Source organism: Trachypithecus francoisi, unplaced genomic scaffold, assembly GCF_009764315.1.
Source record: "Trachypithecus francoisi isolate TF-2019V2 unplaced genomic scaffold, Tfra_2.0 Lachesis_group6, whole genome shotgun sequence".
NCBI lineage: Eukaryota > Metazoa > Chordata > Mammalia > Primates > Cercopithecidae > Trachypithecus > Trachypithecus francoisi.
This window is the reverse complement of record NW_022681471.1, coordinates 20,644,536-20,788,714: the sequence shown is the minus strand read 5'-3', so window position 1 is coordinate 20,788,714 and position 144,179 is coordinate 20,644,536. Positions and strand designations below refer to the sequence as shown.

At 40.8% G+C, this 144,179-nt stretch overlaps 1 protein-coding gene, 1 long non-coding RNA gene and 2 pseudogenes across 6 annotated transcripts; all 4 read left to right on the top strand.

The window, feature by feature from the left end:
- The first annotated feature begins 31,293 nt into the window (after positions 1-31,293).
- LOC117077471 lies at positions 31,294-32,169 on the top strand (annotated as a pseudogene).
- Positions 32,170-38,136: 5,967 nt separating this feature from the next.
- Positions 38,137-38,741, top strand: LOC117077467 (MAPK regulated corepressor interacting protein 2-like). Its single transcript, XM_033201161.1, is given in 3 exon segments — positions 38,137-38,446; positions 38,449-38,475; positions 38,478-38,741. Coding segments are annotated over 3 exon segments (471 nt in total). The 5' UTR covers positions 38,137-38,166; the 3' UTR covers positions 38,642-38,741.
- A 1,139-nt stretch (positions 38,742-39,880) lies between these two features.
- Positions 39,881-142,554, top strand: LOC117077470. 4 transcript variants are annotated; one of them, XR_004434778.1, is made up of 12 exons: positions 39,881-39,992; positions 50,236-50,388; positions 66,432-66,584; positions 79,103-79,251; positions 85,765-85,913; positions 91,349-91,501; positions 98,735-98,887; positions 110,490-110,524; positions 115,606-115,728; positions 117,693-117,806; positions 117,880-117,949; positions 141,072-142,554. It is a non-coding gene; the product is annotated as an uncharacterized LOC117077470 (long non-coding RNA). The 4 variants fall into 4 exon arrangements; XR_004434779.1 differs by lacking the exons at positions 115,606-115,728; positions 117,693-117,806; positions 141,072-142,554 and adding an exon at positions 123,176-123,462; XR_004434780.1 differs by lacking the exons at positions 39,881-39,992; positions 50,236-50,388; positions 66,432-66,584; positions 141,072-142,554 and adding an exon at positions 78,188-78,243 and having other exon boundaries at positions 117,880-118,036.
- Positions 136,194-136,702, top strand: LOC117077468 (annotated as a pseudogene). The gene has a single exon (XR_004434777.1). The product of XR_004434777.1 is annotated as a 40S ribosomal protein S13-like (transcript).
- Positions 142,555-144,179: the final 1,625 nt, after the last annotated feature.

Sequence of the window (144,179 nt, the reverse complement as noted above, 5' to 3'; positions counted from 1 at the left end):
AATAGGGGAGTTTATTGATGTGCAGTAGGATATATTTATTTAGTTAAATAATATCAGCTCTCATGAGTGGTTGTACACCTTGTTTACAACATTTGAATACATGTACCCATTAAGCTGCTAATGGTGGTTCCTTTGGGATAGGTTGATTTGGGATAAAGTATTTCCTTAGGTCTTTCATTGATTTGTGCACTCTATGAAATTTTTCTTAACGCTTATATTATCTTCGTAATTCGATAACAAATCCAGAATAAATATGTGCAGAAGGCCGTGCACAGTGGCTCACGCCTGTAATCCTAGCACTTTGGGAGGCCAAGGTGGGCAGATCACCTGAGGTCAGGGGTTTGAGGCCAGCCTGGCCAACATGACAAAACCCTGTCTCTACTAAAAATACAAAAATTAGCTGGACGTGGTGGCTCATGCCTGTAATCTCAGCTACTCGGGAGACTGAGGCAGGAGAATCGCTTGAACCTGGGAGGCGGAGGTTGCAGTGAGCTGAGATCGCGCCATTGCACTCCAGCCTGAGCAACAAAGTGAGACTCTGTCTAAAAAAAAAAAAAAAAAAGTACCAAAGAAATTATTGGTGAAAACTTGCTGTGTTGAACACATGAGAGAGTCCTAAGGAATCTATATTTCTGAATGTATACAACATATATCTGTGAAATATGGTTGAAAATACAACCATATTTTGCAAGTCCTTGTCCTCTTGAGGTGGCATTACTTATGATTTTGCTATGCTTCTTTAAAAATGGATGTTTTACCTGAATGCATTATTTAGAAATACATCTGATTTGTGAAATCCTAAAAGATGCTACTCTCTAAAATACAATCAGTATTTCAAAGAATATTTAATGAAGTTTGGTAAGTACTCTAGCTACAATATGTACAGAAAATGTATTTGAACACTGAAGGTACAAAGGAATTTGAATATGATTTTTAATGTTATTATATGTACATAAGTAAGAAATGAGAATGACATTTTATTATTTATTTATTTATTATTTTTGAGACAGAGTCTTGCTCTGTTGCCCAGGCTGAAGTGCAGTGGCACAATCTTGGCTCACTGCAACATCTGCCTCCTGAGTTCAAGGGATTCTCCTGCCTCACCCTTCTGAATAGCTGGGATTACAGGCATGTGCCACCATGCCCGGCTAATTTTTGAATTTTTAGTAGAGACGGGGTTTCACCATGTTGGTGAGGCTGGCCTTCAACTCCTGACCTCGTGATCCGCCCACTTCAGCCTCCCAAAGTGCTGGGATTACAGGCATGAGCACCGTGCCCGGCCTCATTTATTTACCTTAGAGACAGAGTCCCACTCTCTTGCCCTGGCTGGAGTGCCATGGCATGATCTTGGCTCAGTGAAGTCTCAACTTCCCTGGGCTCAGGTGATCCTCCCACCTCAGTTTCCCAAGTAGCTGGGACTACAAACACACTCCACCTTGCCAGGATAATTTTTTTACTTTTTGGAGAGACAGGTTTCACCATGTTGCCCAGGCTGGGAGAATGACATTTTAAAAGTCTTTTTCTTGTTGGGATTGAACTATCATTTATTTTTGGCTTCATGATTTTTCAGTATCTGAACAGTTTGCCAACAGCAACTATTGCTTTTTAAATTTTCTAGATAACAAGGCTCTTTCCGGAGTAGAATAAAGAGATTTCAAGTTCTCCAAGTACCTATATGTATATAGGAACATGTAAATTGTATGAGATAATGATGATGGTTCTGTTCAAAACTACCTTCGGTATTCATTCAATTATGTTTAAAGATAAATAAGCATACACATTAGTATACAGTCATGCCCCGTATAACGATCTTTAGGTCAATGACTGACTGCATATATGATGGTTATGCCATAATATTATAATATCATATTTTTATTGTATCTGTTGTTTAGATACACAAATACTATGGTTACTATTGCCTACAGTATTCAGTATAACAAAATGCTATACCACTTTGTAATCTAGGAGCAATGGGCTATGTTACGCAACCTAGGAGTATGGTAGTCTATACTATCTAGATTTGTGTAAGTACACTGTGATGTTTGCACAATGATGAAATCACCTAACAACGCACTTCTCGGAATGTATCCCTGTCATTAAATGAGGTATGACTCCGTATCCATCTATATGTGTACTTATGTTTAAAAAGTATATATATTTTTTGAGATGGAGTCTCACTCTGTCTCCAGGGCTGGAGTGAAGTGGTGCAATCTTGGCTCACTGTAACCTCTGCCTCCCAGGTTCAAACAATTCTCCTGCCTCAGTCTCCCTAAAAAGTGTATATTTTAAATCATGATCGTTGTAGTAACAGTGCACTTAAATTTCACTCTTTGTCTGTATATTCATGTGTATTTGTATGTGTATGTATATGTGTACATGTATATATGTACACACATAGAAACTGTGATATTTAGCTTCATATATAAGTTTACATTAATATGGGATTTATTCATATATCATGATTCAGATCATATTTTCACTTCTGTTCTCTTGCAATTTGCCATTATGAAAAATTTGCAAGACTTAATTTTTAGGAAATAAATACATATAAAGGGAAACATTAAGAAAAGATTATAGATGAATATAAAAATATGCTAATGCATTCACCTTGAACCTTTGATAGAATACGTCTTTGGGTCACAGTCACAGTGCTAAAGAGAGGAGGACACAGACTTTATTTATACAGTAATGCAATCTGTTGTTAATTTTGTTTTAGTAATAAAATAAGATTAGGCCAGGTGCAGTGGTTCATGCCTATAATCCCAGCACTTTGGGAGGCTGGAGTAGGAAGATTAACTGAGCCTACAAGTTAGAGCTCAGTCTGGGCAACACAGGGAGACCCCTTCTCTACAAAAAAATATAAAAAAGAAAAAATTAGCTGGGTGCCGTGGTGTGTGCCTGTGGTCCCAGCTACTCCAGAGGCTGAGGTGGGAGGATTGCTTGAGCCTGGAGGTCAAGGCTACAGTGAGCCACGATTGCATAGACTTGACAGACCCAGTCTCTAAAAATAATACTAAAGAAATAAAATAAGATGAAATTTTGGACTTAATTGTAGGTTAAAATCTTGAGAAGGAAGGAATACCCTATATTTTCTGATGCACGTATGTTATACTTGTGATTCAATATTTGTTTTAGAGTATACACATGTCAGCATAATAAAGATTAGAAGCTCTTCAAATCATGATACCTGAGAGGAGACATCATAGGAATTAAATTTCCAATTGTTAAATAAGTGTTTTATGAAGTGAACATGTTTTCAGAGACCATATTGTTATTGAATGTGGCAATCAAGAAGCTCTTGGTGAATGTTTCATTTAATACAAATTCAGGTGTTGCAAATTTTTTATGATAGTGACAAACTGCCCAGGAAACAAAAGTGAAAATATACTCCAAACCGTAACATACAAATAAACCTCATTTCAATGTAAACTTACTATTATGTATGACACGAAATCTAACTGTTTGTGTGTATATATTGAAATTAGTGCGTGAGTATGTGAGTTTGCATGTGTATGTTGAAACTGTGAAAGGAAAATAAATCTCAGGACCCCAAAATCACTAAGCCAAAGGGAAAAGTCAAGCTGGGAACTGCGTCAGGCAAACCTGCCTCCCATTTTATTCCTAAAGAAGATGACTACAATGATTGGACAAAACAAAAACATAAAACGCCATAACTCCCTCATAATTTGCCCACCAGGCAATTCCTTGTGAGCCTCAAGATTTTTACCGCAAAACCGTTCTGTTGAATTTCACCCTGACAATGTAAATTTTGGCTTATCCTCACAGGTACGGAACAAAGGACAGAACTCAAAATCTTCCCTCTGCTCACTTGAGACAAATACGTATCTGATTGCTTCCTCTGCCCTGTGTTTATTTTATCCTACGTAAAAAATGCAGATTCACTGAGCTAGATGAATGTGTACGTGACTATCCCTCTACCCTCATCTCACTTATGAAGGGCTGATCAAAGACTCAAAAGAATGCTACCCTGGGCCTCTTATCTACCCGCACCTTTTCAAACTTTCTTCCCCTTTTCTCCGTATTTGCCCTTTCCCCTTTAAATACTGAAGCCCTCAACATCATCTTTGAAGAAACATGGACCTGTCTCCCAGGCATGCATGTGCTTAAACTGGCAAAATAAATTTCTAAAACTGTTGAGACCTGTCTCAGATACTTTTTAGTTTACAAAACATAATCCAGATGTTTATCAGTATTACTAATAGGTACTGTTTATGACAGTGCTTTACTCTTGGTCAGCACATGGTTCTTTTCTGAATCCTTTGCAAATCCTTTGCAAGCACCATATCTTAATTACTAAGATAAAATACTATAAGATTGACCCCTAAGTGATAAGCACATACACACTAAAGTCACAGGAAACCATTGACAGTCATATAATAACATAGGAACATGCCTGTGTTCTGATCTTAAATTTTTTGGACTATGAGATTGTATCAGTCTCCTCTGACTGGAATTTATACATATTTGAGTTTGTGTGTCCCTCCAAATGGGCACTGCATAGCACGCAGTCTTGAGAACCATCTGGACACTTACCTTAGGGTTCCAGACAACTGCTTCTCCCTCAACACACAGGCCTAGTGCCTAGGCCAGAAATGGAGTAGGACTCCCAGGAAACCTGGGAAGTGAGTCAGGCAAGAACAACTTGTACAGGTGCCTGGATTTGGTCTTCTCCAAGCCCTTAGATGCAACCATTTGCTTTTCCCTCTAGGCCTGGATCCCTGAGGTTTGACCCCTGATACACCAAGACAATTTAGTACCATGAGAAAAAGCTAGGTGAAGAAAAAGCAGAACTGTGAAGACTAGGTAAGTGGAAATTGAGTTCTTGAACTGAAAAGACCTCTGATGAGAATGTAGGTTTAGGCGCCAGTTTGATTTCAGATGAAAACCAAAAGCAGAATCACAATACTGTGAGCAAGTTTCTCAAGTCAGCCATATTTCCTGGTGCCTTAGTCTGTTGGTCACATCTTTTTTTCACACCGGACGGGCGGGAGAAGAGGGCTTGGGGCAGTGTTGGATGGAATTCCAGGAGCAACACTGCCATCGTGAGGAAATTTCTGGAAAAAGCCCCATCCCTTAGAGGACTTAAATTGAAAGGTCCATTCTATCAGAGGCTGAGCAGGCTCGGACCATGAGCTGGATCTTAGTTCCACCTCCTGAGGCCTACCTGAAGCTCTGGACAGAGTGAGGTCCAGGTGTAGGAAATGGCCCGCGGGGAGGGAAGACTAAGTCTGTCTCTGCCAGGAAGTCCAGGCCCAGGAAGTTGTAGGGTGGAGTCTTGGTATTCTCCCAGTATGGGCGGGACTGGAGGAAGCCACCAACCAACGAAGTACTGGGCTTGTGGGTATTTGTCTCTCTCCCCGCCCCTGAGAGTCTGGGAAAGGCTGACACGTGGTGCCTTCAGGCTCTGGGGCCTAGGACCTTTGTGGTAGCAGAGTCAGTGCAAAGAACCAGACAATACCAGGTTGCTTATAGAAGGATGCCATGTGCTTGCTGGAGGTCTCAGGTGCAACGAAATTGCTTGCAGCTAGGAGGACCTTGAAGAGAAATGGAACCAGCCTGCCAAACCAAGAAGGGTTAGCACTTTTGCTAGGAGAGCTGACCACGCACGAACAGATGAGAACCAAAATCGAGTGAAGAGGATTGAAGATGAACCTACATTTTAAAAGTTCTTGTCTGCTGGAGGTGGCATTACCTGTGACCTCGCTTCACTTCTCCATACATGGCTGTTATAGCAGGTACATTGTAAAGGAGTATGATTGTTTCTAGAAATGCAAAAACAGGTGGCAAGATTTTAAAACCTGTCATTATTCTAAAGAATACTTAATGAGATTTGAAATTTGAACATATTCTTAAAGTATATATTATTTGTGCAAAGTGAAGATATAAGAATGTATGGCAAGGATATTTTTAAGTGGCTATTTATTGTTGTGATTGAAGTACCGTTTACTTTCTACTTTATAATTTCTTAAAATCTAAATGGTGCCAGCAGTGGGTGTAACTTTTGTAATTTCTTGAAATAGAAAGGTCTTCTAGAGTAAGATAGAAAAAAAAAATCCAAGCACTCAAAAATATACATTGTTATTCATGTATGCAAATGGTATAAGGTAGTGTTGAAGACTGTGCAAAACTATATCCAGTTTGCATTCAATTATCTTTAAAGAGAAGACTAGTTCATGCTCCCAGAGGTTGAATAAAAATAAATAAAGAGAAGTAAATATATATATATAATAGGTGCAACCATTTTTTTTTCTCTCTAGGCCTGTAATTAGGTAACTTGGACCTATCTATCTAATGCATATACATATATATGCATAATGCATATATATGTATAATCATGGTCAGTGTTAGAGTGAGTATGCGTTTCAACTTTACAGATTTTACATAAATTTTTAAGATAAAATTTTGGTATAAGTTTTGAAAAATATAAACAAAAGAAACCCTAATGTTCTGAGGCATAAGCATGTAGTGCCTGTTCCAATGTTAGTGTGTATACATATATATACACACACACACACACACACATATATAGTCAGCATAGTAATGATTAGGTAAGGCAGGTATCAAAATTAAGATACTTGAGTGGTGGTATTATAGGTATTACGTCCTGTGTACAAATTTTTTAAAAATTGAGAACCTAATATTCTTTAATGAATTAGTCAATCAAGAAGCTCATTGCAAATGTTTTATTATCTAAAATCCAGGTCTTGCAAATATTTCATGACAATTTCAGTTACCCAGGAACCAACAGTGAAAAGTTTGCATCTAAAACATGATGCATATATAAATTTAATTTAAATATAAGTTTATTGTAGTGTATTACCATACATACAGACCTGTGTGTGTGTTGAAACAATGGGAGTAAATATGCAAAAGGCTATTAGTGTTTAATACAAGGTTTTATGTCAGTGCTTTTGTTCTTGATCAGCACATAGTTATTTTCTAAATTCTTTACAGGCACCATGTCTTAATTACTTATGAGAAAACACCATAAGACTGATTCCTAAGGCTTAAGCAGTGGCACACACATACATAATAAAGTCATAGCAAGCCATTAAAAGTCAAATAATGACGTGCTTGGGAACTTGCTTGTGTTCTAATGTTGAATGATGGAAACGTAAGACAAAATCATGTTCCTTTCCACTGAAATTTTGTAAGTTTGGAGTGTGTGTGTCACCCCAAGAGGGACATTGTATGGAATTCAGCCTTGAGATCTATCTGGACCCTCCTATTAGGGTTCTAACATGGCTGCTCCCAACTCAATACACAAGACCTAGTGCCCAGGTCAGAAAATGGAGGACTCACAGGGAACCTGGCAGTGAAACAAGTCACATGGCCTGGTGCCTAGATTTGCTCTTCTCCAGGCTGTTATTTCCATTATTTTTTTCACTTTCTTAGCCCTAGGGCCCTAAGAATTTCCCAATGAAGCAGATAACTTGGGAAAATGTTGGGGATCAAGGTTGAATGAAGAAGAGCAGACCTACAAAGCTAAGGTAGAGTGGAAATGGGATTCTTTACACAAAGTATGGCTGATGAAACTGGGTGGTATAGGCTTCAATCTGAGTTTAGAGGGAAACCAGGAGCAAAAGTGAATGCGAATGAGCAGATTTCCCCCAGACAGGGCCAATAGCAAGGCAGCTTTGTTTCCTGTCTCCTTTGTCTTGGTGGCTTTTTTCAGACTGAATGGGTGAGAAGAGAAGGGCTTTGGGGGTGGGGTGCGCAGGCAGGGCTAATCAGCTTTTCCAGAGCAATACTGCCATCAAGAGGATGTAGTTTGACAAAACATAAACCCAAAGTTGTTAGCGTTCCCCCAAGTTTTAGCAACTGAGAAATGTTGGGCCTTTTGTGAGGCTGAGTGGACCCTAGCCCTAAGTACGTCCCCTTCACTTTAAATCTGAAGGCTTCCAGAAGCTCTGAACAAAGGTAGGATCCTGGGGGAGAAGCTGGTAAGTGGAGGGTCAGGGGAAGGACTGAGGGGACAGCTGCTAGGCAGGTGGAGTATAGGAAGTATTGGGGCTTAGATATCTACCCAGTGAGGGTGGGGCTAAAACAAATGGCTCGGATCCTATTTGGGGGGACTTCTGGCCACATATCCTCTGGCCGTGCCCCTTGAACAATGAGGTAGGGGGTTGGCACAAGGTGTCAGCAATGTTAGGGTACAGATGAAACATCTCATTCCAGATGATATCTAACAGCAGCCAGCGTGCTTTCTGGGGGTCTCAAGGATACCTAAAAGTCTGGTGCCCCTATTGCTTAGAGCAAGGAAGACCTGAGGAGAAGGTAGTGTGTGTCACTTGGGTAAGCCAATAAATCATTGAACATCAACAGGAGTGCAGATATACACAACCAGCAGACCTGGAAGTATTTTCTGAAGCCAGGAGGTAACAGCTATGGTGGCTTTGCAGCACTTTTTCTAGGGCCCAATGTGAAGGCTTCCCTTTTTAGAGAGACATACTCTTAGCTCTATCAAGGGAACAGAAATGAGTTTTTTAGCTGCTGGCCTTCCCCTGAGGAAGATGAGGCCATTGAGACTTGGGACCTAACTGTTCATTCAGATTAGCAAGTATTGTTCTTTGTGCCTGCTTCTTAGCCTTTTTCTAATGAAGATTCCTTGTAAGGCCTCTAAGGACACCCGCCTTTGGAAAGCTGAGCACATCAGGACCCTCAGGACACTTGCCCATAGCATAGCAAGAAAAGGCAAAGTTCTTAAGATTGACTGCACATGAGAGTTTTCTCGTGTATCAATGATGGATTCAGTGGCTGACCACTTATAGAAGAGGAAGAAATGTTATTCTCGGGTACTGCTGTAATATATGGTCACCACCTGAATTCTACCTGCCCAGGGTGGAGCTATAACATCTATTAGGAAGTTTTTAGCAACTACTACAAAGACCATAGGGTCCCTGGGGAAAATGACTCTCCTACTATTCATGTCTTGGTCTAGCTGTCCTTGAGGATGTTATAGGTTGACATGAGTCAAGAAGGGTTTGAAAACGTTTGAGAAAGCATGTCTCAATGGTCTCAAATACCCTATGAAAGTGTAAGGTGACCTCTGACCTTTTCAGCCTACTTCAGCTAAGCAGGTGACTGAGAGAAACCCTGCATCAGATGGGCTAGGCTGTTGAGTCATAGTTTGACTTGACCATATGCTAGACTAGGAAAGCCAGATGTATGGAGTCAGTGCACCATATCTGAACTTAGAATTGTGAGTGACAGAGAGGTAGCCCCGGCTGTAGAATTCCTCAGGGTCAGGAATTTTGTATTCCCACACATTTTGGTTTACATGAAGAGACTATCTGGTCAGAGAGCAGATAAAGGCCTAAAGCAGCAGCACCTTGCTGAGTTCCAGGAATTCAAACATGACACTGTGACCAGTAATAGCAGATTATAACTATTGCCAACTCTCAATACCGCTCAATCCTTGACACTCATCTCAGATCAAAAGCTGTTTCAAAATGAAGTTAAAAAGAAAACCACTCAGCAGGAAAGATGGCAAAGGAATAAGGCACCTCTATTATCACAGAGTCTCAAATTCACCAGTACAGAAGTAAATTGCAGTTCACTGTATTCTTCCATAATGCCCTTAAATCTTCATCATAACCCCGAGCAAGCCTTTGAAAAGGAATCCATTGATGTCAATGTTTGTGTAATGATTTGTAGAATTGGACAAGCTCCTACCAAGTGAGAAGCACTGTTAATTGGTTCACCACTTTGAAGGTCAATTGGCCAAATTATTTAACCTTTCACATGAGCATACCCTTTGTCCAGAGACTACCTCTTGAAAGTGATCACACAGCCAAACTCCCACAGGAAAGTAGAAAGGAGAGGACAAAGAGGATAGCTGAGATTTCTTTTGCAAGGATGGCGGTGGGGAGGGGGCAAAACATCCATTGTCCAAGTTCAACTACAGTTAAGTTCAGCTATAGTAGGTAGTCTTTTTAAGCCTTTGGAAAGATTGAAATCCATTCGCCAAGTCCTCAATAGGGGAGGTGACCACACCTCTGATTTAGGCAAGAAAATGCAAAATGTTGTAACGGGATCAAACCATTCTGGTTGGCTAACAACAAGGAAATTGAAAAGAAAAATGAAGTTTTTCTTTCTCTCTTAATTACATACATTATTAATTCAAGTTGAACACATAAACATATTGGTTCAGAAAAGTAAATAGGCAGAAAGGAAGTTATCTGGAAAGTTCCCCAGTCAAGCAACTAACAGTGTGTAATTTTCTACAGTGATGTTTCTAATGACTTGCCTTCACATTTTAACTTACACTTGTCCAAAGCCTTGAAATGTTGAAAATGAGAAAAGCTTACATTTGCAAGTTTTTAAAAAATTCAAGAAACCAGCACCATCTCAATATATAATTAGGAAAAGAACATATTACAAGATGTATTTTTCTTTAAAACATACACACACACTTCTACACACATGCAAGATTTAAAGGCTCTATTCTGAATTCTATTTCCAAATTTTACTTAACAGAAAATCCAGCTTTCTGAAGCACATTTAATGACATATGATGAGACTTATGTGATGTGAGACCTGAGAAAACTATGATAGAAAGAAGCAACTCAAGCTGCAAGGATATTCCTCATGTATCATGCAAGGATATTCCTCATGTATCATGTAAGTAAAAACTCACCAAATCCTGACAACCTGTCCACATGTGCCCACAATGTACAATTATATATTATAAAGAGCAGAATGCAATATAACAAACATCAATGGAATATCAATTAAACTTCTTAAGAGTATCATTTCTTTACTGCTATATATTTGTTCCACTTACTGATTTTTTCCCAGATGCATATGATTCTTATGGTTTGATCAACAGTAAAAGAATGCTATGAGATTTAGCCATAAAAAACTATCTTGTTCCTCAAGAAAAGTTAATGCTATTGGACAGTACTCATGATCTAGAGTTGAGTTGAGAATTCAGGGCACCAAATTCTATGTGTAGTGGGACCAATGAGGATGGATTTGAAGAAAAGAAATGGAAAAGTGTGTGTGTGTGTATGTGTGTGTGTGTGTGTGTGTCTAGCATTGTGCTGAAGAATGTGGGGAGTATATTGATGAGATATAGACTAAATTTATTTCATTAAATAACATCAGTTATTATTGAACAGTTATATATCGGTTTTTAATGTTTAAACCAATATACTCATCAAGCTGCTAATAGTGGATGCCTCAAAAAAGTGGGATTTGTGATAAAGTGTTTCCGTTTGTTCTTCATAGATTGTGTATTCTAAGATATTTTTCAAGAAGCTGATAATATATTTGTAATTTGAGAGTCAACCCAGAACAAATATGTACAGAAGAAATTACTGGTGAAAACTTGATTTGTTGGCTATTTGAAATCTAATATATTTATATCTTTAACTGATCACAGAAAACAGGTGTATTCAGGACACCCACATTTTAAAAATCCTTATCCGCGTCAGTGGGCATTACTTGTGGCCTCACTGCACTTCTTTGTACAAGGCTAATGTGTCTGGTTATTTTGTAAACATGTATGCTTAATTTTAGGAAATGCAAAAATTTGAGAAGCAACCTTAAAAATATTGCCTATTCCAAGGAGTAGTTAATGATGTTTCCAAATACCTCAAACTGTCATAAGTGAGAAAAGCATGTCTGACATACAAGGTAACTGGGATTTTAGGTTAAAAAATATACATTATATGTGGATAGGGAAGATATGAGAATGTATGGCAAAGACATTTTAAAAGTTATTTCTTCTAGTTTTCATTGAGATACCATTTATTTTTGGCTTTGTAATTTCTCAAAATATGAGTAGATTTCCAACAGCAGATGTTACCTTTATAATTCCTTCGAAGAGAAACCTCCTTGTAGAACAAAGTATAAAGAAATTTCCAGCTAGGGAAAATAGATGTTGATATACGGAAACTTGCAATTTATGTAAGTTGGTGCAGAAGACTTTGTAGAAAACTATGCCCAGTATACGTCAAGTTGTAATTAAGGTGAAATAAATGTGCATATATATGTATAGCAATATTATGTGTTTTATATATATAGCAATATTATGTTATATATGCCTTATTTAAACTATATAATAAATGGAGCAATAAGAAACATTTTTGTTGGTTGGTTGGTTTTTTGAGACGAAGTCTCGTTCTGTAGCCCAGGCTGGAGTGCAGCGACGTGATCTCAGATCACCCCAACTTCCGCCTCCAGGTTCAAGCGATTATTCTGCCTCAGCCTCCAGAGTAGCTGGGATTACAGGCGGGCGCCACTGCATCCAGCTAATTTTTTGTATTTTTAGTAGAGACGGGATTTCACCATTTTGGCCAGGCTGGTCTTGAACTCCCAACCTCAAGTAATCCGCCTGCCTTGGCCTCCCAAAGCGCTAGGATTACAGGCATGAGCCACCGCGCCCAGCCAAGAAACATTTTTCTGCAATGCTTTGATTACTAAACATGAAGACAAAAATTTTATATAATGTGGCCAAACTGTCTTAGAATCAGGAGTGGCAATCTCCTAGGCAAACCATCATGTACAAACGACCAATTTTAATATAAATTTACTGTCACATATGAACATAAATATAAAACTCTGTGTGTATTGAAAGGAGTAGGAGGACATGATCTAAAAAATTATCACTGGTCTTAATCGGTTTTATGATAGTGCTTTAATCTTTATCAGTGCATGGTTATTTCTGAATCCTGGCAAACATCATGTCTTAATTATTAATGAGGAAGTGGTTTTAAGGCTTATCTCTAAGAGATAAATAGTAAATACAGATACAAAGATAATATACACACACACACACACACACACACACACACACACACCTACATACCCAGTGAAGTGGTAAGAAGCAATTGGAGACCATTTTATGGCATCGGAAAGTGTCTTCGAATGGTAAATGAAATCACAAGACAAAACTCTTGGAATGAGAGCCATTTGGGCACTTCTCTTAAGACTCCAGCCAAATAGCTGCCAACAAGTCAACATGTAAGACTTAGATCTCTATCCTGAAAATATAGAATTCCTTGGGAGCCTTACAGATGGATGAGCCAGGCAAGGACATGTGGTTTGGTACTTAGAGATAACCTCCCGGCCTTGAGTTTCTAGCATTTTCTTTTTCTGCTTAGGCCTGGATTCTTGAGTCTTGAATCCAGAAGCAGAAGTTGGTAACTTGGGAAGATACTGGAGATGTAATGCTGAGTGAGCGAGAACACAACTGTGAAGGCGAAACCTATTGGAAATGTAGTTCTTTTTTTTTTTTTTTTTTTTTTTTTTTTTTTTTTGAGACGGAGTCTCGCTCTGTCGCCCAGGCTGGAGTGCAGTGGCCGGATCTCAGCTCACTGCACGCTCCGCCTCCCGGGTTTACGCCATTCTCCTGCCTCAGCCTCCCAAGTAGCTGGGACTACAGGCGCCCGCCACCTCGCCCGGCTAGTTTTTTGTATATTTTAGTAGAGACGGGGTTTCACTGTGTTAGCCAGGATGGTCTCGATCTCCTGACCTCGTGTTCCGCCCGTCTCGGCCTCCCAAAGTGCTGGGATTACAGGCTTGAGCCACCGCGCCCGGCCGAAATGTAGTTCTTAAAAAGAGAAGGCCTCAGTTTCGTTTCAAATGGAAACCAAAAGCAAAAGTACAGCAGCGTGATCAGATTGTCCCAAACTAGGCAAAAGTTAGGCTGCGATGTTTCCTGGCGCCTTTTTCTTGCTGACGTTTTTTTGGACAGAAAGGGCGGGAGAAGGACTAAGGAGCAGTACGTGTTGGCGTATCTGGAGCACTACTGCCATCGTGAGGAAATAGTTTTAAAATGCTGTACGCCATTACAGCGTCCGTCCCGTGAGGTCTTTCGGTTTAGAAACGTCGGTTCGGCGGAGAGATTGAACAGACCCTAACCCCAAATTGGGCTTCCCTGACTTCTCTGAGTTATTCCGGGAGCTCTGGGCAAAGACTTGATGCTAATATGACAAAGGTGATATCCAGGTGTAAAAGCCTGTTGTTGGCGAGGTAGGACAGAGCCAACGGCTGCCAGAAGTCCGGGCATAGGAAGTTGTTGGGTGGGGCTTCCGTTGAGGATAACTTTCGGGGCCCAGTGAAGGGCTTGTGCCCATTGTCTCCTGTACCTGTCCCTGCCCCTCAGAAGACGGTTCAGGCCAATTCACCTTGTTCTGGAGCCATAGAACCTGGGCTCCCTTTGATAGCAGCATCACAACTCATAAAATAGGCTAATTTGAGGAGATATCTTATAACAGCATTTGTGCTTGCTGGGGGATCTCATACACAGCCAAAGTCTGAACCCCATTGCCTTAGAGCAAGGAGGGAAATGAAGAAACATTGGGAGCCATCCTGCCAAGCCAAAAAAGGCCAATTCTCCTGCTTAGAGAGCAGAGACATACACAAAGGGGCCAAAAAATGTTATGCCTATAGCCAAGGCCTGTCCCCTAATAGAGTTTTGCCATCATCTCAGATCTCTTGGTGGGATTGGTGGGGAGGAAGGGAGGAGTGCTCATCTCTTTATTTGTTCTCCCAGAGGATGCGGAACTCCTTGAAGTCTACTGATTCTCCTCATACATAACAATTGTTCTTCTCTGATACTTCTTCATAAAAAGCTCCAGGTGAGGATACCTGGTAAGCCTGACAACCCATACTTCTTGCTCCCAAGTTGATGGAGAACGTCTAGAATTACTTGGGATTCATTGCATAATGGAGAAACTTTCTGGCCCCCTCTTCTACTTTCCTCACTCAGTTAGCATTTGACCTCATAGAGTAGTTGAAGATGATTTTTTGTACGTGTGTTTGCGTGTAAGCGTCCTGTGACTAAAAAATTTAAAACTTTCTTTTCTGTCGTATTTAAACCAACGGCAAAATTGGTAAAGGAATTAAACAGGCAATTTACAAAAGAAGAACTGCAACTGTTTATTAAATAAATGAAAAGATACTCAATTTTACTACTGTTTATGACATTCCAATTATCTACACACATTGTGTTTATGTATGTATTGTGTTAGTTTATAAGTATATGCACCAATATTTGCACATATTCCTATATCTATGCATACATGCCTGTTATTATATATTTATATGTACTATGTATATACGCATGCACATTAAGTTATATACAATTTTTACAAATATAGAGGTATATATAAAGACATGTATGTGTTAGTGTGTGTGCATAATTAAAATAATTCTATTCACTTAAATATTATATTCAATTACATATCAGTTAAATATTAATTATAACTGATATAGTAAATAAATACAACTGAATTATATTAAGTTAAATATTAAATAATTCTATTCAGTTAAATGATTCTATTCAATTAAATATCCTATTTAATATTCTTTTATCCCCAAGACTTAGAACAGTGCCCAGAACTTGGCAGGAACTAGATAAATATTGGTTAAAGGAATGTATGATTTCCTCTACATATTGAGAGATCTGAGATGGTAAACACCAAAGTGCAAATAGTAGTAACTGTACTACCATATACTGTTTATGAATGGGTGCTCATGCCTCTTTTTTAAAAAACATTTTTCACGTTTTTGAAAAAGGATGCTTTATAAAAGATAAGAAACATCTATTGTTTTAATATATTTAAAAATACAATTTAGATTATAAAGTATCATCAATAGTAAGAGTCTTTTTTTTTCTTTTTTTTTTTTTTGAGACAGAGTCTTGTTCTCTTGCCCAGGCTGGAGTGCAGTGGCGTGATCTTGGCCCACTGCAACCTCCGCCTTCCAGGTTCAAGCAATCCTCCCACCTCAGCTTCCAAAGTAGCTGGGATTACAGACATGTGCCACCATACCTGGCTAATTTTTTTTTTCTTTTTTTTTTTTGAGATGGAGTCTTGCTCCGTCGCCAGGCTGGAGTGCAGTGGCGCAATCTCAGCTCACTGCAACCTCCACCTCCCGGGTTCAAGCGATTCTGCTGCCTCAGCCTCCAGAGTAGCTGGAACTATAGGTGCGTGCCACCACACCCAGCTAATTTTTGTATTTTTAGGAGAGACAGGGTTTCACCATGTTGGCCAGGCTGCTTTCGAACTCCTGGCCTCAAATGATCTACCCGCCTTGGCCTCCCAAAGTGCTGGGGCACCAGACATAGGGGAAATTGGACACATTGGAGGAGGTCAGAAAATTTTGAGATAAATTTTGCGAGGAAAATTAAATTGATCAAAATCTGTAATATGAATGAGCGCCTTGAGAGATATTTTAGTCAACTTGTATATGTGTGTGTTTGAATGAACTTTGAGTACACAGACCATCAAATGAAATGACTAGTAAATTATTCTAGGAGACAGAGACTAGGGGAAAGATGTCCAGAAAAAGAAAAGCAAACACAATTTAGTACATGGATCATCTCAAGATACATTGTTATAGTATTGTATGCATTAAATATTGACACGAGCAATTATAGCTACATTGGGAGGATGGAAAGAAAGGAAGGATGTGAGTGAAGTACTAATATTGGTATTAGTGAAGTGTAGTGAGGGCAAAGAAAGTAAAATATTCTTCTAGAAGGAAGAGTATATATATGAATGTATGGGTTAGTTTATAAATTGGTAATATGGGCATTCTATTTAGGGATATATAAGCAAGTAAAAACTTACTAGCTAAGAGTGTTAAAAGTGTTTCAATCTTCTGGGCACGGTGACTCACGCCTGTAATCCCAGCACTTTGGGAGGCCAAGGCAGGCGGATCACGAGGTCAGAAGATCGAGAACATCCTGGCTAACACGGTGAAACTCCATCTCTACTAAAAATACAAAAAATTAGCCGGGCGTGGTGGCAGGTGCCTGTAGTCCCAGCTACTCAGGAAGCTGAGGCAGAAGAATGACGTGAATCCGGGAGGCGGAGCTTGCAGTGAGCTGAGATCGCACCACTGCACTCCAGCCTGGGCAACAGAGTGAGACTCCATCTCAAAGAAAAAGAAAAAAGAAAAAAGTGTTTCAATCTCGGAGGAATGTCAGAGATGGCATAATGTTTGTAAAGTATTGTACAAATAACTAACGTTGAAAAATGTGTTCATGTATAATTTTGGCTTCAAATCTTTAAAAACTGTATCTATCTATCCATCCATTCATCCTTGTGGTATATCGGCAGAATTCTAAGATGATTCCATCTCCCTGTATAATTCCTTAAGTATGAGTGGGACCTGTGAATATGATAGATGATCACTCCTCTGATCCTTTATATTATATGGCAAAAATGATAGGGTCTCAAAAGGGAGATTACCCTGGGAGGGCCGGATCTAATCAGGACAGGGAAAGAGGGCCTGGTAGTCTAAGATATTCTCTTTTGCTAGCCTCAAAGAAGTAAGCAATTGTGAGTTCTAAAGCTGCAACAAAATGAATTCTGCCAACAACCACATGACCTTCCAAGAGGATCTTGAGCCTCAGATGAGTCCCCAGCCCTAACCGACACCTTGACTGCAGCCTTGAGCTGAGGACCTACCTGAGCTATGCCCTGACTCCTGACTCACAGAAACTGAGATAAAAAATGTATGTTGTTTTAAGCTATTAAGTTTGATGTAATTTGTTACATAGCAAGAGATAATGAATACAATGCTTATACACGGGGAAGAAAAAAAAACCTAGTAGTATGGACTGAAAGTTTGTGCCACCTCAAAATTCATATGTGGAAGCCTTAATCCACAGTGCGATGGTATTTGGAAATGAGACTTTTGGGAGGTAGTTAGGTTTAGATGAGGTCGTAAGGGTGGAGCCTGCATTATGATTAGTGCCCCTATAAGGAGATGAAGGGACAGAGCTTTCTCTCTTTGCCTTGTGAGTACATTACAGGAAGGTATCCATCTACACTGGAAAAGGACCCTAGCCAGGAACTGAATTGGCTCCCACCATGATCTTGGACTTTCCAGCCTCCAGAACTGTGAGAAATACATTTATTTTGTTTAAAAATCTGTGATTTTTTTATGGCAGCCCTCCTTGACTAAAACATCTAGAATAAAGTATGGAGAAATATTAAAACTGGTTTCCTCTAAGAAAATAATGTAGGAGATTCAGTTTATAAACTTTAAAGAACATATATTGACTATTGTTTTGTTAAGGGAAATAAAATAGTAAAATGCAAACCTGTGAATTCAGTGTAATGAAGTAAGTGAAAAAGGAGTGTGTGTGTGTGTGTGTGTGTGTCCGTTTGGACTTCCACATTTAGCATTGTAAGAAGTGTATTGATAATTACAAAGACAAATTGGTCACATGACAGATGTACTGAATTTTTAAAATAGATACACCAAAGTGCAAAGAAAAGTTACATCTGAAGACTTGTTTTAGATAAGAACTCACCTTTTGTTTAATACATTTTTTTCATTAAGAGTTTCCTAAGAACAGGTCAGGCCCAGTGGTTCATGCCTGTAAATCCAGCACTTTGGGAGGCTGAGGTAGGAGGATCACTTGAGGTCAGGAGTTCAAGACGAGCCTGGCCAACATGGTAAAACCCCATCTCTACTAAAAATACAAAAATTAGTCAGGCGTATTGGCAGGTTCCTGTAGTCACAGCTGCTTGGGAGGCTGAAGCATGAGAATCGCTTGAACCCAGGAAGTGGAGGTTGCAGTGAGCCGAGATTGTGCCACTGCACTGCAGCCTGGGAGATAGAGTGAGAGACTCTGTCTCAAAAATAAATAATAAATAAATAAATAAATAAATAGATAAATAAATAAATGTAAAGGTACATTTGGTATGTCATATATGACATGTCAAACCAATGAGAGCTATATAGGCTATAAGAAAATAATCTCAGGAATTTGGCCAAATAACAGACTTCTACCAAACAGAAAGATTAGTGACTCCTACAAAATGGAGGGAGATTCCCTGGTAACCTAGAAAACTATGTCAGGGACCATGATACCAGGTGACTAGAGATGACCTTCTCCAAGCCTGGAACTTACGGCATTTTCTTCTCCCATTTCATTCTGGAATCCTGAGTCTTGTTCAACTTTAAGAAGTCAACTTAATAAATTGAGCAGATGCTGAAGAACTAATGTTCAGTGAAGAAGAGCTGAACTGTGAAGCCAAAGATCTGGTGGAAATTTAATGCTGGAAAAGGGAAGATGCCTCACCAGGGCAGGATGGTTAAGGACTCGTTTTGATTTAAGATGGAAATAGAAAGCAAAAGCACAGTGATGTGAACAAGTTTCCTCAAACTGGGCAAGAATTGAAACAGTTTTGTTTCCTTGTGCCTTTGTCCTTTGTTGGCGTTTTTTCACACTGGATGGGCGGGAGAAGAGGCCCTGGGGACAGGGCTGGTTGACATTTCTGGAGCACTACTGCCATCGTGAGGAAATCAGTTGATGAAAATCCAAGTCATGAACAATTCCTCCCAAAAAACTAGTATGTCAAGGAAGGTTGGACCTGTGGGGAAGTTGGAAAGGCTTCTGGCCTCAAGCGTGATGTCCTTGCCTTCATCTCTCAGGCCTTCTAGGATCTGTGGACAAAGGCATGATATAGTTGTAGAAGTGGTGAAAACTGACCAGGGGCAGGCAGGAAATTCATGCACAGGAAGTCCTGGAGGTGGAGCTTTTGTGTCCTCACAGTACAGGAAGAACTAGAGGAAGCAGTTCACTGCTAAGTGCAGGGCTTCTGATCATTTGCCTCCTGCTCCTGCTCCTTGTTGTAGAGGCAGACAGTCTGGGACACAGTCCTCTAGCACACTGGAGCCTGGGATATGAGCCCCATTTGGCAGTAGTGTGGGAGCTCAGAGTGCAGGGGGGAAATTCCCACTATTTATTGTAGAGCATATATTGAAGAATGCATTCAAAGTTGAGAGGCAATAGATAATTGACAAGAAGGGTGAATAACTCTCAGGAGTGTCTTGGAGACATGTGGCAAAGCATCCCTCAATGATCCCAGATATCTTGTGAAGGTGAAAGGTCATTGCTGATCTTCTGACATTATCTCAGTTAAAATAGACTGAAAGAGAAGGCCTGAACTAGATGGGTTAGCGTGCCTGCCTTGGAGCTGCATTTTGACTAGGTCATATGCTTGAAGTAGGGTAGACAAATGTGAGGAGACAGAATTGTGGATGACACTAGCAGTGGCCTCAGCTCAGGAATTCCTCAGGTTCAAGAATGTTGTATTCACCTCACCTGGCTATACTTAATACAGGCTAACAGGCCTGATTGCAGATGGAAACAATTTCATTGCTTCAGGCATAATAAAAACAACAGCAAAAACGAAACCACAAGCAATTATTTGTCCGTGTTTACTGCCCTTCAACCACTGGCATCCATTACAGATCATTAGCTATTCCAAGATGAAAAGTTAAAGAGAAACAATTCAGCAAGGAAAGAGAAAAGGAACCAGGCACAAACTTCCCAGAAGAAAAAGACCACGGAACAAGAAACCAGCCCCCGATATTTCACGTAGCTTCTTTTCTATTTCCCTAAGTGTCAGCTGGTCTGAGAAATAAAGGGAAGAGTACAAAAGAGAGAAATTTTAAAGCTGGGTGTCCGGGGGAGATATCACATGTCAGTAGGTTCCATGATGCCCACCAAGCTGCAAAACCAGCAAGTTTTTATTAGTGATTTTTAAAAGGGTAGGGAGTGTACGAATAGGGTGTGGGCCACAGAGATCACATGCTTCACAAGGGAATAAAATATCACAAGGCAAATGGAGGCAGGGCGAGATCACAGGACAGAGCGAAATTAAAATTGCTAATGAAGTTTCTGGCATGCATTGTCATAACATTTTATCAGGAGACAGGGTTTGAGAGCAGACAACCAGTCTGACCAAAACTTATTAGGTGGGAATTTCCTCATCCTAATAAACCTGGGAGTCCTACGGGAGAACGGGGCTTATTTCATCCCTTATCTACAACCATAAAAGACAGACGTTCCCAAAGCGGCCATTTTAGAGACCTCCCCTTGGGAACGCATTCTCTTTCTCAGAGATGTTCCTTGCTGAGAAAAAGAATTCAGTGATATTTCTCCTATTTGCTTTTGAAAGAAGAGAAATATGGCTCTGTTCCTCCCGGCTCTTAGGCAGCCAGACCTAATGGTTATCTCCCTTGTCCCCTGAACATCACTGTTACCCTGTTCTTTTTTCAAGGTGCCCAGATTTCATATTGTTTAAACAATTTGTGCAGTTAACACAATCATCACAGGGTCCTGAGGCAACATTCATCCTCAGCTTATGAAGATGATGGGATTAAGAGATTAAAGACAGGCATAGGAAATCACAAGAGTATTGATTGGGGAAGTGATAAATGTCCATGAAATCTTAACAATTTATGTTCAGAGATTGCAGTAAAGACAGGTGTAAGAAATTATAAAAGTATTAATTTGGGGAACTAGTAAATGCCCATGAAATCACAATTTGTGTTCTTCCGACATGACTTCAGCCAGTCCCTCTGTTTGGGATCCCTGACTTCCCGCAACAGCAGAGGTTCTCAAATTCACCAATACTCAAGTAAATTACAATTTGACAAAGATTTTGCCTTTGTCCAGACTGAGCTCCTGGAAAGCCTAAGAGTTGAGGTTGAGAAGGCCCATCTTGGGGTCAGGCCCTATTGAGCCTTTGAATTTGCTAAATCTTTCTTAACTGCTAGATAGGAGGGAAGTTCAAACCCAAAGCTTTTACTTTTGTCAAACTACTTCCTCGCGATGGCAGTATGAGCTCAGGAAAGCAACTAACCCTGCCCCCAGGCCCTCTTCTCCCGCCCATTCCATCTGAAAAAAATCACCACTAAAAGGCAAAGCTACCAGGAAACATGGTTGCCTTGTGTCTTGCCCAGTTTGAAGAAACTTGCTCACATTGCTGCGCTTTTGCTTTTGGTTTCTATATACAATCAAACTGAAGCCTAAAACCACACACTCTCATCAGGCATCTTTTCTTTTCAGTAATTCAGTTTCCTCTACCACAGCTTCACAGATTTCCTCATCAGTCACCATTAGATATGTACGATTTTCCCCATTTTCAAGTTTTCTGATACAAGGTTCAAGTCCCAAGGAGTCCGTGTATGAGGAAAAGAAATTGCTGGAACTCCAAAGCTTGTACGAGGCTATCTGTCTCCATCAGACGTTGTGGTCTTTGACCTGGCTCATTTCCCAAGCTCTTATGGTGTACTCCATTTTCTGGCTCACATAGTTTAGAAGGTAACCAAAATGGCATCCTTCTTTTTAAGTGTCTTTCCAGATGGAGAACTCACTAATAAATATTTCAGTTGCTTAAACTTGATGTTCAAAATAAATACTAGTATTTAGCTATTATAATTTAAGGACATTAGAGTTAAGCTCTTCCATAGGTTTTGAACTAATATGTTAAAACAACATTATCAATTTTACCATATGACCTTTTCTTACACTTTTACATTTTTATGCCTCATATATATTCATATTTTAATTGCACATAGATGATGCTTTGAATGAATAAAGAAACAACACATTTTAAATAATTAATTGGGCACTTAGGTAGAGAATATACATTGTGTATCCTTCTTCGATAATTATATAATTTATTGTCCAAGTTGGACAACTGTGTGAACTGTGACTTCCTAAGGCAAACTGAAAGGAATGTTCACCCTATTTATAATTCCACAGTCTTGAGACAAACACTGATCACATCTTTATGCTTTATTTACCTAAATATATATTTTTTTCTTTTTTTGAGACAGAGCCTTGCTCTGTCACCCAGCCTAGAGAGCAGTGACACAATCTCAGCTCACTGCAACCTCTGCTTCCTGGATTCAAGCGATTCTCCTGCCTCAGCCTCCCGAGTAGCTGGGATTACAGGCGTGCACCATCATGACCAGCTAATTTTTATATTTTTAGTAGAGACAGAGTTTCGCCATGCTGGCCAGGTTGGTCTCCTGACCTCAGGTGATTGGCCCGCCTTGGCCTCCCAAAGTGCTGGGATTACAGGTGTGAGCCAGTGCGCCTGGTCGATAAATTTTAATTTGTATATACATATACATGCTTACAAAAATTGGGCATTGTCCTGCATATTTTTTCTTTTATACTTTTTCTCTTGGCTATATTATGAGCATTTTGACAGTTGGACTTTAGTTATCCAAAAGTACGATTTAAAAATATGAAAATAGCTATTTATTTATAAGAAATAGAAATATTTAAAATTAAGAGAAATAGACTCTTTCAATACAGAATATTTGGAAAATATGGAATTCACATAAGTGAACACAAAATGACCTATCATATTACTATAATCTGTATGTATGTTTTCTTTAAACACAAATTGCATAATAGCGTATATTGGATGTTTTTCCCTGATATTTCTATTTTCTCCTCTTTAATCCACTCTTCATTTTTCTCTACTTCTCTGTGTATCAAATGGCTAATCTGTATGGACTATGTAATCTGGCTATCTTGCTCTACAGGTCCTGGTTACGTTCTCCTATAAAGGGTTCTGGCAGGATTGCAGGAGTAGGTTAGGTTTTTTTTTTTTTTTTTTGAGACGGAGTCTCGCTCTGCCGCCCAGGCTGGAGTGCAGTGGCCGGATCTCAGCTCACTGCAAGCTCCGCCTCCCGGGTTTACACCATTCTCCTGCCTCAGCCTCCCAAGTAGCTGGGACTACAGGCGCCAGCCACCTCGCCCGGCTAGCTTTTTTTGTATTTTTTAGTAGAGACGGGGTTTCACCGTGTTAGCCAGGATGGTCTCGAACTCCTGACCTCGTGATCCGCCCGTCTCGGCCTCCCAAAGTGCTGGGATTACAGGCTTGAGCCACCGCGCCCGGCCAGTAGGTTAGGTATTTATTTAATCAGATCTATGGGTTTGACTCCATCCTTTAGCCAAATACCACTATCTTAACAGTATCCTGGAGGAGTAATGGAAATATTTGGCAAACAGCCATAACAAATACCCATATACCCATAAATATAGTTAAATAACGTCAGCGTTTTTTAAAATTATAACATTGGAACCTGAATGTGACTGTGTATTTCTACATTCCCAACTCTAATTTATCTTTTTCTTCCGAGCCAAGGGAGGCCTTGGGCCTGTAGGTAGCTAAGGATAAGTGGGGCCTTTATGGGAATTTCTCCCTTGGGCTGCTCGCCAGGCTGGAGTACAGACAGGGGCACTATCTCGGCTCACTGCAACCTCCGTCTCCCGGGTTCAAGCAATTCTTCTGCCTCAGCCTCCTGAGTAGCTGGGACTATAGGCGCGCAACCCCAAGCCCAGCTAATTTTTGTATTTGTTTTAGTAGAGAAGAGGTTTCACCATGTTGGCCAGGATGATCTTGATCTCTTGACCTCGTGATCCTCCTGCCTCGGCCTCCCAAAGTGCTGGGATTACAGGCAGGAGCCACCGCTCCCGGCCAAGAATTTTAAAGCTTGCAATGAAAAGGAACAGACTGTGGGAAGGGCTTGACCTGAGAAACAGGTGGACTAATAATAACTGAAAGGTTAACTGAGTCAGACTTATTTTTGCCAGTTGTTCCCCTATGCCAAGAACACAAGATAGAACTGAATTTGTTACCTGAGTTCTCCCTGGACCTGAGACTTGCAGAATGCAAGAAAACCAATAAAAGTTGGGAGGCTTCCTCAAAGTGCCTCGGAAGTGAGCTGACAGTTTGCCTAACCTAGATCTTAAGAATGTGAATTCTGAAGCCTGACTAATCCGATTATAAAATTTGTTTCTAACTGTTCTCCTGTGACTTTGCCTAAAGTATTTAAACTTTCTTTGCAGCTAGGCACGGTGGCTCACGTCTGTAATCCCAGCACTTTGGGAGGCTGAGGCAGGCGGTCACAAGGTCAGGAGTTCGAGACCAGCCTGGCCAACATGGTGAAACCCCGTCTCTACTAAAAACACAAAAGAAAATTAGCTGGGCATGGTGGCAGGTGCCTGTAATCTCAGCTACTCAGGAGGCTAAGGAAGGAGAATTGCTTGAACCCAGGAGGCAGAGGTTGCAGTGAGCAGAGACCACACCATTGCACTCCAGCCTGGGCAACAGAGCAAGACTGCATTTCAAAAAAATAAATAAATAAAACTTTCTTTGCTATCTGTCCTCATTAATTAAGTGGCTAGAATCATACCACTTACATTAGAAGGATGTCGTGAAGAATAAATATATGAATTTGTATTCAGTATTCAGATCCTTAGAATATTCCCTGATACGTGGTTAAGTATTCGATATTTGTTAGCTATTGTCCTTGATGGTGGTATTCCAGTAGCTTACAGGAGTAAAGAACACTTTATTCTCCACCACTTGTGGAATTTCAGCTACTTTTTACTTAGTAACTCCAACAAAATAAATTGTAGGCCGGGTGCGGTGGCTCCAGCCTGTAATCCCAGCACTTTGGGAGGCCGAGACGGGTGGATCATGAGGTCAGGAGATTGAGACTATCCTGGCTAACACGGTGAAACCCCGTCTCTACTAAAAAATACAAAAAAATAGCCGGGCGAGGTGCCAGGCGCCTGTAGTCCTAGCTACTCAGGAGGCTGAGGCAGGAGAATGGGGTAAACCCGGGAGGCGGAGCTTGCAGTGAGCTGAGATCCGGCCACTGCACTCCAGCCTGGGCGACAGAGGGAGACTCCGTCTCAAAAAATAAATAAATAAATAAATAAATTGTAGCCCACTTAAGCGGCATAAGCAACCTTAGATGGCCCCCTAACAGCCTCTGAACAAGTCAGCCTTTGACTCAGCAAATACAGTGGCTAGATGGAAAAATGACAATTTGAATTAAAAAAACAAATATGAAATTGTTAAAATTCAGATGCCTGCCAAAAGCGTTTATTTAGGAAAATGCTAAACCATTAGGAAAAGTTTTGAAAGGGAGATCAATTGACATTGAATGAGAGGCTAGAAGGATCAACTGCATAAAATATCTCAAAACAAAGGAAAAAATAAAGCAATGGGAAAAATAAGGAAAAGTTAATACCCTTAAAAATCTAAGGTTTTAACATATTACTAAAAGATGTTACAATTGGGAAAAAACAGAATAAACAAGGCAAAATTTAAGGTAACAAGTAGAAGAAAACTTCCCACAATTGAAGAAGGCCCAGATTGTAGAGTCTCACTATGGTACAGAATGGAATAAAGATATGCACTAAGCATATGTTGGAAAAATACTAGAATTATTAAAAAGTCACCTTGCTGGGCATGGTGGTTCACGCCTGTAATCCCAGCACTTTGGGAGGACGAGGCGGGCAGATCACGAGGTCAGGAGATCAAGACCATCCTGGCTAACACGGTGAAACCCCATCTCTACTAAAAATACAAAAAATTAGCCGGGCGTGGTGGCGGGCGCCTGTAATCCCAGCTACTTGGGAGGCTGAGGCAGGAGAATTGCTTGAACCTGGGAGGCAGAGATGGCAGTGAGCCGAGATCTCACCATTGCACTCCAGCCTGGGCGACAGAACAACACTCCACCTCAAAAAAAAGAAAAAAAAATCTAGCCAAGTGAATATTCCAGAAAAGAGAACTGAAGTGGATCAAGGAGAAGCAGGAATAAAGACCTTATACTCTTTATAAATGAAGAACGTAAGCACTCTAAATCGTCATGATTGAGGGACTGTACTGCAAAGGAAATAACACTAAGAGTACAGAATAAAATATTAAAGAATTTTAGCAAATCTTTTAAGTAGGAAAAATATAAAAGGATGAATTGGAATACATATGTTAATGGACACAACATCTTGGGTTAGTTTTGAGGAAGAAATCAAGTACCTTGACCTAAGAAATAGTGTGCTTTGAGGGACTTTATAGTACTTTGTTTCGGACAACATTAGAAAAATATGTGGCTGTTTGTGGACATGGAGAAATGAAGGTAACTATGAATGGAAATTAACAATTGGTAAAAAGATATAATCAGCAACTTAAACATCAAAAACAAGAACTGGAAAAAGAAATAATAAACATAAGGTAGGAAGGCAGGAATAAAGTTAAATGTTTTCTTCATTAGAGTAATGTGAGTGGACACAATTATCTCCTCAAAAGACAGAAGTCATTATATCCGGCTAAAATACAAAATGCAAAACAGCAACAAAAAGAACCCTATGCAGTACTTTTAAAAATTAAGTCACTTAAAGCCAAGAATTATAGGAAGTTTTGAAAATTAAGGTTGGGGCAAACAAGTATCACACAAAACGAAAGTAGCAGTAGCAATATTAATATCAGACAAATGCGCTTTGAAGTTAAAAGCACTAAAACATAAAAGCCAGGCGAGGTGGCTCACGCCTTAATTCCAGCACGTTGAGAGGCCAAGACGGGTGGATCACGAGGTCAGGAGATGGAGACCATCCTGGCTAACATGATGAAACCCCGTCTCTACTAAAAAATACAAAAAACTAGCCGGGCGAGGTGGCAGGCACCTGTAGTCCCAGCTACTCGGGAGGCTGAGGCAGGAGAATGGCGTGAACCCAGGAGGCGGAGCTTGCAGTGAGCTGAGATTGCGCCACTGCACTCCAGCCTGGGCGGCAGAGCGAGACTCCGTCTCAAAAAAAAAAAAAAAAAAGCACTACAACAAGGACATTTTGCAATGATAAATTGAGTAGCATTGAACCAATAAACCAATTGTAGTAGAACTGATACCTTTATGATACTGCATTTTCCTATGTTTGATCATGGTGTCTGCATTTATCTCAATCTTCTTTACCATTACTTAGTAATTTTTTTTTTTTTTTTTTTTGAGACAGAGTTTCGCTCTTGTTGCCCGGGCTGGAGTGCAATGCCATGATCTCGGCTCACCGTACCTTCCACCTCCCAGGTTCAAGCAATTCTCCTGCCTCAGCCTCCCGAGTAGCTGAGATTACAGGCATGCGCAACCACGCCCGGCTAATTTTGTATTTTTAGTAGAGATGTGGTTTCTCCATGTAGGTCAGGCTGGTCTCGAACTCCCTACCTCAGGTGATCCACCCACCTAGGCCTCCCAAAGTGCTGGGATTACAGGAATGAGCCACCACGCCTGGCCCACTTAGCAATTTTACATTTTCAAATGAAAAGTCTTACACATCTTTTATTCCTAGTTAATTTACTTTTGTTTGTTTTTTCGAGATGGAGTTTCATTCTTGTTGCCCCAGCGCAATGGCACGATCTCCACCTCCCGGATTCAAGTGATTTTCCTGCCTCAGCCTCCCAAGTAACTGGGATAACAGGTGCCTGCCACCACATCTGGCCAATTTTTTTGTATTTTTAGTAGAGACGGGGTTTCACCATGTTGAGAAGGCTGGTCTTGAACTCCTGACCTCAGGAGATCCACCCTCCTCGGCCTCTCAAAGTGCTGGGATTACAGGCATGAGCCACCGAGCCCAGCCTATCCCTAGTTAATTTATAGTGACTGGTGCTATTGCACATGGTGTCTTCTTTAAATTTATGTTTTCTAATGTCCTTTGCTATATAGAAATACAGTTTACTTTTATATATTGATCTTATGCCCAGTTTGATGTATTCTCTTATTTTATACATGTATAGAATTATATAATATATATGACATTTTACTTTTCTTCTTTTCTAATCCTGTTTTCATTTCATTTTTCTTTTTTCATTGCCTTCAGTACTCTATTTGGTAGAATTGCTCTAATTGAGTAGCCTTTTATTATTCATGGCTGTGAAAGGAATTCTTTAGCTGTTTTCCCATTAAGCATTATGTTAGATGTAGGTTTTTGTAGCTATCTCTACTAGATTGAATGTGAAAACGTCCTAAATTGTCGTCCTAGGGTAAATGTGAATTTTCAGTTTCTTTTCCAGGAAAAAGGTGGACTCTAAATCTGGGCTGTCTTTGTGACTTGATTTAGTTAATAAAATTCCGAAGTCATGGTGTGTCAGCTCTGAGTTTCACAAGACTTGTGTGCTTCCATTTTCCCTTGCGAACCTGCTGCCAGTGTATGAATATGCTCAGGCTGGCCTGTTGCAGGATAGGGAGGAAAGACCAGCAGTCTCTACGGTGAATTTGCCCCCAAACATGTAAGAGATAGCATTAGCGGAGCTGCCGACCTGACCTAGTGATGATGCCAGATGCTTGACAATCCAGGCAAGACCATGATAACAACACAGTTTATTTGTATTTTTTTTTTTTTTTTTTTTTTTTTTTGGAGACAGAGTCTCGCTCTGTCGCCCAGGCTGGAGTGCAGTAGCATGATCTTGGCTCACTGCAATCCCTGCCTCCCGGTTTCAAGCAATTCTCCTGCCTCAGCCTCCCGAGTAGCTGGGACTACGGGGGCATGCCACCATGCCTGGCTAATTTTTGTAATTTTAGTAGGGACGGGATTTCACCACATTGGCCAGGCTGGTCTCGAACTCCTGATCTCAGGTGATCCGCCTACTTCAGCCTCCCAAAGTGCTGGGACTACAGGCATGAGCCACAGCACTTGGTCTTACTTGTAGCTTTTTGAGCTATGATAAGTGCTTGCTTTTTAAGCCACTGAGTTAAAAAATAGTGTTTGACAGAGCAATGATTAAATGATACAATAACCAGATTATGGAAGTTCCTTTATATTCATGGCTTCCTAAAAGTTTATATTGTAAGTGCTGTTGAATTTACCAAATATTTTTATTTTTCTGCATCAATTGAGATGACTATATACTTTTCTCCTTTATTTGGAAAAGTGGTGTATGACATTTCGTCCTTTTGCAATGTTTTAACTCCCTTTCAGTCATGAAGTCATGAGATAAATCCAAGTTGATCATAGTTTATTGTCTTCTATAGAACTATGGATTAAACATGCTCATATCTTTCAATTTTTAAGTCTCCACTCATAATTGAAGTGGGTTTGTATTTTTCTCTTCAGTCACAATCTATGTTTGATTTAGGTATCAAGGTTATAAAAGTTGCTCAGAATATGTTGGGGGTAATTCATCTCTATTTCCCCTTTAAAATATTTTGAATAAGATTGGAATCACCTTTTGCTTAAAACTTCATAAAACCGGAAGGGCATGGTGGCTCCTGCCTGTAATCCCAGCACTTTGGGAGGCCGAGGCGGGCGGATCAGCTGAGGTTAGGAGTTCAAGACCAGCCTGGCCAACATGGGGACCCCATCTCTACTAAAAATGCAAAAATTAGCCAGGCATGGTGGCATGCACCTGTAATCCCAGCTACTTTGGAGGCTGAGGCAGGAGAATACTTGAACCCAGGAGGTGGAGGTTGCAGTGAGCCGGGTTCGCACCATTGCACTCCAGCCTGGGCACGAAGAGTGAAACTCCATCTTAAAAAAAAAAAAAAAAAAATTTCATAGAACCAACCTGTAACCATGTGGGATAGATGTTTGTGTTAAAGGAAAATCCCTAAGTCTGTTTTATTTTTTAATAGTCATACTTCCCTTCAGGCTTTTTCTATCTTCTGCTCTTTGCCACCTGTGAGGTCCCTGAAAATGAAGGCCAATACTACCCAGCTAAGCAAATACCTGAAAGGCCAAAGAGACTGGGTAATCTGGTGTTCCCCTTAATTATCTCTGTCTATAGAGTTTTAATCTGAGAGTTTCTCTTTTGTGAATTCTTTGACACTTTTAAGGAGAATTTTGCATTTCATGCTATATATTTTGTTTCCAGTGGAGAGATATGGAGGAGAAATGGTCCAAATATTATAGCCAACCATAAACAAAAACTGAATTAAGCCTAAATGTATTTAACAAGTTGAAATATGACTAAGCTGTTCAGTAATATTTGTCATTTATTTCAATGAATATTTTCCTTAACTTTCTGAAGAAACTAAGTAACTAATTTCAAATGAGAATACAATGAAAACAAAAAATAAAGTGAAATAAAAAATTTAAAATATAAGGTACAAAATTAATGATATTAGAAAGTGCTTGTGTTCCCATGTTAAAAGATGAAATCATGAGACAACCTTTTAGTAATTTCTGATAGGGGTTTATACGTATTTATATATGTATACCACTCAAAGTCCGCATTTATGGCATGAAGTGATGAGCGTTATCTAAGCCTTCCTCTTAGGGCTCCAAGAAAACAGGTGCCTCTCATTTTACAGAGTCTAACCCCACAAATGGAGAAAGACTCCTTGAGGGCATGAATACTGACAAAGGCTATCTCCTTGACCAAATTGTAGATAGGCTCCTCTGAGCCCTCTTTTTGACTGAGATCATTCTTAAGTACTGTCTTTGACTTGCCTAATCCAGTTTCAATACGAATCTTAACTCAGTTTAGCAAGAATTCCCCTACCCTTGATGTCTCCTCTCTGTGATGTTTCATGCACTGGCACCCCTCATTCTGCTCCTTGACTGTAAATCCCCAGCTGCCTTTGCTATGCTCAGAATGGAGACTGATCTATTTCTCACCTATTGTAATGTCCCTATTGCAATAGTCTTGAATAAAGTCTTCCTTATCACTTTAACAAGTGCCAGAATAATTTTCTTTTTAACAATCGCAAGCCAAGTCAAGGAACATGTGGCCTGCTGCCTAGAAATGCCCCAATCCTACCCTTAATTTTCAGAATTGTTTTCTTCCTCCTAGGCCTAGCTCCTTGAGATTTGCCCCTAGACGTAAACAATTTGGTAATGTAGGGAAAATGCTTGAGATGTAAAACCGAGTTAAGGGCAGAACTCCAAAGACTAGGTTAAGTGGAAATTGCGTTCTTGAAAGATAATATTGCCTGATAAAAGTGGGTGCTTTAAGGTGGGATCTGAACATGGCGGCGGTGGTAGCTGCTATGGTGCTGAAGGGTCAGGGATGTGGGGGGTGAGAAATGCCTGTGTCCTCCGGGGGATTCTCGCAGGAACCACAGCTAACACGGCTTCCCATAACAGGACCCAGGCACTGCAAACCCACAGCTCCCCAGAGGGCAGGGAGGAACCTGAACCCCTACCCCCCGAGCTGGAATACATTCCCAGAAAGAGGAGCAAGAACCCCATGAAAGCCAGGGACTGGCCTGGGCCATCGGCTTCCCTTGTGGTATCCTTCTCTTCATCCTCACCAGCGGGAAGTGGACAAGGACCGTGTGAAGCAGATGAAGGCTCGGCAGAACATGCGGGTGTCCAACACGGGAGAGTATGAGAGCCAGAGGTTCAGGGCATCCTCCCAACGTGCCCCGTCCCCTCATGTTGAGTCTGGGGTGCAGACCTGAGGAACGATGCAACCCTCCTAAACTGTGTTGACTGCGAAGTCCTCAGGTTTGGCCGGGATTCCAGTTCTCGTCTCTGAGGTCCACCAGAGGGCGCATGAATCCCAGGCTGCTGCCAACCCCTACCCCGCCCCACACCCAGGAGCCAGCCAAAGGCAAATAAAATTATTGAGTGTTTAGTGGGAAAAAAAATTCGGTAAAAAAGTGGGTGGTTTAGGCCTTGGTTTGATTGCAGATGGAAACAAAAGCAAAATTCCAGCAGTATGAGCAGGTTCCCCAAACTGGGCAAAATGCAAGGCAGCCATGTTTGGTGGTGCCTTTGTCTCTCAGTGGCGTTTTTTCACACAAGAAGGGCGGGAGAAGAGTGCCCCGAGTCAGGCTTCCTTGAAAATATGCAGCACTACTGCCCCCGTGAGGAAATTATTTAAAGACAGAATACGCCATTACAGCGTTCTTTCCCTGAGACCCAGCTGTTGGGGAAGGGCTGGTCTGTGGGTAGGTGGAAGAGGCTGGGGCTCCATGCTGAGCCTCCTTGCCTTCTCCTCTATTGCCTTAACAGAGACCTGGACATTGGTGGTATCTTGGTATAAAACCTGGAGAGTGAGGGGCTTAGAGTGAACCATCAGCTACCAGGCGATACTGGCATAGAAGTCGTGGGGTTGGTCCTCACTTCCTCCTGGTGTGGTCAGGACTGGAGGGACCCACTCAAACACGAATGCAAGCTCTTGTGGACATCTGTCTTCTGTTCCTGTCCCTTGGAGCGAGAGTTAGCAGGCTTTAATGTGGTACCACCATCCTATGGTGAAGGCCTTATTATATACAAGGATTCCTCAAGGAAGCTATGGAGCATTGGTTTCTTGTGGCAGCCGTGTCAAAACACAAAGAACAGGCCAATTCCAGGTGATGTATTGCAGAGGCAAGTGTGCTTGCTGAGGATCTCAGGTCACTCAAACATCTAGAGATTCACTGCCTGCAGCCAGGAGGAATTGAAGACAACTGGGGCCACGTAGCCAAACCAAGAAGTAATGAAACGTCTAAAGGAGTAGATATGAAAAAACAGATGGAGAAGAAGTAGTCCAAATACGTTAGCCAAGCATAAACGAAAACTGAAGTGGAATTCAATCTAATTTATATGTTTTACATATGACTAAGCTGTTAAATAATATTTATCATTTATTTCAACACAGACAGTGAAAAGTATTGAAAAGTCCTTGCCTGTCAGATGTGTCATTCCTTGTGATATAATTCTATGACTTCATACATGCCTGTTGTAGAAGGAACATTGTAAAGAAATGTGATTATTTCTAGAAGTGCAAAAATCAGGTGGCAAAAATGATGTCACTGAAGATCATGAAGGAGGACACGTTGGTACATCATCCCTCCACAAAAGCAACAACGAGCCAGGCATGAACTAGAAAGAAGTGTCAGAATCCACTTTTACAGAACTCTAGAGCTTGTCAAAAACTTAAAACACGCCGGGAAGCGTTGGTGAAGAAAGAAGTGGCTGCTTTGTGGTGAGAGAGCAAGAGAGCTGCGGCATTTTAAATTGCCTGTCTACCATCCCCCAGCCTCCACAGTGCCTTCAGTATAGCTCCCACCCTCGTACATAGGTATAATACAGAACTTATTCTCAAAGAATTGTTGCATTCCAGTTGGACCTGTCTTTTGGCTCCCTAAAGGATTGGTGTAATCTTGCTTTTGTTTTGCCTCACTTAGAGTGTTTCCAGGTTTGGAACAGCTTCCTGAGGGGCATGTGTTGAAAAAACTTAAAGACACAAGTATTGGCTATAGGAGTCTGGGGCAAGGGACAACAGTTAAACAGTAAACAGATGGAAAAGCATGGGAAGAAAGAGGCTATGAAAGGAAATACTTGGGGGAATAAGAACTTTAAAAAGTTCTTGTATATACTAGAGAAATAAAAAGCCATGCATATGCACAGGGCTGGACAATTATTCAGAAAATGCCTGAGAAGACCTTAAGGTCTCATATCTCACTAGCTTTCAGGCCCCTTGCAAGCTAGAAGTGAAGACTACAGCCTGGCTAGTTGAAAGAGTGCCCCAACACACAGAGCCAGCCTTCAAGGACTTAGAGAATACTTCTCTTTCTTTCTTAGGCTCCACGTGTTTAAGGAAACTGTCAGAGTACTAGGTGACCACTAAGCTATCAGAACACTGACTCCAGTGGCCACAATGATAAAAATAAAGACTTTACAAAAATATTTAAGAAAAGTTACTAAAAAAGGAAATAAAAAACAACAACACACAAGTGCTATCAACTCCATGGGGTGGAGAGGGAAGTGTGTTTAGAAATCTAATTTCCAGAGTTGATACAGTATGATATCAAAACATCTAATTTTTAATGATAAATAAAAAATAAGACATGCAAAGAAAACAAGAAGGTATGGCCTACTCACAGGGAAAAGAGAAATTAATAGAAACTGTGCAGAAGGAAGCCCAGGCATTGGGCTTACTAGAAAAGAGTTATGTCAACTCTCTTAAATATGCTCAAAGTGTTTCCATAAATGAAATACAAAGAACTAAAGTAAACCAAGAGAATAATGTCTCACCAAGTAGAGAATATCCATAAAGAGAGAGATATTATTTTTTAAAAAAACAAATAGAACTTTTGGAACTGAAAAGTACAGAAACTGAAAAAAAAAAAAAAAAAAAAACCACTGGAAGTTTCCAACAGCAGATTAGAGCAGTTAGAAAAAAGTCATTGAATGTGAAGCTAGAGCAATTGAAACACATGAGTATAAACTGCAAGAAGCTCAACAAACTCCATGTAAGATAAACCTGAAGAAATCTACAATGAGAAAGTCTATAATCATGCTGTCATAAGACAAAGACAAAGCAAGAATCTTGAAAGCGTTCCAAGCGAAAGGCCTTAATTATATACAAGGACTCCTCAATAAGATTAGCAGCCAGTTTTTCTTCAGAAACCATGGAAGCCAAAAGGCAGTGGGATAACATATTTAAAGTTGTAAAAGCAAACAACTTGTCAAAAATTCCATATCCCCCAAGACTAACTTTCAGAAATGAAGGAGAAATTAAGACATTCCTAGATAGAAAAAAACTTACAGATTCCGCCAGTAGTAGACTTCCCATAACAGAAATGCAAAATGGAGTCTCTCAGGATGAACTGAAAAGACGCTAGATAGTAACTCAAAACCATATGAAGAAATAAGGAACAAAGAAAAGGGTAGCTACATAGATACATAAAAAAGCCAGAAGAATTATATTTTTGGTTTATAATTCTCTTTCCCTCCCATATGATTTTAAAAACAAATGCATGAAACAATAATTATAAGTCTGTATTAATGAGCATTGTACAATGTTTAATCATGTAGTTTGTAAAAATAACACAAAAGGGATTAGAGCTTTAAAAGAGTAGGTTTTATGTACTATATAAACTAATTTGTAGTTTAATAAAAATTGATTGCTCTAAAATTAAGATATTAATTGTATTCTGCAGGATAGCCATAAAAAATTAGTATATAGGGAAAAAGAAATAGGAATAAAAATGGTACACTAGAAAAGATCAATTAATCACAAAAGAAGGTAGGAATTATGGAATTGAGAAAAAAGCTATAAGATATACAGAAAATATATAGCAAAATAGGAGGAGTAATTACCTCTTTACCAGTAATTACTTTAAATGGATTAAACTCTCCAATTTAAAGGCAGAGATTGGCAGAATGGATTTTTTAGAACATCCAACTCTATGCTGTCTAAAAGAGCTGGCTTTAGATCCAATTCACAAACGGTTAATAGTAATAGCATGAAAAAAAAATTCATGTAAAAAATAACCAAAAGAAAATTGGTCTGACTGTCCTGATACAAGACAAAATACACCTTAAGACAATAATTATTTCAAGAGACAAAGATGGACATTATATAATGATATGATCAGTCTGTCAAGATGTACTAATTAAGCATACGTATTTATTTTACAAGAGTCCCCAAATACATGAGGCAAAAACTGAACAGAACTAAAGGAAAAAATAGAGAGTTCTAAAAAACAACTTGGTGACTTCAATAACCACTTTATTTATTTATTTATTTATTTATTTATTTATTTAGAGACAGAGTCTCTCGCTCTGTCACCCAGGCTGGAGTGTAGTGGCACCATCTTGGCTGCAATCTCCGCCTCCTGGGTTCAAGCGATTCTTATGTCTCATCCTCCTGAGTAGCTGGGATTACAAGCGTGCACCAACATGCCCAGCTAATTTTTGTATTTTTAGCAGAGAAGGGATTTCACCATTTTGCCCATGCTGGTCTTGAACTCTTGGCCTGGAGTGGTCCACCCGCCTTGGCCTCCCAAAGTGCTAGGATTACAGGCATGAGCCACGTCACCCAGCCCAATACTCCACCTTAAATAATGGATGAAACAACTAAACTGAAGATCATTAAGGAATTAGAGACCTAAAAGATATAAAAATATATCTTTCCTTGGAAGTTAAGATTCCATCACCTACCATGTAGACCATGCTATACCAGCAGAAGGGAACTGGCTTTTGTGACATCCTGGCCTGTGCCTAACTCTCTTTTAGACTTAAAGGATGGCCTATGGACATAGGTGTACTGACACACAGGAGTGCCTTGCAGAGGCTCCGGAAGCAAGCACGACGTCTTCCAGGTATTTTGTGAAAGAGAAAAATGATCTTTAACCTTGCCTTCATATATCATCTAAAGAACACTCAGAGAAAGCCTTGACTAGATGAGTTAGGCTCCTTAGGTAGCCCCTTCAGCCTTCACAAAGCCTGAATTCCATTCTCTGTGGCCTGATTGGCAGAGACATTCTCTGCCTCTGATTTAGGGAGAAAAGCAAACAGTTCGACCTTGGGGATCAAACCATGTAAGTTTGCTAACATAGGTAAGAGAAATGGCAAAGTCAAGGGCGTTTTACTTCTAACATGTGATAACCTTGAATCAAACGTCTAAACATGTATGTATTCTAGAGAGCCGATATGCACATTGTAATGTATCTGTAAATGGAAAAAATTCAAACAAAACAACTAACAGTGTCTACTTCTCTAAAGCTGAGTTTTTTGAGAGCACATTTTCCAGTTTTACCTTTATTTATAATGAAGGCTTGACACATTGATAAATAAGGCTTAGTACTGATAACATTCTGAGTAATACCATATTTTTATCTAAAAATAAACGGCACTGTTTACATGCTAGGATGATTAAATGTCTTGCTCTTACTAGTCAAGAAAATTAAAACCTTCTAACAAATTATTGTTTAACACAAAATCCAATTAGCTGAAATATGTTTAGTGACATTTTAAGTAGCCTTTCTATATAAAAACCGAGAAAAATGATAGAAGGAAAAACATTAAATCAGAAGGAAATTTCACATAAAGGGTGTTATTTGATGTTTATAACAAAAAAATTCCTGCACATGTACATTCCCTCTAACCCCCAATATAATGCAAATAGAAGAACAAGCAAAATGCAATTGAGAAAAACAGTAATTGAATTTTGATTGAGTTTCTGTGATAGAGAATATGCCTCATTAGCTTCTGTTATAATTGTCCCATTTTTCATTTTTTTGCCAAATGTTTATATTATCCTTAGGATTTGAGCGCAATTTGATTCATTGTTATTTTTGAACAATAAAGAAATGTTATGAGAGTTAGCAATAAAGTACTCTTAGTTACTCCATACCATTGGAAATTTCCCATTACCTGATATTGTGTGAAATATTCAAGGCACTAAATACTACCTATAGTTTGATGAGGATGGAATTGAAAGGAATAATTAATGTGATTGTGTGTGTGTGTGTGTGTTGAACACCTTGTTGTGCAAATAAGGGAGTATATTAATAAGCCTCTATCGATTTAGTAAAATAGTATCACCTCTCGTGAACAATCATAGAATCCATTTGTAATATTTGAATACATGTAGCCATCAAGATGCTGATGGTGGTTGCTTCATGAAAATGGGATTTACGATTAAGCGTTTTTGTTTGTCCTTCATATATTTGAATATTCTAAGAGATTTCTCAAAAAGTTGATATTCATAATTTGAGAAGCAATCAAGAACAAACGTGTGCTTAAAAAGTTGGTGCAAAATCCTTATTGACCACAGATGGAATTCAGTAATTTATATTTCTTCGAAACATAGAAAAAAGGGAATATTGGGATCTGGCCGGGGGCCTGCGGCGGTCTGGGAGCGGCGCGCCATGTGCACCATCACCAAGGGGCCCAGCAAGTTGGTCGCGCTGCGCTGCACAGGTCCCACGCAGCAGCAGGTGGAGGGACGGCTCGACGAGCTCCTAAAATGCAGGCAGCCCACGCCGCCAACCTTGCAGCCCCAGCGGGCGCAGCCTTTCGCGCAGTCGCCGGGACCCTGGCCCCTGTTGAGTCCAGGGCCAAGGCTTGTGTTCAATCGCGTGAATGGCCGTCGGGCCCCCTCCACGTCCCTATCCCTCGAGGGGACCCAGGAGACCCACACACTGGCCCACAAGAGAATGTCCGCTTTGTGTCCGAAGCCTGCTGCAGCAGCAGCTGGATGGTGGCCCAGCCAGTGAGGGTCGGCCAAGCCCTGTGCAGTATGTGGAGAGTACCCCCAATCCCCGGCTGCAGAACTTCATGCCCATTGACCTGGAGGAGTGGTGGGCGCAGCACTTCCTGGCTAGAATCACCAGCTGTTCCTAGGGGCTGCTGGGAGGGAGCGCTGCTATGGTCGACCTATGGCCAGGAGAGGAGCATGGCGTCCCGCCCACCCACTGCGCCTGACTGGGTACGGGCCACACCTGAAGTGCCAGCATTTGGACTTTTGCACATGTTGTTCCGTAGATCCGGCTGTCCCAAGCTGCTATGGCCAGGGGTCGAACCCGTCTGACCTCAGTCCTGCTCACTGTGCCCAGGGACCAGAGACCAGTCCCTGGGAAAGTCGGGGAGGAGCTCCAGGCTAATAAAGTCGAGAAGCTGCCAAAAGAAAGAAGGAAGGAAGGAAGGAAGGAGGGAGGGAGGGAGGGAGGGAGGGAAGGAAGGAAGGAAGGAAGGAAGGAAGGAAGGAAGGGGAGGAAGAAAGAAAAAGGGACTACTGATAATAGATCCGCATTTTGAAATTGCTTGTTTCTTGGTGGTGGCATTAACTGTGACCTAACTGCTTTTCTATATACAGGGCTACTGTATCTGAAAATATTGTAAAGAAGCAGATCTAATTTTGAGAAATGCCAAAAACAAGAAGGCACTCTTAAAAAAAACCTAGCATCCCACAAAATATTTAAGAATAATCTTTAAGAATATTTAACAAGTTTGCAAATGTTTAAGCTACAATAAATGTAGAGAACATATTTGAGCACTGGACATACAAATACATGGGAACTTGAAATAGAGAAGTTCTTATATGACCAATGGAATACGTGAATGTGTGATAAAACCATTTTAAAAGTCATTTTCTCTTGGGATTGAGAGACCACTTATTTATGGTATATATACACCTATGTGTGTACACATGTTTACTGACTATATTTTAGCCATGGTAATCATTTCAGTTATCTTGCTTTGTGCCTATATCTGTATGTATGTGTATATGTACTATTTATACAAAACAAGATGTTAAGGAGAGTTTGTACATGCATTTAATGCAAGCAAATACTTTCCCTTCAAAACTTTGTCAGAATACACATCTGGTCTGATCCAAACCACTACAGATTAATCCAATTTTAATATAGATTTATTTTTTGTGTGAACCTAAATATAGTAGGCCTATGTATGTATACATTGAAAAGTATGGAAGAAAATAACCCAACATATTATCAGTTGTCTTAACAGATTTTATGATGGTGTTTTTCTTCTTGGTGTACACAAGATTATTTTTTAACTACGTGGCAAACATCATACTCTCTTAATTTTTTTTTTTTAAGAGACTAAGGTGTCACTATGTTCTTCTCTGCTCCTGGGTCCAAGCTATTCTCCTGCCTCAGCCTCCCAAGAAGCTGAAACTACAGGAACACGCAACTACCTGGCTTGCAAATACCACTGCTAATAAGAAGATATTGTAAGTCTGATACCTAAGAGATAAGAGGTAACACACACACACGCACGCAGGCACACACACACATACACACACACTCAAATCACAAGAAGAAGCTGAAAAATATTAATGACATAGGAACATGTGGAAAAATAAATTATTCACTGTTAAACATAGGACAATTTTTAAAACTCTGTAACTTTTTTTTTTGAGACAGAGTCTCACTCATTCTGTCGCCCAGGGTGGAGTGCAGTGGCGTGATCTCGGCCCCCTGGAACCTCCACCTCCAGGGTTCAAGCGATTCTCCTGCCTCAGCCTCTTGAGTAGCTGGGACATCAGGTGTGGGCCACCATACCTGGCTCATCTTTCTATTTTTAGTAGAGACAGGGTTTCACTATGTTGGCCGGGCTGGTCTCAAACTCCTGACCTCAAGTGATCCACCCGCCTTGGCCTCTCAAAGTGTTGGGATTACAGGCGTGAGCCACTGCGTCTGCCCCCAAACTGTGTAACTTCTAATGGGAATTTATACGGATGTAAGTGTATGTATCATGCTCTGTGGAGCAATGTATTACATACAATGATGTATGCTGTCTTGGCCTTCTCTTAGGACTCCTACCAAACACTGTCTGACAATTCATCAGGTAAGCTGAGAAAATGGAGAAGGACTGCCTGGTTGTCTGGGGAGGGGAATAGGTCAAAGATCACCTAGACTTGTGAATTGGTGGCTCATGATGATCTCCAGGCTTCTGACAATTTATTCTCGCCTTTCTTCTCTGATCTGTCTAATTTCCTGCCTGAGACAGACATTTTGATACCATGTGAAAGTGCTGAGCTAACCCACATAGACTAAGTCTGGAAAACATTTAATTTCTTGAAAGAACAAGATTCCTGATGAGGATGGATGGTTTAGGACTTGACTTGATTTCACATGAAAAAGAAAAGCAAAAATACAGGAATTTGCACAGGTTGTCCCAAACTGTGCAAAATGCAAGGCAGCCATATTTCCTGGCGCATGTGTCTCTGGGTGGCGTTTTTTCAGACAGGAAGGAGGGGAGAAGACTGCTCCAAGACAGGGTGTCCTTGAAAATCTGAAGCACTACTGCCACCGTGAGGAAATCGTTTAGACAGACTAGGCCATTACAGCGTCCTTCCCGGGAAGCCTCGCTGTAGGGGAAAGTCTGGTCTGTGAGGAGGTGGAAGAGGATTGGGCTCCAGGCTAGGTCTTGTTGCCTTCTCCTATAAGGCCTGAAGAGACACCTGGACTTTGGCGATATCTTGGTGTAGAACCTGGAGAGTGAGGTTCTTGGAGTGAAGCAGCAGCCGCCAGGCGGTCCTGGTACAGGAAGTCGTGGGGCGGAGCCTCGGTCCCTCGATCCACCTGCCTTGGACTCGCAAAGTGCTGGGATTACAGGCGTGAGCCACCGCGCCTGGCCATCACAAAATCTTAATTGCGTTCTCTGTGTCCTCATAAACAGCCATTCCCTGCCTCTGTCCCTCCTGGTGTGGGCAGGACAGCAGGAACCCTCTCAAAGACACATGTAGATTCTTATGGGCATCTCTTTCCTGTTTCTGCCCCTTGGAGCAAGAGTCAGGTTTTCACGAGCTATCATCTTGCTATGGATCTTTGGGTCTCTGGTAGCATCGCGTACAATCAACAGGGTTATTCCAAGGGAAGTTTACAGGATTTGCTATTATAACCTTCACTCTCCAGGTTCTGTAGCAAGATACCGCCAATGTCCAGGTCTCTTTTAAAGCCTTAGAGGAGTAGGCAAGGACTCCCAGCATAGAGGCCAAGCCTCTTCCACCTCTTACCTGATCAGATCTACCCCAACAGGTAGCCCTCACTAGAACTCTATAATGGCGTAGGGTTTCGTTAAGCGACATCCTCACGATGGCAGTAGTGCTCCAGATGTGCCAAGAAGTCTTGTCTTGGAGCCCTCTACTCCCGCCCTTCTTGTATGAAAAAACGCCACCCATAGACAAAGTTGCCACCAAACATGGCTGCCTTACATTTATCCCGGTTTAGGGCCAGTTGGTCTTACTGCTCCACTTTTGCTTTTGTTTTCCACTTGAAATCAAACAAGACCCGCCCTCATCAAGAATCTTTGCTTTCAGAAATTAAATATCCTCTTGCCCAAGTCTTTGAGGATATGACTTATTTCACAGAGTTACAGGGCCAGTGTATTTCACGGTATAAAATTATCTTCTTCAGGGATGAAGACACAAAGAGAAAATTACTTGAAGCTTGGAGATCTTCTCTGGCAATCAATTTACAAATTCTGGTGTTCTTTGACCTGGCTCCCCACCAGACAACCAGGGAGTTCTTCATGTTCTAGCCTCATGTTTTGCATTATAGGCAGTAATTTGTCATCAGCCTTAGAGGAGGGATCCGACAGCTGTCATTGCTGCCTGCCACATATACTCCACATGGAATGATACTCATAGTACATATGTTCAATTCCTGTCAAGGTTACTCAGAGTTATATCTCATGGTCACATCGTTTAACATAAAAATACAACATTTCCCATGCGTTACATATATTTCAAGTATTTCCTGAGACTTTACACAGTGCCTATGTGGGGAATGGATGGGTGCGTTATGTTTTCTCCCTTACAGCAAGAGTTAGCAGGCTTTCAGGCAGTGTCACTCTGCTGTGAGGCATGAGTCATTTGTTGCAGCAATGTGAGAACACCAAGGACAGACCAGTTCCAAGTGGGATATAGTAGGAGCGAGTAAGTTTTCTGAGGGTCTCAAGGGTACTCAATTGTCTGGAGAAGACTAGAAGGGCATAAAGAGAAATTGAACCACTGAGCATCGAGGAAGAGTTACATCTTCTTCTAGTGGACTGCTGTACATAAACACATAAACCAAGAGCAGTGAAAGGGATTGAAAATCAATCTACGTTTTAATAGTATTTGTTGGAGATGGCATTACCCATGAACTCACTTCACGTTATCACGTATGACTATTGTGGCAGGTATGTTTTCAAGAAGCATGATTGTTTCTACAAATTCAAAAACAGGTGACAAAAGTGACATCAATGAAAATTATGCATTAGGGAACTTCTGTAGTCTATCTCTCCGGAAAGGCAACTCAAAACAATCAAGAATCTATAATTAGAAGATCATTGTCTCAACACAATATATGGGGCATTTATAAAAAGTCTACAGGTAGTATTATACTCAAGAGTGAAAGACTGAAAACTTTCCTCCTAAGATCATGAACAAGGCAAGAATGCACACTTTTGCCCTTTTCTTGAACAGCACACTTAAAATTCTAGTCAGGGTCATGGGACAATGAAGATATATAAAAGGCATCCAAGTTGAAAAGAAAAAAATGGAAATTATCTCTCTTCATAAAGTTGATGATCTTATAAAAATGCTTAAAAATGCAGAAAAACCATATTAGAGCTAATGAATAATATTCAGCAAGCCCCACAGGATAGAACATTAAATGGTAAAAATCAGTTATAGTTGTGTACACTAGCAATGAAAAATCTGAAAATTGAATTAAGAAAGCAATTCCATTTATAATAGCTTCAAAATAAATCATATTTTAAGGAGAATGTTTCACTAAACAGATGAAAGACTTGTACATTGAAAATCACAAGTATTGGAGAACTTAGATTACCTAGATTTTTAAAAAAGACATCCTGTGGTAATGAGTTGGAAGGCTAAACATTTATAATATGGCAATACTAGCCATAGAGATCTACAGATTTAATGTAATCCTAATTATTATTCCCATGAGCATTTATTTTTGGGAAAAAGAAAGAGCAAATTCTAAAGATCCTATTAAATTGCAAGAGATCTGAGTAACCAAAGCTTGAATAAGAAAAACCAAGGTGGAAGACACACTTCTAGATTTCAAAACTTACTAGAAAAGCTAGAGTAATCAAAGCAGGGTGATGATCAAATGAGAATACACACAGTGATTAATGGAAGAGATGAAGAGTCTGAAAATAAACCAAGACATTGTGGTCAATTGACTTTTCACAAAGTTATCAAGTTCATTTAATGAGACATGAATAGACCCCTTAAGAAATAGTGCTTAGACAACTGGTTATCCACATGCAAAAGGAAGTTAAACCTCTACCTCACATCATATGCAAAACTTAACTCAAAATGTATCAAATGTCTAAAGGTAAGAGCTAAAGCTATAAAACCTTCAGGGAAACTATAGGAATAAATCTTCAGAACTTTAGATTTGGCAATGATTTTTTAGCTATACAACCAAAAGCACCAATAACAAAAGAAAAAATAAATTGGACTTCCCTGGAATTAAAAACTTTTTGCATCGAAGTGCACAATTCAGAACTTGAAAAGCCAACTTACAGAATGGGAGGAAATATTTCCAAATCAATTATCTAAAAACTGCGAATATCCAATACATATAAAGGACTCTTAAAAACAACAAAAGACAACCCAATTTTTAAAAAAATAGGCCAAGGGAGAGTGAGATCACCAAAATGGTAGAGTGGAAGCAATCTGACGTTATCCCCCAAAAAACTAAAAACAGCTGTCTAGTGCCGAGATTGTCACAATCAATACTGCAGAACTGAAAATTGAGACTATGACGATCTGTGGGGCCATAAGAAAGTGAATACATATGAGCAGCTAGTAAGATTAATGGACTTCTCTCTCCATGATTCTCCAACCAGAAGCTGCTAGGCACCACGTAGAAAATTTCCCCTGGACTCACAGTTTCCTCTATAAAATGTGAGATCCAGGCAGGCAGCTAGGTTCTCTCCCATTTTGGTGTCCTTTGCAGGAATGCTGTTCTTGCCTCACTCCCTAGAGAGCAACCTGACTGCCTGTAGGAAGAAAAATCTCTGAGGGCAGTTAGAGACAATAAGTGGAGTCGAAGCTAGCAACCCCAGTGCATTAAATTTGGGGACTCCTCTTTTACTCAAAGAAGACCTCAAGTCAGAGAGGGCATCAGCAGCAACATGAAAATGAACAGGAATGAAAAAAGAACAGGAAAGGCTATACTTTGGCTGGGCATGGTGGCACATGCCTGTAATCCCAGCACTTTGGGAGGCTGAGGCAGGAGAATCCCTTGAATCCAGGAGGCAGAGATTACAGTGAGCCGAGGTTGCAGTGAGCCGAGATCATGCCATTGCACTCCAGCCTGAGTCACAGAGCAAGACTCCATTAAGAAAAAAAAGAAAGAAAGAAAGAAAAGAAAAGAGAGAAAAAGAAAGGCTATACTTAGATAAATAGATTAAAAGTCAAAAACTGTAAAGAGAGACAAAGAAGGTCACTGTATAACAATGAAAATGCCAATATAACAAGAAGATATAACAATTGGAAATATGTATCTACCCAACACTGGAACACGCAGATGTTTGGAGAGCAAAATAAGGCAAACATTTGAAGATCTACACAGAGAGATAGAATGGTGTACAACAATACGGGGAGAATTCAGTACCCCACTTTCAGTAATGGAAAGCTTATCTAGACAAAGAAACATTGGAATTAAACTATACTCTAGACCAAATGAACTTAACTGACATTTACAAAAGATTTCATCCAATTGCTCTAAAATGTACATTCTTGTCATCAGTACATGGAACATTCTCCAGTATAGAGCATATGTTAGGCCACAGAACAAGGCTCAACAAATTAAGAAAATACCTGAAAATATGAAATTACTAGGAGAAAAGATTGCAGAAGTGCTTTAAGACATTGTTCCGGGCAAAGATTTTTTGCATAAGACCGGAAAAGCCCCGACAATCAAAGCAAAAATGGACAAATGAGAGTAAATCATGCTAGAAAGCTTCTGCACAGCAAAGAAAACAATAAAGTGAGGAGGCAACCTACAGAAAGAGAGAATATCTTAGCAAACTATTCATCTAACAATGGAGTAACAAATTGCAATGTAAAACAAACTCAGCTCAATAACCAAAAACGAAATTATCTGATTTACAAATGGACAAATGATCTGAATAGACATTTCTGAAAGAAAGACACAAATGGCCAACAGATATATGAAAAAATGTTCAACATCACTAACCATCAGGGAAACGCAAATCAAAACCATGGTGAGATACCATATTACCCCAGTTCAAATGGCTCTTCCTAAAAAGACAGAAAATAGCAGATGCTGGCTAGGAAGCAAAGAGGAATGCTTATATACTGTTGCTGCAAATGTATATTAATACAGCTACTATGGGACATAGGATGGAGTTTCTCCAAAAAGCTAAAAACAGAGTTACCATATGATGCAGCAATCCCACTGCTGAGTATATATTCAAAAGAAAGGAAATCAGTACAGCAAAGAGATATACGCATTCCCATATTCATTGCATCATTATTCACAATAGTGAAGATATAGAGTCAACCTAAGTGTTCATGGATGGATGAATGGATTAAGAAAATGTGGCATGCATATAAAATGGAAGATTATTAAGTCAGAAAAAGGAATAAAATCCTGTCATCTGCAGCAACATGAATGGAACTGTAGGACACTATGTTAAGTGAAATAAGCCAGATACAGAAAGACAAATCATCACATGTCCTCACTTACATGCAGGAGTTAAAATAATCCATCTCATGGAACTATAGAGTAGAATGGTGGGTACCAGAAGTTAGGAAGAGAGGGGAATAAAGAGAGGTTGGTTAATGGCTACGAAAATACAGCTGGACAGAAGGAGGAAGTTCTAGTGTTCAATAGCATAGTTAGGGCAACCATAGTTAACAATAATTTAATGCTTATTTTTAAATACCTAAAAGAACATTTGAAATGTTCCCAACACAAACAAATAATAAATGCATTAGGTGTTGAGTATCCCAGTTATCCTTTTTTGGTTATCACACATTTTATGGATGCATGAAAACATATGTACTACATAAATATGTACAATTATGTGTAAATTTTAAAAATAGGCAAAGGTCTTAAATATACGATTCTCCAAAGAAGATATACAAATAACCAACAGTTCTATGCAAGATGCTTCCATTATTAGTCTTTTCAGAAACGTAAATCAAAACCACCTCATGATACCAATTAACACCCACTAGAATGGGAATTACTTAAAAAGAACAAATACCAGTTGGATGGTAGAGAAATTGGAACTCTTCTAGAATGTTGGTGGAAATGCTACGAAAAGCAGTTTATTCACCTACTACGAAAAGCAGTTTATCAGTACTTCAAAAATTTAAACATAGAGGGAGCGGTATGAGCTAGCAACTCTACTCCTAAGTATACACCACAAATGATTGAAAACAAATACTCAAACAAGTACATGTATATACTCACTGTATATATTTATTAACAATACCCAAAAGGTGAACATAAGCAAACATCCATCACTTGATGAATGGATAAACAAAATGTGATATATACATATGGATATTATTCAGCTACAAAAAGAAATGAAGTACTGACATGTATTACAACATGGACGAAATTTGAAAGCATGCTAAGTGAAAGAAGAAAGACAAAAAAGTCTACTTATTGTGATGATCAGTACTGAGGGAAAGTAGATTAGTGTTTGCTAGGAATTGGGCATACAGTGGAATGGGGAATGACTGCTTAATGAGTTCAGGGTTTTCTTTTGTGGTAATGAAAATGATTTGCCACTACATAGAGGTAGTGCTTGCACTGCATTGTGAATGTACTAAATGCCACTGAATTTGAACATTTTAATGGTTATTCTTATGTTACATGAATTTTACCAACACAGTTTTAAAAAGTGTCAATATTTTTAAACCTATCATTATTTCCAAGAATAACTAATTATATTTGAAAAGTACTTAAGTTATCAGTGAAGAAAACTTGTTTTAACAATTATACTACAGGAGAATTTGAACATGAATTTATAAATGTACATATTATATGTGCATAGGAAAGAGATCATAATACATAGCATAGATATTTAAAAGTGATTATTTCTTCTCAGTAGGTTTGACCTACCATATGTTTTCTGCTTATAATTTCTTAAATTTCTTCTAGAGTAAAATATAAAAAAACTCAAGCACTAAAAAGTATATATTGATATGGATATATTCAAAGATTATAAAGTGATGCTGAAGATTTTGTACAAAATTTCAAACAGCATGAATCCAAGTATATTGAATGTAAAATGTGTGTGGGACTGTGTGTGTATTTATATCTGTTTATATGCATGTACAGATTTTAAAATGCCATACATATTTTTTTTTACATAGGGTCTCACCCTGTCTTCCAGGCTGGAGTGCAGTGGCATGATCATGGCTCACAGCAGCCACGACCTCCCTGGGCTCCAGTCATCCTCTCACCTCCACCTCCTGTGCAGCTGGGCCCACAGGTGCATGTCACCATGCCCAGGTATATTTTGTATTTTTTGTAGAGACAGGGACTCGCTTAATTGCCCGAGATGGTCTCAAACTCCCAGGCTCAAGCAATCCTCCTGCCTCAGCCTCTCAAAATGTTGGGATTATAGTCTTGAGTCACCACACTCGGTCAATAGTTTATATTTTAAATCATGGTCAGTGTTATAGTGAGTATATGTTTGAATATGATACTTCTGGCCCACAAATTCATATCTTTAATTCATAGTTATATAAACAGAGACATTAATGAAACATTGTAGCTGCATGTGAGTGGTGTGAATACATCCGTCTTACAGTTTTCTTAGGGTTCACATCTAAGTGACTGCATGTGAGAGATGCCTATTTCAATTATCATGTACTGAATTTTGTTTTCCTTCTTTTGAGATTTTAAAGATAAAATTTGAAGGTAAGAATTAGAGCTAAAATCTCAAGAATAATTTTAAAATCCTCATTTTCAGAGGTATAAGCATGTATAATATACATATTTATATGATATGTAAATATTATGTGTTTATATATGTATAAACACATTTTTAGATTAAAAAGAGCAATCAGAACTAATTTTTTAATGACTAGTACAATCACAAATTTCTTTGCATATAATTTATTGTCTAAAATCAAGAAATTGCAAATTTTATATGACAATGTTAAAAATTGGTCAGGAATCAAATTTTAGAATGAAAAGTTTTACTTTACAATACGTAGCTAAATCCATTTTTTTTTTTTTTTTCTGAGACGGACCCTTCCTCCGTTGCCCAGGTGGTGTGATGTCAGCTCACTGCAACCTCAGCCTCCCCGGTTCAAGCGATTCTCCTGCCTTAACCTCCCGAATAGGAGTAGGTGGGATTATAGGCACTCACCACCACACCTGGATAATTTTTGTATTTTCAGTAGACACAGGGTTTCAACATGTTGCCCAGGCTGGTCTCAAACTCCTGACCTCAAGTGATCCGCCCAACTTGGCCTCCCAAAATGTTGGGATTACAGGCTTGAGCCACTGCGCCTGGCCTGAATCCTATTTAAATGTAAATTTATTGTGGCATTTGACTGTTTGACTGTACATACAGAACTTTTATCTATGTATTGAAAGTGGGAGCAAATATGTAAAAGGGTACCAGTGTTTTTTATTTTTATTTTTTGAGACGATTCTCATTCTTGTTGCCCAGGCTGGAGTGCAATGGTGCGATCTTCGCTCACTTCAACCTCGACGCCCTGGGTTCAAGCGATTCTACTGTTTCAGCCTCCCAAGTAGCTGAGATTATAGGCATGTGACACCACGCCCAGCTAATTTTTATATTTTCAGTAAAGCCGAGGTTTCGCCATGTTAGCCAGGCTGGTCTCGAACTCCTGACCTCAAGTGATCCACCTGCCTCGGCCTCCCAAAGTGCTGGGATTACAGGCGTGAGCCACCGCGCCCAGCCTCCAGTGTTTAATACACAGTTGTATGGCATTGCTTTTCTCTTGATCACCACATCTTTTTAACTTCTTTGCAAATCCCACCTCTTTGTTACTAATGTGAAAATATAGGACTGATTCCTAACTGATAAACAGTAACACACACACACAGCAAACTCATAGGACATAGTTGTAAGCCATTGCAGTTTAATGAACCAGGAAAATGTTTGTGTTACAATGTTATATAATGAAACCGTAAAACAAAATCCTGGGATCTATCTGATTAGCATTTATAGCCATTCCTGTATTTGTGTACATTCAAGTAGGGTTGTATGTGTCTGTCAAGCTTGAGAGTTATCTGGACTCTGTTAGAGCCCCACTAAATAGTGGCCTCCCTCTCAACGTACAAGGCTTACTGAGTAGGTCTGAACATGGAGTAAAACTCCCAGGCAACCTGGATAGGGAGTCTGGAGAAGAAACACATGGCCTGGTGCCTAGATTTGCTCTCCTCCAAGACCTTAAATGTCAGCATCTTATTTTTTTTCTTTCTCTTTAGACATGGATCCCTGAGGTTGGTCCTCAATACTACAAGGCAATTTGGTATCATAATAGAACACTGCAGACACAATGCTGAGTGAAGAAGAGTAGAAATGGGAAGACTTGGTTGAGCGGAAACTGAATTCTTGAAAACAGGAGATGATCGATGAGGGTGAGTGGATTACACCTCAGTTTAATATCCAAGAAATGCCAAAAGTGGAATACCTTTACGCAAATGTAGCAAAATGTTAGGTAGCCATAGTTTCTGGTATCTTTGTCTCTTCTTGGCCTTTTTTTTGAAACGTGATGGGCGGGAGAGGAGCGACTGGAACAAAATTAGCTGGCTTTTCTCGCACAACACTGCCATCGTGCGGAAATAGTTTCATAGCATCCAAAGCCGTGAACGTTTTCTCCCTGTAAGCCCTAGCAGTTGCGGAAGGAAAAGTCGCCCAAGACAAGTTGACATTCCTACCCTTTTCTCTGAGGCCTGGCAGAAACAATGGACAAATGCAAAGTCTTAGTGAAGTATCTGCTGAGTGAGAGACCAGGACTAAGCCAACTGCTTCCAGGAAGTCCTAGTACAGGAAACAGAGGACAGGGCCTCAGTTTCCTCATAGTGGGGACAAGACTAGAAGATGACACAGCCAAGTGCAGACCCTTGGGGCATTTATGTTATGAATATGCCGTTGGGAGTTTTAGGCAATCTGGCTGTCCCTGTGTTATGGGGCTGTGACATTTACAGCAGCATTGTTACATTGCAATGGACAGGCCAGTTCCGGGACCATCTATCTGAAGCCAGTGTCATTCACATGGTCCTCAATACACAAAATTTTTAACACCATTGCCTACAACTAGAGGGACCTCTGTAGAGGAGTGAGGATATATTAACATGCCTATGAGGGCCAGATCATCTTTTAGGAGAGCCGAGTTGCTAAAGTGGATGAAGGCCAAGAATGTGATGGAAGGCCTAAGCAATTCTCTGAGCGCACAAGCCAGCAGCTTCTGTGACTTTATAAGTTCAGGAGAAAGTCTTTTGTCATAATGGGACCCCGATGTCATCTCAGTTCTCTCAAGGAGGGCAGATAGGTGGCTCTTTCCTGTTCCATGTCCTTGAGAAGTATGGCATTGTTTAGGCCTGAGCAAATCATTATGTACTGCATCCAAGCTAGTATTTTCTCTAGCAGCTTCAAATCTATTTCTTAATGAAGACATCCAATCTTTGGTATGGAGACCTCCAGATACTCTCTGACTCATAATTGAAGAATCAATAAGGGTGACTAAAAGGGTATGGGTGACTTGATCCTCATGACATTCTTCCTCAAAGTTTATTATCTTAGTATCTGAATTCTTAATGAAAGGAATTAATGTTAGTCTGGTTCTACATTGTGACATTACAGTGCTTCAAGAGGTTGTTCAGGTATGACCTCTCCTGGCCTCTGAGGATTCAGGCAGGCATTCCAGGGTAAGGCATTCTAGGGTAGCCTGGCTTTTTTGACAGCTTTGACTGTGTCTAGCTCTCACTCTAGCTGGTTTTGTTGAGTGATGATCTGCAGACATAGATGCTATTGGCATGCATGAATGTCCTGGAGACTCTAGGGGAAACATTTTTCCATGATCCTTGTTCCTGGAAAGGATGAAAAGAATATCTTACCTCCCCGGAGTATTTCACCTAAAGTAAACTGAGACATCTGCTAAACTGCCTCCCTCCTATGGAGGAATAGTTTGACCCGACCATTTTCATGGAAGAATACAGACCTACCTATGGGACAATGTCTCATATCTGAAGGTAGAAATGCTGGTGGTGCCAAACCTAGAATTCTTTAGGTTAAGTGATCTTTTATTCACCCCTTGCTAACTATCTTTAATAAAGAGGCTATGGGCCTGGGCAGTGGATGGAAGCCTGGAAAGGAAATCACAGCTAGCCAAGTACCAGTGGCAGTGACAAGGAGATTGATTGGTTTATTCTGCAATGAAAGGTAGTGTGGAGGGGCAATGAGTCTATCACTCCCATTTAGGTTGGATACATGTCATTCATCTGCACCAGGTAGTCCCTTTCCCTCACAATTTCTTTCTTTTCTTTTTTTTTTTCTAAGGCCGAGTCACCTTCTGTTGCCCAGGCTGCAGTGAAGTGGCATGATCTCGGCTCACTGCAACCTCCGCCTCCTGAGTTCAACCAATTCTCCTGCCTCTGCCTCCCAAGCAGCTGGGACTACAGGCGTATACCACCACAAACAGCAAATTTTTTTATTTTTAGTACAGACGGGGTTTCACCATATTGGCCAGGCTGGTCTCCAACTCCTGACCTCGTGATCCACCTGCCTTGGCCTCGCAAAGTGCTGGGATTACAGGTGTGAGCCACCGCACCTGGCCCATCACAAAATCTTAATTGCATTATCTGTGTCTTCATAAACAACCATTCCCTGCCTCTAATTTAGGGAGAAAAGAAAAATTATAGAACCTTGAGGATTAAACCTACCACACGTAAGATAAATGATAAAGTAAAGTATATGTTACTCTACTTCTAACATGTCAGAAACTTAAACCAAACATATAGTCAAGTATATATTCTAGAGAGCCAGTATGCACATTGTGATGCATCTGTAATAATTTAAACAAAAAATTGACCAGGTGCGGTGGCTCACGCCTGCAATCTCAGCACTTTGGGAGGCCGAGGTGGGCGGATCACCTGAAGTCGGGAGTTCAAGACCAGCCTGACCAACATGGAGAAACCCCATCTCTAATAAAAATACAAATTTAGCCAGGCCTGGTGGTGCATCCCTGTAATCCCAGCTACTTGGGAGGCTAAGGCAGGAGAATCTCTTGAACCTGGGAGGCAGAAGTTGCGGTGAGCCAAGATCAGGCCATTGCACTCCAGCCTGGGCAACAAGAGCAAAACTCTGTCTCAAGAATGAATAAATAAATAAATAAATAAATAAATAAATAGTGTCTGCTTTTCTAAAGGAATGTTTTTGAGCATATATTTTTCAGATTTTCTTTCATTTACACTGAAGGCTTGAAATGTTGAAAACAACGCTTAGTATTGATGATATTTAAATGAATTAATGCTCCTGAAAGCTTTGTTAAAATACACACTTGATCTGCTCCAAACCACAATGTAGAGCGTAACCCAATTTCAATACAGATTTATTATTTGCATGAAATTAGGAATGTATATATAGCCGGGTACAGTGGGTCACACTTGTAATCCCAGGACTTTGGGAGGCAAAGGTGTTTGGATGCCTCGAGGTCAGGAGTTCGAGACCAGCCTGGCCAATATGGCGAAACCCCATGTCTACTAAAAATACAAAATAATTAACCAGGACTGGTGGCCTGTGCTTGTAATCCCAGCTACTAAGGATACTGAGGCAGGAGATTTGCTTGAACTTGGAGGTTACAGTGAGCCGAGATTGCACCATTGCACTGTAGCCTGGGTGACAGAGAAAGTTTTGGTCTCCCCAAAGAGAAAAAGTGTGTAGATATATCCACATATATATATTTATTTATATAATATTTTATATTTATATATGTTATATAAAATATATATTATATATAATTATATAAAATACATTATTTGATATAATTATATATTTATATATAAAAATAAATTTATATATAAGTATATAAATATATATTTATATATTTATATATTTTTCATATATTTATATATTATTTCCATATATATGGAATAATCCAAATGGTTATTTTTTGCCTTGACAAATTGTATGGTAGTGCTTTTCATCTTTATTTGTACATTGATTTTTCTCAATCTTTGTCAAGCATTATTCTTTAATTAACTAATAGGAGAATACTGTAAGACTTATATCTAAAATACAAATTATTAAAAAGACACACACAAACACACACACCACTTAAAGTCTCAGGAAATGCCTGAAGAATATGTAGTGTCATGGGACCATGCCGTGTTTTGATGTTAAATGATGAGACCATGAGCTGATACTCTGAGTAACCTAGACAGGAACTGAACATGTGTAGTATATCATGCCATGTGGAGCACATATGTCATGCAGTAATGACAGCTTTCTGGTTCCTCCTCTATGATTCTTGCCAAATTGTTGCCTACAATGCAACACATAAGCTAGAACATGAAGAACTTCCTGGTTGTCGGGGAGGGGGGCCAGGTCAGAGACCACCAAGGTCTGCAACTTGTTTGCTAGAGATCTCTGAGGTTCAAGCGATTTTATCCTTGTCCCTTCATCCCCAAATTTATTCCCTGAGGAGACAGTTTGATGCCATGTAGACTACTGGACCTAAAAGTCTTAGGTAATTAATAATCATATAGACTAGGTTAGGAGGATTTTAAGTTTCTGAAGGAGTAAGATTCCCGATGAGGGTGGGTGGTTTAGGCCTTGGTTTGATTTAAGATGGAAAACAAAACAAAAGTGCCAGAGGAAGAGCAGATGGCTCCAAACTCGGCAAAAAGCAAGGTAGCCATATTTCCTTGTGCATTTGTATCTGGGTGGCGTTTTTTCAGACAGGGAGGGCGGGAGAAGAGGGAATCCAAGCCACATCTTGGCACATCTAGTGCGCTACTGCCATCGTGAGGTGGTAGTTTAAAGACACCCTACACCACAACAAAATTCTTCCCCTGAGGACTACCTGTTGGAGAAGGTCTTATCTGTGGGGGCGTGGAAGAGGCCTGGGCTCCATGCTGATCCTCCTTGCCTTCTCATCTAACGCCTTAAAAGAGATGTGAACTTTGGCAGTGTCTTGGTATAGAACCTGGAGAGTGAAGGACAGCAAATCCTGTACATTTCCCTTGGAAGAACCCTGTCCATTGTGCGCGGATACTGATGCCGCAAGAGACCCAAAGACCTGTAGCAAGATGACAACATGGAAAAGCCGGCCAACTCTTGCTCTAAGGGGCAGGAACAGGAGACAGATGCCCACAAGAGCCAGAATTCGTCTTTGAGTGAGTTCCTGCTGTCCTGCCCACACCAGGATGAACCGAGGCCCCGCCCCGGACTTCCTGTGCCAGGACAGCCTGGCAGCCGTTGCCTCACTCCAAGCCCCTCACTCTCCAGTTTCTACACCAAGATACCGTCAATGTCCCGGCCTCTCCTTAGAGGAGAAGGCAACAAGACCTAGTCTGGAGGCCAGTCCTTTTCCACCTCGGCCCAGAACACACCTTCCCCCACAGCGCGACATCCCGGGAAGGAGTGCGTAATGGCGGAGTCTGTTTTTAAAGAATTTCCTCACGGTGGCAGTAGTGCTTCATATTTTAACTGAAACCCTATTTTGGAGCACTCTTCTCCCGCCTTTTATGTCTGAAAAAACGCCACTCAGAGACAAAGGCGCCACTAAATCTGGATGCATGGAGATTTGTCCAGTTTGGTGCAAACTTGTCTTACTGTTAAATTTTTACTTTCTTTCTGTCCATCTGAAAACAAAATGAGGCCTGACCCTCCCATGCTCCTCAGGAATCTTGTTCTTTCAGAAATTAAATATACTCCTCACTGTGTCTATCTGGATAGGATTTACTACACACAGTTACAGTCCAGCAAGTTCCATAGCATAGAATTGTCTCCTTCAAGTGATAAACTTGGTGGATAAAAGTGCAATAAGGAAAACGTTATTTGAAACTTGGAAGAGACCTTTGGCAAACAATTTACAAATCCTGGTGGTCTTTGACCTGGCTCCCTTCCCAGAAAACTGGGAGTTCTTCATGTTCTAGCCTCATGTGTTGTTTGTAGTCAACAATTCGGCATGAGCCATAGAGTAAGGATCAGATAGCAGTCATTACTCCCTGCCCTATATGCTCCACATGGCGTGATCCTCATAGTCCCTATGTTCAGTTCCTGTCGAGATTACTCAGTTTCTTCTCACGGTCTCAACATTTAACACCAGAACACAGCATGTTTCCATGCATTACATATTCTTCAGGCATTTCCTGAGACATTAGATGTTGTGTGTGGCGGGGATGGGTGTGTGTGTTATGTCCTGTCCCTTGGAGCAAGAGTTAGCAGGCTTTCAGGAAGTATTACCGTATCATGGTCCTTTGTTGCAGCAGTATGAGAACACCAAAGACAGGCCTGTTCCAGGTGTGATAAAGCAGGAGCCAGTATGTTTTCTGATAGTCTCAAGGGCATCTAGTCTAGAGACTGAAAGGACTTAAAGTTTCACATCTTCTAGTAGAGTTGTTTTTTGGTTTTTTTTTTTTAGATGGAGTCTTGCTCTTTCTCCCAGCCTGGAGTGCAGTGGCACGATCTCAGCTCACTACATCCTCCGTCTCCCAGGTTGAGGGAATCTCTTGTCTCAGCCTCCCGAACAACTGGGACTAAAGGCAGGCTCCACTATGTTCGGCTAATTTTTGTATTTTTAATAGAGACGGGGTTTCACCATGTGGGCCAGGCTGGTCTCGAACTCCTGACCTCAGATGATCAGCCCATCTCGGCCTCCCAATATGCTGGATTGCAGGCATAAGCCACTGTGCCTGGTCATTCTATTTATTTATTTATTTAGTGGAGTTGTTACACATAAAGAGATGGGAACCAAAAGGAGTGAAAAGGATTGAAAATCAATCCACATTTTAAAAGTGCTTGTCTGTTGGAGGTAGCATTACCCATGATCTCACTTTGTTAGTGGTGGCAGAGAACCAAGCTACCCCGAGTAACAGGCGGCATGTCCATGTGGGTCCAGAGGAACTTCAGTCCTGGCGCCTCAGAAGAAAGAACTCTACTGAGGGGCATAAAGCAGAAAAAGAGACTGAGGCAAAATTCAGAGCAGGATTGGAAGTTTATTTAACAGGCTTTAGAACAGAAAGAAAGGAAAGAAAAACCCTTGGAAGAGATCCAAGTGGGTGCCTGAATGGCCAAGAGAACAAAAAGACCTTTTAACCTTGATCCTGGGACCTTATAGGCTCACCTCTTTCCCATGATTCTTCCTTTAGGGTGAGCTTTCCGCATGCGCAGTGCTCTCCTTACTGTTTGGAATTGAGCACTGTGCAGTGTGTTCAGGGAGTTATACACATGCCCATCTGAGGTTTTTTTCTTTTTTCTGGTGGCATGTACCCGGAACGTCACATTTTGCCATTTTTTCTCTTAACACGCATGCCCAAGAAGCTGCTTCTCCCTGGGGCCTGCATTCAATTCGCACGCTTAATATTAACAGGTGTGGATCATCAAGAGATTGTCTCTCCCAGGCTACCAAAGTATCATTTTTAGAGGGGCAATATGATCACTGCCGAACCATCATGTTCCTACTGGGTGGGGGAGAGCCCTTTCCTGCCCTGCTCATTGTCTATCTAACTACTTGTAACTACTTTTTCATATGACTATTCTGTCAGGTACATTTTGAAGAAGGATGAGTGTTCCTACAAATTCAAAAACAGGTAGCAAAAGTGACATCAATGACAATGGTGCAGTAGACACTTTCTGTAGTCCATCTCTCCAGAAAAGCAACTCAAAACAATCAATAATGTATAATTAGAAGATCATTTTCTCAGCACGATATATGGGGCATTTATTAAAACCTACAGCTAATAATACAGTCAAGAGGGAAAGATTGAAAACTTTGCTCCTACAATCATGAACAGGAGAAAAACGCCCACTGTTGCCACTTGTCTTAAACATTATACTTAAAATCTAGCCGGAGTCATCAGTCAATGAAGATATATAAAAGGTATCCCAGTTGAAAAGAAAAAATGGAAATTATTTCTCTTCACAAACATGATGATCTTATAAAAAATGCTGCCAGGCACAGTGGCTCACACCTGTAATCCCAGCACTTTGGGAGGCCGAGGCAGGTGGATCACCTGAGGTCAGGAATTTGAGACCAGCCTGACCAATATGGTGAAACCCCGTCTCTACTAAAAATACAAAAATTAGCCAGGCGTGGTGGTGTGCGCCTATAATCCCAGCAACTCAGGAAGCTGAGACAGGAGAATTACTTGAACCTGGGAGGCTGATCTTGCAGTGAGCCCAGATTGCGCCACTGCACTCCAGCCTGGGTGACAGAGTGAGACTCCGTCCCCCAGCCACCCCCACCAAAAAAAGGAACAAAAAAAAAAAAAAGAAAAGAAAAGTCTCCCTTGATTCACAGTTTGCTCTGTAAAATGTGAGATCAAGACAGAGAGCTAGCTTCTCTCCCATTTTGGTGTCCCTTGCAGGAATGCTATTCTTGCCTCAATCCCTAGGAGGCGTCCTGACTGCCTGTAGGAAGAAAAATCCCTGAGGGAGTAGTCTGAGACTGAAAGTGGAGTTGAAGCTAGCAACCCCAGTGCATTAAATTTAGGGGACTCTTCTTTTACTCAGGCAAAGATCTCAAACCAGAGAGGAACATCAGCAGCAACATGAAAATGAACAGGAATGGAAAAAGAACAAGAAAGGCTGGTCTTATATAAAATAAAGTCAAAAACTGTAAAGAGAGACAAAGAAGGTCACTGTATAACAGTGAAGATGCCAGCCGGGTGCAGTGGCTAACACCTGTAATCCCAGCACTTTGGGAGGCCGAGGCGGGCAGATCACGAGGTCAGGAGATCGAGACCTTCCTTGCTAACATGGTGAAACCCCGTCTCTACTAAAAATACAAAACTTAGCCGGGCATGGTGGCGGGCACCTGTAGTCCCAGCAGCTCTGGACGCTGAGACAGGAGAATGGCGTGAACATGGGAGGCAGAGCTTGCAGTGAGCCGAGATCGCGCCACTGCACTCCAGCCTGGACGACAGAGTGAGACTCCGTCCCCCAGCCACCCCCACCAAAAAAAGGAACAAAAAAAAGAAAAGAAAAGTCTCCCTTGATTCACAGTTTGCTCTGTAAAATGTGAGATCAAGACAGAGAGCTAGCTTCTCTCCCATTTTGGTGTCCCTTGCAGGAATGCTATTCTTGCCTCAATCCCTAGGAGCGTCCTGACTGCCTGTAGGAAGAAAAATCCCTGAGGGAGTAGTCTGAGACTGAAAGTGGAGTTGAAGCTAGCAACCCCAGTGCATTAATTTAGGGGACTCTTCTTTTACTCAGGCAAAGATCTCAAACCAGAGAGGAACATCAGCAGCAACATGAAAATGACCAGGAATGGAAAAAGAACAAGAAAGGCTGGTCTTATATAAAATAAAGTCAAAAACTGTAAAGAGAGACAAAGAAGGTCACTGTATAACAGTGAAGATGCCAGCCGGGTGCAGTGGCTAACACCTGTAATCCCAGCACTTTGGGAGGCCGAGGCGGGCAGATCACGAGGTCAGGAGATCGAGACCTTCCTTGCTAACATGGTGAAACCCCGTCTCTACTAAAAATACAAAACTTAGCCGGGCATGGTGGCGGGCACCTGTAGTCCCAGCGCTCTGGACGCTGAGACAGGAGAATGGCGTGAACATGGGAGGCAGAGCTTGCAGTGAGCCGAGATCGCGCCACTGCACTCCAGCCTGGACGACAGATCGAGACTTCGTCTCAAAAAAAAAAAAAAAAAAAAAAAATAGAAGAGGCCAATTCAGCAAGAGGATAGAATAATTTAAAATATGTATGTACCCAACACTGGAACACGCAAATATATAAGGCAACATTTGGAGATCTAAACGGAGAGATAGACTGGTGTACAACAATAGTGGGAGACTTCAGTACCCCACTTTCAGTAATAGACAGCTTATCTAGACAAAGAAACATTGAAATTAAACTGTACTCTAGACCAAATGAACTTAACTGACATTTACAAAGTATTTAATTCAACTGCTGTAGAATATACATTCTTGTCATCAGTCAGCACATGGAACACTCTCCAGTATAGAGCATGTGTTAGGCCACAGAACAAGGCTCAACAAGTTTAAGAAAAGACCCGAAAATATGAAATTACTAGAAGAGACTGCGGAAATGCTTTAAGACATCATTTTGGGCAATGATTTTTTTGTAAGAGACCTCAAAAAGCACTGGCAATCAAAGCAAAAATGGACAAATGAGAGTAAAACTTTGGCACAGCAAAGAAAACAATAAAGTGAGGAGACAACCTACAGTAAGAGAGAATATCTTTGCAAACTTAAAAAAACTCAGCTCAATAGAAAAAAAACCAAATATATCTGATTTACATATGTGCAAATGATCTGAATAGACATTTCTGAAGGAAAGACACACAAATGGCTGATGGATACATCAAAAAGTGCTCAACATCACTAATCATCAGGGAAATGCAAATCAAAACTACAATGGGATACCGTGTTACCCCAGTTCAAATGTCTCTTACAAAAAGAGAGAGAGTAACAGATGTTGGCTAGGAAGCAGAGAAAGAGGAATGCTTGTATAATGTTGCCTGCAATGTATATTAGTACAGCCTCTATGAGACACAGGATGGAGTTTCCCAAAATACTAAAAATAGAATTACCATATGATGTAGCAATCCCACTTTTGGGTATATATCCAAAAGAAAGGAAATCAGTACATCAAATATAAGTATATATACATTGCATCTTCATGTTTATATGCATTCTCATGTATATTGCAGCATTATTCCCAGTAGTCAAGATATGGAATCAACGTAAGTGTTCATTGATGGATGAATGGGTTAAGAAACTGTGGCATACATATAAAATGGAAGATTATTGAGCCAGAAAAAAGAATAGAATTCTGTCATCTGCAGCAACATGAATGGAACTTTAGGACACTATGTTAAGTGAAATAAGCCAGATACAGAAAGACAAATTATCACATGTCCTCACTCTTATGTAGGAGCTAAGGAATCCATCTCATGGAATGTATAGAGTAGAATGATGGATACCAGAAGTTAGGAAGGGAAGGGAATGAAGAGAGGTTGGTTAATGACTACAAAAATACAGATAGACAGAAGAAGTAAGTTGTAGTGTTCAATAGCAGAGTTAGGATGTCTATAGTTAACAATTATTTAATGGTTATTTCCAAATAGATAAAACACATTTGAAATGTGCCCAAACACAAATAATAAATGCAGTAGGGGATAAGTATCGCAGTTGTCTTTTTTTGGTTATCACACATTTTATGTGTGCATCAACATATCATGTGTACCCCATAAATATGTACAACGATGATGTGTCAATTTAAAGAATAGGCAAAGGTCTTAAATATACAATTCTCCAAAGAAGATATACAAATGATCAACAATTACATGAAAAGATGCTTCCATTATTGGTGTTTTCAGAAATGTAAATCAGAACCACTTCATGATACCACTTAACACCCACTAGAATGGATATTACTTAAAAAGAACAAATATGGGTGGCGAGGCGGAGAAATTGGAACCCTTCTGCAGTGAAGGTGGGGATGCTAAATTGCGCATCTGCTATGGAAAACAGTTTATCAGTACTTCAAAAATTTAAACATAGAAATAATCGTATGACCTAGCAACTCTACTCCTAAGTATACTCCGCAAACAATTGAAAACAAATACTCAAACAAGTACATGTATATACTCACTGTATGTATTTATTAACAATACCCAAAAGGTGAACACAAGCATACATCAATCACTTGATGAATGGATAAACAAAATGTGATATATACATATGGATATTATTCAGCTACAAAAAGAAATGAAGTACTGACATGTATTACAACATGGATGAAATTTGAAAACATGCTAAGTGAAAAAAGCAAAATGAAAAAGGCCCCTTACTGTGATGATCAGTAGTGAAGGAAAGCAGATGAGTGTTTGCCAGGGGCTCGGCATAGAGTGGAATGGGGAATGACTGCTTCATGGGTCCAGGGTTTTCTTTTGTGGTGATGAAAATGATTTGCCACTACATAGAGGTAGTCCTTGCACTGCATTGTGAATGTACTCAATGCCACTGAATTTCACACATTTTAATGGTTAATTATATGTTATGTGAATTATATGAACAGTTTTAAAAAGTGCCAATATTTTTAAACCTATCATTATTTCCAAGAATAACTAATTATATTTGAAAAGTGCTCAAGTTATCAGTGAAGAAAACTTGTTTTAGGCCGGGCGCGGTGGCTCAAGCCTGTAATCCCAGCACTTTGGGAGGCCGAGACGGGCGGATCACGAGGTCAGGAAATCGAGACCATCCTGGCTAACACGGTGAAACCCTGTCTCTAATAAAAAGTACAAAAAACTAGCCGGGCGAGGTGGCGGGCGCCTGTAGTCCCAGCTACTCGGAGGCTGAGGCAGGAGAATGGGGTAAACCCGGGAGGCGGAGCTTGCAGTGAGCTGAGAACCGGCCACTGCACTTCAGCCCTGGCGACAGAGCGAGACTCCGTCTCAAAAAACAAACAAACAAAAAAAAAACTTGTTTTAACAATTATACTATGGAGGAATTTGAACATTAGTTTATAAATGTACATATTATATGTGCAAAGGAACAGATCATAATAGCCCAAATATTTTAAAAGTGATTATTTCTTCTCACTAGGTTTGACCTACCATATGTTTTCTGCTTATAATTCTTAACATTCTTCTAGAGTAAAATATAAAAAACTTCAACCACTCAAAAGTATATATTGATATGGATATATTCAAAGATTATAAGGTGATGCTGAGGATTTTGGACAAAATTTCAAATAATATGAATCCAGTTATATTGCAAGTAAAATGCGTGCAGGACTCTGCGTATATTCATATCTGTTCATATGCATATACAAATGTTTAAATACCATATATATGTTTTTTTACACAGGATCAGACTGTATTCCCCAGGCTGGAGTGCAGTGGCATGATCATGGCTCAATGCAGCCTCAACCTTCCTGGACTCAGGTGATCCTTTCACCTCCACTTCCTGAGTAGCTGGGACTACAGGTACATGCCACCATGCCTGATTATTATTATTATTATTATTTTGTAGAGACAGGGACTTGCTAAATTGCCTAAATGCTAATTGCTAAATTGGTCTTGAACTCTCAGGCTCAAGCGATCCTCCTGCCTCAGCCTCCCAGAGTGCTGGGATTAGAGTTGTGAGCCACCACGTCCAGCCAATGCCATATATTTTAAATTATGGTCAGTGTTATACTGAGTGTGCATTTGAATACGGTATTTTTGGCCCACAAATTCATATCTTTAATTCACAGACATTAATGAAACATTATAGCTGCATGTGAATGGTGTGAACAAATCCATCTTAAGTTTTCCTGGGGTTCACATCTAAGTGACTGAATATGAGACGTGCCTATTTCATTATCATTTATTGAATTTTGTTTTCTTTCTTTTGAGATTTTAAAGATAAAATTTGAAGGTAAGAATTAGAGATAAAAATTCAAGAATAATTTTAAATCCTAATTTTCAGAGGCATAACTATGTAAAATATATATATTTATATATGTTATATATGTATAAATAGATTTTGTAGATTAAAAAGAGCAAGGTGAGATCTTAATTCTTAATGACTAGTCCAATCACTCAGTTCGTTGCAAATATTTTATTGTCCAAATCCAGAAATTGCAAATTTTATATGACAATGTCAAAAACCTGTCAGAAATCAAATTTTAGAATGAAAATCTTCATTCATACTATGGAATATTCATACTAAAATACAGTGTATATCTAAATCCTATTTAAATGTAAACTCATTGTGTTGACTATATATAGAACTTTTTACTACGTATTGAAAAAAGGAATAAATATGGAAAAGGGTGTCAGTGTTTAATATACAGTTTTATAAGACTGCTTTTTCTTGATCAGCACATGGGTTTTTTTTTTTTTTTTTTTTACTTCTTTGCAAATTCCACCTTTTTGTTGTTACTAATGAGAAAATATAGGACTGAATCCTAACTGGAAAACAGTAACACAGATACACAGCAAAGTTATAGGGCACAGTCTTAAGCCATGGCCATTTAATGACACAGGAAAATGTTTGTGTTCCAATGTTAAATAATGAAGCCATGAGACAAAATCCTGTGATCCATCTGACTGAAATTTATAGTCATTCCTGTGTTTGTGTCCATTTAAGTCGGGTTCTGTGTCTCTCTCAAGCTTGAGAGCTATCTGGTCCCTTATCTTAGAGCTCCACTAAATGGCAGCCTCCCACTCAACATATAAGGCCCAATGCCTACATCAGAACATGAAATGGAACTCCTGGGGAACATGGGTAGGGAGTCAGGACAAGAACCACATGGCCTGGCCAGGCTCAGTGGCTCATGCCTGTAATCCTAGCACTCTGGGAGGCCAAGGCGGGCGGATCACGAGGTCAGGAGATCCAGACCATCCTGGCTAACGCGGTGAAACCCCATCTCTACTAAAAATACAAAACAAAAACAAAAACAAAAAAACCAGGCGTGGTGGTGGGCGCCTGTAGTCCCAGATACTCAGGAGGCTGAGGCAGGAGAATGGCGTGATCCCGGAGGCAAAGCTTGCAGTGAGCCGAGATCGCGCCACTGCACTCCAGCCTGGGCGACAGATAAAGACAAAGTCTCAAAAAAAAAAAAAAAAAAAAAGAACCACATGGCCTGGTGCCTAAATTTGCTCTTCTCCAAGACCTTAGGTGTCAACATTTGTTGTTTGCTTCTTTGTTGTTTCCTTAGGCATGGATTCCTGAGGTCTGCCCCAATACTACAAGGCAATTTGATATAAGAAAACACAGCAGATATAATGCTGAGTGAAGAAGAGTAGAAATGAGAAGATTGGTTGTGCGGATACTGAGTTCTTGAAAAGAGGAGATGTTTGATGAGAGTGAATGGATTACACCCCGGTTTAATATCCAATGGAAAACAAAAGCAAAATGCTAAGAGTGGAATAAGTTTACACAAATTGAGCAAACTGCTCAGCAGTTCTAGTTTCTGGTGGCTTTGTCTCTTCTTGGCCTTTTTTTGAAATGTGATGGGCGGGAGAATAGCACCTAGAGCAAAGTCAGTTGACTTTTCCCATACCATACTGCCATCATGCGGAAATAGCTTCATAGCGTCCAAAGCCCTGAGCATTTCCTCCATGTGAGCCCTGGCAGTTGAGGAAGGAAAAGCCAGTGGAAGCTGAACAGGCCCGAGACACAACTTGATTTTCCTACCCTTTTCTCTGAGGCCTGGCAGAAACAATGAACAAATGCAAAGTCTCCGTGAAATATCTGCTGAATGAGGGACCAGGACTGAGCCAGCTGCTTCCAGGAAGTTTTGGCACAGGAAGTAGAGGACAGGGCTCAGTGTCCTCATAGTGGGGACAAGGCCAGAAAATGCTACAGTCAATACAGACCCTTGGGGCGTTTATGTTATGAATATGCCCTTGGGAGCTTTAGGCAACCTGGTTGCCCTTGTGTTGTGGGGCTGTGACATTTATAGCAGCAGTGTTGGATGGCAATGACAGGCCAATTCCAGGAGCCATCTATCTAAAGTCAATGTCACTCACATGGCCCTCAATACACTAAAATTATAAACAACACTGCCTATAGCTAGAGGGACGACTGTAGAGCAGTGACGATACATTGACATGCCTATGAGGGCCAGATCATCTTTTAGGAGAGCCGATTTGCGGAAGTGGATGAAGGCCAAGAATGTAATGAAAGGCCTAAGCAATTATCTGAGCGCACAAGCCAGCAGCTTCTGTGACTTTATAAGTTCAGGAGAAAGTCTTTTCAAGCGAATCTACTGTTTCAGCCTCCCAAGTAGCTGAGATTATAGGCATGTGACACCACGCCCAGCTAATTTTTATATTTTCAGTAAAGCCGAGGTTTCGCCATGTTGGCCAGGCTGGTCTCGAACTCCTGACCTCAAGTGATCCACCTGCCTCGGCCTCCCAAAGTGCTGGGATTACAGGCGTGAGCCACCGCGCCCAGCCTCCAGTGTTTAATACACAATTGTATGGCATTGCTTTTCTCTTGATCACCACATCTTTTTAACTTCTTTGCAAATCCCACCTCTTTGTTACTAATGTGAAAATATAGGACTGATTCCTAACTGATAAACAGTAACACACACACACAGCAAACTCATAGGACATAGTTGTAAGCCATTGCAGTTTAATGAACCAGGAAAATGTTTGTGTTACAATGTTATATAATGAAACCGTAAAACAAAATCCTGGGATCTATCTGATTAGCATTTATAGCCATTCCTGTATTTGTGTACATTCAAGTAGGGTTGTATGTGTCTGTCAAGCTTGAGAGTTATGTGGACTCTTATGTTAGGGCCCCACTAAATAGCGGCCTCCCTCTCAACGTACAAGGCCTACTGAGTAGGTCTGAACATGGAGTAAAACTCCCAGGGAACCTGGGTAGGGAGTCTGGAGAAGAAACACATGGCCTGGTGCCTAGATTTGCTCTCCTCCAAGACCTTAAATGTCAACATTATTTTTTTTCTTTCTCTTTAGACATGGATCCCTGAGGTTGGTCCTCAATACTACAAGGCAATTTGATATCGTAAAAGAACACTGCAGACACAATGCTGAGTGAAGAAGAGTAGAAATGGGAAGACTTGGTTGAGCGGAAACTGAATTCTTGAAAACAGGAGATGATCGATGAGGGTGAGTGGATTACACCTCAGTTTTATATCCAAGAAATGCCAAAAGTGGAATACCTTTACGCAAATGTAGCAAAATGTTAGGTAGCCATAGTTTCTGTATCTTTGTCTCTTCTTGGCCTTTTTTTTGAAACGTGATGGGCGGGAGAGGAGCGACTGGAACAAAATTAGCGGCTTTTCTCGCACAACACTGCCATCGTGCGGAAATAGTTTCATAGCATCCAAAGCCGTGAACGTTTTCTCCCTGTAAGCCCTAGCAGTTGCGGAAGGAAAAGTCGCCCAAGACAATTGACATTCCTACCCTTTTCTCTGAGGCCTGGCAGAAACAATGGACAAATGCAAAGTCTTAGTGAAGTATCTGCTGAGTGAGAGACCAGGACTAAGCCAACTGCTTCCAGGAAGTCCTAGTACAGGAAACAGAGGACAGGGCCTCAGTTTCCTCATAGTGGGGACAAGACTAGAAGATGACACAGCCAAGTGCAGACCCTTGGGGCATTTATGTTATGAATATGCCGTTGGGAGTTTTAGGCAATCTGGCTGTCCCTGTGTTATGGGGCTGTGACATTTACAGCAGCATTGTTACATTGCAATGGACAGGCCAGTTCCAGGGACCATCTATCTGAAGCCAGTGTCATTCACATGGTCCTCAATACACAAAAATTTTTTTTTTTTTTTTTGAGACGGAGTCTTGCTCTGCCACCCAGGCTGGAGTGCAGTGGCCGGATCTCAGCTCACTGCAAGCTCTGCCTCCCGGGTTTATGCCATTCTCCTGCCTCAGCCTCCCGAGTAGCGGACTACAGGCGCCCGCCTCGTCGCCCGGCTAGTTTTTTGTATTTTTAAGTAGAGACGGGGTTTCACCGTATTAGCCAGGATGGTCTCGATCTCCTGACCTCGTGATCCGCCCGTCTCGGCCTCCCAAAGTGCTGGGATTACAGGCTTGAGCCACCGCGCCCGGCCTACACAAAAATTTTTAACACCATTGCCTACAAGAGGGACCTCTGTAGAGGAGTGAGGATATATTAACATGCCTATGAGGGCCAGATCATCTTTTAGGAGAGCCGAGTTGCTAAAGTGGATGAAGGCCAAGAATGTGATGGAAGGCCTAAGCAATTCTCTGAGCGCACAAGCCAGCAGCTTCTGTGACTTTATAAGTTCAGGAGAAAGTCTTTTGTCATAATGGGACCCCGATGTCATCTCAGTTCTCTCAAAGAGGGCAGATAGGTGGCTCTTTCCTGTTCCATGTCCTTGAGAAGTATGGCATTGTTTAGGCCTGAGCAAATCATTATGTACTGCATCCAAGCTAGTATTTTCTCTAGCAGCTTCAAATCTATTTCTTAATGAAGACATCCAATCTTGGTATGGAGACCTCCAGATACTCTCTGACTCATAAATGAAGAATCAATAAGGGTGACTAAAAGTGTATGGGTGACTTGATCCTCATGACATTCTTCCTCAAAGTTATTATCTTAGTATCTGAATTCTTAATGAAAGGAATAATGTTAGTCTGGTTCTACATTGTGACATTACAGTGCTTCAAGAGGTTGTTCAGGTATGACCTCTCCTGGCCTCTGAGGATTCAGGCAGGCATTCCAGGGTAAGGCATTCTAGGGTAGCCTGGCTTTTTTGACATCTTTCACTGTGTCTAATTGAGTGATGATCTGCATACGTAGATGCTGTTGGCATGCACAAGTGTCTTGGAGACTCTCTGGGAAGCATTTCTCCATGACCCTTGATATCTTACTTCCCCAGAGTATTTCACGTAAAGTAGAGTTAGACATCTGCTAAACTACTTCCTATGGAGGAATACTTTGACCTGACCATTTTCTCGGAAGAATACAGACCTACCTGTGGGACAGTGTCTCATATATGAAGGTAGAAATGCTGGTGTCCCCAAACCTAGAATTGTTTAGGCTAGGTGATTTTTTATTCACTCCTTGCTAACTATGTTTAATAGAGACTATGTGCCTGGGCAGTGGATGGAAGCCTGGAAAGGAAATCACACCTAGCTGAATCACAGTGGTAGTGACAAGGAGGTTGAACGGTTTCTCTGAAATGGAAGATAGTGCGGTGGGGCAATGAGCCTATCATTCCCATTTAGGTTGGATACATGTCATTCATGTGCACCAGGTAGTCCCTTTAGCTCTCACAAAATCTTAACTGCATTCTCTGTGTCCTCATAAAGAGTCATTCCCTGCCTCTGATTTAGGGAGAAAAGCAAATTGTTGAACCTTGAGGATTGAACCTACCACACCATAAGATAAATAGCAAAGTAAAGTGTATATTACTCTACTTCTCTTTTTTTTTTTTTTTTTGGGAGGGGGTGGGGGGAGGGACAGAGTCTCCCTCTGTCGCCCAGGCTGGAGTGCAGTGGCACAATCTCGGCTCACTGCAAGCTCCATTTCCCAGGTTCACACCATTCTCCTGCCTCAGCCTTCTGAGTAGCTGGGACTACAGGTGCCCATCTCCATGCCCGGCTAATTTTTTGCATTTTTAGTAGAGATGGGGTTTCACCGTGTTAGCCAGGATGCTCTCGATTTCCTGACCTCGTGATCTGCCCGCCTCGGCCTCCCAAAGTGCTAGGATTACAGGCGTGAGCCACCGCGCCCAGTGTATTTTACTCTACTTCTAACATGTCATAACCTTAAACCAAACATATAGTCATGTATGTATTCTAGAGAACCAATATGCGCATTGTGATGCATCTGTAAAAATTTAAACAAAAAATGAATAGTGTCTATATTTCTAAAGGAATGTTTCTGAGTGTATATTTTTCAGATTTACCTTCATTTACACTGAAGGCTTGCAATGTTGAAAACAACGCTTACCATTTATGATATTCAAATGAATTCATCCTCCTGAAAGCTTTGTTAAAATATACACTTGATCTGCTCCAAACCACAATGTAGAGTGTGATCTAATTTCAATACAGATTTGTTATTTACATGAAATTAGGAATGTATGTATAGCCGGGCATGGTAGCTCACACCTGTAATCCCAGCACTTTGGGAGGCCAAGGTGATTGGATCACTTGCAGGGAGGAGTTCGAGAACAGCCTGGCAAACATGTCGAAATCCGTGTCTACTAAAAATACAAAACAATTGAGGTTGGTCACGGTGGCTCATGCCTGTAATCCCAGTACTTTGGGAGGCCTAGGTGGGCGCATCACGAAGTCAGGAGATCGAGACCATCTTGGTTAACACAGTGAAACCCTGTCTGTACTAAAAACACAAAAAATGAGCCAGGTGAGTGGCATGTGCTTTTAGTCCCAGCTACTCAGGAAGCTGAGGAAGGAGAATCACTTGAACCCGGGAGGCAGAGGTTGCAGTGAGCAGAGATCACACCACTGCACTCCAGCTTGGGCAACAGAGAGAGACTCTGTTTCAAAAAAAAAAAATACAAAAACAGGTAACCAGGCCTGGTGGCATGCACTTGTAACCCCAGCTACTCAGGAGGCTGAGGCAGGAGAATTACTGGAACCTGGAGGTTACTATGAGCCATTTCACTCCAGCCTGGGTGACAGAGTTTTGGTCTCAAAAAAGAAAAAACTAAAGTGTATGTGTGTGTGTGTGTGTGTGTGTGTATGTATGTATATATATGCATGGAAAAATCCAAATTTATTTATTTATTGACTTGACAAATTGTAGTGCTTTTCATCTTTATCAGTACATTGATTGTTCTCAATCTTTGTCAAGCATTATTCTTTAATTAACTAGTGGGACAATACTGTAAGACTTATATCTAAAAGACAAATTATAAAATACACACGCACACACACACACAAACAGACATACACTATAAAGTCTCAGGAAATACTTGAAGAATATGTAGTGTAATGGGAACATGCCGAGTTTTTATGTTAAATGACGAGACCAGGAGATGAAACTTTGAATAACCTTGATAGGAATTGAACATATGTAGTATGAGTATCATGCCATGTGGAGCATATATGGCATGCAGTAATGACAGCTATCTGGTCCCTCCTCTATGCCAAATTGTTGCTTACAATGCAACACATGAGCTAAAACATGAAGAACTCCTGGTTGTCTGGAAGGGGGGCCAGAACAGAGACCACCAGGATTTGTAAATCCTGGTGGTCTGGGAGACTCAAGCAATTTTATGCTTGTACCTTCATCCCCAAATTTATCCCCCGAGGGAGACAGTTTGATGCCATGGAAAGTACTGGACCTATAAATCTGAGGTAAATCATAATCATATAGACTAGGTCAAGAGGATTTTAAATTTCTGAACAAATAAGATTTCTGATGAGGGTGGGTGGTTTAGGCCTTGGTTTGATTTCAGATGGAAAACAAAAGCAAAAGTGCCATAGTAAGACCTGATGACTCCAAACTGGACAAAAAGCAAGGAAGCAATGTTTCCTTGTACCTTTGTCTCTGGGTCGTGTTTTTTCAGACAAGAAGGGCAGGAGAAGAGGACTCCAAGACACCTGTTGACACATCTAGAGCACTACTGCCACCATGAGGATTTAGTTTAACTACGCCCTACGCCTTATGCCTAAACCATGTCAATGTTCTTCCCCTGAGGACAATCCTTCCACCTGTTGGGGAAGGTCTGGCCTGTGGGGAGGGGAAAGAGAGCTGAGCTCCATGCTATTCATCCTTGCCTTCTCCTCTAAGACCACACTTTGGGAGGCTGAGGCGGGCAGATTGCCTGAGATCGGGAGTTTGAGACCAGCCTGGCCAGCATGGTAAAACCCCATATCTACTAAAAATACAAAAATTAGCCGGGTGTGGTGGCAGGTGCCTGTAATCCCAGCTACTCAGGAAGCTGAGAATCGCTTGAACCTGGGAAGGGGAGGTTGCAGTGAGCCGAGATCTCGCCATTGCACTCTAGCCTGGGCCACACAGTGAGACTCCGTCTCTCTCTCTCTCACACACACACACAAAGACTGGACATTGGCAGTGCCTTAGTATAGGACCTGGAGAGTGAAGGAAAGTAAATAGTGTGAATGTCCCTTGGTAAAACCATGCTCCTTGTGCGCGGTACTGATGCTACCAGAGACCCAAAGACCGGTAGCAAGATGCCAGCATGTGAAAGCCTGCCAACTCTTGCTCCAAGGGGCAGAAACAGATGCCCACAAGAGCCTGCATGTGTGTTTGGGTAGGTTCCTGCTGTCCTGCCCACAAGTGGGGGAACGGAAGCCCTGCCCCTGAACTTCCTGTGCCAGGACTGCCCGGCAACTGCTGCTTCAATCCAAGCCCCTCACTCTCCAGGTTCTACACCAAGATACCACCAATGTCCAGGCCTCTCTTAAGACCTTAGAGGAGAAGCCAAGAAGATGTAGCCTGGAGCCCAATCTTCTTCCACCTCGCCGTAGATCAGATCTTCCCCCACAGTGAGGCTTCCAGGGAAGGACACTGTAATGGCGGATTTTGTGTTTAAACGATTTCCTCACGGTGGCAGTAGTGCTACACGTTTTCATGGAAGCTCTGTCTAGGAGCCCTCTTCTCCCGCCTTTTCTGCCTGAAAAAATGCCACCCAGAGACAAAGGCGCCACCAAACATGGCCACCAGGAGATTTGTCCAGTTTGGTGCAACCTGGTCTTACTGTTGAATTTTTGCTATTTTCTTTCCACCTGAAAACAAATGAGGCCTAAACCACCTTGCTCCTCAGGAATCTTGCTCTTTCAGAAATTAAAATATACTCCTTGCTGAGTCTATCTGGGTGTGATTTACATCACACTGTTACAGGTCCAGCAAGTTCCATGGCATTAAATTGTCTCCTTCAGGTGATAAATTGGGTGGATAAAGGTACAATAAGGAAAAATATATCTGAAACTTGGAGAAGATCTTTGGCAAACAGTTTACAAATCCTGGTGATCTTTGATCTGGTTCCCCTCTTGGACAACCAGAGAGTTCTTCATGTTCTAGCCTCATGTGTTGTTTGTAGTCAACAATTCGGCATGAGCCATAGAGTAAGGATCAGATAGCAGTCATTACTCCCTGCCCTATATGCTCCACGTGGCGTGATCCTCATAGTCCCTATGTTCAGTTCCTATCGAGATTACTCAGTTTCATCTCATGGTCTCAACATTTAACACCAGAACACAGCATGTTTCCATGCATTACATATTCTTCAGGCATTTCCTGAGACATTAGATGCTGTGTGTGGCGGGGATAGGTGTGTGTGTTATGTCCTGTCCCTTGGAGCAAGAGTTAGCAGGCTTTCAGGAAGTATTACCGTATCATGGTCCTTTGTTGCAGCAGTATGAGAACACCAAAGACAGGCCTGTTCCAGGTGTGATAAAGCAGGAGCCAGTATGTTTTCTGATAGTCTCAAGGGCATCTAGCTGTCTAGAGACTGAAAGGACCTAAAGTTTCACATCTTCTAGTAGAGTTGTTTTTTGGTTTTTTTTTTTAGATGGAGTCTTGCTCTGTCACCCAGCCTGGAGTGCAGTGGCACGATCTCAGCTCACTGCATCCTCTGTCTCCAAGTTGAAGGGATTCTCTTGTCTCACCGCCTGAGCAGCTGAGACTACAGGTGGGCTCCACCATGTTCGGCTAATTTTTGTATTTTTAGTAGAGACGGCGTTTCACCATGTGAGCCAGGCTGGTCTCAAACTCCTGACTTCATGTGATCAGTCCGTCTTGACTCCCCAATGTGCTGGATTACAGCCTTAAGCGACTGTGCTAGGTCGTTCCTTTTTTAAAAATTTTTTATTTATTTACTTTCTTAGTGTAGTTGTTTACACATAAAGGGATGGGAACCAAAAGGAGTGAAAAGGATTGAAAATCAATCCACATTTTAAAAGTGCTTGTCTGTTGGAGGTAGCATTACCCATGATCTCACTTTGTTAGTGATGGCAGAGAACCAAGTTACCCCGAGTAACAGGCGGCATGTCTATATGGGTCCAGAGGAACTTCAGTCCTTGCATCCTCAGAAGAAAAAACTCAACTGAAGGGCATAAAGCAGAAAAAGAGACTGAGGCAAAATTCAGAGCAGGATTGGAAGTTTATTTAACAGGCTTTAGAACAGGAAAGAAAGGAAAGAAAGAACGCTCAGAAGAGATCCAAGTGGGTGCCTGAATGGCCAAGAGAACAAAAAGACCTTTTAACCTTGATCCTGGGACCTTATAGGCTCGCCTCTTTCCCATGATTCTTCCTTTAGGGTGAGCTTTCTGCATGCGCAGTGCTCTCCTTACCGTTTGGAATTGAGCACTGTGCAGCATGTTCAAGGAGGTATACACATGCCCATCTGAGGCTTTTTTCCTTTTTCTGGTGGCATGCACCTGGAATGTCATATTTCGCCATTTGTCTCTTTTTTTTTTTTTTTTGAGACGGAGTCTCGCTCTGTCACCCGGGCTGGAGTGCAGTGGCCGGATCTCAGCTCACTGCAAACTCCGCCCCCGGGGTTTACGCCATTCTCCTGCCTCAGCCTCCCGAATAGCTGGGACTACAGGCGCCCGCTACCTCGCCGGCTAGTTTTTTGTATTTTTTAGTAGAGACGGGGTTTCACCGTGTTAGCCAGGATGGTCTCGATCTCCTGACCTCGTGATCCGCCCGTCTCGGCCTCCCAAAGTGCTGGGATTACAGGCTTGAGCCACCGCGCCCGGCCCATTTTGTCTCTTAATATGCATGCCCAAGAAGCTGCTTCTCCCTGGGGCCTGCATTCAATTCATACTTTTAATATTAACATGTGGACCATCAGGAGATTGCCTCTCCCATGCTACCAAATTATCATTTTTAGGGGGACAATGTGATCATTGCTGAACCATCAGGTGACATTCCTATTGTTTGGGGGAGAGCCCTTTACTGCCCTGCTCATTGCCTATGTAACTAACTATAACAAATTTGCTTTTTCACATATGACTGTTGTGTCAGGCAGATTTGAAGAAGGATGAATGTTTCTACAAATTCAAAAACAAGTGACAAAAGTGACATCAGTGAAAATGGTGCAGTAGACACTTTGTTAGTCCATCTGTCCAGAAAAGCAACTCAAAACAATTAATAATGTTTAATTAGAAGATCATTTTCTCAGCACCATATATGGGGCATTTATTAAAAAACCTACAGCTAATAATATAGTCAAGAGGGAAAGACTGAAAGCTTTGCTTCTAAAATCATGAAGAGGAGAAGAACATCCACTTTTGCCACTTCTATTGAACATTATACTTAAAATTTTAGCCCAGGGCATCAGGCAATGAAGATATATAAAAGACATCCCAATTGAAAAGAAAAAATTGAAATTATTTCTCTTCACGAATGCAATGATCTTATTAAAAATGCTTAAAAATCCAGAAAAAAACAATATTAGAGCTAGTGAACAGTATCTCGCAAGCACAGCAGGATATAACATTAACTCGGAAAAATCAGTTTTAGTTTTATTTGTGTACACTAGCAATGAATAATCTGAAAATTAAATTAAGAAAGCAATTCCCTTTACAATAGGATCAAAATGAATCACATTTTTAGGACAATAGTTAATAGATGAAAGTCTTATACATTGAAAATCACAAAATATTGTAGAAGAAGTTAAAGATAACCCTGATTTTAAAAAAGGACATCCTGTGGTAATGGGTTGGAAGACAAAATATTTTTAACATACCAATACTACCCATAGAGATCTATAAATTTAATGTAATCCTTATTATTATCCCAATGAGCATTGGTTGTTTTTGTAAAAAAGGAACACAAATTCTAAAGATCCTGTTAAATTGCAGGAGATCTGATAACCAATGTAAAGTTTGAGTAAGAAAAACCAAGGCGGAAGAGTCACACTTCTAGATTTCAAAACTTACTAGAAAAGCTAGAATAATCAAAGCAGTGTGATAATTAAGTAAGAATACACACAGTGATTAATGGAAGAGATGGAGAGTCTGGAAATAAACCCAAACATTGTGGTCAATTCATTTTTGACAAAGTTATTAAGGTCATTTTATGAGTAGTTAATAGAGTCTTTAACAAATAGTACTCAGACAACTGGTTATGCACATGCAAAAGGATGAATTTAGGCTGGGCACAGTGGCTCACGCCTGTAATTCCAGCACTTTGGGAGGCTGAGGCGGGTGGATCACTAGGTCAGGAGATCCAGACCATCCTGGCTAACATGGTGAAACCCCGTCTCTACTAAACAACGCAAAAAAAAAAAAAAAAAAAAAAGCCGGGCGTGGTGGCGGGCGCCTGTAGTCCCAGCTACTTGGGAGGCTGAGGAGAATAAAGTGAACCCAGGAGGCGGAGCTTGCAGTCAGCCGAGATTGCACCACTGCACTACAGCCTGGGTGACAGAGCGAGACTCCATCTCAAAAAAAAAAAAAAAAAAAAGCAAAAAGTATTGGGTGTAGTGGCATGTGCCTGTAATCCCAGCTACTGGGGAGGCTGAGGCAGGAGAATCGCTTGAAGCCAGGAGGCAGAGGTTGCAGTGAGCCGAGATTGCCCCACTGCATTCGAGCCTGGGCAACAGAACAAGACTCCATTTAAAAAAAAAGAGAGAGAGAGAGATAGCAAAAAGATAACCAATGGAAGAAATTTGAAAACACCTTAAGTGAAAGAGACAAGACTAAAAAGACCACTTACTGTGATGATCAGTAGTGAGGGAAAGTAGATGAGTGTTTGCCAGGGGCTGGGCAGAGAGTGGAATGGGGAATGACTGCTTCGTGGGTCCAGGATTTTCTTTTGTGGTAATGAAAATGCTTTGCCACTAGATAGAGGTAGTGCTTGCACTGCATTGTGAATGCACTAAATGCCACTGAATTTCACACATTTTAATGGTTAATTTTATGTTATGTGAATTTTACCAACTCAGTTTTAAAAAGTGCCAATACTTTTAAAGCTGTCATTATTTCCATGAATAACTAATTCTATTTGAAAAGTACTCAAGTTATCAGTGAAGAAAACTTGTTTTAACTATTATACTACAAGGTGGCCTGATACGGTGCCTCATGCCTCTAATCCTAGCACTTTGGGAGGCTGAGATGGGAGCGTCACTCTAGTCCAGGAGTTCGAGATCAACCTGATCAACATAGCTAAGCCCCGTATCTAAAATTTAAAAAAATAAATAAATAAAAAACAGTTACACTACAGGGGAATTTGAACATTAATTTATAAAAGTTGGTATTATGTGTGCATAGGCAAGGGTGATGATTTCTTCTATGTTTGACCTACCGTGTGTTTTCTACTTTATAATTTCTTAAACTTCTCTTAGAGTAAAATATGAAAAAATTACAAGCACTCAAAAGTATATATTGATGTAGATATATTCAATGAGCATAAGGTGATACTGAAGATTTTGTACAAAATTTCAAGCATTAGGCATCCAATTATATTTAAACTGTGTCGAGTGTATGTGTATTTATATCTGTCTGTAGGTATATTACAAAATTTTAAATGCTGTATATGTATGACTTTTTAGACAGTGTCTCACTCTGTTGCCCAGGCTGGAGTGTAGTGGCATGTATATGGCTCATTGCAGCATCAACCTCCCTGGGCTCAGGTGGTCCTCCCACCTCTGCCTCCTATGTAGCTGGGGCTTCCATTGCATACCAACATGCTCAGCTATTTTTTGTATTTTTTGTATAGACAAGGTCTCACTGTATTGCCAGGGCTGACCTTGAACTCCTGGGCTCAAGCTATCCACCTGCCTTGGCCTCCCAAAGTGCTGGGATTACAATTGTGAGCCACTATGCCTGGCCAATGCCATACATTTTTAATCATTGTAGATGTTATAATGAGTATATGTTTGAAGATGGCATTTTTGGCCAACAAATTCATGTCTTCAATTCATCGTTACATAAACAGAGACACTAATGAAGCATTCTAGCTGCGTGTGAGTGGTGTGAATGCATCCATCTTACAGCTTTCTTTTTGTTTTTGTTTGTTTGTTTGTTTGTTTTTTGTTTTTATGAGACGGAGTCTCACTCTGTAGCCCAGGCTGGAGTGCAGTGGCGTGATCTTGGCTCACTGCAACCTCTGCCTCCCGGGTCCCGGTTCAAACAATTCCCCTGCCTCAGCCTCCCAAAGTAGCTGGGATTACAGGCATGCGACACCATGCCCAGTTAATTTTTGTATTTTCAGTGGAGATGGGGTTTCACCATGTTGGCCAGGCTGGTCTTGAACTCCTGACCTCGTGATCCACTCTCCTCGGCCTCCTAAAGTGCTGGGATTACAAGCATGAGCCACTGTGCCTGGTCATACAGTTTTCTTAGGTTACACATCTAGGTGACTGAATGTGCGAGATGCCTATTTCAACTACAATTTATTGAATTTTGTTATCTTTCTTCGAAGGTTTTAAAGATAAAGTTTTAAGGTAAGAATCAGGAATAAGAATTCTAGAAGAATTAAAAATTCTAATTTTCAGAGGTATAAGTATGTATTATACATATGTTTATATTGTAGATAAATATGTATTTATATGTTTATGTATGTTTAAATATATATATTTTTTCGCCAGGCACACTGACTCACGCCTGTAATCCCTGCACTTTGGGAGGCCAAGGTGGGCAGATTACCTGAGGTCCGGAGTTCCAGACCAGCTTGGCTAACATGGCAAAACTCCATCTCTACTAAAAATACAAAATTAACCTGGCGTGGTGGCGCACACCTGTAGTCTCAGCTACTCCGGAGGCTGAGGCAGGAGAATCCCTTGAGCCCGGGAAGTGGAGGTTGCAGTGAACCAAGATGGCATCACTGCACTCCAGCCTGGGAGACAGAGTGAGAATCCATCTCAAAAAGAAAATTTATATATATATATATATTTATGTATATGTATTTTTTAGATTTAAAAGTGAAAATTGAGAACTTATGTTTTCATGAATAGTCCAAATAAGAAGTTCTTTGCAAATATTTTATTGTCTAAAATTCAGATATTGCAATTTTTTATGAGAATATCAAAAACTCCTCAGCAATCAGATGTGAAACTTTTAAGTCTTCAACCTTATGTATAGCTAAATTTAATTAAAATGTAAATTTATTGTGTGTTTGTATACATAGAACTTTTTATCTGTGTATTGAAAAAATGGGAGTAAATAAGGAAATGGTTATCAGTGTTTAATATATAGTTTTATGACATTGCTTTTCTCTTCATCAGCATGTGGTTGCTTTTTTACTTTGCAAGTTCCATGTCTTTGTTACTAATGAGAAAATATAGGACTGATTCCTAATGAAAAAGAGTAAGACACATACACAACAAAGTTATAGGACACAGTCTTAAGTCATAGCCATTTAATGACACTGGAAAATATTTCTGTTCCAATGTTAAATAATGAAACCATGAGACAAAATTCTGTGATCCATCTGGTTAGAATTTATAGTCATTCCCGTATTTTTGTCCATTCAAGTAGGGCTGTGTGTGTTTTGTCAGGCTGGAGAGCTATCCGAACCCTTATGTTAGAGCCCTACTAAATATCGGCCTCCCTCTCAACATATAAGGCCTAATGACTAGGTCAGATCGTGTGGTAAAACTCCTAGGGAACCTGGGTAGGGAGTCAGGACAAGAACCACATGGCCTGGTACCTAGATTTGCTCTTCTGAAAGACCTTAGGGGTAAGACTTTTTTTTCTTCTCTCCTTAGGCATGGAAGCCTAAGGTCTGTCTCCAAAACTACAAGACTATTTGACATTATAATAAAACACTGCAGATATGATGCTGAGTAAGAGTGGAAATGGGAAGACTTAGTTGTGCAGTAACTGAGTTCTTGAAAATAGGAAATGCTTGATGAGGGTGAGTGGATTACATAACTGTTTAATATCCAATGGAAACCAAAAGCAAATGGCTAAGTGGAACATGTTTACACGAATTGAGCAAAATATTGGGTAGCCATAGTTTCTGGTGTCTTTGTTTCTTCATGGCCTTCTTTTTGAAACGTGTAGTCATGTATGTGTAGACATTCAAACAAAAAGTTGATAGTGTTTACTTTACTAAAGTAATATTCTTGAGGCTGTATTTTAAGATTTACCTTTATTTGCCAGGGGCAGTGGCTCATGCCTATAATCCCAGCACTTTGGGAGACCGAGGCGGGCCGATCACAAGGTCAGGAGTTTGAGACCAGCCTGGCCAACATAGTGAAACTCTGTCTCTACCAAAAATACAAAAATTAGCAAGGTGTGGAGGTGCACACCTGTAATCCCAGCTACCTGGGAGGCTGAGGCAGGAGAATCACTTGAAACCAGAAGGCAGAGGTTGCAGTGAGCTGAGATTGTGCCTCTGCACTCCATCCTGGGTGAAAGAGTGAAACTGTGTCTCAAAAAAAAAAAAAAAAAAGATTTACCTTTATTTACATTGAAGGTGTGAAATGTTGAAAAATAAGACTTAGTACTGTGGACATTCAAATGAATTCGTGCTCCTCAAAGGTTTCTTAAAATACACATTTGGTCTGATCCAAACCACAGTGTACACAGTAATGCACTTTTAATACAGATTTATTTTTTGCTGAAATTAACAATGTACTTATTGAAAGATATGAATGGAAATAATCCAAAAGTTCATGAGTTACCTTGACAAGTTGTATGGTAGCTGTTTTCTTCGTTATTAATACATGGACTATTCTTAATATTTGTCAAGCATTATTCTTTAATTTACTATTTGGAGAATACTGTAATCCTTATACCTAAAAGACAAATTATAAAACTCTCAGAGAAACACACAATTATAAACACACACAGCCCATAAAGTCTCAGGAAATACTTGAAGAATATGTGATGGCATGGGCACATGCTGTGTTTTGATGTTAAACGATGAGACCATTAGATGAAACTTAGAGTAACCTTGACAGGAATTGAACATATGTACTTTGAACATATATGGCATGCAATGATGAGCATCACCTGGTTTCTTCTCTAGTGGCTCATGCCAAATTCTTGCCTACAACGCACCACAGAAGACTCATAAGGCTCTTAGAGTAGGGAGAACTCCCTGGATGTCTCACAGGGGAGCCAGGTCAAAGAACTCTGGGATTTTTAAATTGTTTGCAGGAGAAGATCTTTTCCGCTTTCAGCCCTTTTCTGCTTTTTGTGCGTTCACCCACCGAATTTATCCGCTGAAAGAGACGGTTTGATGCCACGGAAATTACTGGACCTGTAACTCTGAAGCAAATAAAACTAACACAGACTAGCTCAGGAGACTATGTAATTTTTGAAAGAACAAGATTCCTGATGAGAGCAGCTGGTTTAGGCCTTGGTTTGATTTCTTTTCTTTCTTTCTTTTTTTTTTTTATTTGAGACGGAGTTTCTCTCTTGTTGCCCAGGCTGGAATGCAATAGCGCGATCCTACAACCTCCGCCTACCGGGTTCAAGCGATTCTCCTATCTCAGCCTCCCGGGTTCAAGCGATTCTCCTATCTCAGCCTCCCGAGTATCAGGGATTACAGGCATGCGCCACCACGTCCGGGTAATTTTGTATTTTTAATAGAGATGGGGGTTTCTCCATGTTGGTCAGCCTGGTCTCGAACTCCCGACCTCAGGTGATCTGCCCTCCTTGGCCTCCCAAAGTGCTGGGATTACAGGCGTGAGCCACCGCGCCCGGCCTTTGGTTTGATTTCAAGTTGAAAATCAAAAGAAAAGTGCAGCAGTAAGACCAGCAAGCTCCAAACTACAAGATATGAGGCATCCAGGTTTGGAACGCCTTTATTTATGGGTGGCTTTTTTTTCAGGCAGGAGGGGCGGGAGAAGAGGACTCTGAAACAGGGTTTCTTCCTATATCTGGAACCATACTGCCATCGCGAGGATGTCGTTTAAAAAAAAAATTCCTTCCGCCATTACAGGGTTCTTCCCGTGAGGACTACCTGTTGGGGAAGGTCTGGTCTGTGGGAAGGTGGAAAAGGCTTGGGCTCCATTCTAGGTAGGAGTCCTTGTTTTCTCATCTAAGGCCTTAAAAGAGACCTGGATATTGGCGGTATCTTGGTATAGAACCTGGAGAGTGAACACTCTGAAAGCAAATCCTGTCAACTTCCCCTGGAATAACCCTGTTGTATGTGCGCGGTACTGATGCTACCAGAGACCCAAAGATCCATAGCCGGCATGAGAACGTTGGCTGACTCTGGCTCCAAGGGTCAGGAAGAAGAGACAGATGACCGCAAGAGCCTCCATGCGTCTTTGGGAGGGTTCCTGCAGTCCTGCCCGCACCAGGAGGAACCGAGGCCCCGCCCCACGACTTCCTGTGCCAGGACCGCCTGGCGGCTGCTGGTTTACTCCAAACCTAGATACCGCCAGCGTTAAGGCCTCTCTTCAGGCCTTAGAGGAGAAAGCAAGAAGACCTAGCCTGGAGCCCAAGCGTCTACCACCTCCCACAGTTCAGACTTCTCCCCACAGCGAATCTTTCCGGGAAGGACGCTGTAATGGCGTATTATGCCTTTATAGGATTTCCTCACGGTGGCAGTCGTGCTTCACATTTTCAAGAAATCCCTATCTTGGAGTCCTTTTCTCCCGCCCTTCCTGTCTGAAAAAACGCCACCCAGAGACAAAGGCGCCACCTAATATAGCTGCCTGGAGATTTGTCCAGTTTGGTGCAACCTGGTCTTACTGTTGAATTTTCGCTTTTTTTTTTCTTTTTCCCATCTCTAAACAAAATGAGGCCTAAACCACCCATGCTCATCAAGAATCTTGTTCTTTCAGAAATAAATATACTGCTCATTGAGTCTATCTGGGTATGATTTACCTCACACAGTTACAGGTCCTGGAAGTTGCATGGCGTAGTGTCTCCTTCAGGTGATAAATTGGGTGGATGAAGGTACAACAACGAAGATAGATATCAGATGGATAGATAACCAATGCAAGAAATTTGAAACATGCTAAGTGAAAGAAGGAAAACGAAAAAGGCCACTTACTCTGATAATCAGTAGTGAGGGAAAGCAGATGAGTGTTTGCCGGGGGCTGGGCAGAGAGTAGAACGGGGAATGACAACTTTATGAGTCCCGGGTTTTATTTTGTGGTAATGAAAATGATTTGCCACTAGATAGTGGTAATGCTTGCAGTGCATTGTGAATATACTAAATGCCACTCAATTTCACACATTTTAATGATTAATTTTTTGTTTTATGAATTTTACAAATTCAGTTTTTAAAAGTGCCAATACATTTAAACCTATCATTATTTCCATGAATAATTAATTATATTTGAAAAGTATTCAAGTTTTTAGTGAAGAAAACTTGTTTTAACAGATGTACTACAAGGCAACCAGGCTCGGTGCCTCATGCCTGTAATACTAGCACTTTGGGAGGTCGAGTTGGGTGCATCGTTTGAGGCCAGGAGTTCGAGATCAGCCTGGTCAACGTAGCGAAACCCCATACCTAAAATTTAGGAAAAAAAAAAAAAAAAAAGAAGAAAGAAAAAGAACCAGTTACACTACAGGGAATTTGAACATTAGTTATAGAGTTCATATTATATGTGCAAAGGGAAAATTGATTATTTCTTCTCACTGTGGTTGACCTATCATATGTTTTCTGCTTTATAATTTCTTAAAGTTCTAGAGTAAAATATGAAAAAAATTCAAACACTTAAAAGTAAATATTGACGTAGATATTCAAAGAGTATAAGGTGATGCTGAAGATTTTGTAGAAAATGTCTAACAATATGAATTCAAGGCCGGGTGCGGTGGCTCAAGCCTGTAATCCCAGCACTTTGGGAGGCCGAGACGGGCGGATCACGAGGTCAGGAGATCGAGACCATCCTGGCTAACACGGTGAAACCCCGTCTCTACTAAAAAATACAAAAAACTAGCCGGGTGTGGTGGCGGGCGCCTGTAGTCCCAGCTACTCGGGAGGCTGAGGCAGGAGAATGGCGTGAACCCGGGAGGCGGAGCTTGCAGTGAGCTGAGATCCCCCCACAGTACTCCAGCCCGGGCGACAGAGTGAGACTCCGCCTCAAAAAAAAAAAAAAATATGAATTCAATTATATTTAGAGTAAACTGTGTCGAGTGTGTGTGTATCTGTCTGTAGGTATATTACAAAATTTTAAATGCTATCTATCTATCTATCTATCTATCTATGTTTTTTAGACAGTGTCTCACTCTGTTGCCCAGGCTGGAGTGCAATGGCATGATCATGGTTCACTGCAGCATCAACCTCCCTGGGCTCCGGTGGTCCTCCTACCTCCACTACCTAAGTAGCTTGGGTTTCCATTGCAAGCCACCATGCCCGGCTATTTTTTGTAGAGACAGGGTCTCACTACACTGCCAGGACTAGTTTTGAACTCCTGGGCTCAAGCTATCCACCTCCTTGGCCTCCCAAAGTGCTGGGATTACAGTTGTGAGCCACTGTACCCTGCCAATGCTATATATTTTTAATCCTGATAGGTGTTATAGTGTGTATATGTTTGAAGATGGTATTTTTGGCCAACAAATCATGTCTTTAATTCATCATTATATAAACAGAGACACTAATGAAGCATTTTAGCGACATGTGAGTTGTGTGAATGCACCCATCTTGTAGTTTTCTTAGTTCACACATCAAGGTGACTGAATGTGAGAGATGCCTATTTCAACTATCATTTATTGAATCTTTTTGTCTTTCAAGATTTCAAAGATCAAATTTTAAGGAAAGAATTAGGAATACAAATTCGAGAAGAATTAAAAATTTCAGTTTTCAGAGGTATAAGTGTACATAATACATACGTTTATATTGTATATAAATATGTATTTATGTTTATATGTGCATAAATATATTATGCTAGAAAGTGCAAATTGACTACTTATTTTTTTGTTTGTTTTGAGATGGAGTCTCACTCTGTGGCAGAGGCTAGAGTGCAGAGACACAGTCTCTGCTCACTACAACCTCCGCCTCCCCTGTTCAAGCGATTCTACTGCCTCAGCCTCCTGAGTAGCTGGGATTACAGGTGCCTACCACCACGCCCAGCTAATTTTTGTATCTTTAGTAGAATCAGGTTTCACCATGTTGGCCCTTGCTGGTCTCTAACTCCTGACCTGGAGATCCACCCGCCTCGGCCTCCCAAAGTGCTGGGATTACAGGCGTGAGCCACCGCAACCGGCCAAGTACTTATGTTTTCATGAATAGTCCAATCAAGAAGTTCTCTGCAAATATTTTATTGTCTAAAATTTAGACAGATTGCAGAATATCTCTGCAAATATTTTATTGTCTAAAATTGCAAATTTTTTATGAGAATATGAAAAACTCCTCAGGAATCATATGTGAAACTTTCTTCAACCTTACGTATAGCTAAATTCAACTAAAATGTTAGTTTATTGTTGTGTTATTTTTTTTTTATACTTTAAGTTCTAGGGTACATGTGCACAATGTGCAGGTTTGTTACATAGGTATACATGTGCCATGTTGGTGTGCTGCACCCATTAACTCGTCATTTACATTAGGTATAAACTGTATAGATCGAACTTTGTCTCTGTGTTGAAAAAATGGGAGTAAATATGGAACTGTTTGTGTGTTTGTTTGTTTTTGAGACAGAGTCTCGCTCTGTTGCCCAGGCTGGAATGCAGTTGCTTGATCTCAGCTCACTGCAACCTCCGTCTACTGGGTTCAAGCAATTCTCCTGCTTCAGCCTTCCGAGTAGCTGGGATTACAGGCATGCGCCACGATGCCTGGCTAAATTTTTGTATTTTTAGTAGATATGGGGTTTCACCATGCTGGTCAGGCCGGTCTCGAACTCCTGACCTTGTGATCTGCCCGCCTCAGCCTCCCAAAGTGCTGGGATTACAGGTGTGAGCCACCACATCTGGCCCATAATATGGAACTGTTTATCAGTGTTTAATACACAATGTTATGGCATTGCTTTTCTCTTGATCAGCATATGGTTATTTTTATATTCTTTGCAAGTTCCACGGCTTTGTTAATAATGAGAAAATATAGGACTGATTCCTAACTGAAAAACAATAAGACACATACAAAACAAAGTCACAGAACACAGTCGTAAGTCACAGCCTTTTAATGGCACTGGAAAATATTTCTGTTCCAATGTTAAATAATGAAACCATGAGACAAAATCCTGTGATCCATCTGATTAGCATTTATAGTCATTTGTGTATTTGTGTCCATTCAAATAGGGCTGTGTGTGTCTTGTCAGGCTGGAGAGCTCTCCGTACCCTTATGTTAGAGCTCCACTACATATCGGCTGCCCCCTCAACATGTAAGGCCTACTGCCTAGGTCAGATATGGAGTAGAACTGCCAGGGAACCTGGGTAGGGAGTCAGGACAAGAACCACATGACCTGGTGCCTAGATTTGCTCTTCTCCAACACCTTAACGGTAAGCTTTTTTTCTCTTCTCTCCTTAGGCATGGATCACTAAGGTCTGTTCCCAATATGAGAAGACTATTTGACATCATAATAAAACACTGCAGATATGATGCTGAGTGAAAAAGAGTAGAAATGTGAAGACTTGGTTGTGCAGAAACTGAGTTCTTAGAGGAGATACTTTATGAGGGTGAGTGGATAGTCTCTCAGTTTAATAGCCAATGGAAACCAAAAGCAAATGACTAAAAGTGGAATATGTTTACACAAATTGAGCAAAATGTTAGGTAGTCATAGTTTCTGGTGTCTTTGTATCTTCATGGCCTTTTTATTGAAGCATGTAGTAATGTATCTGTAAACACTCAAACAAAAAGCTGATAGTGTCTACTTTTCTAAGGCAATATTCCTGAGGCCCTACTTTAAGATTTACTTTATTTATATGAAGGCGTGAAATGTTGACATATAAACTTAGTACTGTTGACATTCTAACGATTTCACGCATCTGAAAGATTCGGTAAAATACACACTTGGTCTTATCTACACCACGATGTGCACAGTAATCCACTTTTAACACATTTATTTTTTGCATGAAATTAACAATGTATGTACATATTGAAAGATATGCATGGAAATAATCCAAAAGTTCATGAATCGCCTTGACAAGTTGTATGGTAGCAGTTTTCTTCATTATTAATACATGGATTTTTCTTAATCTTTGTCAAGCATTATGCTTTGATTTACTAGATGGAGAGTACCTAAAAGACAAATTATAAAACTCTCAGAGACACACACAAACACAAACACGAACACACATACCCCATAAACTCTCAGGAAATATTTGAAGAATATGTAATGACATAGTGACATGCTGTGTTTTGATGTTAAATGATGAGTCCATGAGATGAAACTCTGAGCCACGTTGACAGGAATTAAACATAGGTACTATGAGTGTCATGTCATTTGGACTATATATGGCATGCGGTAGTGAGCGTAACCTGGTTTCTCCTCTAATGACTCATGCGAAATTGTTGCCTACAATGCACTACAGAAGGCTCTTAGAATACGAAGAACTCCCTGGATGTCTGATCAGGGAGCAAGGTCCAAGACCTCTGGGATGTTTTTTGTTTTGTTGTGTTTTGTTTTGTTTTTTGAGACCAGTCTTGCTCTGTCACCCAGGCTGGAGCGCAGTGGCGCGATCTTGGCTCACCCCAACCTCCCTCTCCTGGGTTCAAACAATTCTCTGACCTCAGACTCCCGAGTAGCTGAGATTACAGACGCCCGCCACCGTTCCCAGATAATTTTTGCATTTTTAGTAGAAACGGGGTTTCAGGGGTTTCACCACGTAGGCCAGGCTGGTCTCCAACTCCTGACCTCAGTCATTCTGCCGGCCTTGGCCTCCTAAAGTGCTGGAATTACAGGCCTGAGCCACCGCACCCTCCCCCCTGAGATTTTTAAATTGTTTACTGGGAAAGATATTTTCCATGCTTTCAGCCCTTTTCTCCTTTTTGTGTGTCCATCCACCGAATTTATCCCCTGAAAGAGACAGTTTGATGCCACGGAAATTACTGGTCCTGTAACTCTGAAGTAAATCAAACCCATACAGACTAGGTCATGAGGATATTTCATTCTTGAAAGAACAAGATCCCTGATGGAGGCAGGTGGTTTAGACCTTGGTTTCAAGTGCAAAACAAAAAGTGCAGCGGTTAAGACCAGCTGGCTCCAAACTGGGCAAAACAGAAGGCATTCATGTTTGGTGGCGCTTTGTCTATGGGTGGCGTTTTTTTCAGACAAGAAGGGCGGAAGACCTGGGCTCAAAGACAGGGCTTCTTGGCATAGCTGGAGCACTGCTGCCATCTCGAGGAAGTCGTTTAGTGAATCTCTACGCCGTTATTACAGCGTTCTCTGAGGACTACCTGTTGGGGAAGGACTGGTCTGTGGGGAAGTGGAAGAGGCTGGGGCTCCAGGCTGTGAGTCCTTGCCTTTTTGTCTGAGGCCTTAAAAGAGACATGGATATTGGCGATGTTTTGGTATAGAACCTGGAGAGTGAAGGTTCTAATAGCAAATCCTGTAAACTTCCCTTGGAATACCCTTGTTGATTTTGCACGGTACTTATGCTACCAGAGACCCAAAGACCCATAGCAAGATGCCAACACGTGAAAGCCTGCTGACTCTTGCTCCAAGGGGCGATTACATGAGACAGATGTCCCCAAGAGCCTCCATTTGTGTTGAGTGGGTTCCTGCAGTCCTGCCCACCCTAGGAACCGAAGCCCCGCCCCACGACTTCCCGTGCCAGGACCGCCTGGCAGCTGCTGCTTCATTCCAAGTCCCTCACTCTCCAGGTTCTACACCGAGATATCGCCAATGTCCAGGTTTCTCTTCAGGAGTTCCAGGAGAAGCCAAGAAGACCTAGCCTGGAGCCCAAACCTCTTCCACCTTCGCACAGCTCAGACCTTCCCCTATAGCCAGGTTTTCCCGAAAGAAGCTATAATGGCGTATTGAGTCTTTAAACCATTTCCTCACGGTGGCAGTAGTACTCCATATTTTCAAGGAAGCCCTATCTTGGAGCCCTTTTCTCCCGCCCTTCCTGTCTGAAAAAACGCCACCCAGTGACGAAGACGCCACCCAACATGGCTGCCTGGAGATTTGTCCAGTTTGGTGCAACCTGGTTTTACTGTTGAATTTTTCCTTTTTTTACTCCGTGTGAAAACAAAATGAGACCTAAACCACCCAGGTTCATCAGGAATCTTGTTCTTTCAGAAATTAAATACACTCCTCACTGAGTCTATCTGGGTATGATTTACTTCACACAGTTACAGGTCCAGCAAGTTTCATGGCATACAATTGTCTCCTTAAGGTGATAAATTGTGTGGATGCAGGTACAACAAAGATAGATATCAAAGAGATAGATGACCAATGCATGAAATTTGAAACACGCTAAGTGAAAGAAGGAAGTTGAAAAGGGCCACTTACTGTTATGATCAGTAGTGAGGGGAAGCAGATGAGTGTTTGTCAGGGACTGGGCAGAGAGAGAGCCCAATGCGGAATGACTGCTTAACGGGTCCGGGGTTTTCTTTTGTGGTGATGAAAATGATTTGCCACTATGTAGTGGTAATGCTTGGACGGCATCTTGAATGTACTAGTTGCCACTCAATTTCACACATTTTAATGGTTAATTTTATGTTATATGAATTTTACAAACTCAATTTTAAGAAGTGCCAATACTTTTAAACCTATCATTATAATTATCTTAGAAAAGTGCTCAAATTATCAGTGAAGAAAACTTGTTTAGAACAGTAATACTACTAGGTGGCGGGGCATGACACCTCATGCCTATAATCCTAGCACTTTTGGAGTCCGAGATGGGAGGATCGCTTGAGGTCAGGAGTTCGAAGTCAGCCTGTCAACATAGCGAAATCTCGTATCTAAAATAAAAAAATAAAAAAACCACGGGCATGGTGGCTCATGCCTGTAATCCCAGCACTTGGGAGGCCGAGGCGGGCGGATCACGAGGTCAGGAGATCCAGACCATCCTGGTTAGCACCGTGAAACCCTGTCTCTACTAAAAATACAAAAAAAAAAAGAAAAAAAATTAGCTGGGCATGGTGGTGGGAGCCTGTAGTCCCAGGTACTCAGGAAGCTTGCAGTGAGCCGGGATCACTTCACTGCACTGCAGCCTGGGCGACAGAGCGAGACCCCATCTGAAAAAAACCAAACCAAACCAAAACATAGCAAAACAAACAAACAAAAGTTATACTACAGAGGAAATTGAACATTAGTTTTAAAAAGTCCATATTATATGTGCATAGGGAAAAGTGATTATTTCTTCTCACTATGTTTGACCTACCGTATGTCTTCTGCTTTATAATTTCTTAAAGTTCTTGTAGAGTAAAATATAAAACAACTTCAAGCACTCAAAAGTATATATTGATGTAGATATTTATTCAAAGAGCATAAGGCGATATTGCAGACTTTGTACAAATTTCAAACATTATGCATCCAATTATATTAAAGTAAACTGTGTCAAGTGTGTGTGTATTTATATCTGTCTGGAGATATATTACAAAATTTTAAATGCCATATATCTATACACATATATACACACACACACACACACACACACACATATATATATGAGACTGTCTCACTGTTGCCTAGGCTGGAGTGCAGTGGCATGATCATGGATCAATGCAGCATTAGTCTCCCTGGGATCAGGTGATCTTGCCAACTCTACCTCCTATATCTAACTGGGGCTTCTGTTGTACCCCACCATGCCCGGTTATTTTTTGTATTTTTTGTAGACACAGGGTCTACTTACATTGCCAGGGCTGGTATTGAACTTCTGAGCTCAAGCTGCCTACCTGCCTCGGCCTCCCAAAGTGCTGGAATTACAGTTGTGAGCCACCGCGCCCAGCCAAAGCTATAAATTTTTAATCATGGTAGATGTTATACTGAGTATATCTTTGAAGATGGCATTTTTGGTGAACAAATTCACATTTTTAATGCATTGTTATATAAACAGAGACAGTAATGAAGCGTTCTAGCTGCATGTGAGTTTTGTGAATGCATCCATCTTACAGTTTTCTTAGGTTACACATCTAGGTGACTGAATGTGAGAGATGCCTGTTTCAACTATCATTATTAAATTTTTTATCCTTCTTTTGAGATTTTAGAGATAAAATTTTAAGGTAAGGATTAGCAATAAAATTTGGAGAATAATTAAAAATTCTTATTTTCATAGGTATAAGTATGTAAAATACATATGTTTATACTGTTTATAAATATGTATTTCTATGTTTATGTATGTACAAATATACGTATATTAGATTTAAAAGTCCAAGTTGAAAACTTATGTTTTGATCAATAGTCCAAAGAAGATGTTCTTTGCAAATATTTTATTGTAAAAAATTCAGATATTGCAAATTTTTATGAGAATATCAAGAACTCCTCAGGAATCAGATGTGAAAATTTTAATCTTCCTCATTATGTATGGCTAAATTCAAGTAAAATGTAAATTTACTGTGGTGGTTGACTGTATATACAGAACTTTTTATCTATGTACTGAAAAAATAGGAGTAAATATGGAAACGGTTATCAGTGTTTAATACGCAGTTTTATGATGTCGCATTTCTCTTCATCAGCAGTTGGTTACTTTTCACTTTACAAATTCCATGTCTTCGTTACTAATGAGAAAATACAGGACTGATTCCTAACTTAAAAGCAGTAAGACATATACACAACAAAGTCGTAGGACACAGTTGTAAGTCATAGCCTTGTAATGACACTGGAAAATATTTCTGTTCCAATGTTAAATGATTAAACTATGAGATAAAATCCTGTGATCCATCTGATTGGGATTTATAGTCATTCCTGTATTTGTGTCCATTCAACTAGGGTTGTGTGTGTCTTGTCAGGATTGAGAGCTATCTGAGCCCTTATGTTAGAGCCCCAATAAAAAGCCACCGCTCCCTCAACATATAAGGCTTAATGACTAGGTTAGAATATGGAGTAAAACTCCCAGGGAACCTGGAGAGGGAGTCAGGACAAGAACCACGTGGCCTGGTGCCTAGATTTGCTCTTCTCCAAGACCTTAGGGGTAAGCTTTTTTTTTTTTTTTTCTTCTCTCCTTAGGCATGGAAATCCAAGGTCTTTCCAGAATACCACAAGACTACTTGATATCATAATAAAACACCGTAGATATGATGCTGAGTGAGTAAGAGTAGAAATGGGAAGACCTGGTTGTGCAGAAACTAAGTTCTTAAAAGGAGGAGATGCTTGATGAGGGTGAGTGGATTACATCTCAGTTTAATAGCCAATGGAAACTAAAAGCAAATGGCTGAGTGGAATATGTTTACACAAATTGAGCAAAATGTTGGGGAGCCATAGTTTCTGGTGTCTTTGTCTCTTCATGGCCTTTTTTTTTAGAAACATGTAGTGATGTATCTGTAAAAATTCCACAAAAAACTGATAGTGTCTACTTTACTAAAGGAATATTCCTGAGGCCCTATATTAAGATTTACCTTTATTTATATTGAATGCATGAAATGTTGAGATATAGGACTTAGTACTGGGCCAGGCAAGGTGGCTCTCGCCTGTAATCCCAGGACTTTGGGAGGCCGAGGCAGGTGGATGACGAGGTCGGGAGTTCGAGACCAGCCTGACCAACATGGTGAAACTCCATGAGCGTGGTGGCACACGTCTGTAATCCCAGCTACTCAGGAGGCTGAGGCAGGAGAATTCCTTGAACCCGGGATGCAGACCTTGCAGTGAGCTGAGATCCCACCACTGCGTGCCAGCCTGGGCCACAGAGCAAGACTCTGTCTCCAAAAAAAAAAAAAAGGACTTAGTACTGGTGACATTCTAATAAAATCATTCTCCTCAAATGTTTGTTAAAATACACACTTGGAGTGGCTGGGTGCGGTGGCTCAGGCCTGTAATCCCAGCACTTTGGGAGGCCGAGGCGGGCAGATCAGGAGATCCAGACCATCCTGGCTAACACGGTGAAAACCTGTCTCTACTAAAAAAAAAAATGCAAAAAATTAGCCGGATGTGGTCGCGGGCGCCTGTAGTCCCAGCTATGTGGGAGGCTGAGGCAGGAGAATGGCATAAACCCGTGAGGCGGAGCTTGCAGTGAATGGAGATGCGCCACTGCACTCCAGCCTGGGTGACAGAGCGAGACTCCGTCTCAAAAACAAAAACAAAAAAACGAAACACACACTTGGTGTGATCCAAATCACAGTGTACACAGTAATCCACTTTTAATACAGAACAAGATTTCTGATGAGAGCGGGTGGTTTAGACCTTGGTTTGATTTGAAACCAAAAGAAAAAGCTCAGCGGTAAGACCAGCTGGCTGCAAACTGGGCTAAATATAAGGTACCCATTCTGCAGGGCCTTTGTCTACAGGTGGCATTTTTTTTTCAGACAGGAGGGGCGGAAAAAGACGGCTCTGGAAAAGGGCTTCTTTGCACATCTGAAGCCCTACTGCCATCGCGAGGATGTTGTTTATCAAATCCCTAAGCCATTATGACAGTGTTCTCCTGAGGACTACCTGTTGGGGAAGTTCTCCTCTGTGGGGAGGTGGAAGAGGCTTGCTCCATGCTGGGAATCCTAGCCTTCTCGTCTAAGGCCTTAAAGGACACCGGGACTTTAGCGGTGTCTTGGTATAGAACCTGGAGTGTGAAGGTTCTAATAGCAAATCCTGTAAACTCCCCTGGGAATAAATCTGTTTGTGCGTGGTACTGGTGCTACCAGAGACCCAAAGACCCGTAGCAAGATGCTAGTACAAGAAAGCCTGCTGACTCTTGCTCCAAGGGACAGGAAGAAGAGACAGATGCCCACGAGAGCCTCCATGTGTGTTTGAATGGGTTCCTGCAGTCCTGCCCACACTTGGCGGAACCGAGGCCCCGCCCCACCTCTTCCTGTGCCAGGATCGCCTGGCAGCTGCTGGTTTACTCTAAGCCCCTCGCTCTCCAGGTTCTACACCAAGATACCACCAATATTAAGCCCTTTCTTCAGGCCATAGAGGAGAAAGCAAGAAGACCTAGCCTGGAGCCCAAGCGGCTGCCACCTCCCACAGTTCAGACTTCCCCCACAGCAACTCTTTCCGGGAAGGACGCTGTAATGGCGTTTTGAAACGATTTCCTCATGGTGGCAGTAGTGTTCCACATTGTCAAGGAATCCCTCTCTTGGAGCCCTTTTCTCCCGCCCTTCCTGTCTGAAAAAACGCCACCCAGAGACAAAGGCGCCACCCAACATGGCTGCCTGGAGATTTGTCCAGTTTGGTGCAACCTGGTCTTACTGTTGAATTTTTCCCTTTTTTTTTTTTCCATCTGAACGCAAAATGAGGCCTAAACCACTCAAGCTTCTCAAGAATCCTGTTCTTTCAGAAATTAAATATACTCTTCACTGAATCTATATGGGTATGATTTACCTCACACAGTTACAGGTCCTGGAAGTTCCATGGTATCAAACTGTCTCTTTCAGATGATAATTGGGTGGATGAAGGTACAAATACAAAGACAGGTATCTAACAGATAGATATCAAAGAGATAGAAAACCAATTCATGAAATTCGAAACTCTAAGTGAAAGAAGCAGGACTGAAATAGGAGATGTAAAAGCAAAAAAAAAAAAAAAAAAAAGAGAGAAAAACTAGTTCTCTGTGCGGGCTGACTCACTCCAAAGCCAACAATAAGTAGGACTCTGTCGGGACTTTGATAGCACTCTCAGCAGAGCAGGGGCCCAGAAGAAATGGGCTTTAGAAGCAAGGATAAGAAAAGCAAGTTCTTGGCCAGGCACGGTGGCTCACACCTGTAATCCCAGCAATTTGGGAGGCTGAGGCAGGTGGATCACCTGAGGTCAGGAGTTCAACACCAGCCTGGCCAACATGGTGAAACTCCGTCTCTACTAAAAATACAAAAATTAGCCAGGCATGTTGGCAGGCAGCTCTAATCCCAGCTACTTGGAAGGCAGAGGCAGGAGAATCGCTTTAACCCGGGAGGAGGAGGTTGCAGTGAGCCGAGGTTGCACCATTGCACTCCAGCCTGGAGAACAAGGGTGAGACTTTATCTCAAAAAAAAAAAAAAAGAAAGAAAAGAAAAGAAAAACAAGTTATTTTTACCAGTTTCCCTTTTGAAATTCTTTCCCCGTACCATTGTTCTTTGTTCTGCTCTCACAACTATTTTTATAACTATTTCTGCAAGCTTGTAAGGATTTTGTAAGTTCCTGTTTTCCAACTGTGCAGTTATGGCAAAGGTCACAAGACATGCCTGAGTTGTAAAACCTGTCACTGTTTGATAAACTGCCTTTGTTCTGCTTCTGTAACCTTGTTTACCTGCTTTACAGGTTTTGGGCCCTTTTCAGATATATGTATGAAAGTCAAACCCTGTCTTGGTTCGGGCTCAGCCTTTGGACGTTAATCTGCTGAGTTGGTGACCACCTAGTAAAATCCTCCTATTCCACCCGTTGGTCTCTCTGGTCTCCTGATTCTGGCAACAAGACCAACAAGGCCACTTGTTGTGATGATCAGTAGTGAGGGAAATCAGATGAGTGTTTGCCAGGGACTGGGCAGAGAGTGGAATGGGGAATGGCTAACTGATGGGTCTAGGATTTTCTTTTGTGGTAATGAAAATGATTTGCCACTACATAGTGGTAATGCTTGCACTGCATTGTGAATGTCCTAAATGCCACTGAATTTAATACATTTTAATGGTTAATTTTATGTTACATGAATTTTACCAACTCAGTTTTAAAAAGTGCCAATACTTTTAAAGCTATCATTATTTCCATGAATTATTAATTATATTTCAAAAATACTCCAGTTATCAGTGAAAAAAACCTTGTTTTAACAGTTATGGTACATGGTGGCCAGTCAGGTGCCTCATGCCTGTAATCCTAGCACTTTGGGAGTCCAAGATGGGAGGATCGCTTGAGGCCAGGAGTTCGAGATCAGCCTAGTCAACAGAGTGAAACCCCATATCTAAAATTAAAAATACAAAACAACAACAACAATAACAACAACAAGTTATATTACAGGGGAATATGAACATTAGTTTATAAAAGTCCATATTATATATATCTAGGGAACAGATCATATTACCTAGCACAGACATTTTAAAAGTGATTATTTCTTCTCACTATGTTTGACCTACCACAAGCTTTCTACTTTATAATTTCTTACAGTTCTTCTAGAGTAAAATATAAAAAAATTCAAGTACTCAAAAGTATGTATTGATGTAGATATATTCAGAGAGTATAAGGTGATGGTGAATAATATGTGTGTGTATATGTATATACACACATATATGTACATATACATATATATGTATATACACATATATGTATATGTGTATATATATATTTTAGACAGCATCTTACTCTGTTGCCCAGGGTGGAGTGCAGAAGCATGATCATGGCTCACTGCAGCATCAACCTCCATGGGCTCAGGTGATCCTCCCATTTCCGCCTCCTACGTAGCTAGGGCTTCTGTTGTAGGTCACCATGCCTGGCTATTTTTTGTATTTTCGTAGAGATGGGGTCTCTCTGCATTGTCAGGGCTGGACTTGAACTCCTATGCTCAAGCTATCCACCTACCTAGGCCTCCCAAAGTGCTAGAATTACAGTTGTTAGCCACCATGCCCAGCCAATGCCATATATTTTTAATCGTGGTAGGTGTTATAGTGAGTATATGTTTGAAGATGATATTTTTGGCCAGTAAATTCATATATTTAATTCATCATTATATAAACAGAGACACTAATGAAGCGCTCTAGCTGCATGTAAGTTTTGTGAATGCATCCATCTTACAGTTTTCTCAGGTTACACATCTAGGTGACTGAATGTGTGAGATGCCTATTTCAACTACCATTTACCGAATTTTGTTATCTTTCTTTTGAAATTTTTTTTTTTTTTTTTTTTTGTGAGACGGAGTCTCACTCTGTCACCAGGCTGGAGTGCAGTGGCACAATCTCGGCTCACTGTAACCTCTGCCTCCTGGGTTCAAGTGATTCTCCTGCCTCAGTCTCCCGAGTAGCTGGGACTATAGGCATGCACCACCATGCCCGGCTAATTTTTTTGTATTTTTAGTAGAGACAGGGTTTCAAGAGGTTGATCTCAATCTCTTGACCTTGTGATCCACCCACCTCAGCCTCCCAAAGTGCTGGGATTACAGGTGTGAGCCACTGCGCCCAGCCTGAAATTTTAAAGATAATGTTTTGTGCTAAGAACTAGGAATACAAATTTGAGAAGTATTAAAAATCCTGATTTTCAGAGGTATAAATATGTATAATACATATGTTTATGTTGTGTATAAATATGTATAATACATGTTTATGTTGTATATACATATGTATTTATATGTTTATGTATGTATAATACATATATATTTTCGATTTAAAGGTGCAGATTGAGATCTTATGTTTTGATGAATAGGCCAATCACAAGTTCTCTGCAAATATTTTATTGTCTAAAATTCAGATATTGCAAAATTTTTATGAGAATATCAAAAACTCCTAAGGAATCAGTGGTAAAACTTTTAGTTCTTTAACCTTATATATAGCTAAATTGAAGTAAAATGTAAATTTATTGTCATGTTTGACTGTATATATATAACTTTTTATTGTGTAGGAAAAAATTGGAGTAAATATGGAAATGGTTAATATTGTTTAATACACAGTTTTATTACATTGGTTTTCTCTGGATCAGCATACGGTTATTTTTATTTTTTTCCGTTTTTTTTTTTTTTTTTTGAGATGTAGTTTTGCTCTTGTTGCGCAGGCTGGAGTTCAATGGCGTGATCTCGGCTCACTGCAACTTCTGCCTCCCGGGTTCAAGTGATTGTCTTGCCTCAGCCTCCCGAGTAGCTGAGATTACAGGCATGTGCCACCACGCCCGGCTAATTTTGTATTTTTAGTAGAGATAGGGTTTCACCATGTTGGTCAGTCTGGTCTCGAACTCCCGACCTCAGGTGATCTGCCCTCCCAGGCCTCCCAAAGTGCTGAGATTACAGGCGTGAGCCACCGTGCTCAGCCCCCCCGCCCCTTTTTTTTTTTCTTGAGAGGGAGTCTCACTCTGTTGTCAGGCTGGAGTGCAGTGGCACGATCTTGGCTCACTGCAACCTTCACCTCCCAGGTTCACGGGATCCTCCTGCTTCAGCCTTCCGAGTAGCTGGGACTATAGCTGCGCACCACCAGGCCCAGCTAATTTTTGTGTTTTTAGTAGAGACGGGTTTTCACCACGTTGGGAGGATGGTCTCAATCTCTTGACCTTGTGATCCGCCTGCCTCCGCCTCCCAAAGGGTTTTTTTTTAACTTCATTGCAAATTCCATGTCTTCCTCACTAATAAGAAAGTATAGGACTGATTCCTAAGTGAAAAACAGTAAGACACATATACGACAAAGTCATAAGAGGCAGTCCTAAGTCATAGCTTTTTTTTTTTTTTTGAGGCGGAGTCTTGCTCTGTCACCCAGGCTGGAGTGCAGTGGCGAGATCTCCACCCACTGCAAGCTCCGCCTCCCGAGTTCATGCCATTCTCTTGCCTCAGCCTCCCAAGTAGCTGGGACTACAGGTGCCCGCCACCATGCCCAGCTAATTTTTTGTATTTTTAGTAGATATTTTCCTCTTGTTGCCCAAGGGACAACTCTTACTCCAAGGGACAGGAAGAAGAGACAGATGCCTGCAAGAGCCTCAATGTGTGTTTGAGTGAGTTCCTGCAGTCCTGCCCACATAGGAGGAACTGAGGCCCCGCCCCACGACGGGGTTTCACCATCTCAGTCAGACTCCTGACCTGGTGATCCGCCCGCCTTGGCCTCCCAAAGTGCTGGGACTACAGGCGTTAGCCACTGGGCCTGGCCATAGTTTTTTTTGTTTTGTTTTGAGACGGATGGAGTCTCACTTTGTTACCCATGGTGGAGTGCATTGGCACGATCTTGGCTCACTGCAACCTCTGCCTAGGGTTCAAGGGATTCTCCTGCCTCAGCTTCCCAAGTAGCTGGGATTACAGGCATGTACCACCATCCCTGGCTAATTTTTTTTTGTATTTTAGTAGAGACACGGTTTCACCGTGTTGGCCAGGCTTATCTCGACCTCCTGACCTCAAGTGATCCACCCACCTTGGCCTCCCAAAGTGCTGGGATCACAGGTGTGAGCCACCACACCCAGCCAGTCATAGCCTTTTAATGACACTGGAAAATATTTCTGTTCCAATGTTAAATAATGAAATCATGAGACAAAATCCTGTGATCCATCTGATTAGCATTTATAGTCATTTGTTTGTGTCCATTCAAATAGGGCTATGTGTGTCTTGTCAGATTTGAGAGCTATATGGGCACTTATGTTATAGCCCCACTAAACAGCAGCCTCCCCGTCAACATATAAGGCCTAATGACTAGGTCAGAACATGGAGTAAAACTCCCAGGGAACCTGGGGAGGGAATCAGGACAACAACCATGTGGCCCAGTGCCTAGATTTGCTCTTCTCCAAGACCTTGGGGATAAGCTTTATTTTTTCTTCTCTCCTTAGGCATGGATCCTTAAGGTCTGTTCCCAATACAACAAGACTATCTGTTATAGTAATAAAACACTGCTGACAGGATGCTGAATGAAAAACAGTAGAAATGGGGAGATTTGGTTGTGCAGAAACTGAGTTCTTAAAAAGAGGAGATGCTTGATGATGGTGAGTGGATCTCATCTCAGTTCAATATCCAATGGAAGCCAAAAGCAAATGGTTAAGAGTGGAAAATGGTTACACATATTGAGCAGAATATTAGGTATCCGTACTTTCTGTTCTCTTTGTCTCTTCATGGCGTTTTGTGTTGAAACGTATAGTAATGTATCTTTAAAAATTCAAACAAAAAGGTGATAAGTGTCTACTTTTCTAAAGTAATATTTGTGAGGCCCTATTTTAAGGTTTACCTTTACTCATATTGAAGGCGTGAAATGTTGACATATAAGACTTAGTAGTGGTGACATTCAAATGAATTCACCCTCCTCAAAGATTTGTTAAAATGCACACTTGATCTGATCCAAACCACAGTGTACACAGTAATCCACTTTTAATACAGATTTATTTTTTCATGAAATTAACAATGTATGTATGTATTTAAAAATATCCCTGGAAATAATCCAAAAGTTCTTAAGTTGCCTTGACTAGTTGTATGGTAGTGTTCTTCTTCATTATTATACATGGATTTTTCTTAATCTTTGTCAAGCATTATTCTTTAATTTACTAGTTAATCCTTACACCTAAAAGACATTATAAAACTCTCAGAGACACACACAAACACAACCACATACAGCCCATAAAGTCTCAGGAAATACTTGAAGAATATGTAATGGCATGGGCACATGCTGTGTTTTGATGTTAAATGATGAGAGCATAAGATGAAACTCTGATTCACCTTGACAGGAATTAAGCATATGTACTATGAGTATCATGCCCTGTGGAGTATACATGGCATGCAGTAAGGAGCGTCACCTGGTTTCTCCTCTAACGGCTCATGCCAAATTGTTTCCTACAATGCACACATAAGGCTCTTAGAATAGGAAGAATTCCCTGGATGCGTGACAGGGGAGCCAGGGCAAAGACCTCTGGGATTTTTAAATTGTTGCTGGAGTTCTTTTCCAAGCTTTCAGCCCTTTTCTCCTTTTTGTGCGTTCATCCACTGAAGCTATCCCCTGAAGAAGACAGTTTAATGCCACGGAAATTATTGGACCTGTAACTCTGAAGTAAATCAAACCCACACAGACTAGGTCAGGAGAATAATTTATTAAAGAACAAGATTCCTGACAAGGGTGGTTAGTTTAGGCCTTGGTTTGAATTCAAGTGGAAAACAAAAAGAACACAGCAGTAAGACCAGCTGGCTCTAAACTGGGCAAAATAGAAGGCATCCATGTTTGGTGGCTCTTTGTGTATGTGTGGCGTTTTTTCAGACAGGAAGGGTGGGAGAAGAGGGCTACAAACAGGGTTTCTTGACATATCTGGAGCACTACTGCCATCGCGAGGAAGACGTTTAACAAATTACAGTCGTTTAACGCCATTACAGAGTTCTCTGAGCACTATCTGTTGGGGTAGGTGTGGTCTGGTAAGAGGTGAAAGAGGCTTGGCCTCCATGCTGGGCGTCCTTGCCTACTTGTCCAAAGCCTTAAAAGAGACCTGGACATTGGCAATATCTTGCTATAGAACCTGGAGTGCGAAGGTGTTAATAGCAAATCCTGTAAACCTCCCTTGGAATAAACCTGTTGTTTGTGCGCGGTACTGATTCTACCAGACTCAAAGACCCATAGCAAGATGCTAGCATGAGAAAGCTTGCTGACTCTTGCTCCAAGGGATAAGAAGAGACAGATGCCTACAAGAGCCTCAATGTGTGTTTGAGTGGGTTCCTGCAGTCCTGCCCACATAGGAGGAACTGAGGCCCCGCCCCACGACTTCCTGTGTCAGGACCGCCTGGCAGCTGCTGGTTCACTCCAAGCCCTTCACTCTCCAGGTTCTACACCAAGATACTACCAATGTCTAGGTCACTCTTCAGGCGTTAGAGGAGAAGGCAAGAAGACGGCACCTGGAGGCCAAGCATCTTCCACCTCCCCACAGATCAGCCTTTCCCCGCAGCTAGGCTTCCTGGGAAGGAGGCTGTACTGGAGTATTCTTTCTTTAAACGATTTCCTCACGGTGGCAGTAGTGCTCCACATTTTCAGGGAAGCCCTATCTGAGCCCTTTCTCCTGCCCTTCCTCTGTGAAATAAGCAAACCAGAGATAAAGGTGCCACCAAACATGGCTGCCTGGAGACTTGTCCAGTTTGGTGCAACGTGGTCTTACTGTTGAATTTTTTTTGTTTGTCTTTGTTTTCCATTTAAAAACAAAATGCAACTTAAACCACCCATGCTTATCAGGAATTTTGTTCTTTCAGAAATTAAATACACTCCTCACTGAGTCTATCTGGTTATGATTTACTTCACACAGTTACAGGTCCAGCAAGTTCCATGGCATCAAATCGTCTCCTTCAGGTGATAAATTGGGTAGATGAAGGTACAACAGCAAAGATAGACATCCAAGAGATAGATATCAGTAAGATAGATAACCAATGCATGAAATTTGAAACACGCTAAGTGAAAAAAGCAAGACTTTGAAAAAGCCACTTACTGTGATGATCAGTAGTGAGGGAAAGTAGATGAGTGTTTGCTACGGGCTGGGCAGAGAGTGGAATGGGGAATGACTGCTTCATGGGTCCAGGGTTTTCTTTTGTGGTAATGAAAATGATTTGCCACTAGATAGAGGTAGTACTTGCACTGCATTGTGAAAGTACTAAATGCCACTGAATTTCACACATTTTAATGGTTAATTTTATGTTATATGGATTTTACCAACTGTTTTAAAAAGTGCCAATGATTTTAAACCTGTCATTATTTCTATGAATAATTAATTCTATTTGAAAAGTACTCAAGTTATCAGTGAGGAAATCTTGTTTTAAGAGTTATACTACAAAGTGGCTGGGCTTGGTGCCTCATGCCTGTAATCCTAACACTTTGGGAGGCTGACATGGGAGGATTGCTTGAGGCCAGGAGTTCGAGATCAAACTGGTCAACCTAGGGAAACCCCATACCTAACATTAAAAAACAAAAACAGTTGTGCTACAGGGGAATTTGAACATTAGGTTATAAAAGTCCATATTATATGTGCATAACGAGCAGATGATAATACCTAGCACAGACTTTTTAAAAGTCATCATTTCTTCTCACTATATGAGACCCAGCATGTTTTCTGCTTTATAATACCTTAAAGTTCTTCTAGAGTAAAATATAAAAAAATTTCAAGTACTCAGAAGTATATATGGATGTAGATATATTCAAGGAGTATAAGACAATGCTGAAGATTTTGTACAAATTTCAAACAGTATGCATGCAAATTATATTTAAACTGTGTTGAGTGTGTGTGTATTTATATCTGTAGGTATATAACAATATTTTAAATATATATATGATTGTGTCTTACTGTTGCCCAGGCAAGAGTGCAATGGTATGATCATGGCTCACTAAAGGATCAACCTCCCTGGACTCAGGTGGTCCTCCCACCTTTGCCTCCTACATAGCTGGGCTTCCGTTACATGCCACCATGCCCGGTTATTTTTTGTATTTTTTGTAGAGACGGGGTCTCACTACATTGCCAGGACTGGTCTTGAACTCATGGGCTCAAGCTATCCACCTACCTTGGCCTCCCAAAGTGTCGGGATTACAGTAGTGAGTCACTGGGCCCAGCCAATGCTATATATTTTTAATCATGGTAGGTGTTATAATGAGTATATGTTTGAAGATGGTATTTTTGGCCAACAAATTCAAAACTTTAATTCATCATTATATAAACAGACACACTAATAAAGCATTCTAGCTGCGTTGAGTTTTGTGAATGCATCCATCTTACAGTTTTCTTAGGTTACACATCTAGGTGACTGAATGTGAGAGATGCCTATTTCAGCTATCATTTATTGAATTTTGTTGTCTTTCTTTTGAGATTTCAAAGATAAAATTTTAAGGAAAAAATTAATAAAAATTTGAGAAGAATTAAACACCCTAATTTTCTAGGTATAAGTATGTATAATACATATGTTTATATTGTATATAACATTTCTATTTTATGTGTGTATAAATATATATATCTATTTTAGATATAAAAGTGAAAGAGAACTTATGTTTTGATGAATAGTCCAATCAAGAAGTTTTTGCAAATATTTTATTGTCTAAAATTCAGATATTGCAACTTTCTTATGAGAATTTTAAAAACTCAGGAATCAGATGTGAAACTTTTAATTCTTCAACCTTAAATATAGCTAAATTTAATTAAAATGTAAATTTATTGTGGTGTTTGACTGTATATATAGAATTTTTTATCTGCGTGTTGAAAAAATGAGAGGAAATATGGAAACAAAGATCATTGCTTAATACAGTTTTATGAGATCAGTACATGGTTATTTTTAACTTCTTTGCAAATTCCACATCTTTGTTACTAATGAGAAAATATAGGACTGATTCCTAACTGAAAAACAATACGACACATACACAAGAAAGTCATAGGGCACAGTTCTAAGTGACAGCTATTTAATGACACAGGAAAATATTTCTAATTCAATGTTAAATAATGAAACTATGAGACAAAATCCTGTGATCAATCTGATTAGTATTTACAGTGATTCCTGTGTTTGTGTCTATTCAAGTAGGGCTGTGGGTGTCTTGTCAGGCTTGAGAGCTATCCGTACCCTTATGTTAGTGCCCCACTAAATAGCGTCCTCCCCCTCAACGTATAAGGGCTACTGACTAGATCAGAACATGGAGTAAAACTCCCAGGGAACCTGAGTAGAGAATCAGGACAAGAACCACGTGGCCTGGTGACTAGATTTGCTCTTCTCCAAGCCTTTAGAGGTAAGCTTTTTCTATTCTTCTCTCCTTAGGCATGGAAACCTAAGGTCTCTCCCCATTACTACAAGACTATTTGATATCACAATAAAATACTGCAGATATGATGCAGAGTGAAAAAGAGTAGAAATGGGAAGACTTGGTTGTGCAGAAACTAAGTTTAAGAACTTTAAGAAGTTCTTAAAAAGATGAGATGCTTGATGAGGGTGCATGTATTACATCTCAGTTTAATATCCAGTGGAAACCAAAAGCAATTGTTAAGAGTGGAAATTGTTCACACAAATTGAGCAAAATTTTAGGTAGCCATAATTTCTGATGTCTTTGTCTCTTCATGAACTTTTTTTCAGAAACATGTAGTGATGTAGCTGTAAAAAATCAAAGAGCTGATATTGTCTACTTTACTGAAGTAATTTTCCTGAGGCCGTATGTTAAGATTTACCTTTATTTATATTGAAGGCATGAAATGTTGACATGTAAGACTTAGTACTGGTGACATTCAGATGAATTCATGCATCTGAAAGGTTCGTTAAAATACACACTTGATCTGATCCAAACCATGGTGTACACAGTAATCCACCTTTTATACAGATTTATCTTTTTGCATGAAGTTAATGTATGCACATATTGAAAGATATGCATGGAAATAATTCATAAGTTCATGAGTTACCTTGACAAGTTGTATGGTAGCGGTTTTCTACGTTATTAATACACGGATTTTTCTTAATATTTGTCAAGCATTATTCTTTAATTTACTAGTTGGAGAATACTGTAATCCTTATACCTGAAAGACCAATTATAAAACTCTCAGAGATACACACAAACACAAACACACACCCCATAAATTCTCAGGAAATACTTGAAGAATATGTAAAGGCATGTGCACATGCTGTGTTTTGATGTTAAATGATGAGACCATGAGATGAAACTCTGAGCCACCTTGACAGGAATTGAACATACGTACTATGAGTATCATGGGATTTGGAGTACATATGGCATGCAGTAAGGAGCGTCACCTGGTTTCCTCTCTAATGGCTCATGCCAAAGTGTTGCCTACAATGCATCACATAAGGCTCTTAGAATAGGAAGAATTCCCTGGATGCCTGACAGGGGAGCCAGGGCAAAGATCTCTGGGATTTTTAAATTGTTTGCTGGAGATCTTTTCCAAGCGTTCATCCCTTTTCTCTCTCTCTCTTTTCTTTCTTTCCTTCTTTTTTTTTTTTTTTTGTGAGACACTCTCACTCTGTTGCCAAGGCCGGAGAGCAGTTGCACGCCCTCCACTTGCTGCAACCTCCCCCTCCCAGGTTCGAGTGATTCTCCTGCCTCAGCCTCCCAAGTAGCTGGGTTACAGGCATGTGCCACCATGCCCAGCTAATTTTTGTATTTTTAGTAGAGACAGGATTTTTGCCATGTTGCCCATAATGGTCTCGAACTCCTGACCTCGGGTGCTCCGCCAGCCTCGGCCTCCCAAAGTGCTGGGATTAAAGGCGTGAGCCACCGCGCCGGGTCCCGTTTCTCTTTTTTGTGTGTTCGTCCACTGAATTTATTCCCTGAAGGAGACAGTTTGATGCCTCGGAAATTACTGGACCTGTAACTCTGAAGTAAATCAAACCCACACAGAGTAGGTAAGGAGGATATTTAATTTCTGAAAGAACTGGATTCCTGATGAGGACTAGTGCTTTAGGCCTCGGTTTGATTCCAAGTGGAAAACAAAATGAAAAAGAGCAGCAGTAAGACCAGCAGGCTCCAAACTGGGCAAAATAGAAAGCATCCATGTTTGGTTGTACCTTTGTCTGTGCGTCACGTTTTTTCAGACAGGAAGGGCGGGAGAAGAGGGCTCCAAGACAGGGTTTTCTGGCATAACTGGTGCACTACTGCCATCGCGAGGATGTCATTTAACGAATCCCTACGCCATTACAGCGTTCTTGTAAGGACTACCAGTTGCGGAAGGTCTGGTATGTGGGGAGGTGGAAGAGGCTTGGACTCCATGCCCAGCGTCCTTGCCTTCTCGTCTAAGGCCTTAAAAGAGACATGGACATTGGCGTTACCTTGCTGTAGAACCTGGTGAGTGAAGGTTCTAACAGCAAATCCTGTAAACTTCCCTTGGAATAACTGTGTTCCTTGTGAGCGATACTGATGCTCCCAGAGACCCCAAGACCCATAGCAAAATGGCAGCACGTGAAAGCCTGCTGACTCTTGCTCCAAAGGGCAGGGAGAAGAGACAGATGCCCACAAGAGCCTCCATGTGTGTTTGACTGGGTTCCTACTGTCCTGCCCACACCAGGAGGAACCAAGTTTCCGCTCCACGACTTCCTGTGCTAGTACCTCCTGGCAGTTGCTGGTTCACTCCAAACCCCGCACTCTCCAGATTCTACACCAAGATACCGCTAATGTCCCTGTCTCTTTTCAGGCCTTAGAGAAGGCAAGAAGACAGCCTGGGGTCCAAGCTCACAGATCAGCCTTTTCCCCATAGGGAAGTTTCCCGGGAAGGACGCCATGATGGCGTAGTCCGTCTTGAAACGATTTCCTCACGGTGGCAGTAGTGCTCCACATTTTCAATCAAGCCCTGTCTTGGCGCCCTTTTCTCCCGCCCTTTGTGTATGAAAAAACGCCACCCGGAGATAAAGGCGCCACTGAACATGGATTCCTGGAGATTTGTCCAGTTTGTTGCAACCTGCATATCTCTATAACAAACATTTCTGACAGCATAGGTATCAACCCCCTGAAGTTCCCATTAAATATTGTAGCAAAATTCATTTCCTCTCGCCTAGAGACCATCAAGCTTCAGATGATCATGCAACCAGGGTTCCAGCCGGTTTCAGGTGAAGATGCCACCCCTGGCCATCAAGAAACTACCCTGCCTCCACTAGATAAAGCATAGTGAGAGTTCTGTGATTTCCAACAGGTAGGGACTATGCCCCAGATCAGCACGAAGCAGTTACAGAAGAAAGCCCTTCAGTCTCTCTGCCTCACATAAAGATTTATGAGGATCACCTGTCAGCGGGGAGATGAAGCAGGAGAATAGGGTAATAGGGTCTGGAGGCAGGGGACCTAAGGCTGTTTTACATTGACTTCTTAGAACTAAATTGAAGCGAAAACCCTAACTTTCAATGCCTAAGTAACAGAAGGACCACAGACTATTCCCCTTCACCTTTTCTGCACTACAGATGGAAAACTGGCTGTGGCAACAAATTAGACTGATTTCTGGCCTAGTGTTCCTTTGCATAGAAGTATAACGTTGTAACTTCACCCTAGCCTCTGATTGGTTTCTTTTGCAACCAATCAGATGTTTGCACAGGAGTGTGACCTTTGTAAATTAACTTTAGCCTCTGGTTGGCTCATTTCTGCAACCAATCAGACTGATTTCGGGCGACCACTTCACTTACATGAGGTGAGCATGAAGTGGCCAATGGGAAACTTCTAGGGGGTATTTGAACCAAAGAAGATTCTGTATCCAGGTCCTTGAGCCTCTGCTGAGGCCATCTCCCACACTGTGGCGTGTACTTTCGTTTTGAGTAAACCCCATGCTTTCATTCTTTTGTTGTTTCATTCTTGCTTTCCTTTGTTGGGCATTTTGTGCAATTATTTCAAAACGCCAAGAACCTGGACAACTTGCAATCCTGACCCTCTACGGGTCACAAGACCAGGTTGCAACAAACTGGACAAATCTCCAGGAATCCATGTTCAGTGGCGCCTTTATCTCTGGGTGGCGTTTTTTCATACACAAAAGGCGGGAGAAAAGGGCTCCAAGACAGGGCTTGATTGAAAATGTGGAACACTACTGCCACCGTGAGGAAATCGTTTCAAGACGGACTACGCCATCATGGCGTCCTGTTGTAGAATCTATGCGTTTCCCTAAAGTTTTAGCAGGAGTGACTCCATTTTGGTTTGGTTTGTTGCGGCCTAGTGCATGAGCTCAGTCCAAAACAATGACCTCCCAGAAGTTTGTTTAAAAAATTCCCCTTTATTCAGGTTTTCACTCGAGTGAGAGTGTGACCAAAACTTAGGGCCTTAGCACCACTCTTGGTTACTATCATTTGGGTTTTCATTCTCAGCATGTCATGTATAGGTTACGGTGTCCTCATGGTTGCACATTCTTTTGGCTCTTGTTATTCCAGTTGAAAAGAAACTGTATTTCATTCTAGAGAAGGCTGCATGCAAGCATTTAAAACCTTTGAGAGAATGCAGCACACCAGGGAGACTATGATTATGACTATTGGGAGGATATCCCAAGAGTTTGGAGTATGCCCTTACCCAAGATCCCCATAAACCAAACCTCCTAAACCCAAACAGATCAAAGAATGAGCTAGATAAAGAGTTTACTCACTTAATGAAGCAATTTCTTCATCAATCCCCAAACACTGAATTTTTTTTTTTTTTTTTGAGATGGAGTCTCGCTCTGTCGCTCAGGCTGGAGTGCAGTGGTGTGATCTCGGCTCACTGCAAGCTACGCCTCCCGGGTTCACGCCATTCTCCTACTTCAGCCTCCTGAGTAGCTGGGACTACAGGGGCCCGCCACCACACCAGGCTAATTTTTTGTATTTTTATTAGAGACAGGGTTTTACCGTGTTAGCCAGGATAGTCTCTATATCCTGACTTTGTAATCTGCCCACTTCTGCCTCCCAAAATGCTGGGATTACAGGCGTAAGCCACCACACCTGGCCTCCACTGATTTTTTTTTTTTTTTTTTTTTGAGACGAAGTCTCGCTCTATTGCCCAGGCTGGAGTGCAGTGGCCAGATCTCAGCTCACTGCAAGCTCCGCCTCCCGGGTTCACGCCATTCTCCTGCCTCAGCCTCCCGAGTAGCTGGGACTACAGGCGCCCGCCACCTCGCCCGGCTAGCTTTTTGTATTTTTTTTTTTTTAGTAGAGACGGGGTTTCACCATGTTAGCCAGGATGGTCTCGATCTCCTGACCTCGTGATCCGCCCGTCTCGGCCTCCCAAAGTGCTGGAATTACAGGCTTGAGCCACCGCACCCGGCCCACTGAATTTTTATAATCCTCATTTGATGTATTTCCCCATAAGCCACAAGTACCAGCAGCCGCACAGATACTTTTTCTGTTTAGCCAATTCTATCCCAACTTTCACAAGATAATTTAGAATCACTGTGCAACTGCAGCCTTTACAGTAGAATTTGCTATAGAACCTGTCATGAGGGATATATTTCCAATCATTGCTTCTTTTACTGCAAATCACGGAAAAAGGACTTAACAAATGGTGCCCTTTGAGAAGAGTGAAGGCTGTCTGGCAATGTTCTCTTCAACCCATGAAATGGCCAAGAGGAGTGAACCAATGTTCTGCTTTTGACTGATGATGAGGCAATGCATGTACCAGTAAAGTTTCTTACCTATATTGGGCCTTTATCCTTTATCTATCAAAGTATAAGGTTATCCATGTAACCTTATACTTGCAGGCTGGCTGCAAGCTCCTTCACAAATAAAAGTACACCCTATCAGTGCACATAACAGACACTTTTCCACTTCTGTTGTTCACAGAAGCATAAGCAAGAAAAAAAACATTCAAAGAGAAGAGTTTCATGTCACTAGAAGTCTTAATCTGTGAACTTGAGAAAGCTATTCACATCAAGGACGCCATCTTCTTCTTGGGAGAAATTTCCCTGGTTAGCGTTACCTCAAGGGTTCCAGTGGGCGCACAGTTCCAAAAGAGTGGAGGGACCCTTCTTAGTTGTGAGACCATGAACCCAAAGCTCAAGGTCCCTAAATTTTATTGTAGTGTGGATGGCAAGGACAGTCTTTTTCTGATGGTCTCAGAAGATCCAAACCATAAAAAGCCTTTTTTTTTATTAACCTGGTGAAAATACACTGTAGCATAATAATCTACTGTTATAACATCAGCTCTGTTGCATGGGAAAAATGCAACAAGAAAACATGCATTGAAATGACAATTGAATGATATCCCATTATAAAATGTTTGAATGGCCAACCAGGTGACCAAATGTGCCTGAAACTTTGTTTTCCCAGGAATATGGGATCAAGCATTGGTTATAAGCTATTTTAAACAGTTTTAGTATTAGATGGTTTAACACTACTTTCTTGATATTTAATTATTTGATTTACTTGAGTTAGTAGCTTTATACGAGGAAATTTGGTTATTTCTGTAATTTACAATAACAGCATAATAACTATAATTGTTATTGGTAGCATATGTGTAGACATTAGAATTTTAGAAATCCCATACAATTTTGGAATATATATTAATATTATTCACAAAAAATATAACCTAAAGAAGATTGAGCATCATTTTGGCCATCCCATTGTTTGAAATAAATTTTCAGTGCTGCAGAAGAAATAGCACTCAAACATGAATTTTCTCAGCAAGGCAATTTTTCTTCTATAGAAGGGTGCATCTCACAGATGGAGCAATGGCGAGAGCACACCTGAACACGGGAGCGGAAGGGGTTCTTACCCCTGACGCAGGTAGCCCCTACTGTTGTGTCATTGCCCTATAGGCTAGGGTTGGACCGTACAGTCTAAGCTAATTCCGACTGGTTATTTTAAAGAGAGCAGGGGTAAGAACCAGAATGGCGGGGTGAGCCGCTTCAGTGGGAAGGATGTTTATGGAACACATGACTAAATGTGACAGGTCAGAGCAGGTGACTGGGGTGACTCAGGACGGAGCAGGTGACCAGAGGAACAGATGTGAACTACTGATTAGAACTGATGGAAAAGGTCGTTTACTGAAACTAGGGGCAAGGAGACAAGGAGAATGAGGAAGTTAAACTTTAAAATGGAATACAAAGAACTGAACATACTGACATACTGATTCTTTGAAGAGAAATTTAGAACTCACTGTATTTAACACCATGTACCTAAACATGTCAAATAATCTTGTTTACCTCTCTTTTCTGGACACTTCAGGGGACCTCTGAAGTATTCCAAAGGCCAGGTGCCAGGTAAGACAATTTTGAAACTGAAGTTTGATTTTGGGAATTCCAGATTACTACAAGTTATTTGTTTTGCCAAAATGATGGCTCAGAAATTTTAAAGAAGCAAAAACCTTTTATAACCCTTTTGAATTTAGTCAACATGTTCACACAGAGAACCTCTTCTGCAAGACTAATTTCCACAATTCTCCACCTCTTCTTTGAACCTTCAGCTTTTTCCTAATTTAACTCAAAACAATTCTTTAACCCTAGGCAAAACTTGACATTTCCATGCCTTCTTTTAACCTTTTACTATAAAAACACATTTTGCTGTTTTTACACACCTAGCATGTAAATCTATTTCCAATAGTTTCAATTAATTCCTAGGAATTTTACCCTTAAAGTAAAACATGGTAAATTGCTTTACTTGTGTGCTAAGTGCAGCCAAGGCTTGCCAAGTTAAGGGTGTGGTTAGTTTCATATGTCCCCAGGTGTCACCAATTGTGAAGCAGTCAAGACAGACAGTTCTCAAAATCCAAAAAGCAGTTTGTAACGTGAAAACGCTTAGCAAGCCGTGCATCTGACCAATATATCTATATATATTTTTTTGAGATGGAGTTTCCCTCTTGTTGCCCAGGCTGGAGTGCAATGGCACGATCTCGGCTCACGACAACCTCTGCCTCCCAGGTTCAAGCAATTCTACTGCCTCAACCTCCCGAGTAGCTGGGATTACAGGCATGAGCCACCATGCCCAGCTAATTTTGTATTTTTTTTTTAGATGGAGTCTCGGTCTGTCACCCAGGCTGGAGTGCAATGGCGGAATCTGGGTTCACTGCAACCTCCGCCTCCTAGATTCAAGTGATTCTCATGTCTCAGCTTCCCAAGTAGCTGGGATTACAGGCTCCTGCCACCACACCCTGCTAATTTTTGTATTTTTAGTAGAGATGGGGTTTCACCATGTTGGTCAGGCTGCTCTCAGACTCCTGAGCTCAGGTGATCCGCCTGCCTTAGGCTCCCAAAGTGATGGGATTACAGGCCTGAGCCACCACACCTGGCCTACCAATAATCTATAAAACCATCTTTATATCCCAAAGATTGCCAACGTTCTGTGAACTAAAAGCCATTACACTCTCCACTTTTCTGACAAAATATTTGATTTAAGTTCTTTTTATTATTAAACCAAGTAATTTAAAACTTGAGAGGAGATTAACCAGTTTGCACAGAGAGATAGAGGCCAGAAACTGACTGGTAAGAAATTCTTACCCTTTTGCCCTCATGCCAGGTTTCTGGGTTCTCTCTCCCTGAGTGACCCTGGCGACCCTGCTTGACTGTATGCAAGCAAACACATTGCCGTGAATTAAGAATATTCATAGTTTACAAATTTTGGAGAAATTAGCCAGAGAGAGAGAAATATGACTCAAATTCTGTTTGTGAGAGTATACTCAACACACTTAAGATATCAGGAAGCCTAAAATCCAAAAAGTTAGTTTATGGATAAAAAGCTGGTGTGCTCCATTAATTCCTGATACACAATTCAATACCCTTAAGTTCACCAATATCATTATACATTCTGTACAATTAAGAAATGTACTTTAGGCACATGACCAGTACGTACTCCAGCAGTATCCATGCCAAACGGCGCAGTGGCTCATGCCTGTAATCTCAGCACTTTGGGAGGCTGAGGCAGGTGGATCACCTAAGGTCGGGAATTCAAGACCAGCCTGACCAACATGGAGACACCCCATCTCTACCAAAAATACAAAATTAGCCGGGCATGGTGGCGGATGCCCCTTCAACATAGCGTGAAGCAATGCAAGCATGTATGTGAAATTTGGCTTCACACTAATTCCAGCTTCATGCTTACCTATATTAAAAAAAAGAATTGTCAAACTGCTGATACTTTTTGTTTGTTTGTTTTTGAGACGGAATTTCACCCTTGTTGGCCAGGCTGGAGTACAATGGCACGATCTCGGCTTACCACAACCTCTGCCCCCGGGTTCAAGGGATTCTCCTGCCTTAGCCTCCCGAGTAGCTGGGATTACAGGCATGCACCACCATGCCTGGCTAATTTTGTATTTTTGGTAGAGACGGGATTTCTCCATGTTGGTAAGGCTGGTCTTGAACTCTCGGCCTCAGGTGATCCAATCGCGTCTGCCTCCCAAAGTGCTGAGATGAAAGGCGTGAGCCACCACTCCAGGCTGCTGATACATTTGTTTAATATTTCTTATTTTACTTTAATGAAGACTAAGAACTTTAGCTATGAAAATGTTCATTAGCCAAATGTCTCCAATTCTCTCAGGTTTTAAAGAATATTTTATTATTTAAGCTTTTCCACAACTTTCTTCCCTACTTATGATTCCTTACTACATTGTTTCATAAATAATCTTTTCAAAACTGTAATTTGAACAAAATTTAGACAACTTCTGAATTAGACACAATTATTATGTTTCCACTAATAACATAACCCTTTCTGGCCCATTTTGTATACAAAATTACTTGATAACTAAAATTTTTATCCTTAGTAACGTAAAATGTCAGTGAAACCCTAAACAGCACTAAATCCTGAACTATCAGATATAGGCATTTATAGATAAGAACAATTCCACAATTTTAGCAACATGTTTCCCCATATCACAACCCTGTCTTAATTGAAAATGACCCAGATAGTAAATGAGCATAAAAAATAACTTTAAGATTTCAGTTTACACAAAAATTTATCTAAAACATTTATCTCATTCACCGTACTTATTTTTCCTTTTAATAGGGAGACATGAGACATCAATCAACATATGTAAAACAAACAAGACAGGACAACTGGAGAGGAGGAAGCTTGGGAGATTTTAGATCACAGGTGGGAGACAACGGGTTGCATCCTTTGAGTTTGTGATTAGCTTTTCCAAAGGAAGCAATCACATATGCATTTATCTCAGTGAGACTTTGAATAGAATGGGAGGCAGGCTCGCCCCAAGCCCCCAACTTGAATTAACACCGACATTTAAAAATATCCAGCAAAGACAGTGGGAGACTGAAGCCACAGATCACCTGAGGTCCAGACCAGCCTGGCCAGCATGGTGGAACCCCATCTCTACTACAAATACCAAAATAACCGAGTGTGGTAGTAGGCACCTGCAATCCCAGCTACTTGGGAAGATGAGACAGGAGAATTGCTTGAACCTGGGAGGCAGAGGTTGCAGTGAGCCGAGACTGCACCGTTGCACTGCAGCCTGGGCAATAGAGAACTCCATCTCAATAAATAAATAAATAAATAAATAAATAAATAAATAAATAAAATATCTGGCAAAGACAAATGTAAAATTCAGACAAAATGCATGTCGACAATTCTGAAGGCATTTCTATTTTTATTCCACCAATACTTTTTTAAAAATTTTATTTCACCTTTAATGATTATCCAAGACCCCAGTATAACAATTAACCCAGTGGCCGAATGCAGTGGCTCACGCCTGTAATCCCAGCACTTTGGGAGGCTGAGGCTGGTGGATCATGAGGTCAGGAGTTCAAGACCAGCCTGGCTAAGATGGTGAAACACCATCTCTACTGAAAATACAAAAAATTAGCTGGGCTTGATGGTGGGCAACTGTAATCCCAGCTACTCGAGAGGCTGAGGCCAGAGAATTGCTTGAATCTGGGAGGTGGAGATTGCAGTGACCCGAGATCGTACCACTGCACTCTAGCCTGCATGACAGAGTGAGACTCTGTTTCAAAAAAAGAAAAGAAAAAAAAAAAACCAATTAACCCAGCAGATTTTGTTCACACGAATGGCCAGAGTACAACCCCTTAAATGTTTGAATTAAGAAAAAGGCTTCAGATTTTAAGTTCTGAGGGTTTTTTCTGCTTGATCTAGTCTATCATTGAAGCTTTTGAGTGTACTTTGTATTTTCATCCTATGATTTCTTCAGTTCCACATTTGCTGTGTGTCCTAGAAAACTCTGTATCTGGTTGGTAATTACGTCAACCATATCCAGAATTGCTTCTGTCAGTTTGCTCCTTTCTTTTTCAGAAGTCTCTTGTATCCCCTAATCTTGGTTAAAATCAGTATGCACAATTCTCTATCTGACATTTCTTCAATTTCTTTTGGATAGGGATCTGTTGCTAGAGAATTACTGGGTTCCTTTGGAGGCATCCCGTTTCCTTGCTTTTTTATGTTTCCGGTGTCCTTCTGTTGAGATCTGCACATCTTGTGTAGATTGCTTCTTCCAAGTTTGTGAATTCTCTTTGTAAGGGAGGACTTCTTCCTTTTCCCCTCACGTGGGAGCTGCAGGCTCCAATAGCTTGCAACCTTAGCTATGAGATAGCAATACAAGCTTGCCGGTTTTACTTTGCCCCAACAGATAATCCAATAAAAGCTGTGAACCAAAATTCTGGGTAAAGCAGTCTCCATGGGAGTTTGATTTTTAAAGTCTAAAACTCCCCAGACTCCAACAAGGATCGCTGGGGCCAAACTATCAAAGGAAGGCGTCACACGTTAACCAGGCCCCCTACTTAGAACAGCAGCACAAAAGCCTGGTTACATGCAACGCCATTCTGCTTTTCCATTAAACAGTAAACTTCAGATTCTAAACAATTTTGGGGCCAAGGAACATTACAACTCTGAGAGAAAATTCCAAGGACCAAGGATGGCTTAATACTAGACCTTAGAACCTCTGCAGAAAGCATCCTCTTTGGAGAGTTTGAGGTCTAGAGGATCTTCCAGAGCGTCCTCTTGTGGGGTCCAAACTTAGACTTCCAGACGTCTCTGGCTTTACTTAGGTGAGCACCGGTGCCACTTTGTATGTGCATCGTCAACAGATGATAACACATGGCCCAGACATTTTAAATTACTTCATCTCACTATATTTGACCTACCATATATTTTTCGAATTATAATTTCTTAAAGTTCTTCTAGAGTAAAATATAAGAAAACTCAAGCCCTCAAAAGTATATATTGAATATAGATTCATGCAGGTATTATAAGGTGTTCTAAAGATTTTGTACAAAATTACAAACAGTATACATTGAATTATTTTGAAAGTAAAATGTATGTGGGACTGTGTATCTGTATCATATCTGTCTCCACATATACACAGTTTTTAAATGACATATATATATTTTAGACAGGCTCTCACCCTATCACCGAGACTGGAATACAGTGGCATGATTGTGGCTCACTGCACCATCGACCTCCCTGGGCTGAAGTAATCCTCTCAACTCAGACTTCCAAGTAACTTGAACTACAGGTACACACCACTGTGTCTGGCTATGTTTTGTAGAGCCAGGGTCTCACTACATTGCCTGGGCTGGTCTCACACTCTTGGGCTCAAATGATCCACCTGCCTCAGCCTCCCAAAGTGCTGGGATTACAGTTGTGAGCCACCACACCCACCCAATGCCATATATTTTATTTTTTATTATTTTTTTTGAGACAGTCTCGCTGTCGCCCGGGCTGGCGTGCAGTGTTGCTATCTCGGCTCGCTGCAACCTCCGCCTCCCAGTATCAAGCGATTCTCCTGCCTCAGCCTCCCAAGTAGCTGGGACTACAGGCACCTGCCACCACGCCCAGCTAATTTTTGAATTTTTAGTAGAGACAGGGTTTCACCATGTTGGCCAGGCTGGTCTCGAACTCCTGACCTCGTGTGATCTGCCCGCCTTGGCCTCCCAAAGTGCTGAGATTACAGTTGTGAGCCATCATACCCGGCCTAATGCCATATATTTCAAATCATGGTCAGTGTTACAGTGAGTACATGTTTGAATATGATAGTATTGGCCAACAAATTTTTACCATTAATTCATATTTATATTAAGACAGACATTAATGAAATGTAGCTGCATGTGAGTGGTGTGAATACTTCCATCTTAAAGTTTTCTTAGGTTACACATCTAGGTGACGGAATGTGAGAGATGCCTATCTCAACTATCATTTATTGAATTTTGTTATATTTCTTTTGAGATTTTAAAGATAAAATTTAAGGTAAGAATTAGGGATAAAAATTTGAGAAGAATTAAAAACTAATTCTGAGGTATAAGTATGTATAATACATATTTATATTATATATAATATGTATTTATATATGTTTTCATGTATGTATAGGTAGATTTTTAGGTTTTCATTTTGTTGCACAGGCTGGAGTGCAGTAGCACAGTCCTGGCTCACTGCAACCTCTGCCTTATGGGTTCAAGCAATTCTTGTGCCTCAGCCTCCCGCGTAGCTGAGATTACAGGCGCCTGCACCATTCCCAGCTGTTTCTTTTTTTTTGTATTTTAGTAGAGATGGCATCTCACCATGTTGCCCAGGCTGGTCTTGAACTCCTGAGCTCAGGCAATCTGCCCATCTCGGTTTCCCAAAGTGCTAGGCTTACAGGCATGAGTCACTGCACCTGGCCGAGAACTTCTTTCTTAACAACTCAACCAATCGAGTAATTCTTTGCAAATATTTTATTGTTTAAAATCCAGATATTGCAAATTTTTTATAACAATGTCAAAAACTGTTCAAGAATCACATGTGAAAATTTTCACTCTAAAACATGATGTTTTTTAGATTGCTAAATCCAATTTAAATGTAAATTTACTGTGGTGTTCGCATATATATATGTAGAACTTTTATCTATGTATTGAAAATGGGACAAAATATGGAAAAAGTTATCAATGTTTAATACACAGTTTTATGACATTGCTTTTCTTTTGATCAGCACATAGTTTCTTTTTACTTCTTTGCAAATTCCACGCCTTTTCTACTAATGAGAAAATATAGGATTGAATCCTAACGGAAAAACAGTAAGACACATACACAGCAAAGTCATAGGACATGGTTGTAGGCCATTGCCATTTCATGACACTGGAAAATATTTCTGTACCAATTATTAAATAATGAAACCATGAGACAAAATCCTGTGATCCATCTGATTAGCATTTATAGTCATTTCTGTATTTGTGTACATTCAAGAAGGGTTGTGTGTGTCAGTCAAGCTTAAGAGCCATCTGGACCCTTATCTTAGAGCTCCACTAAATAGCAATCGCGGCCTTCCCCTCAACATGTAAGACCTAATGCCTAGGTCAGAACATAGAGTAGAACTCCCAGGGAACCTGGGTAGAGAGTCAGGACAAGAACCACATGGCCTGGTGCTTAGATTTGCTCTTCTCCAAGACCTTAGAGGTAAACATGTGTTGCTGCTTTTTTTGTTTGTTTGTTTGTTTGTTTCCGTAGGCATGGATCCCTGAAGTCTGTCCCCGATACTACAAGACATTTTGATATCATAATAAAACACTTCAGATATGATGCTGAGTGAAAAAGCAGAAAGGGGAAGACTTGGTTGTGCGGGTACTGAGTTCTTTTCCTTTTCTTTTCTTTCTTTTTTTTTTTTTTTGAGACCAGTTCTCGTTCTGTCACCCAGGCTGGAGTGCAATGGAGCGATCTTGGCTGGCCAATACTGAGTTCTTGAAAAGAGGAGATATTTGATGAGGGTGAGTGGATTAGATCTCAGTTTAATATCCAATGGGGCCAGACGTGGTGGGATTACGAGGTGGGTGGCTCATCTGAGGTCAGGAGTTCCCGACCATCCTTGTCAACATGGTGACACACGTCTCTGCTAAAAATACAAAAACTAGCCGGGCGTGGTGGTGCGTCCCTGTAATCCCAGCTACTTGGGAGGCTGAGGCAGGAGAATTACTTGAACCCGGGAGGCAGAGGTTTCAGTGAGCCGAGATTGCGCCGCTGCACTTCAGCCTGGGCAACAAGAGAGAAACTGCGTCTCAAAAAAAAAAAAAAAAAAAAAAAATCCAATGGAAGCCAAAAGCAAAATGCTGAGTGGAATACGTTTATGCAAGTCAAGCAAAGTGTTAAATAGTTTTAATTTCTAGTATCTTTGTCCCTTCATGGCATTTTTTTCAAACGTGATGGGCGGGAGAGGAGCGCCTAGAGCTACTTGGCTTTTTTCGGGCAATACTGCCATCGTGCGGAAATAGTTTCATAGCATCTGAAACTGTGAGCGTTTCCTCCACGTAAACCCTGGCAGTCGCGGAAGGAATAGCCAGTGGAGGCTGAACAGGCCCAAGGCACAAGTTGGCATTCCTACCTACCTTGAGGTCTGGCAGAAGCAATGGACAAACGCAAAGTCTTAGTGAAGTATCTGGTGAGTGAGGGACCAGGACTGAGCCAGCTGCATCGAGGAAATAAGAATGTAATGGAAAGCCTAAGCAATTATCTAAGCCCACAAGCCAGGATTATCTGTGACTTTATAAGTTCATGGGAAAGTCTTTTCTCATAATAGGACACTGATGGTAATCTCAGTTCTCTCAAGGAGGGCAGATAGGTGGCTTTTTTCCGTTGGACATTTTCTGAGAAGGATGGCATTGTTTAGTCCTGAGCAAACCAGTATTTATCTCATCCTAGCGAGTGTTCTGTATACCAGCTTCAAAGCTAGTTCTTCATGAAGATATCCACCCTTAGGTGTGGAGACCTCCAGATACTCCATGACTCATAATTGAAAAATCAACAAGGGTGGCTAAAATTGTATGGGTGACTTGTTCCCCATGACATTCTTTTTCACTGTTTATTATCTCAGTATCTGAATCTTTTAAAAAAGGATATAATGTTAGTCTGGTACTGTAGTGTGACCTTCCAGTCAAGAGCTTCTTCAGGTAGGACTTCTCCTGGCCTCTGAGGATTCAGGCAGGCATTCCAGGATAAGGGACCTGGCTTTTGTGACATCCTTGACTATACCTAGCACTTCCCCCAGCTGGTTACAGTTGAGTTGAGTGATGGTCTGTAGACATAGATGCTATTGGCATTCAGGAGTGTCTTAAAGATTTGGCCAGGCCCGGTGGCTCATGCCTGTAATCCTAGCAGTTTGGGAGGCTGAGACAGGTGGATTGGTTGAGCTCAGGAGTTCGAGACTAGCCTGGGTAACATGGTGAAGCTCTGTCTCTACAAAAATTCCCACAAAATTAGCTGGGCACATTAGTGCCTGCCTATAGTCCCAGCTACTTAGGAGGCTAAGCTGGGGGGATTGCTTGAGCCCTGGAGGTCGAGGCTGCCATGAGCAACAGTGCACTTCTTCCTGGGAGACAAAGTGAAACCCTGTCTAAAAAAAAAAAAAAGTCTTAAAGACCCCCCGGGAAGCTTTTCTCAATGACCCCCATTCCTGGGAATGACAAAATGACACCTAAACTCCCCACACTATTTCACCTAAAGTTGACTTAGATATCTACTAGATCAGGGGTCTCCAGTTCCTGGGTCACGAACCTGTACTGTTCTGTGACCTCTTATGAACTGGGCTGCACAGCAGGAGGCAGCACAGGAGACAGCATGGAGCAGGCAAAGTTTCACTGGTATTTAAAGCCACTCCCCATTGCTTGCATTACTGCCTGAGTTCCACCTCTTGTCAGCACTGGCAACATTATATTCTCATAGGAGCATGAATCCTATTGTGAACTGTTCATGCAAGGATCTAGGTAGGGCTCTCCTTATGAAAATCTAATGCCTGATGCTCTGTCACTGTCTCTCATGACCCCCAGATGGCATCATCTAGTTGCAGGAAAACGAGGCTCAGGGTACCTACTGATTCTACATTATGGTGAGTTGTATAATTATTTCATTATGTATTACAGTGTAATAACAATAGGAATAAAGTGCACAGTTAATGTAGTGCGCTTGAATCTTCCTGAAACCATCCCCAACCTTGGATCGTGCAACATTTATCTTCCACAAAACCGATCCCTGATGTTAAAAAGGTTGGGGACTGCTAAACTACCTCCTCTGGAGAAATAGCTTGTTCTGACCATTTTTGTAGAAGAGCGCAGCCCTACATGTAAGACAGTGTCCAAAGTGCTGGGATTACAGGTGTGAGCCACCATACCCGGCCTATAATCCAAGTTTAATGCAGATTTATTTTTTACATGAAATTAATAATTATATATATATGGAAAGATACATATGGAAATGATCCAAAAGGTTAGTTGCCTTGACACGTTGTATGGTAGTGTTTTTCTTCTTTAGTAGTATGCGGATTTTTCCGAATCTTTGGCAAGCATTATTTTTTAATTAATTAGTGGGAGAATACTGTAAGCATTATACCTAAAAGACAAGTTATAAAATGCAGACCCCACCCCCCCATAAAGTCTCAGGAAACACCTGAAGAATATGTAATGGCATGGGAACATGCTGTGTTTTCATGTTAGATGATGAGACCCTGAGATGAAACACTGAGTAACCTCGACAGGAATTGAACACATGTACTATGAGTATCATGCCATGTGGAACATATTTGACTTGCAGTAATGACAACTGTCATATCCCTCCTCTATGGCTCATGCCAAATTACTGCCTACAATGTAACACCTGAGCTAGAACGTGAAGAACTCCCTGGTTGTCCGGGAGGGGAGCCAGAACAGACACCACCAGGATTTATAAATTGTTTGCCAGGGAAGATCTCTAAGTTTCTAGCAACTCTCCTTTTTGTGCCCTCATCCGTTGAATTTATCCCCTGAAGGAGACAGTTTGATGTCTTGGCAAGTACTGGACATATCATCCTGTGAAGTAAATCATACCCATATAGACTAGATCAAGAAGACATGTAATTTCTGAGAGAATAAGATTCTTGATGAGGGTGTGTGGTTTAGGGTTCGTTTGGTTTCAGACGGAAAACAAAAGCAAGGCCAGGCGGGGTGGCTCATGTCTGTAATCACAGCACTTTGGGAGGCCGCGGCGGGCGGATCACCTGAGGTCAGGAGTTCTTGTTCAACCTGGCCAACATGGTGAAACCTCGTCTCTACTAAAAATACAAAAATTAGCTCGACTTGGGTGCGGTGCCTGTAATCCCAGCTGCTTTGGAGGCTGAGGCAGGTGAATCGCTTGAATCCGAGAGGCCGAGGTTGCAGTGAGCTGAGATCGCGCCACTGCACTCTAGCCTGGGCGACAGAGCGAGACTCCGTCTCAGAAAAAAATAAAAAAGAAAAGAAAAGAAAGAAAGAAAGAAAAAAAAAGAAAACAAAAAAAAGCGAAAGTGCATCAGTAAGACCAGGTGGCCCAAACAGGGCAAAATGCAAGGCAGCCATGTTTGGTGGCTCCTTTGTCTATGGGTGGCATTTTTTCACACAAGAAGGCGGGAGTAGAGGAATCCAAGGTAAGTCTTTTTGGCATATCTGGAACTCTACTGCCATCGTGAGGTTGTCGTTTAGCGATACCCTAAGCCATTACAGAGTTCTAGTGAGGACTACCTATTGGGGCAGGTGTGGTCTGGTAAGAGGTGGAAGAGGCTTCGCCTTCATGCTGGGAATCCTTGCTTAGTCTCATCTGAGGCTTTAAAAGAGACCTGAGCATTGGCGGTACCTTGGTATAGAACCTGGAGAGTGAAGGTTCTAATAGCAAATCCTGTAAACGTCCTCTGGAAGAACGCTGTTCATTGTGCGCGGATACTGATGCCACAAGAGACCCAAAGACCCGTAGCAAGATGTGAAAACCTCCTGCCTGGTGGTCCAAGGGACAGGAACAGGAGACAGATGCCCACAAGAGCCTGCATTTGTCTTTGAGTGGGTTCCCGCAGTTCTGCCCAGACGAGGAACCGAGGCCCCGCCCCACGACTTCCTGTGTCAGGACGGCCTGGCAGGCGCTGGTTCACTCCAAGCCCTCACTCTCCAGGTTCTACACCAAGATACCGCCAATGTCCAGCTCTGTTCTTAGGGTCTTAGAAGAGAAGGCAAGAAGACCTAGCCTGGAGCCCACACCTCTTCCATCTCCCCGCACATCAGACCTTCCGCAACAGAGAGAAGAACGCTGTTCTCGAGAACAGTGTAATGGCGTAGGTGATTCATGAAACTCCGTCCTCGCGATGGCAGTAGTGCTCCAGATACGCCAAGAAGCCCTGTCTAGCTCCCTCTTCTCCCGCCCCTCGTGTCTGAAAAAACTCCAGCAAACATGACTGCCTTATGTTTTGCCCAGTTTGGGGGCAACCTGGTCTTACTACCCAACTTTCGCTTTTGTTTTCCATCTGAAATCAAACTGAGACCTAAAACCACCCACCCTCATCAGGAATATTGTTCTTTCAGAAATTAAATTGACACCTTACCTTGTCTATGGAGTTCTGCTTTCATTATATGCAATCTGTGCAGTTCTGCTCAACATTCTATATCCAGTACTTTCCCATAGTATCAGATTTTCTACCTGAAAGGATACGTGTAAAGTATCCAAGCTTAAGAGAGAGAATAAAATGCTGGAAGTTCAAGACTTAGAGAAAGGCCTCTCTAGCCACCCTATTTTCCTTTGAGACTCTCAAGATACTCTGCGTTTATTTTCAGTCCTACACTAATACTTGTTTGGGAGTTACTCCTGTTCCAGGAACGAAGCCGGGCCCGCTGCATTTTCTAGAGGCCTAGTACGGAAAAACAGGCAAACTAGGAAAGACGGGAATTTATTGCTGTAACTGGATACAGGAAGAAGGCCGCAGATAATTCCACCAGACCAACTCAAAGTGTTACAATTTTCTTAGTGCTTATACAGGTTGGGGTTATGTGCCTACTGCAGTATAGCATTCGCCTATGTCCATTGGTAACTAATTTTGCTTTAACTAGAATGTCAGAGGCAAAAAAAAAAAAAAAAAATGCTTGCTAAGTCCAATTAAAAGGGCCCCAGTACCTTCAAAGTCTGTCTACTGTGGTACTGAAATGATTATTTCTGTCTTGTCTCCTTTACAGCTTGGTTCGGAGAGCTGCCTTGGACTCTCCAATGAATTCAACAGTTGCCTCTGTTACCTTGACTCGTCTCAGATTTCGTTGACCCAAGATGGGTCCTAGCACTAGGAATATAAGACTGTCTCCATTATTTTGGCTTGCTCCAGGTTAGGGAGAAGCCCGTGCAAGGTTCCTGCTGACCATGTGTTTCTTTCTTTTCTTTTGTTTTTTGAGACGAAGTTTCGCTCTTGTTGCCCAGGCTGGAGCGCCATGGTGCGATCCTGGCTCATGGCAACCTTCGCCTCCTGGATTCAAGCAATTCTCCTGCCTCAGCCTCCCGAGTAGCTGGGATTACAGGCATGTGCCACCATGCCCGGCTAATTTTGTATTTTTAGTAAAGTCAGGGTTTCTCCATGTTGGTCAGGCTGGTCTCAAACTCGCGACCTCAGGTGATCTGCCGGCCTTGGCCTCCCAAAGTGCTGGGATTACAGGCGTGAGCCACTGTGCCCGGCCTTGACCGTATGTTTCATTTCTAGCTTTGATGTCTGGGCACCGATTTTCCTTGGTTTACTATTTGCTCAATATTAAGGCAGCTCTGTAGAAATTTGTCTGTGTAACTGAGGTGCTACGCAGGCCTGCCTGTGTGAATGTCATGCAGGCCTGTCTGTGTGATTGTCAGGGAGAATTGGCCTGCCACAATACTTTTCTAAGCATAGCAATAGAGGTAGTTAGGATAATTCGTATATTACAGAAATTGCCTTACAGAGAGTACACATTTCTATACTCTCCTTCCATAACAGACACTTAAAAAAAAAAAAAAAAAGTAATGTATACTTGCTGTGGATCTCATTTAAGATTGCAACAGAAGCACTTTTCAATACTATTAAATGGCTTTTTACTCTTTCCATATTTTAAGCATTTTAGTTTATTTTCTTAATTTCCTATTTTTAATTTTTTGATACATTATATTTGTATATATTTAAGGGTACATGTGAAATTTTGTTACATGCATATAATATGTAATGATCAATTCATGATATTTAAGTTACCTGTCAACAAAGTATTTATCATTTCTATGTGTTGGGTACATTTCAAGTCCTTTCTTCCAGCTATTTTAAAACTACAGAAAGTTGTTAATTATAGTCACCCTACTCTTCTATCAAGTTTAGAACTTATTTTTTCTAACTGTATGTTTCTACTCATTAACCAACTCTCTTCAGCTTCACTGCCCTCCTGCAAATACACCCTTCCCTGTCTCTGGTGTCTGTCATTCCACGCTCCACCTCCATGCCAACAGGTATTTTAGCTCCTACAGATGAATGAGAGCTATATTTTCCTTTCTGTGTCCGGCTTATTTTACTTAACATAACAATCTTCAGTTCCATCCATGTTGCTGCAAATACATGATTTCATTTTTTTAATGGCTGAAAAGTATTCCATTGTGTATATATGGACTGCATATTCTAGGTTTTCCAGTTCGTTAGTGTATAGTCGTTTGTAATACTCTCTGATGATCTTTTGCATTTCTGTGATATCAGTGGTAATCTCTCCTTTACCATTTCTGATTTTGTTTATTTGGGTCTGTTCTTTTCTTGGTTAGTCTAGCTGGTGGTTTATCAGTTTCATATACATATATAAATATACATTCATATATACACATATATGAATATACATTAATATACATACACACACACACACACACACACACACACACATACATATATATATATAAAACTCACCCAGGCTGGAGTGCGGTGGTGTGATCTTGGCTCACTGCAACCTCCACCTCCTGGGTTCAAGCGATTATCATGCTCCAGTCTCCCTAGTAGCTGGGTTTACAGGCGTGCACCACTATGCCCAGCTAGTTTTTCTGTTTCTAGTAGAGATGGGATTTCACCATTTTGGCCAGCTGGTCTCGAACTCCTGACCTCAAATAATCCACCCGCCTCTGCCTCCCGAAGTGCTGGGATTACAGGAGTGAGCCATCGCACCTGGCAGTTTTGTTCATATTTTTTTTTTTTCACTTTCAGTTGTTTTTTACTGCTTTTAAAAGTAATAATAAAGAAATTCTGAAAAACATTGGTCTACATAAAGAAACACAAATCACTAGCAATACTACCAAATAGAGGTAACTACTGACATGTTGATATATGTATTTCATTATTTCCTTAAAAACAAGGCTTTGTGGGCAAGAGTTGTAAATCCAGAATCAAACTACCTCTCATCACTGGTCTAAGCTACTATCATCTCTTGACAGGGTTATTACAATCACCTCTTATTTCCATGATTCCAACAGCTCCTCTCCAGTCTATTCTATACCAAACAGCCAAAAAGATCTCTTAAAATATCAGTCATATTTCATCCCTCTGCTGAAAACCCTACAATGGCTTCTCATCTCATCAATGTGTAAGTCCAAAGTGCTTACAAAGGTCCTACTTTGTTCATATTTTTTAAGAACCAACTTTTCATTTTGTTGATCCTTTGTGTGGTTTTTCATCTCTATTTTGTTAATTCTACTTGATCTTTATTATTTATTGATCCATGTTACTATGGGTTTTTTTTTTTTTAGTAGAAAATACCTTTTATTTATAAATGATTCAGAAAATAAGGAAATACTCTCAAAAAGAAAAGCACTGATATAAATGGACCATGCCATAATAAGCACTGATTAAATTTAATACTTCTGATTCTCTTGTTTTATGCATAAATCAGTCTTTAGATTCTTGTAAAAGACATAAAGAACTGAATTATTCAATCAATAAACACAATTTACATATTAAGTAAGTAAAGACCTACATCTCACAATTGAGAACGGGATTTTTTTTTTTTTTTGAGACGGACTTCTGGCTCTGCTCTGTTGCCAGGCTGGAGTGCTGTGGCCTGATCTGGCTCACTGCAACCTCCAACCTCCATGTTCAAGCAATTCTCCTCATCAACCTCCCAAGTAGGTGACATTACAGGTGCCTGCAACCACGCTGGCTATTTTGGTATTTTTTAGTAGAGACGGTTTTGCCATGTTGGCAGGTGGTCTTGAAACTTTGACTCAAGTGTCCGCCACCTTGGCCTCCTAAAGTGCTGGGGATAAAGGGGAGCCACTGCGCGGCGAGAATGAGAACTTAATAGGTTTATCAGCATTTGGCACAAAATCATTTAATATATTAAAGTAGTAGAGATTTAGTCATCCATATCATTGGGTTCTGTTCAATAAATTGGAAGTAAACACATGTTACCAAAATCTTATCAAATCTGAAATTAATAAAACTAAAACATGTTTAAGATTCTCTTTACTCAAATGGAAAATTAGAAAGAACTTACATAAGATCCAGAGAAGTAAATTAAAGGCACAAAATTACTCAAGTCAAAATCCTACTACGTCTGCAGATACTTTTCTCAGAGGAAAGCCTTATCCATTAAAAGTATTAAAACGCTTATTTATTTATTTATTATAAGCTCAACTAAGTGTTATATAAAACAGTTTTGAAAATTAAGGTAATAAGACAGAAAGAACTAATCTTACCAAATGTTTTTTTTTTTTTAAGTCAAATTTTTTTTATTTTATTTTGTATTTTTATTTTTTTATTTTATTTTATTTTATTTTTTTATTTTTTTATTTTTTTATTTTATTTTATTTTATTTTTTATTATACTTTAAGTTCTAGGGTACATGTGCATGACGTTTATATCATGTATAACTCCCCAATGCAATCCCTCCCTCCTCCCCCTCCCATGATAGGCCCCAGTGTGTGATGTTCCCCTTCCCGAGTCCAAGTGATCTCATTGTTCAGTTCCCACCTATGAGTGAGAACATGCGGTGTTTGGTTTTCTTCTTGTGATAGTTTGCTAAGAATGATGGTTTCCAGCTGCATCCATGTCCCTACAAAGGACGCAAACTCATCCTTTTTTATGGCTGCATAGTATTCCATGGTGTATATGTGCCACATTTTCTAATCCAGTCTGTCACAGATGGACATTTGGGTTGATTCCAAGTCTTTGCTATTGTGAATAGTGCCGCAATAAACATACGTGTGCATGTGTCTTTGTAGTAGAGTAATTTATAATCCTTTGGGTATATACCCAGTAGGGATGGCTGGGTCATATGGTACATCTAGTTCTAGATCCTTGAGGAATCGCCATACTGTTTTCCATAATGGTTGAACTAGTTTACAATCCCACCAACAGTGTAAAAGTGTTCCTATTTCTCCACATCCTCTCCAACACCTGTTGTTTCCTGACTTCTTAATGATTGCCATTCTAACTGGTGTGAGATGGTATCTCATTGTGGTTTTGATTTGCATTTCTCTGATGGCGAGTGATGATGAGCATTTTTTCATGTGTCTGTTGGCTGTATGGATGTCTTCTTTTGAGAAATGTCTGTTCATATCCTTTCCCCACTTTTTGATGGGGTTGTTTGTTTTTTTCTTGTATATTTGTTTGAGTTCTTTGTAGATTCTGGATATTAGCCCTTGTCAGATGAGTAGGTTGCAAAAATTTTCTCCCATTCTGTAGGTTGCCTGTTCACTCTGATGGTAGTTTCTTTGCTGTGCAAAAGCTCTTTAGTTTAATTAGATCCCATGTGTCAATTTTTGCTTTTGCTGCCGTTGCTTTTGGTGTTTTAGACATGAAGTCCTTGCCCATGCCTATGTCCTGAATGGTACTACCTAGATTTTCTTCTAGGGTTTTTATGGTATTAGGTCTAACATTTAAGTCTCTAATCCATCTTGAATTAATTTTCGTATAAGGGGTAAGGAAAGGATCCAGTTTCAGCTTTCTACTTATGGCTAGCCAATTTTCCCAGCACCATTTATTAAATAGGGAATCCTTTCCCCATTTCTTGTTTTCTCAGGTTTGTCAAAGATCAGATGGCTGTAGATGTGTGGTATTATTTCTGAGGACTCTGTTCTGTTCCATTGGTCTATATCTCTGTTGTGGTACCAGTACCATGCTGTTTTGGTTACTGTAGCCTTGTAGTATAGTTTGAAGTCAGGTAGCGTGACGCCTCCAGCTTTGTCTTTTGACTTAGGATTGTCTTGGCAATGCGGGCTCTTTTTTGGTTCCATATGAACTTTAAAGCGTTTTTTCCAATTCTGTGAAGAAAGTCATTGGTAGCTTGATGGGGATGGCATTGAATCTATAAATCACCTTGGGCAGTATGGCCATTTTCACGATATTGATTCTTCCTATCCATGAGCATGGTATGTTCTTCCATTTGTTTGTGTCCTCTTTGATTTCACTGAGCAGTGGTTTGTAGTTCTCCTTGAAGAGGTCCTTTACATCCCTTGTAAGCTGGATTCCTAGGTATTTTATTCTCTTTGAAGCAATTGTGAATGGAAGTTCATTCCTGATTTGGCTCTCTGCTTGTCTGTTACTGGTGTATAAGAATGCTTGTGATTTTGCACATTAATTTTGTATCCTGAGACTTTGCTGAAGTTGCTTATCAGCTTAAGGAGATTTTGGGCTGAGACGATGGGGTTTTCTAAATATACAATCATGTCATCTGCAAACAGGGACAATTTGACTTCTTCTTTTCCTAACTGGATACCCTTGATTTCTTTCTCTTGCCTGATTGCCCTAGCCAGAACTTCCAACACTATGTTGAATAGGAGTGGTGAGAGAGGGCATCCCTGTCTTGTGCCAGTTTTCAAAGGGAATTTTTCCAGTTTTTGCCCATTCAGTATGATATTAGCTGTGGGTTTGTCATAAATAGCTCTTATTATTTTGAGGTACGTTCCATCAATACCGAATTTATTGAGCGTTTTTAGCATAAAGGGCTGTTGAATTTTGTCAAAAGCCTTTTCTGCATCTATTGAGATAATCATGTGGTTCTTGTCTTTGGTTCTGTTTATATGCTGGATTACGTTTATTGATTTGCGAATGTTGAACCAGCCTTGCATCCCAGGGATGAAGCCCACTTGATCATGGTGGATAAGCTTTTGATGTGCTGCTGAATCCGGTTTGCCAGTATTTTATTGAGGATTTTTGCATCGATGTTCATCAGGGATATTGGTCTAAAATTCTCTCTTTTGTTGTGTCTCTGCCAGGCTTTGGTATCAGGATGATGTTGGCCTCATAAAATGAGTTAGGAGGATTCCCTTTTTTCTATTGATGGAATAGTTTCAGAAGGAATGGTACCAGCTCCTCCTTGTACCTCTGGTAGAATTCAGCTGTGAATCCATCTGGTCCTGGACTTTTTTTGGTGGGTAGGCTATTAATTGTTGCCTCAATTTCAGAGCCTGCTATTGGTCTATTCAGGGATTCAACTTCTTCCTGGTTTAGTCTTGGGAGAGTGTAAGTGTCCAGGAAATTATCCATTTCTTCTAGATTTTCTAGTTGATTTGCGTAGAGGCATTTATAGTATTCTCTGATGGTTGTTTGTATTTCTGTGGGGTCGGTGGTGATATCCCCTTTATCATTTTTTATTGCGTCTATTTGATTCCTCTCTCTTTTCTTCTTTATTAGTCTAGCTAGCGGTCTGTCAATTTTGTTGATCTTTTCAAAAACCAACTCCTGGATTCATTGATTTTTTGGAGGGTTTTTTGTGTCTCTATCTCCTTCAGTTCTGCTCTGATCTTAGTTATTTCTTGCCTTCTGCTAGCTTTTGAATGTGTTTGCTCTTGCCTCTCTAGTTCTTTTAATTGTGATGTTAGAGTGTCAATTTTAGATCTCTCCTGCTTTCTCTTGTGGGCATTTAGTGCTATAAATTTCCCTCTACACACTGCTTTAAATGTGTCCCAGAGATTCTGGTATGTTGTATCTTTGTTCTCATTGGTTTCAAAGAACATCTTTATTTCTGCTTTCATTTCGTTATGTACCCAGTAGTCATTCAGGAGCAGGTTGTTCAGTTTCCATGTAGTTGAGCGGTTTTGATTGAGTTTCTTAGTCCTGAGTTCTAGTTTGATTGCACTGTGGTCTGAGAGACAGTTTGTTATAATTTCTGTTCTTGTACATTTGCTGAGGAGTGCTTTACTTCCAATTATGTGGTCAATTTTGGAATAAGTGCGATGTGGTGCTGAGAAGAATGTATATTCTGTTGATTTGGGGTGGAGAGTTCTATAGATGTCTATTAGGTCCGCTTGGTGCAGAGATGAGTTCAATTCCTGGATATCCTTGTTAACTTTCTGTCTCGTTGATCTGTCTAATGTTGACAGTGGAGTGTTGAAGTCTCCCATTATTATTGTATGGGAGTCTAAGTCTCTTTGTAGGTCTCTAAGGACTTGCTTTATGAATCTGGGTGCTCCTGTATTGGGTGCATATTATTAGGAGAGTTAGCTCTTCCTGTTGAATTGATCCTTTACCATTATGTAATGGCCTTCTTTGTCTCTTTTGATCTTTGATGGTTTAAAGTCTGTTTTATCAGAGACTAGGATTGCAACCCCTGCTTTTTTTTGTTCTCCATTTGCTTGGTAGATCTTCCTCCATCCCTTTATTTTGAGCCTATGTATGTCTCTGCATGTGAGATGGGTCTCCTGAATACAGCAGACTGATGGGTCTTGACTCTTGATCCAGTTTGCCAGTCTGTGTCTTTTAATTGGAGCATTTAGTCCATTGACATTTAAGGTTAATATTGTTATGTGTGAACTTGATCCTGTCATTATGATATTAACTGGTTATTTTGCTCGTTAGTTGATGCAGTTTCTTCCTAGCCTCGATGGTCTTTACATTTTGGCATGTTTTTGCAATGGCTGGTACCGGTTGTTCCTTTCCATGTTTAGGGCTTCCTTCAGGGTCTCTTGTAAGGCAGGCCTGGTGGTGACAAAATCTCTAAGCATTTGCTTATCTGTAAAGGATTTTATTTCTCCTTCACTGATGAAGCTTAGTTTGGCTGGATATGAAATTCTGGGTTGAAAATTCTTTTCTTTAAGAACGTTGAATATGGCCCCCACTCTCTTCTGGCTTGTAGAGTTTCTGCCGAGAGGTCTGCTGTTATCTGATGGGCTTCCCTTTGTGGGTAACCCGACCTTTCTCTCTGGCTGCCCTTAAGATTTTTTCCTTCATTTCAACTTTGGTGAATCTGGCAATTATGTGTCTTGGAGTTGCTTCTGGAGGAGTATCTTTGTGGCGTTCTCTGTATTTCCTGAATTTGAATGTTGGCCTGCCCTACTAGGTTGGGGAAGTTCTCTGGATGATATCCTGAAGAGTGTTTTCCAACTTGGTTCCATTTTCCCCCTCACTTTCAGGCACCCCAATCAGACGTAGATTTGGTCTTTTTACATAATCCATACTTCTTGCAGGCTTTGTTCATTTCTTTTTCTTCTTTTTTCTTTTGGTTTCTCTTCTCGCTTCATTTCATTCATTTGATCCTCAATCGCTGATACTCTTTCTTCCAGTTGATCGAGTCGGTTACTGAAGCTTGTGCATTTGTCACGTATTTCTCGTGTCATGGTTTTCATCTCTGTCATTTCGTTTATGATCTTCTCTGCATTAATTAGTCTAGCTGTCAATTCTTCCACTCTTTTTTTCAAGATTTTTAGTTTCTTTGCGCTGGGTACGTAATTCCTCCTTTAGCTCTGAGAGGTTTGATGGACTGAAGCCTTCTTCTCTCATCTCGTCAAAGTCATTCTCTGACCAGCTTTGATCCGTTGCTGGCGATGGGCTGCGCTCCTTTGCAGGGGGAGATGCGCTCTTTTTTGAATTTCCAGCTTTTCTGCCCTGCTTCTTCCCCATCTTTGTGGTTTTATCTGTCTCTGGTCTTTGATGATGGTGACGTACTGATGGGGTTTGGTATAGGTGTCCTTCCTGTTTGATAGTTTTCCGTCTGACAGTCAGAAGGACTGTCTGTTGGTCTGTTGGAGATTGCTTGAGGTCCACTCCAGACCCTGTTTGCCTGGGTATCAGCAGCAGAGGTTGCCGAAGATAGAATATTGCTGAACAGCGAGTGTACCTGTCTGATTCTTTCTTTGGAAGTTTCTCTCAGGGGTGACGCACCCTGTGAGGTGTGGGGTGTCAGACTGCCCCTAGTGGGGGATGTCTCCCAGCTAGGCTACTCAGGGGTCAGGGACCCACCTGAGCAGGCAGTCTGTCCGTTCTCAGATCTCAACCTCCGCGTTAGGAGATCCACGGCTCTCCCCAAAGCTGTCAGACAGAGTCGTTCGCGTCTGCACCGCCCCGCTCTTTCCCCTTGGACTGCAGCTGTGCGCTGTCCGCAGAGGTAGAGTCTACAGAGACAGGCAGGCTTCCTTGAGCTGCTGTGAGCTCCACCCAGTTCGAGCTTCCCAGCGGCTTTGTTTACCTACTTAAGCCTCAGCAATGGCGGGGCCCCTCCCCCAGCCTCGCTGCTGCCTTGCGGATAGATCGCCGCAGACGGCTGTGTTAGCAGTGAGGGAGGCTCCGTGGGCGTGGGACCCTCCCGGCCAGGTGTGGGATATATTCTCCTGGTGTGCCTGTTTCCTTAAAGCGCAGTATTGGGGTGGGAGTTACCGATTTTCCAGGTGTTGTGTGTCTCAGTTCCCCTGGCTAGGAAAAGGGATTCCTTCCCCCTTGCGCTTCCAGGTGAGGCGATGCCTCGCCCTGCTTCAGCTCACGCTGGTCAGGCTGCAGCAGCTGACCAGCACCGATTGTCCGGCACTCCCTAGCGAGATGACCCCAGTACCTCAGTTGAAAACGCAGAAATCACCGGTCTTCTGTGTCGCTCGCGCTGGGAGTTGGAGACTGGAGCTGCTCCTATTCGGCCATCTTGCTCCGCCCCCAGCACCAAATGTTAATAAACAAATAATTAAACCAAACAAGTGAGAAAAATTGAGTCAAATATTTTGAAAGTGAAGTTACTGGAATAGAAAGCCAAAAATCAATAATCAATGAATTTTAAGCAGATTCTTTGAAATTAGCAATAAAATATGTCAGCCTTGTCTTAGTCCATTCAGGGTGCTATAGCAAAATACCATAGCTAGGTAATTTATAACATTTTATAAATAATAAAACTTACTGCTCACATTTCTGGTGTCTGGGAAGTCCAAGATCAAGGTCTCAGCATATTCATTGTCTGTTGAAGGCTCACTCTCTGCTTCAAAGATGGTACCTTCTAGCTATGTGTTCACATGGAAGAAGAGGTGACAAGCTCTCTCAGGTCTGTTTTATTAGGGAACTAATCCCATTCAGTATGACTGACCCTCCATTATCTAATCAGCTTCCAAAGGCTACATCTCTTAATAATATCACCTTGGGGGTTAGGTTTCAACATATAAATTTTTGGGGATACAGACCTTTACAACATATCTTCCCACCCTTGGGCCCCCCAAATTTGTGTCTTTCCCACATGCAAAATATATTCATTCTATCCTGATAGCCCCCAAATTCTTAACCTGTTTCTGCATCAACTCAAAAGTTTAAAGTCCAAAGTCTCATCTAAATATCATCTACGTTAGATTTGGGTGAGACTCAGGTATCATTCATTCTGAGCCAAATTCCCCTTCTACTCTGAGCCTTTGAAGTTAAACAAGTTTTGTGTTTCCAAAAAACAGTGTTGGGACAGGCATAAGTTAGAAATTCCCATTCCATAAGGGAGAGAGAAGAAAGAAAAAGGGGTAGTATGCTTCAAGTAAGTCCAAAACCCAAGAGCACAAGCAATATTAAACCTTAAGCCTGGAGAATAATCTTCTTTGACTCAGTGTTGTGTCTTTCAGACACACTTGGATGAGGATTGGGCCCCCAATGACTTTTCATGGTTTTACCAGACTTTGCCTTTATGGTGGTTCCTCCATGGCTTTAATAGGCATTGCCCCAATGGTGGCTCTTTTTTTTTGAGACGGAGTCTCGCTCTTTCGTCCAGGCTGGAGTGCAGTGGTGCAATCTCGGCTCACTGCAAGCTCCACCTCCAAGGTTCACGCCATTCTCCTGCCTCAGCCTCCTCAGTAGCTGGGACTACAGGCTCCCACCACCATGCCTGGCTAATTTTTTGTATTGTTAGTAGACGGGGCTTCACCGTGTTGTCCAGGATGGTCTTGATCTCCTGACCTCGTGATCCGCCCATCTCGGCCTCCCAAAGTGCTGGGATTACAGGCGTACGCCACCGTGCCCGGCCTAATGGTGGCTCTTTATTGTAGTCCTGTCCCTGTGGGACATCTTTGTCCATGCCCTGCAGCTCTCTGGGGTACTCTTAGTAATATAGGTGGAGGTAGCCATGTCCCTATAGCTCATTTGCTCTGTGCTCCTGTGGAGATGGCACTGTGTTGATGCTGCCAAGATTTTTACTGCCTGTGCACTTTAGAGTGGTGGCCTGAACCACATCTGGGCCCACTTGAGACACATCTGATGAGAGAGGAAGCTGAAAAATGCTGTGCCAGAACGCAGGGAGTGGAGACTTGAGGTAGTTCAGGGCAGCAAGCACCGAGGTTCCTTGGGTGCCCATGGTCCCTCTTTTGACCTCATTTTACACTCCAGGTTTGGTATTCTGAGCCTGTGATGTGAGTGGATGGTCTCTAAAATGCCTTTAGGGTCATTCTCTTACTGTCATGCAGAATAGCATCTGGCTTCCTTCTATCCCTACTAATTTTCTTATCAAATGGTGGTTTGGTCATACCTTTAGTATTCTCTTCTGAATATGCTTTTTCATTAATTCTTTACAACATAGCCACACTGAGAATTTACCAGATCTTTACATTCTGCTCTGCTTCCCTTTTGATTATAAATTGTTTTTAATTTGTTTCTATCTTCTTGTATTTTACTACAAGTATTCAAGAGAGGCCATACCACACCCTCAACACTTTGCTTAGATATTTATTTCACCAACTTTTTGCTCACAAGTTCCACCTTCTACAAAGCCCTAGGATACATACACAGTTCAGCCAGGTTATTTGCCACTTTATAAGAGGGATGACTTTTCCTCCAGTTTCTGATAACATTTCTCATTTTCACCTGAGACTTCATCAGAATGGCCTTTACCATCCAGATTTCTACCAAAATTCTGTTCATGACCTCTTAGGAAATCTCTAAGAAGATTAAGGCATTGTTACAGGTCTCCTCTTCTGAGCCATAACCAGATCACTCTTAACACTCTGCTCGCAGAAACGTAGGCTTTTTCTAGCCTGATCCTTTGCATTCTTACAGCCTCTACCCATTACCCAGTTCCCAAGCTGCATTCACATTTGTAGGTATTTGTTAGAGCAGCACCCCACTTCCTGCTATCAATTTCTACCTTGATTCTTTCAGGATGCTATAACAAAGTATCTTGGACTGGGTAATTTTTAAAAACATAATTTACTGAGAATCCTGGAGTCAGGGATTTCGAACATTAAGGTGGCAGAAGATGTGGTGTACAATGAAGGCTCAGTCTCTGCTTCAAAGTTGGCACCTTCTAGCTATGTCTTCATATGGTAGTAGAAGTAAAAGAGCTCCCTCAGGCCACTTTTTTAAGGACACTAATCCCATTCATGAGGGCAGATCCTCATGACCAAATCACCTCCCATAGGCCTTACCTCTTAATACCATTACCATCGGGATTAGGTATTTGGGGCAATCATTAAAAAGTCATTAGGTATTTGGTGATCATTAAAAAGTCAGGAAACAACAGATGCTGGAGAGGTTGTGGAGAAATAGGAATGCTTTTACACTGTTGGTGGGAGTGTAAGTTAGTTCAACCATTGTGGAAGAGTGTGTCGATTCCTCAGGGATCTATAACCTGAATTTCCATTTGACCCAGCAATTCCATTACTGGGTATATACCCAAAAGATGATCAATCATTCTACTATAAAGACACATGCACACATATACATATGTTTATTGCAGCAATGTTCACAATAGCACAGACTTGGAACCAACCCAAATGCCCATCAATGATAAACTGGATAAAGAAAATGTGGCACATATATACCATGGAATACGATGCAACCACAAAAAAGGATGGATTCATGTCTTTTGCAGGGACATGGATGAAGCTGGAAACTATCATTCTCAGCAAACTAACACAGGAACAGAAAACCAAACATAAGTGGGAGTTGAACAATGAGAACACATGGACACAGGGAGGGGAACATCACACATCAGGGCCTGTCAGGGGTTGGGGGCTAGGGGCTATACTGATAGCATTAGAAGAAATACCTCTTTTCGCTGCCTGACCGCCGCCATCATGGCTCGCATGCATGCTCCCGGGAAGGGCCTGTCCCAGTCGGCTCTGCCCTATCGACGCAGCGTCCCCACTTGGCTGAAACTGACGTCTGATGATGTGAAGGAGCAGATCTACAAGCTTGCCAAGAAGGCCTGACTCCTTCACAAATTGGTGTGATCCTGAGAGATTCACATGGTGTTGCACAAGTACGTTTTGTGACAGGCAATAAAATCTTAAGAATTCTTAAGTCTAAGGGACTTGCTCCTGATCTTCCTGAAGATCTCTACCATTTAATTAAGAAAGCAGTTGCTGTTCGAAAGCATCTTGAGAGGAACAGAAAAGATAAGGATAATAAATTCCATCTGATTCTGATAGAGAGCCAGATTCACCGTTTGGCTCGATATTATAAGACCAAGTGAGTCCTTCCTCCCAATTGGAAATATGAATCATCTACAGCCTCTGCCCTGGTCGCATAAATTTGTCTGTGTACTCAAGCAATAAAATGATTGTTTAACAACAACAACAAAAAAAAAAAATAGAAGAAATACCTAATGTAGATGGTAGGTTGATGGGTGCAGCAAATCACCATGGCATGTGTATACCTAAGCAACAAACCTGCACAGTCTGCACATGTATCCAAAACTTAAAGTATAATAATAATAAAAAAGAAAATGGTTCATATTCATAAAATATCATTCAAGGTCAAGTTTCGTGACAAAAAAATGCAATTCTAATCCCCCAACTGACTGAATGGATCCCCCACTTCTGCCAAAGAGATTCCAAAGAAACCTGAAAAACTAGTTAAGGCCATAATGGGAAGGAAGTAGGTGGTCAGACATGCCTCATTATACCCTCTCCCATTTGAAGTCCAGGCATAACTGACCAGCATGAACATTAAAATAGATCTTGGCCTGGTGAGGTGGCTCATGCCTATAATATCAACACTTCAGGAGGCTGAGATGGGCGTATCCCTTGAAGTCAGGAGTTCAAGAACAGCCTGGGCAACATGGTGAAACCCTGTCTCTACAAAAAATTCAAAAATTAGCCAGGCATGGTGGCATACACCTTAGTCCTAGCTACTTGGGAGGCTGAGGCAGGAGAATCGCTTGAGCCTGGGAGGCAGAGGTTGCAGTGAGCTGAGATTGTGCCACTGCATTTCAGCCTGGGTGACAAAGTGAGGCCACCTCTCAAAACAAACAAACAAAAGCAAAGAAAAAAAATAGATCTTAACACTAGCACTAACAAAACAGACTCTTTGTAGCAATAAGATACCAAATTCCAACCTGACTCTAGTATAACTTCACATGATAAAAATGGAAATAAAAGTATTTTACTGCAGAGTATTTTTTTTGCCCTATTTTGAAATGGCCCTGCAAAGTCATTGGGAAACATTTGCATCTGTAAAGCATCTCATTAACATAAGTAGATCTTTCTGTTCCAGGCCTTCCAAACCTGAAGAGATTAACTGAGAATCTAGCACCTTTTAAAAGTCTAAATAGAAAACATTTGCCATCTATTATTTCTAAGGCTAGCCACTTATGAGACTTCATCTATGTAATAAAAACCTTAGTCTCCACAACCCCTTATGTTAACCCAGACATTCTTTTCAATTGATTCTGGGTCTTTAAAAAATAACTTAACTCTTCCAAGCAGTTGCCAATCAGAAAATCTTGGAATCCTCTTTTGACCTGTAAGCACCCACTTTCCCCTGCTTTAAGTTGTCCTGCCCTTCTGGACCAAACCAGTGTATACCTCACATGTATTGATTGATGTCTTATATCTCTCTAAAACATAGAAAAGAAAGCTGTACCCCAACCACCTTGAGCACATGTTCTCAGGACCTCTTGAGACCATGTCTTGGGCTGTGGCCACTCCTATTTGGCTTGGAATAAACCTCTTTACATATGTTACAGTTTGGCTTTTTAAATCAACATTAATTGGCACCCTATATATGGGGCCTCAGAGAAGACTCAGAACCCTGAAAGAGTCACCCAAACCCAGAACTAAGGTACCAGTAGGGGCCCATTGAAAGGTCCCCAACTCCAAGCTTCTTCTTGAGTGAAACTGGTAAGTCCTCCTCAGCCCTGAACCTCTTGCTCGGTTGACAGTCCTCTGGTTTATTCTGATCTGGTTCTTTCCCCAGGAAGTTGTTGTTCAGGATCTTAATTTTGATTCAGAGGTGCATTCTGAAGGATCTTTTCCATTGCCTCTTTTTCCCCAAATTAATCTCACTTGGCTTGTTTGTGCATTTGCTTTAGAAACTGAACTGTCCCTTGTGTAAATCAACGAGAGACTGAACTTCTCAGCTCCACTCCACTGAAACGCAGACTACAGTTTGGTTCCTCCCTTAAAGAAAATTTAAAAAAAGGGAAACAAATAATCAAAGAATGAGGAAATACAAAGATAACGACCCCTTTTGGGTATGCTGTTTGGTTTTATGATGCCTCTACTTGCAAGCATTTGTGTAAATGGAAAAGTTTGAAGGCATGCCAGGTTTTCTAATACTCCAGCTGGTTACATATTATGGTCTATTCTTGTGCACATTTTAAACTTGCGGCTAAATTACATCAAGAAAAATTCAGAGGTCAAAAGTCGACCTGCGACTATAGAGTTTTTAAAGTTTTATGTGTATTTCTCTCTTTTCTGCCTGCTTTAAATCTGCTGTTACTTTTCTACTGGGGTTGAGATAAAAACCACTGTCTGCATTCAACCATTTATTTTTCTTTCGTTTTATCAAACTGATGAGTTTGTATTTATCTCATGGTTAGAGTTCTGAAATAAAAGCTATAAGATCTTTGTTTCTATGTGTGTGTATGTGTGTTTAGGTATGTTTGTGTGTATGTACATGCATTTTTTTAATGTGTTGTGGCCACAAAGTACCAAATTGGCTTTACAGTAAAGGAATACTCATAAATTAAGTAAATAAGCCCATTGCTTTTCCAGTTCATGTGACTTAAGTAAATCTTTAACAAATAAGCCTACTTTAAAAATGTCTTCTGAATTGTCAGCACACATTTTGTCTAGATTTACTGGTCAAGTGGTTTTATGTTTATTTCTTGCAGATATTTTATAAGGTGTTAAAGTTTGGCACAGAGGATATGGAAGTATAAATTCAGCCCCAAAGCTATGATCTTTGTGTAATTTTTGATAAATAAGGCATTTTACATTGTTGGTCTAATGAAAACAGCTAAATCCTGAGTTATCAGCAAAAGAACAAAAAACAAAAAAACCCCAACATTTATTTAACTGTAAATTTCATACTTAAACACCTGATATTTACAGGCTATAAAACTGGTTAACAGAGAAATAACTTAAATGATGACTAGCTTTGTCTAATATCACAGTTTTCATAAATACTCTAGGTAAACTATTAAAAATAAATAGTCAAACAAATGCAATGGAATAAATGTTTATAAATAAACTTGTCCTGTAATTTTAAACTCTTAAAGTTATGTTAAGTTGAATAAGAGATAATTATTAAATATCTGGATCATGTCCAATTGTTTTAAAAGATTATACATACAAAAACATTTTCAAACAAATTAATAATAAAATGATTTTCATCTATAAAATGCTCATGTGACAAACAATTTAAGATTTCCTATTTTCTAGGTTTTCACAAAAAATTAAGGTTACTAAAAATAAAAATTGAATTGAATATATAATTCTACATATAAAAAAATGCCAAAGAAAGGTGTATTCCGATGAAAATAAGAAAAATTATAAGACATAAAAATGTGTTCTTAATAAAAGGAAAATAATTTTTGTCTAATTCAAAGGTTACTTTGAAACAAGGTAAGATGAGCTGATAACTAGTAAGTAAAAGAAATGTAAAGAAAGCTATAGCTATAAAAGCAGTACTTTTGGTAATAGAGTTTAGAAAGAAAATAATTTTGTGTGAAAAAGAATCTTGTATGATAAATTTTTGTCCTAGAATAAAACAAAGTTCAAGCATGTCATAAATAGTATGTGTGATTCATAATAGGGTTCATAAAAAACAGAATTTATAAAAGAAATTTTGTATGTGATTAAGTTGGCTATACTGGAAAGGAAATTATTTATAATCATCCTTCTAGAAATTGTGCTTTGATACTAAAAATACACTAATATAAAACTAAAGTCTTGGTTGGAATAGATTTTCTTAAAATATTGAGTTACTCAATGAAATTGCAAGAAGTTTTAAATTTTTAATTATGTAATCATTTTCAAACTTGAAATTTCTGAGATTGATATCTTAGAAGTTCAAATTCTACTGTACCCTGCTGTTTTTAGCCTTTCTCTCTTTGAGAAGGCCTGGGATGCAGGTTTAACTCTCAGGTTATTCAAATAAGCTTCCCATAAGGAAAAAGTAATTGCTACCATAGGTCTTTTATGTTGTTGTTGTTTTACTTTTTTTGTGATTAGCCTAAGGAACAGCGATTTTACATTTTATCGAAATAATTCCTGTGTTTTTTTAATTAGGTGTTTAAAAAAAACTTAAAAAACTAAACTTAGAAAGGGTTAATGTTTTTATATTTGTGTAACTTCCTATATTGTTGTTGAAGTCTTTTGATTATGACTCTTGTTAAATGATTAACTATTATTTTATAATGTTATATGGCTCTGTTTTAATAAAATTTTGAGACTTTTAACGTTTTTGACAAATATCCTCAAAATCAAATCCCAAATTAAGTCTCTGACTTGGACTTACTGCTGGACGCTTATTAAAACTATAAAAATTAATCACCCTAAGGATATAGAATCTTTCCACAGCTGCCAACAAGTCATAAACTCCAGTATCACCACTGCCAGCCTGACAATTAGACATTAGTTGAGAGACTCCCTCTAACCCCACTTAAAAACTGTCTGTATGAAATGTTATTAACTAACCCTTGTGCTGTTAAGTTGCAGGGCTTTGACTCCTGGGTACATGTATCTCTTCTGAAAGGGAACCCTGATGCCTACTGAATCTTAACAGTCAACGTTGATATCTGGCATCAAATTCAAGTTGACCAAAGTTCCATCTTCTGACCTCGGAGAAGATGACAGTCAAAATGAACTGCTTCATGTGACACTGGACCAGGCCTATATACAAAGGCATAAATAATCATTGAATAATGTTTCCTCTATCTAAATATAATTTGTTCTATGCCTTACTAGATAAATGTTTAGTTACCTATGAGTTTCTTTTCCTGCCTTTGTCAGAGCTAGGCAGGGCTTAAGTCCCTTTTGTTTAAACATTACTAACTTGATACATAGCTTGCAAAATTGGGTAAAACAACAAAGGTTACTTTTTCGCTCTCTCTCTGCTTAATATCTCTGAAATTTAAAACTATTTAGAATCCCACTGGCCCAATCTATTTTCAATGCTAATGCTCCACTGCTAAAACTATATAAGCACCTTCCCCCTAGGCTCAGGCACTATCTTGGAAGAGGTAAGTGTATAAGGTGATTTTTGAGCAACAAAATTAATTTAGATTTTCCAAATCAAAAATGGGCACACAGATGCCCAAACAGTTGGCAAAATAAGATACTTTACCTCCTGGACCAGTATGTGGTCCCTTTTCATCCATCCCAACCATAATTTCTTCTTCCCGTAGAATTAAAAGAAAATTGCAAAGAGGATATGAACATACCTGGTAAGAAAACCTCCTGGGTATAGTGCTCCCAGTTATGAGATTTATGCAGATGTTATATAAAGTTTTTAAAATCAAACACCTTAGGACAGACTATTAAAAAGACTGCCAAAAGCATTGTGACACAACAAAAGTGTCTAAATTCTGTAGCTTAAAAAGTTTTAACAAAATACTTATGTTTTGCAAGCTAATTGCTACAAGTCTATAACTAAAACATGTATTAACTGATGTCTTAGGTCTCCCTAAAATATATAAAACCAAGTTGTAAACCAATCACCTTGGGCACCTGTTGTCAGGACCTCTTGAGACTGTGCTTTGGGCCATGGTCGCTCATATTTGGCTCAGAATAAAATTTAAAGAATATTTTACAGAGTTATGTTTTTCTTGTTGGCTTTTTCATAAAATATAAAATGTTTGAGAAAGGCACTTCTCAAGTGGCCAAGTGAGGATATTCTAGCTTAATGCGTAGAATTTACAGCTAAGTCAATTTTGTAACCTTGCCTTTTGACTTTTGGTTCTTGACGCTTACATTACAAAATTTTAAGGTTTGATAAATGCCTGCTCCACTTCCATTCCCATCTGGCCTAGAATATTTAAATTGGCTATAAGTCTTTTGGCTCTAAATCTGTTGGCTGTGAATCCCCACCAAGGGATAGGATGGACCCAGGGCAGATAACCACACAACTCCAGCAATGGTATGGGACAAAATGATAGTTTGGCCATTGATGTGCTTCTGGGAATTTTTTTTTTTTTTTTTTATGAAGACTTGCTCTGTTGCCCAAGCTGGAGTGCAGTGGTGCATTCTAGGCTCACTGCAACCTCTGCCTCCTGGGTTCAAGTGATTCTCCTGCCTCAGCCTCCCAAATAGCTGGTATTACCGGCATGCACCACCACACCTGGCCAATTTTTGTATTTTTTTTTTTTTTTTTTGAGACAGAGTCTCGCTCTGTCATCCAGGCTGGAGAGCAGTGGCATGATCTCGGCTCACTGCAACCTCCGCCTCCCGGGTTCAAGCAATTCTCCTGCCTCAGCCTCCTGAGTAGCTGGGATTATAGGCATGCACCACCAGGCCCAGCTAATTTTTGTATTTTTTGTAGAGATGGGATTTCACCATGTTGGTCATGACCTCGTGATCCACCTGCCTCAGCCTCCCAAAGTGATGGACTATAGGCATGAACCACCGTGCCTGGCCTAATTTTTGCATTTTTAGTAGAGACTGGGTTTCACAATGTTGGCCAGGCTGGTCTCGAACTCCTGACTTCGGGTGATCCACCTGCCTCGACCTCCCAAAGTGCTGGGATAACAGGTGTGAGCCACCATGCTTGGCCTCCTCTACTAAATCCTGACCAGAAAAATCAAATTCTAACCCCCAATCAACTGAATTCCCCTCCATTCATCTGCCAAGGGGATTCCAAATAATCCTGAAAAACTAGTTCAGATCATGACAATTAATATTAAAACAGATCTTAAAACTGACAAAACAGATTCTTTGTAGCAATAAGATACCAAATTCCAACCTGCCTCTAGTATGACTTCACATGATAAAAAAGGAAATAAAAATATTTTACTCCCAAAATAGGTTTCTTTGACATATTTTGAAATGGCCCTGCAAGGCAATTGGGCAAATTTTGCATCTGTAAAGCATCTCATTAACATAACTAGATCTTTCCCCTTACAGGCCCTCCTACACCTGAAGAGATTAACTGAGATTCTAGCACCTTTTGAAGTCTACTTAGGAAACATTCACCATTTGTTATCTCTGAGGGCAGCCACTTATGAGACTTCATCTATGTAATAAAAACCTTGGTCTCCACAGCCCCTTATGTTAACCCAGACGCTCCGTTCTATTGATTCCAGGCCTTCCCCTTGCCTTCTACCATGATTGTAAGTTTCCTGAGGCCTCCACAGCCATGCTTCCTGTAGAGGCTGTGTAAGTGTGAGTCAATTAAATGTCTTTAGTCTTTAAACCTATAAATATCTTTGTAACAACTTCCTTAGCTACAATCTATAAGTTATTATAGATTACACAGTCTCAGGTATTTCTTAATAGCAATGCAAGAATGCACTAATACAAACTCTGTTTTGGTCTGGCCTGTGGCTGCTTCCATATTCCTCTTTCCTAGGCCCATCTATAAGGAGATTCTGCCAAGGTGAAATAAAGACTGATAAAATTCCTTACTAGCAAACTTGTATTACAAGAAATAACTAAAAACAGTCCTTCAGTCTAAAAGGAAATGACTCTATATGGTGACTTGAATCCACAAGAACAAATGAAGAGCACAAGAAATGGTAAATAGCTGGGTTAATATAAAAAAGACTCTATGTATTGTTTTTCCATTTTTCTATGTTATCTAAATGACCTAAGATTATGTGAAGC